Below are 123,549 nucleotides of genomic sequence, written 5' to 3'. Positions count from 1 at the left end.
GTACCAATATACTGGCCAAAGGTTAATCTTTTAAGATTTGTGGGGTGGGGGGTGGGGGGGAATGTGGACTGTTTTTAAAGTCTTTATTTAATGTTTTACAATATTGCTTCTGTTTTATGTTCTGGGTTTTTGGCCAGGAGGCATGTGATATCTTAGCTCCCCGACCAAGGATGGAACCTGCACCCCCCTACATTGGAAGGTGAAGTGTTAACCACTGGAGAGCCAGGGAAGTCCCCAAGAGGCATAGCTTTAATTCATCAGTCAGGCCCCAATCCACTTTTCCCCCCATAAACGTAATTTACATTGTCACTTTCAATCTAACTGCCTTCACTTAGAAATATATGGGGTATATACTGTAAACGTGTGAATATATCCCCACCTTGTTAATTTTGAACGTGATTCATAAAAGAAAACCAGGTTCCTGGTATTTTCAGTCTCCAGAGCCTCCCTCCATATAAACACATTTATTCTCATTCAACTCTGATTCCTTGGAACTTGCTCACTTCCTCAACTAGGACCTCTAGTCCCCATTCTGTCATCTACCCTTTGTCACCTCTGGCTTTTCTCCAGACATCTCTTGTTCTCTGGTCCCTGACCAGGAATGCATCCACTTAATGCCAATGTACACAGTATTATTCCAGTAGACACTGGGGTACATTTGTTGAACAATAAAAATCAAATCTAGGGAAATTTTCCCTTAAGATAGCCATCAAGAAATTTCAATTAAAAAAAATCCAATTACATAAAATGTTAAATGCTATCCAAAAGCTTTCTTGGTTAATAGGAATACTAACTTGATTATCTGGGGAACACAAATGCTAATTGGTTCCTTAGAGGCAATTCTCCAGCCCTTCTCTTAAAAAATGTATTTCCACACCTCTGTGCCTATACATAGCATTCTAGCTACATGGAATAGTTTCCTTTTCCCTGCATTATGAACTGCTACCCATGCTTCATGCATCCAGATTACTTTGTGTGTGCTGGCTGCTCCACTGGAACTTTTCAGACTGCTAAATTTTTAGCAGTCTAGACTGCTAGGCGGCTGTACACACCTCTCTCTTCCAGCTGAGTGTGAGCCTCTTGAGGACAGGAACTGATTTTTATTCACACTTTTGAATCCAACCTAGTGCCTGGCACAGAGAGCATGCAACAAAATGCTTTTTTAAATTAAACTGATTTTTAATTTATAAAATTTAAAACTCTCCACAAGTATTGACCATGGGAAAATACAGAAAATGATTAAGAAAATAAACAGGTAAGGAAAATTTGCATTACCATTGTCTTAAGTCTAAAAGGTCCCTTATGGGTATGCTCAAGTTACAGTTCATGTTTAGAGAGAACCAATCAGTAGGATGTGTACTTAGAGCAGAAGAGACTGCAGTTGGGCATAAGATTACTGATTGCTTGAAGACACAGCTCAAGGAAAATTACACAGAGAGCTGAAAAACGCATTTTTTGACAAAGCAGTGCTCTGCACATCCAGATGTGGAGGAATCCTAAGGCCAGTGGCTGCTGTACCAAGGCAAAAGTAAAGACCAACAGTCTTCAGAGATCAGGAGCAGAGTCCCCAGTGACAGGAGCAAGCTCACTCTGGGAAATTCTGCTCTCCCTACCTTTTCTGAACTGTAGTTAAAAAGCACCCAAATCCAGAGGGGAAAAGATCAGACGGCAGGAGAGACGGGGAGAATTCTGGAAAGGTTAATTTTATTGAAGCACGAACTTTCTCCTCCATTCAGAGATGATTCTCTGAGGTCCCACTGGAAAGTTCTGAAGGATTTACTCTAGTCAAGACGCCTTCCTTGCTGTCAAAGGAAGTTAAATATATACCTTAAGACCTGTTTTAATTTTCTGATGACCACCTAAAACTGTCGTAATATATCACACATTTATATACACTCTTATTCACAAACCAAAAAAAACAAAACAAAAAAAACACCACTGCGCAAAATATTCATCCAAAATAGTTATTTCTTAATCCCTTGAAGTTATACCATCAAATTTTATGGGAGTTATTTTAATAGGTATTCTTCCGCATATTTCTTAAATGTACTTTATCCTCAATGCATAACTTTTAAATTTAAGAGAAAAACAGCAAGCAGGAAGGATACAATGCAATATGCATTTCATTTTGTTCCAAACAAGCAGCTTAAAAAAAAGAAGAAAAAAAAAAGGACAACATCCATTAAACAAAGTGCATCAATTCCAATGAGTTAGAGTTAGAAAGAGACCTAAGGACAGTGCTGGAACCAGCCAGAAGTCCCGCCCTGGCAGGCCTCTGATTGTCTTCAGAGAGTATTCAACCAAAAAAAAAAAAAGAAGAGGAAAATAAACAAGCACTTTAAAATCTCAGGAGAAACATTCAAAGTCCACTTCCCTAGAGACTTCTTGCAAAAGAAGCTAAGGAACTGCCCAGTTTTAACTATGTCTTAACTCTGTTATCTTCCTCAGTCATCTGCTTTGTGACTGGATTTGCCCCAAGAGCCTATCCTCATTCTTTCAACACTATTTGCCCACATCCATTCTTCCTAGCTAGGCATGGTTAGATTAACTAAAAGATATAGAAACCCTTAGGAATGAGCTCCCACACATCTTGTGAACAGGCACGCCTATTAGCAACGGTATTAAAGCTTCATTTCACTAGCGAGTGTCACCCTTTGCCTCCCAAGAGCTCTGGGTCCCAGTTTTGCTGCTGGAGTTAAAGACGTGTCCAACAAGGCTGTGGCTTTTTTCCCTTTGAAGACAGTCCTTTGTGATAGGTCCTGGCACAAGGACAAACCCAAATGGTATATTAAGTCAGAAGAGACATAACAGAATGGAGTTTCATTTCTCCAACCCCTATTCCTGGTTTTGCTGGTTCTTGCAAAAATCTTAAGACTTCTGAAACATGATAATGAAGAAAACTGATCTCCAGTGCACTTAGGGCCCATCAGCTTCTACGCCTTCACCCCAAGGCTCCCCTTAGAAACAGAACTAGCTGTGAAACCTGAAACAGGTACAGAGGAAATCCCAGGCAAGCAGGCTTGGAACCAGATCCATCTGGACTGGGCTGGACTTTAGAACTCTTCTTCCAAAACTCCAAGTCCATAGGAGGCTCATTTAGATAAATTCAAATTTCTAAAATATGCACATCCTCACACAATGAGACAGAATCATAAAAATTCACTAGCAAAACACTGTAACGTGAATAAAATCAAGGAAGAATTACACTTGCATGAAAGTGATTGATTTCTTTTCTGTTTTGCAGGAGCCTCTGTCCTACAGGGTTTCTGAGCCAGCATCATGACTATGACACATGGTTACTTACACTGGACCCAAAGACCAAAGACATTCAAATTTTTTAAAAGGGGTACACAGTCCCCATTAAGATCTATACTTCATTTGTTAGTGCTGCCTTCTCCATCTTCAAAAGGCCAACTGGTAACACTGAACACTTTTGAACTTCCACATATATACACAACTACACAAAATCCCCAATATACACCACTGAAGTTCAAACCTGGTGTGTGTTTCCACTGTCGAGGCTATGCTCCTAACAACTCTCTCAGAGCATCTGTGGGCATCAATCAAACCAGTGCACGGTGTCTTACGGCAAAGTCTTTGGTGATAGGTGCCAAGTAAATGTAAGTGCCTGTGATAGTTTTCCCAATGTCCCCATTTAGTTAAATTTCACCTACAGTTCCCTGATGTTCTATGTGTGCCCCAGAGATACTTTTCGGCTTGAGGGAGGGGATGGTTCTGAATACTATCTAACCTGAGCCCTCCTAAAGCTTTCACTCTGTATTCAGGTGCTGTATTAGCGACAATTGGGATAAGAGAACAAGTAAAATGTATTCAAGTCCTCAGGAAGCTTTGGTCCAATGCCCTCTCTCTCATAGTGAGAATAATTTTGCTTTCAGGAGAAGAAATATATAAACGTCAAGTTCTGAACTGGTATTCCATGTCTGCCTCTATCATAATTCAATAAATATTTACCCAAGAAGCCGAACTCTTCCAGAGGTTGGTAACTACCTTTTTCTGACCTCATATATGCTGGGTGGCACCTACATCACTAAAGAAAGGCAGACAAGACAAAAGTGTCCTCCCACCCCATTAGTGCATTTCCTGCATTAGCCACCTCAATTCTGCTTCAACTGAGAGATGGAGGTAGGTAGTTTACAAATAAAAAGTAGCATGAGTTCCCAGAAGCCCACAAAATAAAGTCAAAATGTCATAGCAAACCTTCACGGGCGGTAAAAGGTTTCCCTAACACACTGACACTACAATAAGAGGTCTATGTTGGTTAATCAACTTCAAAGTCCAGAAGTATGATATAATCCATTCACCTGTTTCCAAGCTTGTCAACTCAGGATCAAAAATTGATGCTGGAAAACTTTCTGACTTTAGGGAGGCTATTGAGCCAGCTGAAGGTGAAATTTAGACAAATCCAGTCCCTCATAATGCACCTCTCACAAATTTAAGAGGTTGGTATCTTTAAAAAACAAAGTTCACATATCTATGGGCAATATACAAACATTTTACCCAACATGTTTGGGTATTATCAGGTTTAACATCTGTTTTAGAATGAAAAGAATCAGACCGTCACTATTGTCCAGTCCAGCCCCAGCAACACTGAGGCAAATGGAGTTTAATTTTATACTTTAAAAGCCCTTTTATACTTTGAAGTTAAAGCCACTCAGTCATGTCCAACTCTGCCACCCCATGGACTATACAGTTCATGGAATGCCCCTGGCCAGAATACTGGAGTGGGTTGCCTTTTCCTTCTCCAAGGGATCTTCTCAACCCAGGGATCGAACCCAGGTCTCTCACACTGCAGGCAGATTCTTTACCAGCTGAGCCACAAGGGAAGCCCAAGAATACTGGAGTGGGTAGCCCACCCCTTCTCCAGCGGATCTTCCCGACCCAGGAATTGAACCAGGGTCTCCTGCATTGCAGGCAGATTCTTTACCAACTGAGCTATTAGGGAAGGTTTTCCTACTTTAAAATTCCCAAATAATTATCCTCTCTTATGTGATATCTGGGAGGAGGGGCTGGGGGTATATCATGCTTCTTTACTGTAGCTGCCTGATAAACTATTATCTTGGTATGAGAATGCAAAACAATATTAACAAAAACCCTACCGACTTGTCCAGTTTAGTCAGCTTCTCTCTAGGAGAAAGCTGAGCTTGATTAATCATGGTGTAAATAGACAAGCTGGCTAGGGTCTGACTCTGATCAGAGACTGTACTTAGGTCTGTGCATTTCATCTTTCAGGGGCTCTGCCCTCTCACTTGTGAAGGGAGGTGTTTTAAATTCTATGGTTTCTGAAAAGGTCAAAAGAGAGATAACATATTCATTGTTACATTTGGTAAATTTTCTCTTAGCAAATAAATACCACTTTCCTAAATAAGACAACAATATTAATCAATTCCAGACTTTTCTGTTCCACTGATCTACTTCAAGGAACTCCTTGCCATAGTGTGTTGACTGCTGTGCTCTCAGAAAACATTATTATGCAAGATACCTGCTCCCCAAACTTGATCTACTTAAGACTAATTGTTCCCAAGCATCCTACATATGTCTCTTGCAATGGCACAGAATCAATCAAAACTTTAAAAACTGGATCTCTGAATACATTCAAACAGATTAATTTTACTTAAATCTTCTTTCCAGGTATATCTGGTAGTAACCTAAGCAAAGAGTTGATGCTTTAATAAAGGGTTTGGTTGGAGGGCTTGAACTAAAGTGGTTCATAAATTATCCAATAAAGAGAAGAGTCAGACTACAAAATGTTTGCCAAGGTCCAAAAAAAAAGGTGGAACACCAGGGAAGAGAAGGGAAAAAATCACAATCAGTTTAAATTTGTAACAAAATTACCTTATATTTGTATAACTGTTTAGAATTTACCCACTTGGTAGTTTTAAAACATTTTCAAATCTTGAAGAGGAATGATTAGGTTATAAATTTGTAGGTAACTAGGATACTTAAAAAAAAAGAAAAACCATTCAGCAAAGCAAACCATTTAAAAGAAGCAACCTATGTATGTATCTTTCATCATTCCTCATGGCAGAAACAGTACAGTAAATGCTATTCTTCTATAACAGCCAACAGCCAGTGCAATCATAAGTGAAAATTTTTCTGTTTAATGTCAAGTTGAGCTGGGTCAAAAGAAACAGTTAAAAGGAAACTGAGTTTTTGAGTGGGAACTGACTGTAGAATACATTCAATTTAAAGGTTCAATAAAAGAAAATATAAATGTGACTAGTCAAAGATGTTTCTAGAATCCTTAACCATCTCACAATCTTTATCCGGCCACTAAGGACATACTGTGACAGAAACTTGATGCTCTGCATCACTTCCCCCCTCCCCCAAAATGTATTTTCTCTTTTGTGCTTCTATACTATCTGTCTAGAGACACTGAGAAAAATGGGGAAATGGGCTTTACTGTGAGTCCAGGAAACACCTACTGATTTTTACCCAAAATAAGGACTCTCAAAATGGAAGTTGGACAAATAACTGTAGAGAAAAGTAAATACAAAATAAAAGCTATGGAAGTCCCTCTGAGAACTAGTGGGGAGAGAGCAATTCAACTTAAAACAGCAACAGTCTTTGAGATATTACTTGAAACAGGCAGCCCAACGGAGGTTAGGATGGAAAACAATGACAGTAGAGTTCTTAGATCAGTCAGTTAAGGAATTGGTGTAAGTGCCACACATTACTCTTAAGAAAGAAAACAGTGTCTTTTCCTCCAACTTCTGTCATAGTTTTAGTGTTCATGTAGCTTAAAAATGGCATCATTAAAAAAAACCTCAGGGCTACGAGCTCAATTATCAACAGAGGTAGTAAACAAAGGAACTCCTAAGAATAGATTTTAAATGGATCAAAGTGTGACTGTACATTCAAAACCCTAGAGCCACATAATCATCCCCAAAATGAACCGTTTTAATTTAAAAAAGCTTTAAAACACATGACAATGAAGCACTGATGTGCCTGAGGCACAGTCCCAAATCAGTGCTGACTTAAAGCTATGTCCTCTCTTCCCAAGAAAGAGAAAGCAGAGAACAAAGTTCCAACTACAATGGGAAGGAACAGAGAGAACAAAAAGAAAATCAAAAGGGTGCTTGCCAGCAGCCTCGATTATTCTTCGTTTCCAGGCCACACCAGTGGAAATGCTTATTCTTCTCATATGAGTCTTTTCTTCACAATCTTTATTTTTTTTTAAACTGCAATCTGATGAACAAGAGATGCCCATATTTTCACTGGCAGGAGAGCCACTTTTGTGCAGTTTTTGCTTCCTCGGTGTGGGTCCTCCTTCCCTGAAAGTGCAAAGAGAGCAAGCCAACAGCTGCAGGCCCAGAGCCCTGGGACTATTTCAGCTCCACTTGTAGAGCAGGGCGAAGGATTTGCTGCATTTGTGCTTCAAAGATACAGCCTACTTTGGTTGTCCTTCTCAGTTGGCAAACTGTTCATAAAAAGCGAACTTGATCCTCTCTATGTGATGGCAAAGTTTGATAGCAGGGCCCAGTTTTAAGTCCATGCACTCTTGAACAGTGGGAAGAGTAAGGAGCAATAGGGCCTGCCCATCAATTTCCTGTTAAAGCATAAAATACAAATTATCTATGATGTGCACACGAATGGCAGCTCAACCATGACAGCCCTGGTTCACTTCATTTTGTCAAAATCAGGGTCCCTGTGCTTTTCATTACTTTTTCTCCTTAAATAAGTATCACACATTTCCTTCAAAGTACCTCTCATGGTCCTCTATACTAATCAATCTTCAGAATGAATAATAAAAGTTTTACCACAGGTAAGAATCTATTCTGTTCTGCAGAAATCCAGTAAACTAACTAGCCTTGTAATTGACAACTAAATGTGTTGAAAGAATCATCTTTTTAGAGGAACTTCCATAAATCTGAAAGAAAATATTACCTATACACTACAATGTTTTCCTGCTCCGTAATTCATAAAAGTCTGAGAAGCTTTTCAAAGATGTTCAGTTGTGAATCTCCTCAATTATTTCACTGTTTAAGGTCACAGACTATTTCTGTTAGATCCTAACATATTATAGATGTTAATTATTTTTTTAAATAAGCAAGTCATTATTTTGGCATAAGAGGATAATTAAGTATAGCATGCTTGATTTTAAGTTATTTAATGGGGGATGCAAACAAACTCTTAGGAAAAATAAGATTGCAGTAACAATCTGCTTCAACTGTGAAGGAAGTCAGATAAATAACTTTATCACGTTTCTATCCTAAACAGGGAAATCATTTTTTTATTTTCAGACAGAAGTATTTTTCCTAAGACTTTTAAATAAATTGCTATTGCTATTATATCCATAGTCTTTTGCTAAAGAGATGCATTACTAAAAACTAAAGGTCTCTGTGATACCTGGTCTAGGAATATTCTTGCTAACGGAGCACAGTCTGTGGATCGGATGAACCGCACAACGTCCGCCACACTCCACTTCAGGGGGTTACTGTCCAGGTGAAGCCTTTCAGCAACTTCAATCCTTATTTCCTTCATTTCCCACAACAAAAGCAAAACAAATGGTGTTAGAGCTAATCCATTCTAAGAAAGTCTCTACAGAAAGTCATAACCCTTTAAAAAGCAGAATTCAAAGTGCTTTTAGGACATGATTTCTCCCAGCAAATATGCAAAGGTCCACACACATTAGGCACTGAGAAACTGTCTTTTATAATAAGAAATATCAATGGACAAGAATGTATCTCAAAGTTTCAATACAAATAATGTGGATAATTTAACAGTGGAAAACAGTTTTAAAAAATCTCCCATTTGTTCCTTGGTTTATTTTAGCTCATGCTCTGTCAGGGTGCAGAAGTGAATGGGCTGGTATTTCCAATAAGAGAAGGCTTAACTAAATTATCAGGAGAAATCATTTTTAACCACTTCTGTTCACAGACTGTATTTTAAAAGCAATCCAAGTTTAAAACACTAACTTAACTTCCATTCTCATAATGTGTGGATGTGTTATATAATATGCATATATCAATCTACCAACAAAATGGTTTAACAGGAGCCAAAAAGATAAATACTTTATTTCTACAAAACCATATATATCATGAAAAATATCAAAGAGACAGTTTTCCCTAAACTAAACGACTAACAGACTACTAATAAACTACCAATGAAACTTTTGTAACTTAAAATAAGCTGTCATTCTGAAGGACTTTCCTCCTGATAAGGATTATTATTATTTGATCTCCAAATAATCCTTGAAATGCAAGTAAATCTGAATTTGGGATCTTTTAAAAAGAGACTCAGGAAATTCAACTGATGCCATATTGAAATAAGTGTAATGCCAATATCATTCACCGTTAGATTGTCAAGGGAAATTGTCAAGGGAGAAAAAAGAACACTGTAGTTTTAAAATGGGTACCTTTGGTGAAGGAGGTTTATTCTCATCATCAGAAAATGAAAAAGTGCGAAGTTCTCTTTTTCTTCTCTGTCTGTCTGGAGGCAGTGATGTGGATATCTCACTTTGGGTGGGGGAGGAGGAGCATGACTTTTTTTCTGACATTTCTGACTCTTCCTGGAGCTCATCCTGCTGCTCAGATGTACTACCTTCACTTAGGGAATCGTCATCTCCTTCATCTGGGTCCTCCTCATCTTCACCCCCACTTCCCTAGAGGACAAGGGGAGATGTGTCACTGAAATTCCACACAAATCAGTTCCTGGACCACAAAACCATCTTCCATTGGCTAGAGATTCGAATTTTAAAAAGACCTGCAGATATTCTTTCTGTTTGAATTGTAAAGCAGGGATCTCTTGGCTTAAAGACATTACTGGTACATCACAGATCTCGTACCTGGGGAGAGCCTGCTGGTGTATTATCAACAGACGCAGACGAGCGTTTCTTCTTATGAACAAAAACATTTTTTCGCCTCTTTCTCCTCTTACTCGCTTTTTTCAGGGCACATGCTAAGTTACTATGCCCACCAGGGGGTCTCCCAATTCTTTTATTTTTCTTCTTTCCGTAGTAGTGTGCTAAATGTGTATGACAAAGAAAAATAAGTAGTTTCATTATTTTTGTGTACCTCAAACCACAAGAGATTCCACTATCATAACACAAAATGGATACAGAGTATTTAAGGTTAAATTCCATATAATGGAATAATCTTAACTGTGTAGATTCTGAATGTACAGTTCAATTAGTAACTGTCAAATGCATAAACCTAGATAATCCTATCAAGATATAAAATATCCCCATCAATGGAGACAGTTCCCAGTGTCACACTCCCTCATGAGTCCCCCTCACCAGAAGTAACCGTTATTCTAATTTCCGTCACTATAGGTTAGTTTTGCCTCATCTAAGGAATCATTCAGTAAGTACTTTTTCCAACAAGGCTCCTTTTCACTCAGCAGAATGTTTCTGAGTTTCATTTATGTTGTATGTGTGAGACGTTCATTTCTTCATATTGATGAATAGCATGCTATTGTATGAGTGTACTGGCTTATCTATTCTCCTGCCAACAGGCACCTGGCTGTTTCCAAGTTTTGGCAATTATTAGGTTGCAGTGAACATTCTTGTACAAGGCTTTTAGTGGGCATGTTTTCATTTTCCTTGGGTCAATACCTAGGAATGGAATTGCTGGATCACATGGTAGACAGAAGAAACTGGCGAGTTTTCCTAGAGGGTTATATAATTTTCCACTCCTACCAGCAATGTATGAGAGATCGAGCTGCTGCTCGGTTCACCGCTGCTGCTCGGTTCACTGCTGCCAGTGTGTGGGACTGTCAGTCTTTTTTCATTTCAGCCAATCCAGTGGATACATAGTAATTTCTCATCTGCAGTTTAAACCTGCATTTCCCTGACAACTAATGCTATTGGGCACATTTTCATGTGCTTTTGGCCACTTTTTTGGTGAAGTGCCTATTCAAATCTTTTATTCACTTTTTAAAACAGTTTTCTCTGCTTATTTCATTTTTTAAAAATTGATATATAATTCACATAACATAAAACCCATCATTTGTAAGTGTACATATTCAGTGGTTTTTAGACACAGATAAATCCATCACCACTATCTAATTTCCGATTAATTCCTCTTTTTATTTATCTTATTTTTAAATTGAGATAAAATCATATGACAACTAAACATATAAATACGTACAATTGAGTGCTATTAATGCAGTCACAATGTTGTACAACTACCAGCTTTCTCCAGTTTCAAAACTTCTCTTTTTAGTGAGTTGTGAGTTTTTAATATATTCTGGAGACAAGTTCTTTGTTGGATATGCGTACTAAGAACCTTTTCTCCTCTGTGCCAGTCAGGGATGCCAAAACAAACAAATAAATGAGATCTTTTCGCCAAGACTGTGTACTGTCTTTTCCTTTTTATAAATACTATCATTAAAAGAGCAAAAGTTTTAACTTTGTAGTGTTGAATGTGTTAGTTTTTCCTTCAGGTTAGTTAGTGAATTCTGCGTCCTCTCTAAGCAACTTTTACCTAGCTCAAAATCTTGAGGTACTTTTCTTGTTTTCTTCTAGAAGCTTTATAGTTTTAGTTTTACAAGAGGTCTATGACACACCTTGATTCAATTTGTGTCTATAGTGAGGTGGAGCCAAGGAGTTTCGTTTTTGCCTTTTCAATTTGGATGTCCAATTGTACCAGTGCCATTTGTTGAAAGAAATTCCTTTCCCATTAGTCATTTTTGTTGAAAATCTTGTAGCTACATGTTTGTCCTTTCTGGACCCTCTATTATGTCCCATCACTCGATTTGACTATTCTTTCATCAATACTACACTCTTGATTTCTATAGTTTATGGTAAAACTTGAAGTCAGACAGAGTAAGTCCTCCAAATTTATTCTTTGTCAGAATTGTTATGACTATTTTTAGGTCCTCTGTATTTTCATATAAATTATAGAATATACAAATACTTCAAAAAATAACACATATAGTTTAACTCTGAGCTATACATTAAAGTAATATCAAAATATAATGTAATTTTTTAAATGAATACTAAAGAATATAAATCCATTTGATATTACTTAAATTACTAATTGGAAAAAATTATAAAGACTCCTAAAATCTAGGCTAATTTCAATTATCTCATTGTGAAAAATAAATTCAGACAAAAAGTATAACATAATCCAAATAATACCAAAGGCTCAAATTGGTGTGCTTAAAACATGTGCTTATATGAACAGTACATTTCACTTAGCTCCTAATCATTGCAATCTGCCTAACTAAGTGCTGAATCTGACACAATAATAATAAGCTAGACAAACCCTGCTCTTAAGAAGTTTACATTTCAATAAATGTAAGTGGAAACAAGAAGGTGAGACTCTCATATGATTTTGTGATTCATATACTGATCAGAAAACCTGTCATGCTAAATATGGACCTTGGATAAGCAGCATCACCAGCATCTGGGATCTTGTTGGAAATGCAGACACTTAGGCCCCAGATACACCCTGAAGAATCAGAATTTCCACTTCACCAACATCCTTAGGTGATTTGCCCACATGATAAAATTAAAGACACAAAATTACAGTGCCATAAGAGAAATCTTCAAGTTTAAAAGGGTAAAATCCACCTCTATATTAATTCTCCTACGTATTCCAGGGCTTGTAGGATTTAAAGAAAAGTAGGATCAGAATTTTGTCTCTGGGTAACAATGCCTTGACAAGACTCCAAATTAAGATCTTCATTTTGGGGACCTCAGTGGCTAAGACACAGAGCTCCCAATGCAGGGGGCCTGGGTTCGATCCCTGGTCAGAGAACTAGATCCTACATGCTACAACTAAAGATCCTGTGTGCCACAACTAAGATCCCATGCAGCAAAATAAATAAATATTTAAAATTTTTCATTCTGTATGATTTTTTCTTTTTGCAGCTTCACAGGGAAAAGATAAGCATGAGAGGTAGCAAGTGTTGTTGCAACACGCTCCTGCCTCTTCCCTCCAAGTCTGCACGGCTGGGCTGCTTCCTTCAGGTTGTTACCTGTCAGGAAGCCTTCCTTGGCCACCGGTATAAACAACACCCCAATGTTAGCCTTCCTTACTCTCCTACTTTGCTTCATTTTTCTCCACAGTACTTCTGTTTTTTCACTTGTTTACCATCTGTCTTAGCCTTCCTCACTCTCCTACTTTGCTCCATTTTTGTCCACAGTACTTCTGTTTTTTCACTTGTTTACTATCTGTCTCCCGCATTAAGATGTAAACTCAATGAGAAGGAATTTTTTTCTTTACATTTGTATCCCAGAGCTGGAACAGTCGTGGCACACAGTGGACACATAAATAGTTGCAGACTGTAAAAACGGATTATATATCCTCTTAAAGGCAAAAGCTAACTTATACACCGTTTGTACATAAAAGCTGGCAAACTAAGGCCCATAGTCCACATGTGGCCATGGCCTGTTTTGGTTTACATTTCTAAAAGTGTTCTTTTAAAAAATGAAAATAAAACAGAAAAAGAATATGCAAAAGCATATTCTTCCCCACATCCATGCCACACAGAGTCTGTCCAGCTGCAGCTCCCGAAGGACATGACTGGGTTTATAGGCTGCACTGATCAGTAAAGTGAGGACCTGAGCTCCATTTTTAAAGTAGAAATTTGGGTTGGGAAGGAGACAAGTAGAACATTAGAACTTTGCTATCCCCTACAATGTCACCTAGATGATTTAAGTTTAGTCATATTAAAATATGCAAAATAGAGCCTAAAATATTATCTGGCCCTTTATACAGGAAGTTTGTGTTCCTCAGCTATATCTGAATATCTGCAAAATTAAAAGTTTACGGGAGATGAGGTATAGTCAGCTGCTATTAGTGAACAAATTTGAAAAAGTTGACTCACTATACTTAGTCTTTGTAAGAACAGAGCAGTTCTCAGAACACTTATCCAGAACCATTCGTGGACCGAAGAGGTTAGGACAGCACTCCAGTTTGATACAGGTTTGCCGGCAGAATTCAGTCACCCGATCTGCTGTTTTCACTATCTCGACAGTAGCTCGATAGCTCTTTCCTTTGTATCTGCCGTTGGAAGACATCAGACACCAAATATATTGGGCTAATGATTCCACAGAGAAAAATCAAGTATATTAACAGACCTGAAAAATATTTCTGCTTCTTAAGAGTACTGTATGTCCCTTACAGTTCGAGGATTCTGAAAACAATGAGGAATTTATATTGTACTTAAATCAAATTTATAATCTAGTAAGCTGTGACAGCTAAAAGCTGAGTTTTTTAAATTAGCAAAATAAAGTTCCTGCTTTCTGTTTCTAAGTTTCAGGTCTTCAAATAACAACTTCTACACTAACTACTAGAAAAACAGTGACTCTTACTGAGTCTTCCTTGATCCTGAAGCAGTGATACACGGGTATGAGCCACAGACCAATAAAACCAGCCAACTGCCCCCCACCCCGTCCACAACAAGATCAGGTCAGAAAACAAAAGCAAATGTTTACAAGCTTTCACAGTAACTTGCCAAAGTAATTTTATGGCTCTTAAATCTGATAACAAAAAAGCTGTTCTTGCATTTTATATCTTCTAAGTTCCGTACCTCCTGTAACCCATTTTTACTACATTTTATAATAGTATTGGCTCACAATAGGATGTCAACTTAAAAAAGAAAACAAAGCTGGTCCTTCACCACAGAGAGCTGAGGACGGACTGCCCCAGGGAACAGAAGCACCCTAACCTTTTCCATGGAAGCACCCGTTAAGGATGAGTGAGAAAAAAGGGCAGAGGTGCCTACTCACTTGGCCTTGAGGACCTCCCCACATCCATGCCACACAGAGTCTTTGTCCAGCTGCAGCTCCCGAAGGACACGGCTGGGTTTATAGGCTGCATTGATCAGTAAAGTGAGGACCTGTGCTCCATTTTTAAGGCAGAAATTTGGGTTGGGAAAAAGCAAAGCAGACCATTAGAACCTTCCTATCCCCTAGAATGTCACCTAGGTGATTAAGTCTAGTCAAATTAATTAATAAGCATTAACAAAATAATAATACTGAAGATATGACCGTTGACCACAGTTGCAAATAAGTCAGTAATGAGACCCTCTTAAATATTCTAAACATTATGGTCAGGAAGGAATAGGCGCAACAAACCAAGAATTACTCTTAACATATGCTTCCCAATCCTTTACCAGTCATGGGACACACGGAAGCTTCAGCCTCTCCAGACGCAGCCTCACCACCCTGAAGCCTGAAAAGGCTTGATAACCTCACATCTGTTGCCTGGAGTGCGGCACCCTGGTGGGGAAGCGCAAGCCCAGCAGCTGTGCATGTAGCTCTGTCATGGTCCCAGGTTAACACCACACAGCCTCTCAGGCTTAGACTCCTCTCGTGGTCACTCATGAGGACCATGTGGGCTCTGACAGAAGACTTTTCTACAGTGACAGAGATGAACTGCCACGCGAAGAACTGCTCAACTGAATGTCCCCTCTGGAGCAAAGAATATTCACGTGCCTGGTTCATTGTTCAAGACATGAGAAAAGGGAGTCACTTTTGATAAAGCCTGGAGGTGTCACATCTCTGGCATGCTGATCCTTGTCTGAATGAGTCTATGAGACAGCTGTGAAATTTCTTAAGTGCTTATACTCTAGGCAGGAACCTTACCTCTCTGAGGACCAGGACACAGTTCCCGGGTCCCACACACTGAGGCAGCTCAGCGATCCTTCCTTTGTTAAGATATGGCCCTGAGAAGCAACGGTGGTTGAAGTATATCTTTGGACAGCAATATTTTCCATTAATCATAACTGAGAAATGAAGAAAAACAAATATTCAGAACAGAATCCTACCCTACGCTTCTAAACCAAGATTACTGAAGAAAAAACCAGTATATCCACTATTATATAAAGTCAGGACTTATTTTGAAGCTTAACATACAGTCTGAGTGTGAAATACCTTATACTTAACAAAAAGTCTATTATAGGGCTATCACTCTGCTGAAATTGAATATCCTGATTTACTGCAGATTAACTCCTTAGTGCAACATTGTTCCAGAGCCCCGTGCTTCTATCACTACAGGAAGTGGAGGATTTACTTTGAGAACTCATGATAACTTCTGAAGACCAATTACTCAATAATCAGTTCTAGAATATTTCTAAACTGTGATGGTGAATATCCAGAACTACGGTTTGTCCCTTAAAACCACTGAACTATCCCAGGGACGGGGGAGCGTGGCGGGCTGCCGTCTATGGGGTCGCACAGAGTCGGACACGACTGAAGTGACTTAGCATCAGTACACTGGCAGCCTCTGATGATGCAGGAGCCCTCCCATCACTGGGATTCTTCAGAGGGCTAAAAGCATGCTGCGATCCCATCTCTAAATTCTTCAGGTATTGTGGGGTGTAACTGGGCGTAGAGAACCCTCTCTTCAACTATTTTTGGTATGAATACTGTACTCCAATATAATGTTTTTTTAACCCCTCATATTGGCAATTCAGCTACTAAATATAAAAAAAATATTCAAGAACACTATAACATCTACTTTCAGACAACGTAAAGAGAAGCTCTTCTGATGAAGACAGCCTTGTTAACCCAAAGGAAAAGTGTATGTAAACTGTCCAGTTTTTTTAGAAATATTTATTCATTTATATGGCTGTACTGCATCTTAGTTGCAGAATGCAGGATCTTTTTTAAGTTGCACACGTGAACTCCTAGTTGCACCATGTGGGATCTAGTTCGCTGACCAGGGATTGAACCCAGGCCCCTTGCATTGGGAGCCCGGAGTTTTAGCCACTGGACCACTAGGAAAGTCCCTTGCCCAGTGCCGACAGCACCCAGCAGGACAGAGTGTTCACAATCTAATTAATTTATTCTTAGGCCACGCTGCATGACTTGCAGGATTCTTAGTTCCTCAACCAAGGATTGAACCTGGGGCCATGGCAGTGAAAGCATGGAGTCCTAACCACTGGACCACCAGGAAATTCCCAAGAACCCAGTCTTCGCACATGTAGGGGCCCACTTTTCCATCTGAACTGTGCCACGCAGGTCCCCTCTGGGGATGCACCCTGCTCCTAGAAATGCTGGCAGTTTACAGCTCTCAGTTGTGAGTCTATGCTGGAATCACCCTCAGTCTAGCACTACCCCTCAGGAGGAGAGAGCTACCTGGCCCAAGGCCCCACCCTCTGTGAGGTGGGAAGGGAGGAAGAGCTCACTTCCATAGCTGGCCACTGAGGAAACACTAGGGCATGGCCACCACACCTCTGCTAGCAACACCCAGTGGCTCCACCAGCTCCAGGGCTCCCTGTGGGGCTGGGAAGGACTTCTATTACAACCGCACTGTGACTCAACTTCTCCCTCTGCCCAGTCCTGTGTCCTTCAACTCTTCCCAGAAGTGTTCCCAAAAGCACTCCCCTGAAACTCCTACATCCAAGTATCAATCTCAGGCTCTGCTTCCAAGGTAACTTGACCTACAACAAAACCCAAAGCAAAAAGATTCTGGCTATGATCACATGAGATATTAATATCTTAATTCTGTGGTTTTAGCGGGCATTAGAATGGTCAGTAATACAACAAAAATAAAGAAATGCACAACCCTGATCCTCCATGATGTTACAAAAAGGCAGTGGGTAGAAGAGGCAAAAGTGCAAGTTTTGAACTTGAAATATGAGTTCCTTTCTCACCCTTTTACTATAAGCTGTGTGACCTCTCTGTGCTTTGGTTTCTTTCTGAGGCATTCACTGAATACCACCCAAAAGCCTAGGGTGTGCTAAAACACAGAGCCAAAGCGCTACGTGTCATACAACCAGCAAGAGGGAGCCAAGGAGTCCTGGTCAACAGCTTGGCCTCCAACAAGGAGCCCTGTCTCATTTAACAGGTATTGCTTATAGGATAATGTTTTTCAGAGTTGTTGTCTGTTTGTTTTTGCAAAATATAGACAAAATATAGTGTGTATATCATAGAAAGGTTTTAAAGAAAAATAAACATCTCTCTTTCAACCACCCAGTTTAAAAAAGAGCACAATCTGGAGAGCCTCAGGTTCTTTATGAAACTCAGGGATAACATATTGACCTCCAGAGCCTTTAATACTGACAAGTGATCAGCAAATAATAGCTAAAATATTATAACACACAGAAATACTAGCCTAAAGATAATTAGTAAACTGAATACATCTTAGACAGTTGTTAACTCTTTAAAATCACAATTAAGAGATCCCTCTATGAAGCTACTCCGATAAATTTAAGTTATTTTTAGATAAAGTCCACTACAGGAAATTAAAGGTCATCTTTTCCCTAAGATTGTTTGACTTATACCTGAGTGTGTGGAGCTCATCTCCTGATTCTTCAGACCCTCATGGACAGTCCTTGAGGATGGTATTCTGCATCAAGAAAAAGCAACAAAATATAATGAGATAGTCCTTAAGGTCAGTAAAATGTGAGGATTACTTTCCTTCAAATCTAAGAAGAAAGCAAATGTGGCAGACTGCAAAATCTGTACCAAAAAGTGCTTCCTTGATCACACTCTTTTTTTAAAAAGCAATTATTTTAAAAGCTATTTATATGTTCTAAGGGGAAAACAACAGTATGTAGACAGTGCTGTGATACTGCACGTTCAAACGAACTTGCATTTATGTGAGCAACAAACTACAGGCTGCCTTGTGGGACTCTCAAAACACAAGTAAACTGCAGATGATCTCTGATTGACAGTGGTTTCACTTTATGATATTTCAACTTAATGAAGGTGCAAGAGCAATAAGCATTCAGCAGAAACTATACTTTTACTTTTGATCTTTTCCCTGGCTCATGTTATGTGGGATGATCCATGATCCTGGGCAGCACACCAGTCAGCCAGGAGATCACAAGGTAAACAATCAATACACTTACAACCATTCTGTTCTTTGCTTTCAATACAGCAGTCAATATATCAGTTGGGTGTTCCTTGTGGTGGATGATTCTTCCACACTGGAGGCTAATATAAGTGTCCTGAGCATGTTTAAGTTAGGCAAAGCTACAATGTTTGGTAGGTCAAGGATATAAAATGCATTTTTCAACTGATGATATTTTCAACTTACATTAGCTTTTTTGGGACATGATCCCAGTTTAAGCTGAGGAAGATTGTACCATTTTTTTTTTAACAGATGAAGAACAGAAACATTTTTGTTTCCTTCTTCTATTTAACATATTTTTTATTACTTACTGTTTTTCTGGTTGAACCACTGCAATTTTCCTCTGTTTGTGTACTGTACAAAGAAAAAAAAATCCATAAATGTCAAGAAAAATAAAAAGACAAAGGAAAGTTACATACGCGTTAAGTTAATATTAGCTTACAGCTGACCCTTGAACAACATGAGTTTGAACTGCATGGGTCTCCTTATACAGGGCCTTTTGCAACAGTAATCACTGTAGTACTACACCACCTGAGGCTGGCCGGCTCCTCAGATGCAGAACCACAGAGACAGAGGGCCAACTGCGGGCCATGTGCATCTGCATGCTGGTGAACGTGGCAGATCCCGGGACCAATCCCCTGTGTACACCGAGGGACAGCCACACACCGTTCACTGGTCTTCAGTACATTCAAAGAGTTGGGCAATGATTACCACAATTGATTTGAGAATATTTTTACTATCTCAAAAAGAAACTTGGTACCCCATAGCTATCACCTCTTTATTTACCACCCCTGAGCCCTAGGCAACTACCAATCTACTTTTCCTCTCTCTAGATTTGCCTGTTCCTATAAATGGAATCATATAACATGTGCTCTTTTGTGACTGGCTTCTTTTACTTAGCATAATGTTCTCAGACTTCATCCATGTTCTGGTATGTATTAATACCTCATTCCTTTATAGTTCAGACTATTCCACAGTATGGAGATATAACATCTGTTTATCCATGCATCAGCTGATGGACATTTGGACTGTTTCCCGCATGAACATTTGTGTACAAGTTTTTCTATAGATATATGTTTTCATTTCTCATGAGTATATAACTATATTTAATACTCTGAGGATCTGCCAGGCTTCTATCCAAAGCAGCTACACAATTTTATATCCCCTGGATATAAAATGAAGCTAGCTGGCCTAGGGAGGCATAAAAATATTATTTTGAGTTTCTGTATAAAGACATATCAATACTTATTTCGAGTATTTGCTACTTAAGTATACACAGAACTAGGTTTTAAAAACAGGTGACCCCTGAACAATGCAGGGGTTAGGGTGCCAACCCCCATGCACTCAAAGATCCATGTATAAATTTACATTCCACTCTCTGAAGGTGCAGTTCTTCATCCACAGATTCAACCAACCAGGGCTCATGCAGTACTGAAGTATATATGTACTGAAAAAACCATGTATAAGTAGACCCACACAGTTTACATTTGCACTGTTCAAGGGTCAACCGTACTTTAAAGGAGGATATTTTATGGTATATAAATATCTTTCAATATTTAAAAGTAAGGGGCAGGAACACTTTAGGGTTAGGTTACTAAAACTTGGGCACTTGCGTCTTGCTCAATCTCTTCCTCTCACAGTTGTTGGCTCTGATGGAAGCCAACTGCTGTGCTGGGAGCGCCCCCATGAAGCAACCCAAATGGCAAGAAACTGACATAAGCCTCCAACTGACAGCCAGCAAGGAACAGAGGCCCTCAGCCTCGCAGCCCACAAGGAAATGAATTCTTGCCCACAAACATCTGAGTAAACTTGGAAGCACCGCCTCCCCCAGTTGGGCCTTGAGATGACAAGAGCCCTGCTGATACCCTGAAATGCAGCCTCACCAGACTCGGATCCGGAGGTCCCAGCCAAGTTGTGTCAGATTCCTAACCCATAGAAACTGTGAGATAACAAGGGTTTTGTTGCAGTGAATAATTTCCTAGGCAGGAACGGATAACCAGAATATAATTTTATTTTTCTCTTAAATGTCCAGATTCATCCTACTTGATAACAGCCAAACAACATACTATTTAACAATCAAACCTTTGACCCAGAAGTAGACAGTTACCTCGCGCTCGGCGAGGAGTGCTGAGGGGATGGCCATTGGTTTCACACCAGCCCAAAGGAAATATATCCATTGATTCCACGTTCACAATAAATTCAGGTATGGGCTTCTTAGAACCTGTTTAGATTTTAAAAAATATTTTTAAGACCACTACATAGTTTCTTCATAAACAACTTCCTAGACAGTGTTCTAGCAGACAGTGCCCAGTGCTCTACTGTTGCAAAAGACACAAAGTTTCTTTAGCAAATTTCCTTTACAAAAGTCATACTTCTGCCCAGGTGGCATAGTGGTAAAGAATCCACCTGCCAATGCAGGAGACACAAGCCCTTGAGTCGGGAAGAGTCACTGCAGTCGGCAGGAAATGGTAACCTGCCTCAGTATTCTTACCTGGAAAAGTCCAGACAGAGAAGCCTGGTGGGCTACAGTCCATGGACTGGCAAAGAGTCAGACACGACAGAGCAAATACACACGTACTTTTTCATGTGCAACAAACATTTAGAAAAAAGTAAACTGTCCCCCAATAATGATCAAAACAGGCGGTGAATGTACAGGGTGACCCTTAGTTAGGGAACAGCAAATAAGCTACTAGAACTACCAGTAATATTCAGATGGTCGACAAATATGGTAGTGAATTCCATGAAATAACTGGAAAATAAAAGGCAAAAGTTATAGTTCTACTTGTTTAAAAAACATCAGTTCTGGTACTCAGGAACAAGCCAGGAGGTAGAAAAGGTAGCTCAAATCAGAAAGTGATGAAGACAAGTTGCTCAGAAGGGGCTGCACAAAACATGTATACCTAATACGGTTCTTGATCCCTGTGTTAAACACTAACTCTGCAAACTGAGAACAACATAAGAACTGAGTCTGGCTATCCAAGAATGAATAAAAAAAAAAAAATCCAGGCCAAACATAGTTAGTTGTAGAGCTGAGTACTCACATACTACTTTCTGTTCACAAACCTGTTCTACCACTGAATATTACTTCTAGTATAATATATCTTGTCAATTTCATATACTTTTTGGTACTTCTAGTTGGGGACAACTGAAATATAATCTCTTGAATAAGCTGGTTATTAATGCTCAAGCTCATATATTTCATTCACATTAAAATATGTTATTTAATCTATATTTTTCCCTTCAAGAAAACAGAGGACCATATAAGTGAAGGCTTTTATTCATGTTCATTTCCTAAAATTTGAAGGTCAAGGACAGGAAGACAACTTTTTAGAGTCTTAAGTCTCTGAACAAGAACCTTATTCAGTTAATCAATTAAGTTGAACAAGTCACATTACAGGGGTAAACAGGAAGGCAAAGAACAGTGTTCAGAGGAAGGCTTCTCTGGGGAGCTGATACTTACCCTCCAGCTGGAGCCACAGGTAGGAGCCTCTCACTGCAGTAATGGTGGCAACACACACTTCTTCGGGGAGAAGAGGGTTCACTGCCTCAAGCTTCATGTTCTCCTTAAATTCATGCTCAGAAATTGACTAGAAAATAAATTCATCAAATAACATACTCAGTATTCACTCATGTGCTCATCTGAGAGATCTTTCCAAGTAACATTTAATCCCAGAGTAACTTCCTCTACTCCACAGCCCAGGATAACTGTCCCTTCCCCTCCCTATAGAAGATGAGACTTATCCTCTAGGCAGTAAAACATCAGATCCCTGGGCAGGAGGACACAGGAACTGTTGAGGGTGTGCATGCTGTCCAAAACAGGGATTACCATATGGAAAGCCAGGAGGCCCAGCCTCTGCCTCTACCTGCCACACAATGGACTGAAAGAGACTTCTTGTGTTCATATGACAAGCACAAGAAGGAACACATAAAGATATGGATTTAGGTTTCTCCAATAAATGGCCAGCCAGATCCTTCCCAACTGGGTAGTTCATGATGGACAAGTGCTACCTACATGCTCAGAGCTTCCAATCAGCCTTTTCTTTTAGTCCCAATTTCTTAAAAATAATCAAGCAAATCCTACCGAGGAATTAACAGGTATCTAAAGATAAGAAAGCTAGAGACAAAAACAGGTAAAATAAGCAACTTAGAGAAGCCAGATTATGCAAGAAGAATAATCACAAAAAAAGCAGGAGTAATTAACATCCTCTGAAAGATAAGAAACATTACCACATCTTTAAAATAAGAATAGCATATTATTAAAAACAAATTCAGAGATCAGAAATAGGTTTTAAAATTTTAAAATGTAAAAAAATAAAAAATAAATAAAATTTAAAAATGTGATATCAGAGCTTCCCTAGTGGCTCAGTGATAAAGAATCCACCTGCTAATGCAGGAGACACAGGTTTGATCTCTGGTCTGGGAAAATCCCACACACTGAGGAGCAACTAAGCCCATACACCACAACTATTAAGCCTGTGCTCTAGAATCTGAGAGCTGCAACTGTTGAGCGCATCTGCCCTGCAACAAGAGAAGTCACCACAATGAGAAACTTGTGCATGCAACAGAGAGCAGCCCCCACTTACTGCATCTGGAGACAAGCCCATGCAGCCCTCCTAGCACAGCCAAAAATAAACTTTTTTTAAATGTGATAACAAAAATTAAAAACTCAAGCGCTGAAACATAAAGTTTAGGAAATCTTCCAGAAAGCAAGGAAGAAAAATCCTAAGAAGTAGGAAAGGTACTGGGGAGGGGGCAGGCGGTATGGGGGATTAGGGGCCTGATCCAGATGACCAATAAAATGAGGAATTTCAGAAGGAGAAAAGAGAGAGAGAAAAGGAATCAAAGAAGAGATTTAAGACAGCTTCCCAGCACAGAGAGGCAAAGGTCCAGAGAGAATCCACTCTCCACGCACCAGCACATGGGTGAAGATGGGCCAAGCCATGGTTTCACACTGAAATATAGTGACAAAAGAGATTCTATAGTCTTCCAGGAACAGAGAAAAAGACAGGTCATATATGAGAGATCAAGAATAAAATGTCTTTTAACTTCTCAATATCAACACCATAAGGTAGAAAACTTATTTAACTTACATGCAGAGTACATCACAAGAAATGCTGGACTGGATGAAGCAAAAGCTGCAATCAAGATTGCCAGGAGAAATATCAATAACCTCAGATATGCAGATGACACCACCCTTATGGCAGAAAGTGAAGAAGAACTAAAGAGCCTCTTGATGAAAGTGAAAGAGGAGAGTGAAAACGTTAGCTTAAAGCTCAAAGCTCAACATTCAGAAAACTAAGATCATGGCATCTGGTCCCATCACTTCATGGCAAATAAATGGAAACAGTGACAGACTTTATTTTGGGGGGCTCCAAAAAGACTGCAGATGGTGACTACAGCCATGAAATTAAAAGATGCTTGCTCCTTGGAAGGAAAGTTATGACCAACCTAGACAGCATATTAAAAAGCAGAGACATTACTTTTCCAACAAAGGTCTGTTTAGTCAAAGCTGTGTTTCTTCCAGTAGTCATGTATGGATGTGAGAGTTGGACTATAAACAAAGAAAGCTGAGTGCCGAAGTAATGATGCTTTTGAACTGTGGTGTTGGAGGAGACTCCTGTGAGTCCCTTGGACTGCAAGGAGATCCAACCAGTCCATTCTGAAGGAAGTCAGTCCTGAATATTCATTGGAAGGACTGATGCTGAAACTCCAATACACTGGCCACCTGATGCGAAGAACTGATTCATCTGAAAAGACCCTGATGCTGGGAAAGATTGAAGGCAGGAAGAGAAGGGGACAACAGAGGATGAGATTGTTGAATGGCATCACCGACTCAATGGATATGAGTTTGAGTAGGCTCCAGGAGTTGGTGATGGACATGGAAGCCTGGGGTGCTGCAGTCCACGGGGTCACAGAGTCGGACACGACTAAGCGACTGAACTGAACTGAACTGAAGGCAGAAAACAATTGATGCTTTCAAAATTCTACAATGAAATAACTTTCAGCCTAAAATTCCACACTGAGCCAAATGTTGAGTCAAGTTAGCTGAGTGAAGATATTTTCAAACACAAAATGTCTACTAGAATTTATATCTCTTGCATCTCATTTCAGACAGCTTTTGAAAGACAGACTCCATCAAAACAAGACAGTAAACCAAAAAAAAGGAGGCACAAGATATATAAAACAGGAATTTCAAGTCCAAAAAAAAGGGGAGAGGCAATTCCTTGGGACACAGAGAAGAGCAGTTTCCAGAATTAAAACCACATAGCAAGCCAAGGGAGTAACCTGTCTAGAAAGGGGTTGTTAAGAGGGGTGTCTCTTAAAAAAAATTAAAAATGACAGATTTCCTGATGTGCAAACAGTTTTGAGAATCTACTGAGTGGTATGGGAAAAGGTAGTTTTATAACAAAGAAACAAAGAAAATAAAGCTATGAAAAACAAGGCAGTTATTAACTTGAGGACAAATTAAAAGAGAAAGCAATCATAAAATAATGCACTACTCATCAGGTGGGAAAGATTTGAGGCAAAAGGAGAAGAGGGTGGCAGAGGATGAGACAATTAGATAGCATCACCAACTCAATGGACAGGAATTTCAGCATACTCCGGGATGGCAAAGGACAGTGAAGCCTGGGATGCCGCAGTCTATGCAGGTGACTGAACAACAACAATCTGTGAATGACACTTAAATGTCCATGGCAACATAAATACTCAAATTCAGACTTAACCAAAAATTCCCTAATAGGAAGAAGAAACAGGACAGACAGAGGAGAAAAGCAGTAAAAGAGCCAGATTACTCATTTATCATAATACAGAATCAAGAGACACATCTAAAATTAACTCAAAAGACAGCAGTGTATTACAAATAAAGAACTATAAATATGAGAATAACAGTGAGAAAAATAGGAAGTAAATACTTCTGGGAAGGGAAGCCATGGAAAGTCAGATAGAGTAAGAAATCATTGTTTTATGTCCTAAGCTTTTCACTGTTATTTGGCCTTGTTAACCATAAGTAAGTTTAACAATTTTCACCCCTTAATATTTCAACATATTTTCATATTTAATGGATTATCAAAACTAATCATAAACTAAAATTTTAAATTCATATAATTTCAGCTAATAAAAAAATAAACCACTAAAACTGTTAAGCTAATTAAATTAACATTAACTTCTACAGTAAATGAACTTTTCCTTGGACCACTTTATTACAAGCAACAAGAGGCTTTTCTGGGTTGCATGAGAGAACTGGCTTCAGAGTAAACATCACTACAGCGCAGGAAGGCAGCAGTCCCCCGCAGCCCCGGAGCAGTGGCCCTGCGGGCATGGGATTCTCACCGGAGGGAAGCACCTCTGGGGAGCAGCTTCAGCACCACACTGTTTGAGGTAGTCGGCCCAGTCAAAGTCCTGGCCCTGGTAACCTAGGCAGGGACAAAAGAGCAATGACTCACACTTCATGTGCTCGCCTGGCTTCACCTCTCTGCTGGTACCCACCCACAACCTCGAATTTCGGCAAATTGAGGACTTGATCATTTTAGGGAAAAAACACCCTATCAAATCTAAAGTATTGTTGATTTTTGTAAAATAGAGCAACTCTGGATAGAATTTTTAACTTTCACACTTCAAATCAAGCATTTATTTGAGCAGTATTTTATGATTAGTTGTTGACAGTTTAACAAAAGATTTTAAAATAGTTATGACTGAATTTGATCTGTGCTAATAATTCGTCTCATTATCCTTCTATTATGACTTAGGCGGTAAAGGAAAAGAGAAAGCAAACAACCTACAGCACCAGTTAAATCAAGACTTCTTTCATAAAGCTACTTCCTAAAACATGTCTTAGCTACTACTAATACTCTCAACAGTTTCATTTTTTACAAAATCTCGATGTTCTCATAACCTGAGTCATGAATTCATTTCACAAAAAAAGCTGAGCTTAATTCCTCGCTTCAGTCTACAGGGTTCTTGGCAGAAGCCCCTCTAACCCAACAGCCTGACGGCACTGTCTCTGTGCCAGGGGCTGACGGAGCCTTGCTGCCCGCTGGGTCTGCGCTCCTCAGAGTTCAGTGCCCACAGGCACAGAGCAGGCTACCCAAGACTGTGCCAGCCTACGACGTGCAGCCACCTCCTCTTCCCAAGTCAGACTGGCACCATGTTTTCTCTGCCTCCACTTCAATTCCTGACAGTAAATCACCTGCCATTTTGAATTCAGAATCCACTACTTTCCTTCTATTTATAAAGACAGCTGCATTGTCTATAAAAATACTGAGAGCTCTGGTATCTTTAATAAAAATGTTTTATCTTCTCACAGAAAGACAGCAGACAGGATAAGGAACCTGGGGTGGGTGTTCAGAGCATTCATGCAAAGAACTTGCTCCTGAAGGTGTGTACCCCACCCCTTCCCTCCTCACCAGGCAGGCACCCCCACTGTCTGGTCACTGATGACGGAGAACCAGGGGGCTTCTGCTACCGGTTTCCCCTATCTGCTCACTGCAGGAACTGTCATTCTCACTCTTGTTTCTCCAGTGACAAGTCCAAGGCCTGGCTCAACACAAACATTCCACAAATGTCTGTTGGATCAATGAAGGCTGAACGGAAGACAAAGGTTCAGAGTCTGTGACTCTTGTGAACAGAAAAGAACACTCCCAGTCCAGTGTTCCAGCAGTCACCATTTAGAAAGCAAAGATACATTTTACCAAGGACTTGCCAATAAAGTATACATATATCGCCAGTCAAATAATCTGACTTGCTGATATAAAAATCAGATAAACATATACTTCCAGATACTCTAAATTAAAAATTTTTTTTAATTTCAGCTCAAATAAGTCCTATTTAGTAGCCTTAATTAAAGGGTCAAAGATTAAATTTTGCAAAGCTGCAAACATGAGGAAAATGAACTGCTACTTTCCTACCTATAGCCTGAGTTCTACTCTTGACCAAAAACCTCCCTCTGAAGTCCAAAGCATCTCCCTTTAAGAGGAGGTCCAGAAACTGAACAGTCATCAATGCACCTCCTCACTCTGGCTCTCAGGCTGCTTCTTGTAAGGCAGCTCCCAATGCTCATTGCATCCTACCCTCAGCCCTACTGCCTCCCAACAGACACAGATGGAGGCTGCATGGAATCCCAGGTTGTCATGAAGATATTTATCGAAGTAGTAGGACATACTTTCCCAGATTTCAAGCTTAATTTATGGGCTTCCCAGGTGGCTCAGTGGTAAAGAATCTCCTTGGCAAGCAAGGGACATGGGCTCGAACCCTGGGTCAGGAAGATCCCCTGGAGTAAACAACCCACTCCAGTACTCTTGCCTGGGAAATCCCATGGACAGAGGAGCCTGAGGGGCTACAGTCCATGGGCTTGCAAAGAGTCGGACACAACTGAACGACTAAGCACAGCACAGCAGCACAAGCTTAATTTGTAACATTTAAATATGCAGAAACTGGAATCTAGGTCTTTGTTTATACTTGTCTTGTGCCCCCAAACCACTAAGGACTGGACTAGGTATGAGGACGGGGACGACAAAAGATCCGGGTAAAGCCACCTGATAAATCTCATTTATCTCATAAATCTCATTCCCAAGCAAACAAATAAGAAAAGAATGAATACACACCAGGAGGGGGGCTGATGTGTAAACCATTCTTCAGACTCCACTGCACAGGGAAAATACCAGGGCTATCGGTGTGACACACGAAGGATCGCTGCGCACGATTCTCCAGTCGCAAATCATCCATTTCCACCAGAAAATACTTCTCATCAAAAACCTGTATGTATGATTTAACACACAAAATAGATAAATGTTTTTTGTGTACATATACACATACATGTGCACATACACATATGCCATTTCTTTGGTGTAGCTAATAAAGATGTTACAACAGTTTGTAGCCACATTAATAGTAACATTAAGTCTGTTTTAATACTATTACTAAGCACTCAATAAATCTTATCTTTATGTCAGGCATTGTTTTAATCAAATGCTTTTCATGTAATATTAATTCAGTTTTAATCTTTCTAACAATCTAATGAGGTACCATTATCAACCCTATTTTGCAGAAAAGGAAACTGAGTTTAAAAAACAGTTAATAACTTGTACCATGTTACACAGACAGGTAGAAACAGAGCTTAGATTTAAATCCAAGTGTGTGAGCTGTGAACAAAGTTTAGTTCAGACTTAGAGAGGAGTCAACTACACTAGTTTATTAGATCAGATCCTAGCCTAGTTTCAAATACCAAAAAGAAGGTTTCACGAACCTCCCCTAGCTCCTTACTACCTACCCTTCAGACTCCAGAAAGGACTTTCTGGCCCCATTGCACGTTCAAGATCCCTTCTTGTTCTAAGAATTATCCTCTTCTAAGACAAGAAAAATTCAAATCTCAACAGGTCAGACGATTCAGCTTCCAAGTAACCACTCCTCTTGTCGCACTTGACTTTTGGTTCTACTCTCAGTAAACCGGCTTCTGCTCTACTCCTAAAACAAAATCCTCTGCCTTATGAATCAGTTCTCATAACGAGTAACTGGGCCTGTTACCGTCACAGACAACCCACCCTGTTCTTGTGCGTACTCCTAACCAGACCCTTGTTTTCGTTAGTCTTTCGAAAGATTAAAAGTCTACATCTGGAATCTGTGGCTGGAACAACTCTACTTGTACATCTTGTGACACTAATCCACTGTTTCCCACACACCTGTTCACCCAACGAGCCTGGCACCTAGTTGGACATTGATGAAACCGCCTGCCTCCACTTTTCACCATGGGCTATCTCCTGGTTAGATCTCCTCTAGTTATGGAGGACTGCCACAGGACACAGCTAGGACTGCCCCCAAAGAATGTGCACCCCACTCCTCTGGTACCCAGGCTTTGGTTAACTGGGCCAATCAAGCTCTGAAAAAGGAATGTGCCACAAAGAGCTGGACATTAGAAACGTTAAGACGTGCACAGAACTAATTCTAACCTCGTAGCTTAGGAGAAACAATGGGTTGGATTAGCAGAGTCTGACGATCAAAACACCATCAATTTCCTAAAACAGCCACCCTGACAAGAATTCTTACCAAGAGAGTTGCCTCCATTTTACCTTAACAACTGTAGCAGGAGAGATGCCAAAAGGAGACCAGGGGTCCACAGCTTCTAATTTCATATTTACAGAGAAAGAATGAGTGCCGATCACTCGCTTGTCCTGAAATGCAAAGGCCAAGAGGAAATATAGTATTTTCACATTTATTTTATGCTAACATAACTGAATACTGCTCATTTAAAAAATTTTTTATTTAGCTGCTTTTGGTTGTACTGGGTCTTTGTTGCTGCACACAGGCTTTCTCTAGCTGCGGGGAGTGGGGGCTACTCCTTGTTGTGGTGTGTGGGCTTCTCATTGTGGTAACTTCTCTTGTTATAGAGCATAAGCTCTAGGAACACAGGCCTCAGCAGTTCTAACATGCAGGCTCATTAGCTGTGGCTCCTGGGCTCTAGACCACAGGCTCAGCGCCTGCAGTGCACAAGCCTGGCTGCTCCACGGCATGTGGGATCTTTCCAGAACAGGGATCAAACCCTCGTCTCCTGCATTGGCAGGTGGATTCTTACCCGCTGCATCACCAGGGAAGTCCTGAAAACTACTCTTAATTAAAATAATGAAACTGTCCAGCTTCTGTTAAATAATCTAGTCCTATAATTATCTTCCCAGCCTAGAAAAAACTACTCAGGAAAAAAGAAAACCAAGGGAGCAAGCACTCCTACTCACTACATTTGGAACACAAGGACCATCCACAGAAAAAAACAAGCTTATTTTAATACAAGTCAGGGCTATGTAGTTAAAAGCAGAAGAGAAAAGATTCAGAACGCTTTAAGAGCGTTCGGGAGAAAACCTAGACTACCTTCAGGTAAAAAGGAAGGATGATCATCACTCCAGCCTTGAAACCTCTTCGTCTCCTTCAGTCATCACAGCGCTTTCACTGACACCAGGGGTTATTTCACACTTGGCAGCTCCCTCAAATTGCTGTACTCTACTGTGAGAAGACGTCCCTATCTACTACATTTTTGTTTTTACCTTAAACAAATAAGATGGTAATGGCTCTTCCTCCTCTTTCACTTTGGCCAAGATCTCTTGCCACTCAGCTTCATTTTTCAGATGTCTGATGGCTTTAGTTAAAACAACACAGGATTCTTTAAGTGATGCAAGAACTTACAAATTTTATAACTGCTCTGAAAGCATTCACATAAACAAAAAAGTCACTTTCCCCTGGGAAAAGGGAGGGGTTCAAGCCCACTTATACCATCTTTACTCAGAGAACTCCAACTTCAGTACCTTGTGTCCTCTGTTCAGAACCTGGGTAGTAGCTGAGTAAAAACACCTATCATGAGACCATAAGGATTACTCTAGTCCACAAAATAATACAACATCCAAATTACAGTATGTAATAATGAATGCGAGTGATTTCAACATTAACTCCTATTTTAATATCTTGTTTTTAAGTTTTTTATTTTTTTAAACTGGAATATCTTTTAATCAATAATCTGCTTTGAACTCAAGACCTGTCCTACTCCTATATCTATCTGAATGCTACTTAGAGAACCTTCCTTACTTTTTTTTTTTTCTCTAAGAACTTTTCTTAGAGAACTTTTGGTAAGGGGTCAGTATAACTTAGGGCAGAAGTCAGTAAGAGCTGGGGCAAAAGGTGTATCAGTATGTGTGGCAAATTACTAAGGCAACAAAGCTCCCCCCTCCAAAAAAAAAGGCATTTACATATTCCATATACATTTACAATATTTCTATTAGGCAAATCAACAAAGGCTTTTGTAATATGCAGAATAATGTATTTTTCAGTCTCACTGATATTAATAAACAATAACGCCCAATATTAAAAGAAAAATGTATTGCTCCACACCTGATGGGGGTTGAAGCTCGTACCCTTGTTGAGCAGCCCAACCAACATGATGAAGAAACGGATCCAAGTAATACAACCAATGTTCAACATTATCAGAACCCTCAAGTCCTTCATAACGCAGCTTCAGCCTTCCCCCAATGTTGTCTACCACAGTAACAATCCAAGTACTTAAAGAGTCCTGGAAAGCTTGACATTCCAGCCTGGAACCTGGAGCAATGAGATCTAAAGGATTCCTCCCATTACGGAGCTATAGGTAAAAAAGCAAAATGATTTTATGAGAGGTAACATAATATTTTTAAAAGTCAAGTTTTAAATGAAATCAAACTAGCTATTATATTTTTATCCATTCAAAGCCAGGGACACTGAACCGTCTAATATTAGACAAGTTTGTATAGTATTATTTCTGGTGATGTGAAAATATCTACCTTAAAGAAAATTTACTATAAAGCAATAGAACTATTTTAAAAGATTTCTATCTCTAGGACTATGCTACACAGTTTCATCTAGAAAGAATTTTTAAAATATCATCATTACTTAGTCTTTGTAAAAGCCAAGTATGATCATCATTTTTAAAAAAAAAATCAAACATGACAAAAGTCAAAATCGCCCACAATCCACCTCCAGGAAAGAACATGATAAATGCTTTGGCAAACACTCTCTGAGAATAGGTTTTTTACACCCAAGTCAACATCCATCCATGTCTTATCTTTTTTTCTCTCTTGTATTTTTTGAAAACTATATATTGTTTTTCAGTGTGTTTGTGGCACTTAATATTTTATAGCTATCTTTCTATTACAGCACATACAAATCTTCCTCATCCTTTTAATCTGCTTTATTGATATTCTCTATTATACTTGGGCAGTAGTTTATCCACTTACATACTGATGGGATTTCAGTTATTTCTGATGTTTTACTCATTTCACAACAATGCTGTTACGAATAACAGTAAGTGTTTTAAATAAACTCAAGGAAAGGAAAAGTTTAATTCTCATTCTTTAGATATACTACTAAAAACTAGAAAAAAGAAATAAAAAAGGTTGATTTCAATATCATCATTTAATCATTTCTTAATGTTCAAACTTAATTTTTTTCCTCATAAGAACTGTTCTATGATAATTACATATTTATATATGTGCAAAAGCACATGAATAAAGGCACACATTCACAACTGAAGATAAAAATGGCTGAATCAAAGTCATTATAGAGCAGATTAATTCATTTGTTCATAAGATACTGTGTGGTGAGCCAGACCCTGACTAAACATGATTAAATGTGTCAGAGTACCGGCACACCTCTGAGATATTGCAGGTTCAGTTCCAGACTACAGCAATAAGGTAAATATAGAAATAAAGTGAACCATACTAATTTTTTGGTGTATATAAAAATTAAGTTTGTACTATAGTCTATTAAAAGTATGCAACAGCATTATGTCTAAAAAAACAATGCATAAACTTTAATTAAAAAATACAGAACAAGAAAACTAATACAATAGTTACATCAAAGATCACTGATCAGAGATCATACAAATATAATAATAATGAAAAAGTCTGAAGCATTGTGAGAATTACCAAAATGTAATACAGAAACAAAAAGTAAGCAAACACTGTTGGAAAAACAGTGCCAACAGACTTGCTCAAAGGAGGGTTGCCACAGAGCTTCAATTTATAAAAACTGCAGTATCTGTAAAGCACAGTAACGTGAAGCACAATGAATGGAGGTCTGCGTGTAGAAAGACCACCTAGAAACAAATTCAACAATCAAGCCTAAAGGGGGAATTGTGAATGGGTCACAGAATCAGATCTATAGGAGTTAAAACTATAAAACATTCAGAATATAGGAGCAGACTTTTATGACCATGAGTTAAGCAAAGCCTTCTTAGATTTGCAAAAAAAAGATAAATTGGACTACACTGAAATAAACTTTTGTTCTACAAACAATATCGAGAAAGTGAAAAAACAATCTACAAAGCTGGATAAAATAGTTTAAAAATCATATATCTTGATCTAGACTTGTAATTTGAATTTATAAGGAACTCTTACAAGCCAATAATAAAAAGATAAATAGCCCAATTTTAAAATGAGCAGATGTGTCTCCAAAAAAGAAGCACATAGAAAGATTTTCAATATTACTAGTCATTAGGGAAATGCAACTCAAAGTGAGAAGCCACTTTACACACAATAGGACAGCGATAGCCAAAAACAGAACAACAGGTGTTGGTAAGGATGTAAAGACATTGGAACCTTCATAAACTGCATTTCACATATGCTACAAACAATGCTGCTGGTATAACAGAAAGAGACAAAATGTAACTTAGAAACATCATAACCAATAAATTCATTTCACAAGAATAAGAAATCTATATTCACCAAAAAGCCCAAAAGCTACACTTTAAAAGAACTGCTAAAAGCAGGTAGGTAGTGGTCCAGGGTCTTCTGGGAAAAAACAAAGGGGTCTCTCAAGTCACCTGGTGTGGGAGTTACACATGTCCACACTGAAAGAGCCAACCCTGGCTCAGTTCCAAGTGAGAGCTCAAAAAGGCCACATTTCCAAGCTGCGTGAAAGAACCTGGAAAACTATAGAGTTTTACGTGTTTGCAACTAATTCAAAAACATTCTAGGCTCTGAGCAAGCCACCAGTTTACAACCTCTGAGGGTAAGTTTACACCCCTGGGTCTGTAGTAGTAATGCTGATCTGACTCAGAGTGGTAAATGAGCAAGCCATTTTAAGATTCCCTGAACAGGAAGATTAGAAGTTTTCCATCCTGATTCTGGAAGCAATAATACTCACGCCCTCTAGCAGCGGAACAGGAGGACTACATGCTCCCGCCAGGGTCTGCCGTAGAAACTCATCCCAGTCAGACACTTTATCTCTGATGCCTAGATGACGGAATCACACTGTCAGCCACAAAACGCAAAGAAAGTAAACCACACAGAATACAGAAAAACTAAGTCTGTGAAAATGGTTTAGAGGTGCATTTATCATTTTAATATGTAAGAGCCCAACATATTGATTCTTTGAGAGCTTAGAAATAATACTCCTGTAGATAAGAGTTACTTCCTGGTTAGTTCAATGAGTTGTATCCAGAAAAAAAAGAGAACGGGCCCAACTCACTGTAAGTATAATGTTATCCAAAAATGAGTTACTTTATTTTTTTATTGTGGAAATTTTCAAACATACCGAAAAGTAGAGAAAATAATATAATGAATCCCCATGTACGGTAGTTTCAACAACTGCCTTTTATCCTTGTTCCCTTCATCCTATTCCCTTCTTTCCCCACAGGTAACTTTCCCCACAGGGACATACATTTAAATTACTGTATTTGAAAATCACTGAAATAGTTTTTCTATTTTGGGTAGTTAATTCACAAGCTCCAAATACGGATTTCTTTATTTGCTTTTGCATTTTTTAAAACTTTTTTTCACAAATTATATAGAACATTTACATGGTTCAAAATTCTAATCTACAAAGTAAGTTACATTCAGAAAATCTGGCTTTTATCTTTGTCCCCTTCATCCTATGCCCTCCTTTTTAAAATGGTGTGTTCCTTACTGATATTCAACCGTTGTTCAATTAAAAAATATATTCCTTCATTTTTAAAAATGAAATTCACACACACATTCATACATCCTCCTCCTCCCTCATTCAATACGAATTTTTCTTTATTCATGTAACAAAATATCTGGAGACCACTCCTTTGATGTATGTAGACAGACTCTGTTTCTTTTAATGACTGTACCTTCTGTCACTATAAAGTAGTCTTTGGAAAGGTGATATATATTGTCACACACACACAACAGAATATTACTCAGTTATAACAAAGAATGAAATAATGCCATCTGTAGCAACATGGATGGACCAAGAGATTATACTAAGTGACATAAGTCAAAGACAAATATCATATGATATCACTTTTACATGGAATCTAAAAAATTTATACAAAGGAACTTATTTACAAAACAGAAAGAGACTCACAGACATAGAAAATAAACTTACAGTTATCAAAGGGGAGGGAGAGGGATAAATTAGGAGTTTGAGATTAACAGATATACATTAGCACATACAAAACAGAGAAACGATGAGGATCCACTGTATAGCACAGGGAACTATGTTCAATATCTTGCAATAACCTATATGGAAAAGAACCTAAAAAAGAATTTATATAATATGTATATGTATAACTGAATCACTCTGCTAAATACTTGAAACCAACACAACATTGTAAATCAACTATACTTCAATTAAAAAAGTAACAATAAAATACCCTTCTTTGTCTCTTACAGTGCTTTCTGATCTGAATTCCACCTTTGTCAGATATCAAGACTGAGCCTCCTGCTTTCTTTTCTATTTGCACCTGGTCTATGTATCTTTGTCCATCCTTTTCTGTTTATTCTTTCAGAATATCTCCATTTACGTATGTTTCCTGTAATAGCACAGAAGTGGGTTTTACTTTGTGAGCCAACCTGAATTGTTTACTTCTAATAGAAGAGCAAGCCCATTAATTTATATATAATTTATTTATAAACATAATTTATTTACATTATCAAAGATATGGCCTCAATGCTGACTTACTGTTTAATATTACATAAATTACCTGTACGGATATATAGTCTTTCACTATGTGATATATTTTATTTAAATATATACTTTTTCTTTTTAAAATCTATCTTTTGGCACTTAGAAAAGTTTGTGGTTCTTTTTTCCTTCTGGTTATCTTTATACTAATACCTTTATGTAACAATTCTAGTCCTCTCTAATTTTAGACTATTTTCTATCTCTTTAACAAACAACGTTAAAAGTTAGCAATAACCTCCTTTCTTCTCCTCTCTTTCAGCATTTCATTTCATGTAACAGCCTTTTACTGCCAGTTCACACACGAAAGGTAATCAGTTAAATTATTAGGCAATAATCCTGTTTTAAAAGGGGGAGGGAGGATGAATAAGCTTATACCACTATTTACCTGTTCTTTCCACTGTGGTCCCATATTTTTTACAGCTATACTGTATTTATGTTGTCAGAGCATATATCATTACACAGCGTATTATCTCTCTTATAACCATCATTTAGCTTTAAGTTCCACAGCCATATATACATTTCAGTTCAGTTCAGTCGCTCAGTCGTGTCCAACTCTTTGCGACCCCACGAATCACAGCACGCCAGGCCTCCCTGTCCATCACCAACTCCCGGAGTTCACTCAAACTCATGTCCATCAAGTCGGTGATGCCATCCAGCCATCTCATCCTCTGTCATCCCCTTTTCCTACTGCTCCCAATCCCTCCCAGCATCAGAGTCTTTTCCAATTAGTCAACTCTTCACATGAGGTGGCCAAAGTATTGGAGTTTTAGCTTTAGCATCAGTCCTTCCAATGAACATCCAGGACTGATCTCCTTTAGAATGGACTGGTTGGATTTCCTTGCAGTCCAAGGGACTCTCAAGAGTCATTTAGGGTTTCACTAACCATTGTCCCACTAACATTTCTTCATTTGTCTCATTTTCTGCAGCTCATTCTCTAGTGGATTTCTTTGGAAGGGCTCATGGGAACAATATTCCCTGGGTCTCTACATATTCCTAACAGTTCACATGTGGCCTTTATACCTGAAGCTCAGTTTGGCTAAACAGAAAATCTTCGCCTTGTATATTCTTTTACTGAACTTCTTAAATATGTTACCCTGTCATCTTTTGGCATAAAGCATGTTGTCAATCAGTCTGGTGACAATCTTGTTTTCTTAACTTTTCAAGAAACTTAAGTATTTTTTGCCTAAATGATCAAGGGATCAATTTCTGCTTTAGAGTTTAATACACAACTTGATGTAGCTGTTCTCCTTGATTTCTCCATGTACATAGTGAAACCTTTCAATATGTATTTTTAAATTCTATTTGATTTCCATAAAGTTTTCTTAAATTGTAGTTTACAGTATTTTATTATTTCATTGCTTTGGTTCTTATCTTCAGGGAGGTCTATTTTTGCCAACCTATGTTATTTTTTCCAAGTCCTTTTTATTTCTTTTAATTAAAATTTTTTCTTTTTTTTACTCTTCTCTTTCTGTTCAATTACTCATGCTTGAGTCACTCCTGTTTTCATCTTAGTCTTCATTTCAACTATTTTTAAACTTTTAGTTCTTGTCTAACTTCTATTTTTTTTTCCAAATCTTCCTTTTCTCCAGTCAGTTCATTTTCTAATTTTTATAAATTTTATTTATGGTTTTTCTCACTGCTCTATCATAGTTACTATTTTCTTTTATCTTGTTTTGAAATGTTTTTGTCTGACACAGTGTTCACCTCTTTTGTGATTATGTTTCTCTGGAAAGATTTTATTCCTTTTTGCCTTTTAAAAAAAATTATAATAACTTGACCTGTATGAGACTTGACAGAAATCATTTCCTGTTGTTTATGTTTAAATGAGGTGAATTTTGCTATACTCTTGAGATAGTGGGCCAGGTAACTTCATGTCTCCAGAACTTTTTCTCACATTGCTTTTTCACAGAATGTTAATGATCAGCTAGAAGCCCACCAAAAGCCCAGGACTCTAAACACTCAGATCTTCATTTGTAAATATCATCCTTCAAAATACAAAAAGAAAAAAAAACAAACACACACCAGGGCTTCCTAGAGAAATGGCTGATTTCAGGGTTGAGGCAGGGAAAAGTTTCCTGAACAAGAAACTACTCAAAGAATAATGGGAACATAGCAAGGGACACATCTGCCAGTTTGAAGAGGTGTTCACTGGCCAAATCTAGGACAGTGTGATCATCAAAATAAATAATGACAGCAAGGATTGTAATCCACTGAATAAGACTCGTGAGTGTACACTGACATATATACATAAATACAGATGCATACACAAATGCATGTGTGTAAACAGGAGAAAAGGGAAAGCCCTTTTGTAGTAGAAAGCCAATTATGAAATGAAGAAGGAATTAGAAAAAACCGTTTGCTAAGCATTAGAGTAATAACTGTTTCAGATAAAAATTACCAATGGATGCCAAAAATAGTGGGTGATGTTTGAAGACTAATGAGATATTTACATAATTTCAAGGTATCTTCCCACAAGATACTAATTAAAAGCAGTAAAAGTAATTTTACAGTGGAAAAATTTGGAATATACCAACTTAAGTGATGAAAGTTAATATCACAAGTTAGTTACCAGACAAATTAACAGCATGTTGTCTCGCAACATGATGCACCAGAAGGATACAGCATTACTTCTGCATTTTTTCCTACCAAATGTCCACAGTCTGAATGTAAGTAAACATCCGACAAACCTAAATTGTGAGACATGCTAAAAAATAATCGGCCTACACTTCTCAAAAGTGTCAACATCAAGGAAGACAAAGAAAGGTTAAGGAAACTAAAAAGATGACAGCCAAATATACTGAAATCTTGGACAAGGAAAAGACGGGGAATAATGAATGTTTTGGATCCAAGACATAATGAACATTAGTGGGAAAACTGGCCCGTAACTTTCAAAGATGTCAAAGTCATGGAAGACTTTGGAACAAAAGACTAAGGAACTGTCCCAGATTAAAGGAATCTTTAGGAGACATGACGAATGTAACAAATGACTTGGGATTTTCTTTTACTATAGAAATATTTTACTATAAAAACATTATTGATAAAAACAGAACAAGCTCTGTAGATTAAATAACAGTATTATATCAAAGCTAATTTCCTGATTTTATTATTTTACTGTGTTCATCCATGTCCATTTTTAGAGGTATATTCTCATGTTAAGAGTAAAAAGGAAAAAAAATAAATAAAAAAGGCATTGTGTCTACAAGTGACTCTCAATGGTTCATTAAAAAGATACATATGCGCGTGCGCGCGTGCGCGCGTGCGTGTGTGTGTGTGTGTGTGTGTGAGAGAGAGAGAGAGACATAGAGAGAGAAAAGAGAGAGACAAAGACAGAGGGAGGAAAGGAGGCTAAAGTAAATGTAGTACAATGCCAACGTTTGGGGAAAGCTGACAATAAGGCCCCAAGAATTTTCTATATTTTTGTAAATCTGAAATATTCCTGTAAATCTAAAATTATCAATATAACAAAATAAGAAGCTGGAAGAAAAGCATATAAGGTCTAGAATTTTCTTAAGCATCTCTCTCCTTTTTCCATGTTTATATGACTCTTCTCTTTCTTTTGTCCTATTGTCTCTGTCCTGCTTAATTTGGATTCTACTCCCAGTAGGGCTCTTTCCTGGAAGGGAGCTTCAGCTGGTGTATTTTAAAAGCTCACAGGTCCCAGACTGTCTGTAGGTAATAGGAGGGAGGACAGTAAAATCAGGAAGAGAAACAACCTGGCCCAATGTACTCTAAGACAGCCAGACCTACAAGTTAAACTCAGAGAGCCTCATACACCCACAGGATGATAAACAACTGATGCTCCCTATGAATGTCATAAAAGATTGAGGCTTATAAGGAGCACAGAAAATAATTTTTTTTAATGGAAATGTGTATTATTCCTTATAAATATTCTCATTCACAATACTAACTCAAAGAAGTTGGGAAGACTAATGTGCTTAGGAGATGTGAAAACCTTAAGACTGTGGACAGCCTAAATTTTCCTACATCAATACCACATCACATCTTGATATGACGTATCGCCATTACCTTCTGGGGCTTCGAGGGTCTTTTTATTCTGTTCACACCACCCAATGGGATAGAGGTCAGCCTTCCTGATGTCACACCAGAAGTCTGCTCTGCGATCCTCCCCGTAGCCATCGTACCGGAGGAGGAGCAGCTGCTCACAGGTGGTAATGATGGTGGCAACCCAGTAGGTTTCAGGATCAGTTTTCACAGCCACCTCCAGTTTCATCCCAGGAGCAAATCCATTCTGCAAACGTGTGTCCACCTGAACATGGAAATGTTATTAACCACCAGAAAAACATCTAATGAGTACGTCTTTGGTCAACATTATTTACGGCTTATCATTCTAAGCACTAAATGCAATAAAATCTTCTCAAGGGAAATCTGAGAAATTTCAGTTCTAACTCATAGGAGTGATCCAAACAAAACAGGGACTAAGCAATGCTGTTCTGTTCCATCGACCCTGAAGGAGCTTTAAGAGAACTCAGTATTCCACGAAAGCTGTCTATCATGATTATAGAATGTGCTTTCTATTAAATATACAGACCACTGAATGTTCACCATTTTAACAACCTTCAACACATTAAGATTTCAAGAGTGATTTCTTAATCATTCCAAAGAAAACTTATGAAGCTAGAAAAAGTAAAGGACAAACAGAAGTTATATTGATAATAAATATGTATAATATGTGCCATACAGAGGAAGCCATATTTCCCAGTTTCCCTAAAACAGTCTGTGTTTACACTGGTTATCTTTGAATAATAACTAATAATGCCTCCTATTTCTTTCAAAAGTGCCCGAATTTAAATGACAAATTATATAGTCACAAACGTTGCAGTCTGCAATTCTGAAAATCCTGTATGTATGTACCAAATAATGAGAGCCAGGTTTCTTACTGTGGTATAAAGAAGTGAATAAACCAAAATGCATAAATTCAAGCTAATCACAAGAAAAACCAAAGCCTAACTCGAAACCTAAAACATTTAAGTTGGTGAAAAAGTAATTGCGGTTTTGGACCAATGAATTTTAAATCATTATAACTAGGTTCAAACATATCTTTATTAACCAAAATAGGAACCATTACAATCAACACATTTTTGCCAATGAGAAATAAGTTTGCTTATTCCTGTAGCACAAAAATCCATGCTGTGGGATTCAACAAACTCTTGGAAAGCATTTTCTGCCTCCTGCTGGTTGTGGAAGCATTTCCCCTGCAAAAAGTTGTCAAGATGTTTCAAGAAGTGGTAGTTGGTTGGCAAGCGGTTAGGTGAATATGGCAGACGAGGTAAAATCTTCGTAGCCCAATGCTGGTTGTGCGACGTGTGGTCAGGTGTTGCTGTGGAGGAGAATTGGGCCCATTCTGTTGACCAACACCAGTTGCAAGCATTGCAGTTTTCAGTGCAGTTTAGTTCAGTTGCTCAGTTGTGTTCGACTCTCGTGAGTCTTCAGTGCATCTCATCGAATGGCTGAGCATACGTCTCAGATGTAATGGTTTGCCAGGATTCAGAAAGCTGTAATGATCAGACAGGCAGCAGTTCACCAAACAGTGAGCATCACCTTTCTTGGGTGCAAGTTTGGCTTTGGGAAGTGCTTTGGAGCTTCTCCTCAGTCCAGTCACTGAGTTGGTCATCACCAGTTGTTGTATAAAATCCATTTTTCATCGCACATCACAATCCAATCAAGAAGTGATTCACTATTGCACAGAATAAGAGAAGATGACACTTCAAAATGACAACATTTTGATTTGTGGTCCTCTCACAAGGTACCCACTTACCAAGCTTTTTCACCTTTCCAATTTGCTTCAAATGCCAAATGAATATAGAACGGTCGACATTGAAGTCTGGCAATTTCTCGTGTAGTTTTAAGAGCATGAGCTTTGATGATCCTCTCAATTGGTCACTGTCAACTTCCGACGGCTAGTCACTGAGAAGTGCAGTGGCTTAAAGCTCCTCATCTTTAAGGCTCTCACCTCCTTTGCAAAACTTCTTGAATCACTACTGCAATATACATTCGTTAGCAGTTTCTGGGCAAATGTGTTGTTGATGTTGTGAGTTGTCTCTGCTGCTTTATGACCCAGTTTGAACTCGAATAAGAAAACTGCTCGAATCTGCCTTTCATCTAACATCATTTCCCTAGTTTAAAATAAATATAAAATAAACAGCAAATAATAAGTCACTAGCAAAAAAAAAATAAAGTGAGAAAGTGTATTAAAATGATGTATAACATAACCACATTTATAAAAGAACATATTCTGATATCAAACAGCAAAGTTCAACAACGCAAGACCGCAATTATTTTTGTACCAACCTAATACCTGGTATATGATTTGCACTTCAAAAGTATCCACACCATGAAAGATGGAGAGAATGAGGAACTGTCATGCATTGGAGGAGCCCATGGAAACACAACAATTAAATACAATGTGGCCATCATAACCACTGGGAAGTGAGGGGGCTTCTGCAAAGGAGAAACCAGAAAGGGAAAGTATACATCCTGTGTAAAACTTCCTTTTTATTCTAATCACTAACCTGCTATATTCCTGAAAGGTAATCACTATCCTAAATTATAACACTACAGTTTAACACTGTCTGTGTTTCAGCACTATGTGGGCAAAATTATGCAGTATGAATACTTTTCTTGCCCAACACTGCTTATGAGATTCATTTGTGCTGTTGCACATAACAGTACTTGATCTCTTCTCACTCCTGTATAATGTTCCATTATACACATATGTCATAATTTATCCATTCTAATTCTTCTAGGAGAAGGCACTCTGGATAGTCCACAGTTTTAAAAGACTACTAGTAACACTGTCATGATTATAAGAATAGATTCGTATGTCACTTGATGCATACCTACGTGAGTTCTTAAAAAGATACGGCCAAGCTGTTTCCCAAAGTGGCTGCACCAATGTACTCTCCCAAGAGCATATAAGAAATCTTCTTGTTCCAACATTCTAGCCAATATTACTATATTTTCAGCTTTTTTCATTTTAACCATCTTGAAGCATGTATTATATTATCTTGCTGTGATTTGTTTATATTCTCTTGCTGAGAATGTTTATATTTTATTAGCCACTTAGACTTCTTCTTCTGGGGAATGCCTAAATATTTTTAGGCATTAGATATCAGTTTGCGAATATTCTAGATATCAGTTTGCGAATTACTTGTATTACAAATATAATTTTCTTGATGGTGTTGTCTAATACAAGTCATGAATTGCAATATACTCTGATCCATCAATATTTTTCCATTAAAAGGTTAATTAATTTTCTGTACTTTTTAAACAAATTCTCCCTATCCCTAGAAGTCATAAGATATATCAATACTACTATATATTTTCTAGAAGCCTTTCATACTGAGAACTAATATCTACCCTGAGTTAATCTCTATCTGTGGTATTAGGTTGAGGTCAGGTTTTACTTATTTGAATCAGCTTGTCAATTTCTACCTAATTTTTTTTGGTGTTTGAGTTGCAGTAAATCTACAGATTTGTTTGGGAAGAACTGACACCTTTACAACAATGAGTCTTCCATTATATGAACAAGGCATATTCCTTCATTTTAACTTATTTTAATAAAGATTTGTGTCTCTGCAAATATCTGTTACATTTGATGTTTTTTATGTTATTGTAAATCACATCTTTCAGTTTCCATTTTTGTCTGTTACTAGTATATAGAAATATAATCATTTTTTAATATCTGTCTTGTATTTTAAAATCTTGCAAAAATTACTCATTAATTCTAATAATATAGTTGTACATTATTTTATACATTATTCATCTGCAAATAATGATTTTTTTCCCCTTCCTTCTCAATTTTTAAACATTTTAATTGTTTTTCTTACCTTATTGTATTGGTTAGATCCTCCAATACAATTATCAAATAGGAATCATGTTAACCAGCATAATTTTTGTCTTCTTCCATAATAAAAAGAAATATGAATCATATTACTATTAATAGTTTTCTGTAGGTTTTGTATATATACACGTCATCAAATTAAGGACATTCTCATGTATAGATTGCTAAGAATTTTATCATAAGTGGATATGGAATTTTATCAATCATTTTCTTTATATATTGCGATAATAGTCAAAATTTTCTCCTTTACTCTACTACTATGGTGAATTATGCTGGTTTATTTTCAAATGTTAAGCCATCCTGCATTCCTGGAAAAAATCAACTTGTTATTAATGTATTATCCTTTTTAAATATAGCTACACTCAGTTTGGTATAAAAAGTTTACTTTGTATGAAGGTATTTTTGCATCAGTCATTATGAGTGACACGTCTCTGTGATTTTCTCTTCTTGAATTATTAGGTTTGGTATCAAGGTTGTGCTGATCTCTAACAAAATGAACCCTACAATTAATATAGGATCAAATGACCAGACAGAAAGGAAACAGAAGACTTAAACAAGATTACAAATTAACAAGACCTAACAGACGTAAAGAGAACACTACTCAGCAACAGGAGAATACACGTTCCTCTCAAATGCACATGGAACATTCTCCAGGACTGACCATAACATTAGGACAAAAATAAAGATCATACAAAGTACCTTTTCTGATCACAATGGAATAAAACTTGAACTCAGTAACACAAGGAAAACTAAAAAATTCACAAATATGTGGATATTAAACACACTGTTAGCCAACAGATCAAAAAAGAAATCACAAAGGAAATTAGAAAATTCTTTGAGACAAGTTATAACAAAAATTGGGCTTCCCTGGTGGCTCAGATGGTAAAGAATCTGCCTGCAATATGAGAAAGAAGAAAGCAGCATCGCAAAATACATCCAAAGCATTCCTTTCTTCTTAACAAGACTAACCCTCAAGAAAAACTATTTTACTAGGTCCTAACCAACTACAGTGAACAGAACCTTACTGATCCAAGGTAAGGAAAATACCCAACTCCAGCCCTCTCTAGCCTCCAAAATAGGGGAAAGAATACGCACAACTTAGGCTCACTAAAACACTAAGACCAAATCACAGGACTAGAGAATGCTTTTGCTCCGCTCACACCTTACCACCACATCAGGAGGGCTCCTGTACAAAAGGTGAGGCAAAATAAATGACAGCAAAGTACCTTTTAGCCTCTCACACCTATAGCTAAAAGGAACAGTAAAATCAGCCTAACTTTTATCTGGATAAACAGAAAACAATGAAAACTCATTTCTTTTTTTTTACTCAGTATATTATTAACATATCCAGCTTTCAACAAAAACTTACAGAGCTACTGAAAGATAAAAAACACAGTTTGATTCCTCAAAAAATTGCAAATAGAACTACCTTATGACCCAGCAATCCCACTGCTGGGCATACACACCGAGGAAACCAGAATTGAAAGAGACACATGTACCCCAATGTTCATCGCAGCACTGTTTATAATAGCCAGGACATGGAAACAACCTAGATGTCCATCAGCAGATGAATGGATAAGAAAGCTGGGGTACATATACACAATGGAGTATTACTCAGCCGTTAAAAAGAATTCATTTGAATCAGTTCTGATGAGATGGATAAAACTGGAGCCAATTATACAGAGTGAAGTAAGCCAGAAAGAAAAACACCAATACAGTATACTAACACATATATATGGAATTTAGGAAAATGGCAATGATGACCCTGTATGCAAAACAGGAAAAAAGACACAGATGTGTATAACGGATTTTTGGACTCAGAGGGAGAGGGAGAGGGTGGGATGATTTGGGAGAATGGCATTCTAACATGTATACTATCATGTAAGAATTGAATCGCCAGTCTATGTCTGACGCAGGGTGCAGCATGCTTGGGGCTGGTGCATGGGGATGACCCAGAGAGATGTTGTGGGGAGGGAGGTGGGAGGGGGGTTCATGTTTGGGAACGCATGTAAGAATTAAAGATTTTAAAATTTAAAAAATAAAACACTATAATAAAAAAATAAATAAATAAAAAACACAGTTTGAAGAGACAGAGCAGATATTAGAACCAAACTCAGATATGGCAGAGATGTACCATATCAGGAATTTAAAACTGATTCATATGATAAGGTCTCTGAATGAAAAAAGATCAAATGAAAAAAGATTTTCATTTTTTCTAAATGAAAAAGGATCAGGCAGTCAAGCAATACAGTCACCACTTACATGTTTAAAAGACCCGTAGGGAACTGCTGTGGACCCTGTCTCTTCTAGATAGTCTTCCCAGCTTAACTCCACTTCTTCCACTCCAGATCCAGCATCTGGAATTAAAACAAAACAACACAAAACAGGCAAGACCCAATTAAAGAAAACTCAAGATATAAAAATATAAACTTAGTAAACCTAACTTACAACTTACTTCACAAGTTAATTTACTTTACACCCAAGATAACTAAGTGTTCTTTTTAAATAGCAGTTTCCCTTAATGCACTGATTCGGGCTCCCCTGGGGGTTCAGATAGTAAAGAATCTGCCTGCAATGTGGGAGAACAGGGTTTGATCCCCGGGTTGGGAAGATCCCCTGGGGAAGGGAATGGCTACCCACTCCAGTATTCTTGTCTGGAGAATTCCATGGACAGAGGAGCCAGGTGGACTACAGTCCAGGGGATCCTAAAGAGTCGGACATGACTGGGCGACTAACACTTTTATTGCTACTTAATGCACTGATTATCAATGAATCTCAATACCATAGAGTGTGACATACTATCTCCTGCTGGGATCCATTTGGGATTCCCCTAAATGGATCATATAAAGCTGGCAAGAGTATAACTATTATAATCACTTTGGACCGTAAGTTGGTATCTAATTGCCAAGTATTTGAGATCTTTAATAGGCATTTCAAACTTAAATTTTCAATCTCTTCTTCCTTAGTGTCCTCAAATTGAGTAAAAGATACCACTGGCTGATATTTTGGCTCAACCCCAAAACTGTGGAGTTATTCTTACCTTTTTCTCTTTCACATCTTACATTTAATCCATCAGAAAATTCTGTAGGTACTATCTTTAAAAAATACCCCAAATCTAATCACTTCCCACCATTTCTACTGCTCTAAGTGCAAGGTCTAACAACAATACCTTTCACCTTTTAATCACACAATAAAACCTAAAATCTCTGGGAGATACAAAAGCCCTATATGATCTGACTCCTAGCTCCGGACCTTGCCACTGCATCCTCAGCCAGCCTCATGCTTGCTCACTGCACTCGAAGAACACTGAGGATGGTTTGTTTTGTTCTTTCTAACCATGTTCTCTCCTCAAAGCCTCTACGTTAGTTATTACCTCAGCTTAGGCTCATTCCCCTGTGTCATTCAAAGCTTTACTTCATTCAATCTCTACTCAAAAACTTCTTCAGAAAGACCTTCCACCAACCAGAAAGGCCTCCCATCAGTGCACATCTAAAGTAGAAGCCCCCAGGCTCTGCTTTCATTATCTCCAAGGCATTCATTCCTACCTCAAAGTATACCTTATGTCTTTTTATCTTCCCCACTCGACAACAAACTCTATGAAGACAGGAACGTTGTTTTGGAAAATACTTTATTTCTGTCATAGCAGAGACTCAACACATTTTTGTTGACGGAGCAAAGATTCAAACACTTCATTGTAACCCAATAATCCCAACTCACATAAGCTGCTTAAAAGCAGGGTTTATTCACTAACGTATCCCCACTGCCCAAAATGATGTCTAACACTACCAGGCCTACGATAAACAGCTGCTGAATGAGTACACCTTTGGGGAGTCTATGCTTCACACAAACACAAGGCGGCAAGCAAACGCAGGGACGCTCACCACAGCACTGTTTCTAACAGCAACAGACAAAAGCAATCAGTAGGAGAACAGACAAATTATGGCAGTCCTACAATGGAGCACTACTATATAACAGCTGAAATGAATGAACGGATTGACATATAAATCTCAAAAAGAAAAAAAAAATCACATCAAGTTAAAAAAAAAGCAGGTGAAGAATAAAAAGTACAAGATATAATTTAAGCCTCAAAACAAAACTCTGCAATATAATGATTATAAATATATGCATTTCAATAACCTTTGGGGATGGAGGGAAGCAAAGGTTAGAAGAAAACTAAAAGAGACTTAAGCTATATTATGTTTTATTAATTAAAAAAAATGGAACACATGAAAACGTGTTCAACATCATTCAGTTCAGTTCAGTTCAGTTCAGTTGCTCAGTCGTGTCTGACTCTTTGCGACCCAATGAACCACAGCACACCAGGCTTCCCTGTTCATCACCAACTCCCAGAGTCCACCCAAACCCATGTCCATTGAGTCAGTGATGCCATCCAACCATCTCATCCTCTGTCGTCCTCTTCTCCTCCTGCCCTCAATCTTTCCCAGCATCAGCGTCTTTTCAAATAAGTCAGCTCTTCACATCAGGTGGCCAAAGTATTAAAGTTTCAGCTTCAACATCAGTCCTACCAATGAACACCCAGGACTGATCTTCAACATCATTAAAGGCAAATTAAAACCACAAAGAGGCACCACCTCATACTGATTAGGATGGCTATTATCAAAAAGCAGAAAATAAGCTTTGGCAAGGAAATGAGAAATTGGAATCTTTGGGCATTGCTGGTCTTGGAATAGAAAATGGTAGAGTCAGTGTGGAAAATTTTTTGGTGGTTCCTCAAAACATTTTAAATATAATTACCATATGATCCAGCAATTTTACTTCTGTGTATATATCCAAAAGAACTGATAACAGGGACTCAAACAGGTAACTGTACATGAATGTTCAGAGCAGCAATATTCACAACAGCCAAAAGGTAGAAGTAACTGACCCAGGTATCCATCAAAAAATGAATGGATAAACAAAATGTGGTATATGCATACAATGCAATATTATTCAGTCACAAAAAGGAAGGAAATTCTGATACAGGCTACAAAATATAGATGAACTATGACAACATTACACTAAATAAGCCAAGCACAAAAGATCAAATATTGTATGTTTCCACTTACTTGAGGTAGAGTAGTCAAATTCATAGAGACAGAAAGAAGAATGGGAGTTTCCGAGGACTAGGGGGAGAGGGGAATGTGGAGTTAGTGTTTAATGGGCACAGAGCTCCAGTACAGGAAGATAAAAAGGTTTTGGAGATGGTGATGTTAATGGTTGCACAACAATGTGAATGGACAGTATACCTAAACATGGTTAAAATGGTAAATTTTATGTTACGGATAATATACCACAATTTAAAAAAATGAAAACGAATTTTGACAAAGTTAATTTATTATTTATTAATTTTTAATTCTGTATGGTAGGTACAGAAGTATTCCTTACATGTTTTCTATTCATTTCTACATATTTGAAAATTTTCACTAGAAATAAAATAAATCAATAAAGACTTTATTGGGAGCATCCTGGAAGCATGAGTCAATAGAAAGCCAACTTCCATCACTAGAACATAACAAGGCTAGACAATTTGTATTCATGGTCCTTGGCAAGAACCCTAGCCCCTCAAGCAGCATGCTAATTAAAAAATAAATAAATAAACAGGAACAACAAAAGCAATGAATTAAAGCACTAAAATCTCCCATACATCAAAAAAACTACCTAAAAACTGAGAAAAAACAAGACTAATTAATGATCTGCTAAAAAAGTGAGCAAAATACATGAAAAGAGAATTTATTTTTTTTAACTGCAAACAGTCCTTAAACATATGGAAAGAGGTGCAAATTTACTCATTTTAAAAGAATGCAAATGAAAACTACACTGAGATATCAGATTGGAAAAAACTCTGAAAGTCTGACAACACACTCCATGGTGAGGCAAGTAATTAGGCAGGTAAAGTATAATGATACAACCCTGGTGAAAGGGGTTATATTTTTGTTGGCAACAGCTAACAAAATTACATATGTATTTACCTTCTGATCCCACTTCTAGGAATCTATCCCAAAGATATGCTGGCAAAAATACAAAAAGACGTATGTACAAGGCTATTCATTGTAGTACTATATATGTAATACCAAGACTGGAATTAATCCAAATGTCCATCAGTAAGGAACTGGGTGAATAAAATATAGTATATACATCCAACATTATACAGCTGTAAAAAGGAATGAGAACAATTACCACATACTGATGTGGAATAATCCTCAGTACATATTAAGTGAAACAGCAAAACATAGAGCAGTTTTTATTGTAGCTCTAATTTTTGCATAAGGTAAAAGAGATATGAATATATATGTAAATGCTCACATATATCTTTTTACATTTTAAAAATGAATGACAGGATAAAATGTAATAAAATTTCTTTATATATGGAGACTAAAAAGCATGAATTCTATCAGCCTGAAAGTGGGAATGTTGTTATAAATATAATTTAGACTTTATAATTATGTATATTCTTTATACAATTTAGAAACATATTTAAATTAAAAATTCTAAAAACTGAAAATGAACTTAAACAAACATGCCTAATGGTTGGTGGAAAAACCACAAAGAAAATAGAATCCCTGTAAGTCATTAAAATACAGAATTCTGACTGCAAACCGAGTGGAATATATTTAAAGACAAAACAATAAAGAAATCTTAAACCACACACTACTATTCTATTGATATCTGGAATGTTGGTATTCTTGTTGTGAGAAAATTATATGAATATTATATAAATAAATAAATTTAAATAAGGATAAAACAATTTTAAAAAGTTTAAATAAGGATAAAAACAAATAAGTGATGATACTAAAGATTACAAAACAACACATTTTCAAAAGAAAAGATATAAAATCAAAGAAAGAAAATTCCTGTAATTTTATAAAATTATATAAAATTTATATAATTTTATAAAATTATAAATATCAGATGAAGCCATCTGATTTTCTTTTCTCTTCAAAAGATGTATATTTTGGGACTTTGCTGGCAGTCCAGTGCTTGAGACTCCACACTTCCAATGCAGGGGGCTCAGGTTTGATCCCTAGTCACAGAACAAGGATCCCCCACACCACGCATCAAACAAACAAAATGATGTGTATTTTCCAGCTATGTTTATGGATGAGACCTAGGAGAAATGGCAAGCTCCTATCAACAAGCACCCCAGCATCTGGGCTGTAGACTATAAATATCATATCCACTTAAAAAAAAAAAAGAGCTTCTCAGACAAATGTCAGATTGCAAAGTTGGGGCAGGAAATGTACAGGAGGAACCTTGGAACCTTTCTATGCCAGAAAGCAAGGACTAAAACTATCGGAGATATAATGACATCACATCCAAAGAACACAGGAACCAATCTGAAACAACTCTCACTGCTTGAGAATGGAACAATTTGATCATCAAATGAATGATGACAGCAACGGATTCAAATCCACATGTAATATATACTACATATGTAATGTATATACTGTATGAGTTAATGACAACATTTAAAACAAAAGAAAACAAATCAGCTTCCTAAATAGCAAAGTGAATACCTTACTCTTTCAGAAGAGCAGCAAAAATACTGGCTAAACAATGAAACTTGACCATTTCAAAAGTTCTGAAATTAACCGAAGGGAAAAAAAAAAAACCCCAAACTGAAAAGCATCTATTCAAGACAAGTTATTGAACCTCTGTCAGAAGAGTGGGGCTGTGGCACTTTAAGTTGGACCTGTTCCCCTCTTTCATTTCTCTTCAGCTAAAAAAGAAATTTTAGAACTAAAAATATAATAACCAAAAAACAAAACAAACCCCTCCATAGATAAGCTCTATAAGCAGAATGGGGAGAACAAGGAATCACTAAAATTAAAGAGCAATAGAAAACACCCAATTTAAACAACAAAGTGAAAAAAATGAAAAGAGCCTCATAAAGCTGTCCAACAATAACAAAGATTTAACAAAGTGTCTTCAGAGTCCCAAAAGAAGAGAAAGAACAGGGCAGTAAAAGTCCTAGAAGAAATCATGGCTGAAAACATTTCAAATTTGTCAAAAGACATAAGCCTACAGTTTTAAGAAGCTGAGAAAACTCCAAACAAGATAAACCCAAGGAAATCTGTACACAGACACACAGAGTCAAATTGCTGAAAATGAAAGACATTAAATCTTGAAAGCAGCAAGAGAAACAATACCTCTTCTAAGGGAAGTAACCAGAGACAGGGAAACTAATAATTTTATCACCAACAGACCTACACTAGAAAAATGGCTAAAGGAAATTCTATAAACAGAAGTGAAATGATAGTAGAAGGAATCTTGGAAAATCAAGAATGAATAAAGAAGAAAAAATAAAAATAATGGGAAACATCATTATGAAACATTTTCTTTCTTCTCTTGAATTTCTGAAACTATATTTGATAGCTGAAGCAAAAAAAAAAAATTGGGGGGGCCACACCACAAGGCATGTGGGATCTTGGTTCCCTGACCAGGGATGGAACCTGTAATGCCCTGCACTGGAAGTACAGCCTTAACCACTGGACAGCCAGGAAAGTTCCCCCAAATTTTAACAATATCTAATGTGGTTCTCAAAATATGTACAGAAATATTTAAGACAAGTTTTATTATAAAGAAGAGTAGGTAAAGAGATATAAAAAGCAGGTAAAATTTCTACACTTCACTCTAACAAAATGATAACATCAGCAGAATGGGATATGTTAGGTATACATAATACCTAGAGCAACCACTAAAAAAGCTACACAAAGAGATACACTCAAGAACAGTATAAGGGCTTCCTTGATGATCGATTGGTTAAGAATCTGCCTGCCAACTCAGGGGATACAGGTTCGATCTCTGCTCTAGGAAGATCCCACATGCCATGGGGCAACTAGGCCTGTGCGCCACAACTACTGACCCAGTGCTGTAGAGCCTGCAAGTGGCAATTTCTGAAGCCTGGGCGCCTGAAGGCTGTGCTATGCAACAAGAGAAGCCAGCCCAACGACAAGCCAGTGCACTGTAACTAGAGTGTAGCCCCTGTACTCCGCAAACAGAGAAGCCTGCACAGCAAAAAAGACTCAACCAAACAAAACCTTAAAAAAACAAAAGAACACATTTGTAGAGACAAATCAAAACAAAATTCTAAAAACACTTTCAAGTACCCCACAGGAAGATAGGAAAAGGAACAAAAAATGGAGAAAACAAATGAACAAAACCAACAGATGTTTAAATAAAAGGCACACATGAGCCTTAACATATCGACAATTACATTAACTGTAAATGGTCTAAACACACCAATTACAAGACTGAAAAAAATTTTAGTGACTGTATGGTTTTATAAGAAACTTACTTCAAATATAATGATTCACAGAGGCTGAAAGTAAAAGGATGAAAAGGATACACCATGGAAACGTTAATAAAAAAAGAGTATGACTAGGTAAAATCTATAGAGACAGAAAGCAGACATGATCTCCAGAGGCTGGATTAAGCAAGAAATAACTGCCAATGGTTTCTTGTGAGGAGTGATGAAAATGTTCTGGAATTCAATAGCAGTGCTTGTGAATATACTAAAAACCACTGAATTGTGTATTTTCAAATGGTAAATTTTGTAGTATGTGAATTGTATCTCAAAAAAAAGTACTTCAATAAAGTTGTTAATTAAAAAGCAAACAAACAATATGACTGATAAATGAGCCAAAACTACGATGCCACGGTACCAAAGAGGATATAGGGATGGCAAGTAAGAACCTGTTCAGCACCACTAACCACTAGGGGACTGCAAAGTAAGACCAAGATGATCTGTTAATTTATCAGCACGACTTAAGTAAAAATAGTGACAATACCAAAGGGCTGTGAGGATGTGAAGAAATCAGATCTCATACACTGCTGGAAAGAATGTGTATGGTACAGCCACACTGGAAAGCAGTGGTGCTCCTGGGCATTTATCCCAGAAAAACGAAATCTTATGTATATGATTATTCATAGCAGCTTTATTCATAAAAGCCAAAAGCTGGAAGCAACCAAAATGAACTGCAACAGATGAATGAATGGTTAACCAAACGGCAGTATATCCACGGAATACTACCAAGCAATAAAAGAGAACAGATTCCTGATATATTCAAGAATTTGGATGGATCTCAGGGGCATTATTTTGAGTGAAAAAAAGCCCATCTCAGAAAGTCACATACTGTGTGGTTCTACTTATGTAACATTCAGGAAATGACACAATTATAGAAATGAAGAAATGATTAATGGTTACCTTGGGTTAGGGAATGCTGGGGAAGAGGAGTCAGTGTAACTGTGAAGAAGCAGTACAAAGGAGCTCTGTGTGGCGATGGAATAGTTCTGTATTTTGACTGAAGTGGCAGTTACAGGAATTTACACAAATCATAGAGAAATACATACATTTGATACATATACCAATTTCCCAGCTTTCATACTGCACTATACTTAAATGAGATGTAACTTATAGTAGAAGCTGGGTGATGGGTACATGAAAACTGTCAGAATCTTTGCAAGCTCCTATGAATTGATAATGACTTCAAAATAAATTTACTTTTTTTTTAAACGAAGTCTGCTCATAAAAGTTATTTACTTTTTCAGCAAACAGGCTGAGCAGCCCTGGTGCCAGGTACAAAGAAAGATAACTCATATCTTCAAAGAGCTTCCCATTTAGTGGTAAAAAGATAAGCCTGACAATGTAACACAGGTGAGTAATGGAATTCTGCACTCCGAAAAACAGATTCCGCTCAGCAAAACCGATACCTGCATCAGTCTGCTGCTCCCCGTTCATTTCCACAGCACATGGGTAAGCTCCTCCCCACACACAGGACAGGCCTTATGGTTATGCTACAATCTGAAGATTACTTCCAATTCTCAAGCATCTGTTCAATGGGCATCGAAGGGTCCAAGTGAAAGTGCTGAAAAATCAAAAAGAACACATTAGCAGGCTGCAGTCCAGTGTTTACTCATTCATAAGACATAACACTCTCGTGGGTTGAAACGGCAGATAAGAACAAACTGGCAGCATAGATATAATTAAGAGACAAAAATTGACACCTTTTCTAATTTTGAAGGTGTGTGTGTGTGTGTGTGTGTGTGTGTGTGTGTGTACACAGAGAGAGCAAGCTATTAAGATCTGGATATCTAAAAATCACAACAAATAAATATATATATATATATATGAATCACTACCTAAAAATCACAACAAATAAATATATATATATATATATGAATCACTACCCCTTCAACTTAGATTATAATACTGAGCAGGACTATCCATGAAAACTCCAATTCTTAATGAAGTTCTGGGGAGTGGGGGAGGAGTTTAGCTTTCAAAGCTCTCTTTTAGTAAGATTCAGGATACAATGTATTATTTCATCTAGTTTCCCATCTCATTTACCTAGAAGATTATGCAGAACCAAAAAGTATGAACCATATTTATCTACAATTACACTTACAAAGAAAGCGCAATTCTTCCAAAATAAGCTCTGGAATCATTTATTCTTAAAAAAAAAAAGTTTTATTGGGCTATAACTCACATGCCAAAATGTTCCATTTTAAGTATACAATTCAATAATCTTTAGTAAATTTACAGAGTTGTGTAACCATCACTATAATCCAATTTTAGAATATTTCTATCCCTCTGGAAAAGAACTTCCTTCCCACCTGCAGTTAATCCCCATTCCATCCCCAGCCTCAGGCAACCACTAATCAACTTTCTGTCTCTAGAGATTTTGCCACTTCTGGACATGTCACAGCAATGGAATCATACAGTATGTGGTTTCTTGTATCTCGCTTCTTTCACTCAGCATGTTTTTGAGGCCCATCCATGCTGCACATGGATGAATCTATTTATTCCTGCTTTACTTACATGCAAAACAATCTCAGATACTGCCTTTACATATGCCTAATAGAGTAGAAAGAGGAAAGAAGTTGCTGCCGGAAGGCACAATGTGAACAGACCACAAGGACAACAATGCAGAAAACCATAACAGTGGGACAGGAACTCAACAGCTACAGCTGGCCAGGTGATACCTACAAGAGCAAATACCTCTGCATCTGTCAACAAGATTCTGAATCTGTCTTCAATCCCCAGGAATGGATTCACATAAACGCCTTTTAAACAGATTCTAGCTCCAGCTCCACCCACGACAAATATGCTATCTTATACAGACTACATTATGTCCATTTTAAAAATATTTAAAATGAGCATAACATCCTTTTCAGATTTTAAAACTAAATTTCTTACTGAGCAGAGAGAAAATATTAATAACTGTTAATACTATGGATATCCCATTTGAGGTAACTGCCAGTTATCCAAAATCCTTTCATACAACTTAAGCACTGAAACTCACACTTTCACAGATAGGAACAACTGAGTATAAACTTGGTAGTGAGATTTAAAGCCTCAGAACAAGCTTTCTTCTCTCAGCTTCCTTTTCTACTCCAAGTCCAAAACATTTAAACTATACCATTCCACCTATAAGTCATTCACTCCCCATATTTATGGAACACCAGTTCATTACCATCTACTATTCCAGGGGGTAAAGGTAAAGTAACCAAGAGAGACTTAGTTTCTGCATTCATGATGCTTATTTTCAATAGGAGGAAGAAAATTTAAGCTAGCAATTTAAAACAATTATTTAAAGTGCTAAGAAGGAAAAGCAGTGAGTGCTAAAATAGAACATAATGGCAGACCCAACCAAAACTAAGAGGACACTGACACGGCCCCTGGCTGGAGGCGGCGGGGGGCGGGGGGCAGTGAGGGGGATATTTAGGGTGATACTAAAGGTTGGGCGTGGAAGAATTGATGCTTTCAAACTGTGGTGCGGGAGAAGACTCTTGAGAGTCCACTGGACAGGAAAGAGGTCAAACCAGTCAATTCTAAACGAAACCAACATTTCCTGAATATTCACTGTAAGGACTGATGGTGAAGTTCCAATACTTGTGGTGCCCTGATGTGAAGAAAGACTCATTGCAAAAGATTAAGAGCAGGAGGAGAAGGGGGTGACAGAGGATGAGATGGCTGGATGGCATCACCGACTCAATGGACATGAGTTCAAGCAAATTCCAGGAGATACTGAAGGACAGGGAACCCTGGTGTGCTGCAGTCCATGGGATTGCAGAGAGTCAGACACGACTGAACGACTGAACAACAAAGGGGAAACTGCAGCGAGTCAGAAAGGACAGAAAAGAAAGTGCAGTCCAGGCACAGGGGGCAGCACACACAAAGGCTCTAAGGTAGGGAGGAACTGAGAGGAGGCCGTGCGGCGGAAGCATCAGAGCCAACCAGGTAAGTGGCACACAAGCAAACTGGACAGGAAGAGAAAAAAGAGCACACTGAGGATTTACCATGTGTGGGTACTATCCAAAGCACTTAAACATACTAAGCCATTTAATACTCTCAACACCTGGACAAGGTAACCATAACCACCAAGAGGAATCAAGCACAGAACAAGCAGTACCTGCCAGTGTCCTACAGCTAGTAAGAAGGAAAACCAGGTTTCAAACCTAGCAAAGCATCCATATCCTATTTCCTCAAGCACTATATTATATACTACCTCTCAATGAGAAGCAACCAAGGGCTTCTTTAATTAAGCAATGTGTGTGTCCTCAGTCACTTCAGTTGCGCCCGACTCTTTGCGATTCTATGGAGGTAGCCTGCCAGGTTCCTCTGTCCATGGAATTCTCCATGGAGTGCATTGCCGTGCCCTCCTCCAGGGGATCTTCCAGACCCAGGGATCCAACTGAACTCAGGTCTTCTGCATTGCAGGCAGATTCTTACCAGTTGAGCCACAAGAGAAGCCCAAGAATACTGGAGTCGGTAGCCTATTCCTTCTCCAGTGGATCTTTCCGACTCAGAAATCGGACTGGGGTCTCCTGCCTTACAGGTAGATTCTTTACCAGATGAGCTATCAGGGAAGCCCTTTTTAGGCGGAGAAAGGATCAAATCTGTTTCAAAAAAGGTCACTCCGAGAAAAAAAAAAAATCACTCTGGACCCAAAAAGAGAAACCATAAAGGAGACAAAAACATAAAAGTATCAAATTTCTACATGGCAAAAGACACCATAAACAAAATTCAAAGATGAGAGAGTAGTTCTGAAGTTCTCATTACAAGAAAAAATTTTTTTCTATGTTTGGTGACAGATGTAACTAGATTTACTGCAGTAATCATTCACAATGTATACAAATATCAAATCATTATGCTATGTGTCTGAAACTAATATAATGTTATGTCAATTAATATTCAATAAAAACAAAAGAACAGTTGAGATAGGTGAAAATATTAGCAACATGTAAGATAATGGATTAATTTCCTATAATTCAACAAGAAAAAAATGGGCATATATTAATAAGTAATTAATTCACATTAAAAATCAGAGTGAAAACTTACAAAAATATGTCCAATCTCCTTAGTATTATTATCTGTAACAATGAAAAACCAGAAACAGCCTATAAAACCATCAAATGTGAATGAGATAGCTACACATATTATGAAATACCTACACTAGGAAATACTCTGTATCCATTAGAAGAATATAGGTAGATTTATAAAAGCTTATGGGAATGACATCTTTACACCCAGTGGAAAAAAAGCAAGTGAAGGATAATTTATATTAACTTTTAAAAATCTTGTGTCCATTGTTTACTTGGCTATGTGACTTTCAACAAATGCCTTATTTGTGCCAATGATATCACTTATAAAAGTGGGGATTAATAGTATTGTACCTACCTCACCAGCTGATAAGTGGGATAAACCATGAAGAAGTAAATGCTGAGTTAATGTTATGCAGTTGACAGTTTTAAGTTCCTACAGCAATAATTTAGTGGTCATCTCAACATATAGTCTTGAAACTTCATCATGGGTCTGATACAACAAAATTTTCTGTTGGTTTACAAGGCTTTGCAGATAGTACCCACTGCTTGCACTCATCAACTCTTGAAATACACTGCCATATTTTGTGCAGTGAGCCACACAGTGCAATAATTATTATAAATAAATCTTCAGAGCCAAAAAGATATGAGTTGGGGGAAATGCAAGTCTTACGCAGGTGAAACTAAGAATACAAAATTTAAAAAATTGAGTTATAATTAACATACAATATTAGCTAAGTTTCAGGTGTAGTGATTCAATTTTTTTTATACAATATGAAACGATCATTACAATAAGACCAGTTACCATCTGTCACCATGCAAAGCTGTGAAAAAGGATTGAGACTTTTTCAATCTTACATCACTTAGATTTTTAACCAATAAACAGTCAGTTCAGTCTTAATAGGATCAAGAGAAATAAAGGGATGAAGCCTTTTGCTATAGAACATCTGGCAGATCCTTTTCTTTATTGCTAGTCTGCTGTCTTTTCATGCAGTGAGGGGAAAAAAAAAACAGTAAAATATCCAGGAGCTTGAAAAATGTAAAAATGTAATTTACTTTTCATTTATTTCCTTTTATTTATTTCCTATTCACGTTAAATTATTTTATTGCCTTTATTTTATTACCAATTTTAGTATTAGAATTCCTCTTGTGGTGACCAGAATACATTAAGAGCTATTTATGTAAATAAGCTCCCACTAACTTATCTGGATCTTGCTCATCTTATTTAAAATTATTTCAGTGAACTAAACAGGAGCCTATTATAGGAGATTCTAATAAAAGAGACCGAAGCCAAAGTATAGCTATTCTAAAATATGAAACACCTCTAAGAAATATAAATAACAATTTAAAAAGCAAAATTAATTGTACAAAACAAGCTCTGAAGTCAAACATACACAGGCACACAAAGGAAACAACAAAACCCAGGCAGGACAAAACTGAATTTAACTATTTCGTTTTTAATGATACATCACTCTCACGCATTAGAAAAGGAAATGGCAACCCACTCCAGTGTTCTTGCCTGGAGAATCCCAGGGACAGGGGAGCCTGGTGGGCTTCCGTCTATGGGGTCCCACAGAGTCAGACATGACTGAAGCAACTTAGCAGCAGCAGCATCAGTGTAAAATAAAATCACCACGGGATACTTTTTTTTTTTTTTTGATACTTACTTTTTAACAGGTCTTTTAAAAGATCTAAAAGTCATCTGAACAACAAAACAGCTACATGATGTTTCCCCTTCCCTTTATACTACTCGGCTCCATAATAATGCACTTGATTTTCAAGGCTAAGATTAAACATCGAGTAAGAATATTTATTGCAGAGAAAAGTTACAATAATGCCAGAGAGATTTCTATAGCTTAAGTCCTCAGCCAAATGATTTAACATGCTAAACTTTTAAAGCACTTTGGAAGGACAAAATTCAGTGTGACTATAAAGATATAACCTATTATGTCTGGTGGCTGCAATAAAATGTTTTAATTCAGTAAATGTTTACCAGTTACAAAGAAAATTCCCAATGAAATGTTTGAATTTGCACTCCTCTCCCTCAACTCAACAAATGGAAGGTCAGTAATAATTTTAAGTATGCTGTAAATATGGTAAATGCAAACAATTCAGCAAATCAGATATTCCACTGGGAGCAGATTTGCAAAGTTAAGCTTGCTCCCGACAGTGGGTGCTAGTGGTGCAGTCACTGTATTTTTGTCCCCCAACACGTGTAGATTTCAGTCGGTCTTTCACTCCCCATAATGGTTAATCTTCACTCCCTGACCTTGTGCACATCCTACTTGACAGGCTATGTAAATTAAATCTTACATCTGTCAAATGTCAATGTAACTTGATTATCAGGAGTAGAAAATTTCTATTGTTTCATTAAGTTGTTTGTTATTGTTTTTCACCCACTGCTACATGTTGAACTAGGAACATAAAAGTAAGTCTGTTAAGTTGACAAACCTTAGCCACTCAGATCATCTAAATTAAATTTGACACTAACTTAACTTTTCATGACTATGTAAACACAACACAGGGCATATCTACCTTAGTTGAACAAATAAGTACTTATTAATTTACAAAAACAGTAAAAGCTTTCAACAAAAACCACAACTCAGGAATATCCTAAGGTTCTGTGGAAGTCTGGATGGGAGAAAGTTTGGAGGAAAATAAATACACGTATACGTATGGCTGAGTCTCTTTGCTGTCCCCCTGAAACTATCACCACAACACTGCTAATCTACTATACTTCAACACAAAATAAAAAGTTAGTAAAAAGAGAAAAGAATACCCTGAAGAATACCATTTTTTTTAAAGGTGCTCAACATCACATCATTAAGGAAATGGATAACAAAACCACAGTGAGCTCTCACAGCTTACCTATTGGAACGGCTATCATCAAAAAGAAAAAAATAACAAGTGTTGGCAAAGAGGTGGAGGACAGGAAACTGCTCCGCATTACTGGTGGGAATATACACTGGGGCAGGCATGGTGTGGGCAGGAATCCCTTAGGAGAAAAAAAGGCACCCTCAGAGTCAACAAGAGCCTGAAATGCCATACTTGGGAGCAATCTCAAAAATCACAGAAGGATTGCTCTTTGTTTCCAAGACAAACCATTCAATATCACAGTAATCTAAGCCTATGCCCCAACCACTAATGCTGAAGAAGCTGAAGTTGAATGCTTCTATGAAGACCTACAAGACTTTCTAGAACTAACACCAAAAAAGGTGTCCTTTTCAACATAGGAGGCTGGAAAGCAAAAGTAGGAAATCAAGAGACACCTGGAATAACAGGCAAGTTTGGTCTTAGGAGCACAGAACAAAGCAGGGCAAAGGCTAACAGAGTTTTGCCAAGAGAACGCACTGGTCATAACAAACACTCTCTTCCAACCACACAAAGATACGACTCTACACATGTACATCACCAGATAGTCAATACCAAAATCAGATTGATCATATTCTTTGCAGCCAAAGATGCAGAAGCTCTATATAGTCAGCAAAAATAAGACTGGGAGCTGACTACGGCTGAGATCATGAACTCCTTATTGCTAAATTCAGACTTATATTGAAGAAAATTGGGAAAACCACTAGACCATTCAGGTATGACTTAAATCAAATCCCTTATGATTATACAACGGAAGTGACAAATAGATTCAAGGGATTAGATCTGATAGAGTGCATGAAGAACTGTGGATGGAGGTTCATAACACTGTACAGGAGGCAGTGATCAAAACCATCCCCAAGAAGAAATGCAAAAAGGAAAACTGGTTGTCTGAGGAGGCCTTACAAACAGGTGAGAAAAGGAGAGAAGCAACAGGCAAAGGAAAAAAAGAAAGATATACCCATCTGAATGCAGAATTCCAAAGAGCAAGGAGAGATAAGAAAGCCTTCCTAAGTAAACGATGCAAAGAAATAGAGGGAAAAAATAGGATGGGAAAAACTAGAGATTTCTTTTAAAAAAATCAGAGATATCAAGGAAACATTTCATGCAAAGATAGGCACAATAAAGGACAGAGATGGTATGGACCTAAAGCAGAAGTAAAAGATACTAAGAAGAGGTGGCAAGAATACACAGAAGTACTATACTAGAAAGATCTTAATGACCCAGATAATCATGATGGTGTGATCACTCACCTAGACCCAGAGATCCTGGAGTGAGAGGTCAAGTGGGCCTTAGGAAGCATTACTACAAACAAAGCTAGTGGAGGTGATGGAATTCCAGCTGAGTTATTTCAAATCCTAAAAGATGATGCTGTGAAAGTGCACTCAATATGCCAGCAAATTTGGAAAACTCAGCAGTGGCCACAGGACTGGAAAAGGTCCATTTTCATTTCCATCCCAAAGAAAGGCAATGCCAAAGAATGTTCAGACTACCGCACAACTGCACTCATCTCACATGCTAGCAAAGTAATGCTCAAAATTCTTCAATCTAGGCTTCAACAGTACATGAACCAAGAACTTCCAGATGTTCAAGCTGGATTTAGAAAAGGCTGAGGAACCAGAGATCAAATTGCCAACATCCACTGGGTCACAGAAAAAGCAAGATAATTCCGGAAAAACATCTATTTCTGCTTCACTGACTATACTAAATCCGTTGACTGTATGGATCACAACAAACTATGGAAAATTCTGAAAGAGAATGGGAATACCAGACCACCTTACCTGCCTCCTGAGAAACCTGTATGCAGGTCAAGAAGCAACAGTTAGAACAGGACATGAAAGAACTGACTGGTTCCAAATTGGGAAAAGGAGTATGTCAAGTCTGTATATTGTCACACTTATTATTTAACTTACACACAAAGCACATCATGCGAAATGCCAAGCTGGAAGCACAAGCTGGAATCAGGATTGCCAGGAGAAATACCAATAACCTCAGATATGCAGATGACACCACCCTTATGGCAGAAAGCAGAGAACTAAAGAGCCTCTTGATGAAAGTGAAAGAAAGTGAAAAAGTTGGCTTAAAGCTCAACATTCAAACAATGAAGATCATGGCATCTGGTCCCATCACTTCATGACAAGTAGACAGGGAAACAACAGAAACAATGACAGATTTTATTTTCTTGGGCTCCAAAATCACTGCAGACAGTGACTGCAACCGTGAAATTAAAAGATGCTTGCTCTGAGGAAGAAAAGCTATGGCCAATCTAGACAGCATATTAAAAAGTAGAGACATCAGTTTGCCAACAAAGGTCTGTCTAGTCAAATCTATGGTTTTTCCAGTAATCAAGTATGGATGTGAGAGTTTGACCATAAAGAAGGCTGAGTGCCGAAAAACTGATGTTTTTGAACTGTGGTATTGGGAAGATTCTTGAGAGTCCCTTGGACAGCAAGGAGATCCAACCAGTCAATCCTCAAGGACATCAGTCCTGAATATTCATTGGAAGGACTGATGCTAAAGCTGAAACTCCAATACTTTGTCTGATGCGAAGAACTGACTCATTGGAAAAGACCCTGATGCTTTGAAAGATTGGAGGCAGAAGAAGGGGATGACGGAGGATGAGATGGTTGGATGGCATCACTGATTCAATGGACCTAAGTTTGAGCAAGCTTCCAGGAGATGGTGACGGACAGGGAAGCCTGGCTTGCTGCAGTCCATGGGGTCACAAAGAGCTGGATACGACTTACCAACAAGGCACAGTATGAAAACAATATGTAGTTTCCAGAAAAACTGAAAAACAGAACTACCACATGATCCAGGAATTCCAGTTCTGGTATGTGAAGTGAAAAAAAATGAAAACACTAACTCAAAAAGATATCTTAACACCCCCACATTCATTGCACCGTTATTTACAATAGCTAAGATATGGAAGCAACCTAAGTGTCTATGGAGAGATGAAGAAGATATAGTATATACATATGAACTTATACAATTAAATCATTTTTGCAATATATATTTTGCACTGTATATGTATATATACAAAAATTACAGTTTTATATACCTTGGCTTAATACAATGTTATATCAATTATATCTCAATCTTTTAAGAAGTCAAACTACCAGGTAATATTTTAAAAGGGTTATTTTGGTCTAACAATGAGAAAATTTTAAGTAAAATATGGCATAAGCATACAATCTATTACTACCTGACCATTAAAACTGTGTTAGAGAAAAGTTTTCCTTCCCAATTAAAATACCAATAAGGTATTTTATTCACCTTGATGAGCTAATTTTTAAATGCATCTAGAAGAGGAAATGTACAATCCAGCTACATTTTTGTAGAAGATGATACATGACGAAGCTAGTTCCTTCTACCAAAATATTTATATAGTGCGGTATTAGTGCAAGAAAAGACAAATACGTCAATAAAATAGACCAAGGTTGAGAAACAGATCCATTTATATGAGAGAATAGTTTGTGATACAATGGCATCAACTGTGAAACGATGAACAAAATAATAAAGAAAAAGCTATTCATTTTGGGAAGAAAAAAATTAGACCCTTACTTCACGCTGCAACAAAAATAAATCCCAGGTGAATTAAAAGAGCAAAACATGAAAATTAAGACTCCAAACAAATTAAAAGCGAAACACAAGAGAATATGGTTATGTAGACTTCCTTAATCAAGGAAGCTATAAAATGGATACTTGAGTACATAAACATTTAAAACTTCTGATTAGCAAAAAGATGCCATAAAACACTTCCAAAGCCAAACTATAGACTAGAAGGAAATAGTATCAGCTCTATGAATAATAGACAAAAAATTAATAGCCATAATTATAGAAAATACCTATAAATCAATAAAGATAAAAGAACAACCCTTACAGGGGTAAAATAGATACAAACAGGAGATTTATAAAAGACATGCAAATGCTAAGCTAAGTCGCTTCAGTCGTGTCCGACTCTGTGTGACCCCATAGATGGCAGCCCACCAGGCTCCCCAGTCCCTGGGATTTTCCAGGCAAGAACACTGGAGTGGGTTGCCATTTCCTTTTCCAGTGCATGAAAGAGAAGTCAGTCGTGTCCGACCCTCAGCGACGCCATGGACTGCAGCCTACCAGGCTCCTCCATCCACGGGATTTTCCAGGCAAGAGTACTGGAGTGGGGTGCCATTGCCTTCTCCATGCAAATGACTTATAAGCATATAAAATGTTTAACAGCTAAAATGAAGCATTTTTCACTCACAGATGGGCAAAGATATGAATGCTGCTATCACCAGTTACAGAGCACAAATGGATATGACTCTTTTAAAGAATTTTATTCCATCAAAGAATTTAACTTGCATAACTTCTTTCGCTTAGCTTCTGAGCAATTCAATTTCCAATATCTATTTCAGAAAACTATCCCTCCCCCCAAAAAAGGCAGCATTAACAATTTCAAAGAAAGAGATTAAACTATTCTCACTTTTACGGCATAAACACAGAAAACACCCCCATGGGTACAAAGTGTAAAACCCTAATTGCATGCTTCAACAATGTCTGTAACTAAGGAAAAATTGGAAACCTCAGTATCAATCAGTAAATTAGGGCACATCTGTAAGATGAGAGTTAAAAAGAACGAGCTAGTTTAATGGGTACAGACTTTATGTTAGGAGTGATGAAAAGGTTTTGGGTGTAGATAGCAATTTTTGTGTGTGTGCACATTTATAAAACATAAACATATTCAAAACTACATATTTCTATAATATATATATTTCTTTATATATCTACAGATACCTTTAAAATGATCTGGAAGATCACATCCAAATCACTACCAGTGGTTACTTCTAGGAAAGTGAGATTCAGGAACAGGATAAAAGGAAATTTGTGCTTTATCTGCATTGAATAAATTTTTTAAGAATGTATTCATATGTGTACTTCTACGACTTTAATTTTTATTTTAAGAAAAAAATGCATTTACTCATATGAAAAGTTATTTATTCTTTCAACAAATGTTTACCAGAAACCTACTCTGTGTGAAAGTGAAAGTGAAGTCGCTCAGTCGTGTCCGACTCTTTGCGACCCCGTGGACTGTAGCCCACCAGGCTCCTCTGTCCATGGGATTCTCCAGGCAAGAATACTGGAGTGGGTTGCCATTTCCTTCTCCAGGGGAATCTTCCCAACCGAGGGATCGAACCCGGGTCTCCCGAATTGCAAGCAGACGGTTTAACCTCTGAGCTACCAGGGAATATTAGGGATCTTTCAGTGAAGAACACCGCCAAAATCTCTGCCCTAATGAGGCGTATGTTTTAGTGGGAAGGAGAAAAAGTACACTATTTTTTCTAAACATGGTAAGTGACAGAGCTGCGCAGGGGAGACCCATAAGGCCAAAAGTTACACAGGGTGGAGGAGGGGCATCACTGAAAAGGTAACAATGGACAAAGACCTGGAGGACAACGGAAGGAAAGAGTCTGACAGGCAGAGCAAAAACCCAGAACAAAGACCTTAGAACAAGGGCATGTGAGCTGTGTTCCAAGACTAGCAAGGAAGCCAGGATAGTAGAGGCCACAAAAGCAAACCAGAGAAGAAGAAAAGCAAGAGAGCCGTCTACTCCACACTGACTGCCACACTCCCAGTCTCCTTTGTGACTGTCTCTCACCTGTTCCCTAGGGAACCATATTTACCACAACCCTACTCCTCTGGGGTGGGGGTGGAGGAACATACAGGTAATGCTGCTGGGAATGTAAAGTGGTGAAATCCCTTCGGAAAACTGTCGGGCAGGTTTTTTTTTTTTTTTAAACTTTATTTTACTTTACAATACTGTATTGGTTTTGCCGTACATCAACATGAATCCGCCACAGGTGTACACGTGTTCCCAATCCTGAAGCCCCCTCCCACCTCCCTCCCCATACCATCTCTCTGGGTCATCCCAGTGCACCAGCCCCAAGCATCCTGTATCCTGCATCGAACCTAGACTGGTGATTCATTTCTTATATGATATTATACATGTTTCAATGCCATTCTCCCAAATCAGCCCACTCTCTCCCTCTCCCACAGAGTCCAAAAGACAGCTGGATACATCTGTGTCTCTTTTGCTGTCTCGCATACAGGGTTATCGTTACCATCTTTCTAAATTCCATATATATGTGTTAGCATACTGTACTGGTGTTTTCTTTCTGGCTTACTTCACTCTGTATAATCAGCTCCAGTATCATCCACCTCATTAGAACTGATTCAAATGTATTCTTTTTAATGGCTGAGTAATACTCCATTATGTATATATACCACAGCTTTCTTATCCATTCCTCTGCTGGTGGACATCTAGGTTTTGAAAATGTTAAATACAGATTTACCATGAGACCTAGCAATTCCACTCCTTGATATATACTCAAGAGGACTGAAAACATATGTCTACACTAAAACTTGTAGATGAATGTACACAGCAGCATTCTTCATAATGCCAAAAGGTGGAAACAAGCCAGATGTCCACCAGTTCATTAATGGATGAATAAAATGTGAGCTATCTAACACAATGGAATATTATCTGGCCATAAAAAGGAACAAATATTTATATGCAATGTACTGAATAAGCAAACCCATAATCCCATGGATGGTGCATGGGGTTGCAGAGTCAGACACAACTGAGTACCTTTCACTTTCACACGACTCAGTTGGTAAAGAATCTGCCTGCAATGTGGGAGACTCGGGTTCGATTCCTGGGTGAAGAAGACCCCCTGGAGAAGGGATGGCAACCCACTCCAGTATTCTTGCCTGGAGAATTCCATGGGCAAAGGAGCCTGGCAGGCTACATCCATGGGGTCGCAGAGTTGGACAAGACTGAGACACTTTCACTTCTATAGATCAGCAGTAGAGGTACAACGGACTGCCATGGAATTGCTTTCTCAATTAATCAATAAATATTTACTGAGTGCATACCATCTGCCACATATTGTTTTAGGTAAATAAACAGAGGGGGGAACCCTGCCCTCATGAATCTCCCAGTCCAGAGTGGGGAGAGAGAAAAACAAAGGGTATAGTATACTGAACAAAATGTTAGGAGGAAAATGAAGCAAGAAAGGACAGAGAGTATTACTTTCAAAAAGGTGACTAAGATCTTAGTTATGAGGTGACATGAGCCTACACCTGAGCAAAGGGAGGAAGTGGATACCTGGGGAACAACATTCCAGGCAGGAAAAAGATAAGTGCAAAGACCCTCAGTGAGACCTTGTGCAAGACACCTAAGGCCAATGCTGCTGCAGCGCAATGATCAAGGCTGGGATGCTAGCAGACGAGTTTAGAAAGGTACCAGGGAGCCAGATTACATATACACTTGTAGACTGATGTGAAGGTTTTAGTTTGGGGCAAGTCACTGGAAGAGTTTGAGTAGAGAGACAGAGTTTGACCTTTAAAAAAAGAAAAAAAAGGTTATTCTGCAGCTACGTTGAGTGAAGTGAAGTCACTCAGTTGTGTCCGACTCTTTGCGACCCCATGGACTGGAGCCTGCCAGGCTCCTCCATCCGTGGGATTTTCCAGGCAAGAATACTGGAGTGGAGTGCCATTTCCTTCTCCAGGGGATCTTCCCAACCCAGGGATCGAACCTGGGTCTCCCACACTGCAGGCAGACTCTTTACTGTCTCAGCCACCAGGAAAGCTATGTTGAGAAGAGACTGTCAAAGGACAAGACCAGAAGCAGGAAGACCACTGTAAAGGATGCTGGAATAATTCAGGTGAGAGGTGCTGGTGGTTAACTGCAGGTAAGGAGCAGCAAGAACACTGAGAAGAGTGAAAGACTGGATGTGGGGTATGAGAGAAAGAGCATTATCCAGGCTGCCACCTAAGTCTTTGGTCTAAGCAGTGATGTGCTTGGTCGCTCAGTTATGTTTGACTGTGCTACCCCATTGACAGTAGCCCGCCAGGCTCCTCTGTCCATGAGGATTCTCCAGGCAAGAATACTGGGGTGCATTGCCAAGCCCTTCTCCAGGGGATCTTCCAGACCCAGGAATTGAACTGGGGTCTCCTGAATTGCAGGCAATTCTTTACCAGCTTAACTACCAGGGAAGCCACTAGAAAGGATGAAATTGCTACTTGGAGAAAAAACAGCCTAAAGGAAGAGTGGTTTGAGGGAGAAAAATCCAGAGGGTTTTAATACAAATAGGGCAAAATGATTGCTTTCTTCATTATTAAAGGTTCACTCTTTTGTTTAGGGAATTTTTTTTCAATTAACAAAAGGATAATTATTACTATTAAAGTGTTTCCAATTTATAAGCTATTTTCTTTATGAATTGTAACTTCATCTGAGCAAAATAACAACTCATTATAACAGCTAGATAGATGGGTTCAATCCTTATTTTATACCTTGGGAACCTTCTTGTCACCTTCAATCCCACTCTTACAATTCACCTTTCTTTCTAGGTTTACTAATCATCCATGAAGGCACCTCCTCATACCCATTCAGTAATTTATGCTGTCCTGTTATCTTATTTTAAAATCTCAATTTCAAAAAATAAAATAAAATCTCAATTTCAATACCCACAAATTTTCCATTCAGTTCAGTTCAGTCGCTCAGTCATGTCCAATTCTTTGCGACCCCATGAATCGCAGCATGCCAGGCCTCCCTGTCCATCACCATCTCCCGGAGTTCACTCAAACTCACGTCCATTAAGTCAGTGATGCCATCCAGCCATCTCATCCTCTGTCGTCCCCTTCTCCTGCCCCCAATCCCTCCCAGCGTTAGGGTCTTTTCCAATGAGTCAACTCTTCGCATGAGGTGGCCAAAGTATTGGAGTTTCAGCTTTAGCATCAATCCTTCCAATGAACACCCAGGACTGATCGCCTTTAGAATGGACTGGTTGCATCTCCTTGCAGTCCAAGGGATTCTCAAGAGTCTTCTCCAACACCACAGTTCAAAAGCACCAATTCTTCAGCACTCAGCTTTCTTCACAGTCCAACTCTCACATCCATACATGACCACAGGGAAAACCATAGCCTTGACTAGACGGACCTTTGTTGGCAAAGTAATGTCTCTGCTTTTGAATACGCTATCTAGGTTGGTCATAACTTTCCTTCCAAGGAGTAAGCATCTTTTAATTTCATGGCTGCAGTCACCACCTGCAGCGATTTTGGAGCCCCCCAAAATAAAGTCTGACACTATTTCCACTGTTTCCCCACTTATTTCCCATGAAGTGATGGGACCAGATACCATGATCTTCGTTTTCTGAATGTTGAGCTTTAAGCCAACTTTTTCACTCTCCTCTTTCACTTTCATCAACAAGCTTTTTAGTTCCTCTTCACCTTCTGCCATAAGGGTGGTGTCATCTGCATATCTGAGGTTATTGATATTTTCCATTAAAGGCACTTAAAATGTCAATTTTTCTAAGCCTTGCTTAAAGCACATCTTTCAAAAATTTCAGAGATAAATAATTTTTAAAAACTGAATCATACTATAAAGAGGTTGAAAATTTCACGCCAACCAATTTATAAATCCCTGGTTCATAGATGTAAGTATGGACACTCTGCAGTCCTGCTTCCTCAGCAACTGCTAATTACTGCCAGGATACTGAGCACCTACACAACTCCAGATACTAAGAATACTAAATCAAGGCTTTGAAACTATCTTTCATTGTACCAAAATATGACAGAAGCATTTAAAAATCATTTATTTATCCTTATATTATCTGGTAAGCTGCAGAAACAGCATATCTTCTAGAGCTCAAATATTATCACATTTTTCATTGATTACAGACTTTAATACGGGAGCCAGTAGCATAAGCACAAGTTAAAATAGTCAATATGTCTTTACTCTGATTAAATAAAGAGGTACTTGATTCACCAACACAAACTGTCAAAATGTACCACTTGCAATCATTTTATTAAAGGATTACAGGAAGAGACTATGTCTGGCTACAAAAAGCCTGGAAACTATTCTATCATTTCATGGTTGCTGTTTCTCAGCCTTCTCATGTCAAGTGACAGATCAGAAACTTCATTTCAACTCAACAAATGCCTGTTGGCCATCTATCTTTTAAAAAAAAAAAAAAAGGAAAGAAGTAATATTTGAGTACCTACTACGTGTGTGCCCAACACTTATTTGGTATGTTATACGGTAAATGAAACACTGCCCAACATTACATGGAAAACATGTTAACTATTTTAAAACTATATCTTATTTAATCCTAACCAACTATCTTCTTATCACATACATGATAACCTCATTTTACAGATCAGGAGACTGAGGTTCAGAGAAATTAAATAATCTGTCAATTTATATAGCTAGGAAACATCAGGAGCAGCATCTGAACCCTGGCCTGATTTCCTAAGCTTGAAATCCCCTGGTTTTCCCAGCTTTTCCTGGAGCTCAGGATGACTGTGATCCGTCTATCTCCTGCACCACAAAGCGATGCCCCTAAATGATTTACCTCTCGTCCTTCTGTTTACTCATGTATTTAACTTCAGGATTCTTCACTGTTCTACTAGAATTGTAAGTAACCAGGCATCTGGATGGTACCTAGATAGGTGCTGCCATCAATGAATTTCTCTCAAAATGTTACTCTACTAGGTCCTTAACCAGGTAAATTCATATGAAAGAATAAAAGCCTGAAAACTCTGAATTAATGAACACGTGAAAAAAGAAATACAATTTTCTTCTTTTTTAAAAACAATTGTATTTTATGTATTTATTTTTGGCTGCACTGAGTCTTCATTGCTGCACAGCCTCTCTAGCTGCAGCAAGCGAGGGCTACTCTTTGTTGAGGTGCATGAGCTTCTCACTGTGGTGGCGTCTCTTGCTGCAGAGCACAGGCTCTAGGGCGTGAGGGCTTCAGCAGTTGCAGCATGTGGGCTCAGCAATTGCAGTGCACAGACTTAGATGTTGTGGTGCACAATCTGTGATCTTCCCAGATCAGGGATCGATCCAATGTCTCCTGCATCGGCAGGGAGATTGTTTACCACTGAGCCCCGAGGGAAGTCATAATTTTCTTATTCTTTAAATGAACTTCCAAAGAAGAGGATTTATGAGGCTTTTGCTTAAAGTGTTAAGATTGAGATTTTTTCTCAAGTAGGTTTAAATTCCCAGTTTACTCCTTTATATACCTAGAAACTAGCACTGTACAAAGGTAAGCCCAGTCCAATTCAACTCTCCAATTCTGCAAGGGTCACTACTAGTACAGCCTAATGTCTTTCCCTCCAACTCTTCCACCATGCCCTCACACCCACATTTGGTCACAGAATGGATTATGCTCAGTCAGTCTCATCCCATCCACCCTGTCAGATAATCATTCTGTTCTGAGTCTTCCTTGTGACCATGTGACCCAGTCCTGGCTCGAAAAGAAGTAAGAAAAAGTTTACTGGGGAGCTTCTGGAAACTATATTCTCATTCCTAATAAGAGAGGCAAGATAGTTTCAAAATGATGAATCGAATCGCCAGTCTATGTCTGATGCAGGATACAGCATGCTTGGGGCTGGTGCATGGGGATGACCCAGAGAGATGTTATGGGGAGGGAGGTGGGAGGGGGGTTCATGTTTGGAAACACATGTAAAAATTAAAGATTTAAAAAAAAAAAAAGATAGTTTCAAAATGTGTAGTCTTTAATATTAGCCACTGTTCGCCTTGCTCTGGGAACAGGCACAGCTAGGGTTAGCAAACACATCCCAACACAGTGTGTGCAGACTATGTACTCTTTCACAGCCCCTGCAGTGCCCCATACACTAGAATGTAAACGCCACAGGAACACGCATTGCTTCACTCAGTTAGTTCCCAGTGGTCATGTGCGGTTGTGAGAGCTAGACCACAAAGAAGGCAGAACACCAAAGAATTGATGCCTTCGAACTGTGGTGCTGGAGAAGACTCGTCAAAGTCCCTTGGACAGCAAGGAGATCAAACCAGTCAACCTTAAGGGAGATCAACCCTGAATATTCACTGGAAGGACTGATGCTAAAGCTGAAACTCCAATATTTTGGCCACCTGATGTGAACAGATGACTCATTTGAAAAGACCCTGATGCTGGGAAAGACTGAGGGCAGAAGAAGAGGGTGTCAGAGGATGAGATGGCTGAACAGCATCATTGATGCAATGAACTTGGGCAAACTCCAGGAGATGGTGAGGGACAGGCAGGCCTGGCAAGCTGCAGTCTATGGGGTCACAAAGAGTCAGACTTGACTGGGCAACTCAACGACAATGACGACAAATGTCTAGTACATGCCAGGCTCTGTCCTGGGCACCAGGATAAACAATGAACAAATCAGAAATTAAAATTCCTGTTCCTAAGACACAGTTGGTACTCAATTAATATTTGTCGAATTAATGAACTACAAAGTCAAATGATTAATTACTGAAATAACACCTTGGTAGAATAAAATGATTTTTTTCTTTTTAGAATACCTTCTTAAACTGTAAAATATTAAGTTTACTGAAACTATTATTTAGTCAGTTCAGTTCAGTTGCTCAGTCATGTCCAACTCTTTGCAACCCCATGGACTGCAGCATGCCAGGCTTCCCTGTCCATCACCAACTCCCAGAGCCTACTCAAACTCGGGTCCATTGAGTCGGTGATGCCATCCAACCATCTCATCCTCTGTCGTCCCCTTCTCCCGCCTTCAATCTTTTCCAGCATCAGGGTATTTTCAAATGAGTCGGTTCTTCGCATCAGGTGGCCACAGTATTGGGAGTTTCAGCTTCAGCATCAGTCCTTCCAATGAATATTCAGGATTGATCTCCTTTACGACTGACTGGTTGGATCTCCTTGCAGTCCAAGGGATTGTCAAGAGTCTTCTCCAACACCACAGTTCAAAAGCATCAATTCTTCGGCGCTCCCCTTTCTTCACAGTCCAACTCTCACATCCATACATGACCACAGGGAAAACCATAGCCTTGACTAGACGGACCTTTGTTGGCAAAGTAATGTCTCTGCTTTTGAATATGCTATCTAGGTTGGTCATAACTTTCCTTCCAAGGAGTAAGCGTCTTTTAATTTCATGGCTGCAGTCACCATCTGCAGTGATTTTGGAGCCCAGAAAAGTAAAGTCTGACACTGTTTCCACTGTTTCCCCATCTATTTCCCATGAAGTGATGGGCCCAGATGCCATGATCTTTGTTTTCTGAATGTTGAGCTTTAAGCCAACTTTTTCACTCTCCTCTTTCATCAACAGGCTTTTTAGTTCTTCTTCACTTTCTGTCATGAGGGTAGTGTCATCTGCATATTTGAGGTTATTGATATTTCTCCCGGCAATCTTGATTCCAGCTGGTGCTTCTTCCAGCCCAGTGTTTCTCATGATGTACTCTGCATAGAAGTTAAATAAGCAGGGTGACAATATACAGCCTTGACGTACTCCTTTTCCAACTTGGAACCAGTCTGTTGTTCCATGTCCAGTTCGAACTGTTGCTTCCTGACCTGCATATAGGTTTCTCAGGAGGCAGGTCAGGTGGTCTGATATTCCCATCTCTTTCAGAATTTTCCACAGTTTATTGTGATCCACACAGTCAAAGGCTTTGGCATAGTCAATAAAGTAGAAACAGATGTTTTTCTGGACCTCTCTTGCTTTTTCCATGATCCAAGTATACCCAAATATGTTCTACCCAAAGTTTGGCCCAACAAATATCTTGAAAAAGGTCACTGGGTAAAAACAATCAGTTCAGTTCAGTTCAGTCACTCAGTCGTGTCTGACTCTTTGCGACCCCATGAATCGCAGCATGCGAGGCCTCCCTGTCCATCACCATCTCCCAGAGTTCACTCAGACTCAGGTTCATCAAGTCCGTGATGCCATCCAGCCATCTCATCCTCTGTTGTCCCCTTCTCCTCCTGCCCCAATCCCTCCCAGCATCAGAGTCTTTTCCAATGAGTCAACTCTTCTCATGAGGTGGCCAAAGTACTGGAGCTTCAGCTTTAGCATCATTCCTTCCAAAGAAATCCCAGGGTTGATCACCTTCAGAATGGACTGGTTGGATCTCCTTGCAGTCCAAGGGACTCTCAAGAGTCTTCTCCAACACCACAGTTCAAAAGCATCAATTCTTTGGCGCTCAGCCTTCTTCATTCTTCACAGTCCAACTCTCACATCCATACATGACCACAGGGAAAACCATTGCCTTGACTAGACGGACTTTAATCGGCAAAGTAATGTCTCTGCTTTTGAATATACTATCTAGGTTGGTCATAACTTTCCTTCCAAGGAGTAAGCATCTTTTAATTTCATGGCTGCAGTCACTATCTGCAGTGATTTTGGAGCCCCCCAAAAATAAAGTCTGACACTGTTTCCACTGTTTCCCCTGTTTCCCCATCTATTTCCCATGAAGTGATGGGACCAGATGCCATGATCTTCGTTTTCTGAATGCTGAGCTTTAAGCCAACTTTTTCACTCTCCTCTTTCACTCTCATCAGGAGGCTTTTTAGCTCCTCTTCACTTTCTGTCATAAGGGTGGTATCAACTGCATATCTGAGGTTATTGATATTTCTCCTGGCAATCTTGATTCCAGCTTGTGTTTCTTCCAGCCCAGCGTTTCTCATGATGTACTCTGCATAGAAGTTAAATAAGCAGAGTGACAATATACAGCCTTGACGTACTCCTTTTCCTATTTGGAACCAGTCTGTTGTTCCATGTCCAGTTCGAACTGTTGCTTCCTGACCTGCATACAGATTTCTCAAGAGGCAGGTCAGGTGGTCTGGTATTCCCATCTCTTTCAGAATTTTCCACAGTTTATTGTGATCCACACAGTCAAAGGCTTTGGCATAGTCAATCGTTATTCTGGAACTCTCTTGCTTTTTCTATAATTCAGCGGATGTTGGCAATTTGATCTCTGGTTCCTCTGCCTTTTGTAAAACCAGCTTGAACATCAGGGAGTTCACGGTTCACGTATTGCTGAAGCCTGGCTTCGAGAATTTTGAGCATTACTTTACTAGCATGTGAGATGAGTGCAATTATGCGGTAGTTTGAGCATTCTTTGGCATTGCCTTTCTTTGGAATTGGAATGAAAACTGACCTTTTCCAGTCCTGTAGCCACTGCTGAGTTTTCCAAATTTGCTGGCATATTGAGTGCAGCACTTTCACAGCATCATCTTTCAGGATTTGAAACAGCTCAACTGGAATTCCATCACCTCCACTAGCTTTGTTCGTAGTGATGCTTTCTAAGGCCCACTTGACTTTACTTTCCAAGATGTCTGGCTCTAGATTAGTGATCACACCATCATGATTATCTGGGTCGTGAATATCTTTTTTGTACAGTTCTTCCGTGTATTCTTGCCACCTCTTCTTAATTTCTTCTGCTTCTGTTAGGTCCATACCATTTCTGTCCTTTATCGAGCCCATCTTTGCATGAAATGTTCCCTTGGTATCTCTAATTTTCTTGAAGAGATCTCTAGTCTTCCCCATTCTGTTGTTTTCCTCTATTTCTTTGCATTGTAAAAACAACAGTGGTGCCCAAAAAAGAATTCTTTTACTTTGTGCCTTTGTCTCCATTAGTTGGGCAAATGCTTCTCTGAATAGTGAACAACAAAATTCACATGGTAGTGAAATGATGGACCAGACTAACTATAAAAATGACACCCAGCTTAAATTCACCACTTACTAGATCAGTTTCCTTATCTGTTAAATAGGCAATATATATATGGTATATCATTTACACTTACAGAAGGTACCTAATAAATCCTGTCCATTATAGAACATCAGAAATACGTTTCCATACAACCCTCATGTTTCCATACAACCATGTCTTTCCAGCTAAGGAAGTTATAGGGGTCATAAATTATAGAGATTATTGAACCTACACTACAACTTTCAAAAGCTCAGGAAGTTTCACAAAATATTTTCATTGGTTAATTTAGGCCTGTAAAAAAAAAATCAAGGTATATGAATAATCAACACCATATGAAAACTAACTAGATAATTCTGATAAGAAAGTATGTGGCCTCAAAAGCCAGACTAAGGGGCTGACAGATGCAGGACCTGCTTGCTGTGTGGCTTGGGCAAGATACAGAATCAATTTATGCCTCAGTAGGCTCTTCTGTAATTTGGAGATGTTAACAACAGTAGCTAGCCCATAAAGCTATTAATACTTTGATTATTCAATCAATTAATGCATGTAAGAGTTTACAGTACAGTTAGTCCTCAAAGAATATTAGCTATTATTGTTTAACAAGCTATTATTGCTTCTTTTACTAGAAGGAAGATACTCTTGGTTTCTAAAATGATTCCCAGACCACATGTAGTTGAAACTCTTTTTCTTATTACATATACTCCAAACTCCTCCTAGCAAAGTTATACAGTACATGTTTTTTAAAATTATATTTGTTTGTTAATTCTTTAATGGACTGGAATGACACTGAGTTAGAGAACAGTCAAAAGGCTAGAAAAGAATCCGTGATAAACAGCCATCACCAAACACCGTAGACTCAGTAGGAAAGCACACAAACAAAGCCTCTGCCTTAAGGGAATGAGGAGGCTTCTGCCTCTCCCCAAGGCCTTCGAGAAGAGAACCAAGGGCAAGTTACAGTGATTGATGTCTTCAGACCTCTGGGAGTCTGCCTTTGTCCAATCATTCAGCAAACTTGAACTCCTACTCTTTCTCCTCAAAGCATTCAACAGAGGGCACCGTTATAAGACAGGATGCTTTGGGAAGTTTCCCGCTTTATTTTGTAACATTAAGCACACAGGTGTTTGTAAAAGCTTTACATCAAACCCTACAGACTCCTGGACTATAATCACATGTGCTGTACAATTAATTCACTAGAATTTTTAAAAAGAATTTAAGGCCCTAAAAGATGATCAGTTGTAAATGCCAAGTAACTCTGGATAGGCAATAACCCCTCAAAGTCACTATATGCATCCGTACTGTGCTATCAGACAAAACCAGTCCCTCAAAGACACCTGCCAACTCCAGGGCAATGCTGAGTCCCTTGAGGAATCCCAGGGAAACAGCCCGACGGTGACTGTCTGCTACCAAACACTGGGTTGGGCCTTAATGTTACGCTGCGGCCCACAAGCCTAAGAAGCACGCTGAAACACTTAACAACAGTGATACAAGGAACAAGCATAAGTTACTTCGAAAAATCATAAATTACTTAGAAAATAAAATAAGTCTTTAGCAGCTTTAACAATAAGCACCTCCAAAAAAAGAGGAAACCTCTAGTCACTACTGGAGATAAGCTGCAAATATGTTAGATTTCCAAAATAACTCAGTGCAAATTATTAAACAGGCATAAGAAGAACAACCAGACTAAATTATGCTAATAAGGAATCCAATTAAATTCATATGCAAGACGTAAAACCAAAACCTTAACTGGCAGAGCAATCCACATACCTGTCTTTCTAGAGTTTAGCAGGAGGCCTGGCAGCCTGTTTGGTCAGTATTAGAATTAGGTTGTGGCTTGTTATTTGTTGTTCTCAACTTCAATACCCACACATATTAATATATACAATGAAACATCCTCTAAAAATTAGAATTGCCTATGTGAAATATATAGAGATTTTTGGTTAAATCTCTACACCTTTTTAACAAACACAATGCTTCCTCTCCCACTTTTCTATTCTTTCCCTAAAAATGTTATTTTTCCTGCCATTAAATTATTATCTAAATAAACCTAACTATGACAGAGGATGAGACTGGTTAGATGGCATCACTAACTCAATGGACATGTGTCTGAGTAAACGCCAAGAGATACTGAATGACAGGGAATCCTGGCGTGCTGCAGTTAATGGAGTTGCAGAGTCAGACATGACTTAGTCACTAAACAACAAATTTGATACTATAAAGATTGCCAATTTTCTAAGATTAGCATGTAGTTCAAAATGATCTATATAATAATCAATCCTTAACACCACTGACTATGCTATGCTAATTTTCATATTTTATAAGAAAAAAATAGTTTTTACAAAATATAAAATTTAAGTTTGAAACAGAGACAAGCACCTTAGTCATCAAAAGAAGCCAACAAGTAAACTTCACTATTTTCCAATTAACAAAAGGTAGGCTAGGGTTAAATAACTGATTATTAATGTAGCTCTCAGAGGAAAATATTTTCAACACCAACTATGAAAACCGTTTTGACTTACGATACAAAGGCTGGTGTGTTTTTTTAGGATGAGGGATGAGAGAGAGACAAACTTATTATTTTAACTGTATTTAAACTGATCAGAGGCCGCGGCCGCGGAGACGTGAAGGCCTCCTCGCCGCGCCCCCCCACCCCCCGCCAGCCCCCCGGGTCCGCGCTCGACCTCGCTGTCCGCTCCCCCGGCCCTCATGGAGAAGACGGAGCTGATTCAGAAGGCCAAGCTGGCCGAGCAGGCCGAGCGCTACGACGACCTGGCCACCTGCATGAAGGCTTAAGGCTGTGACGGAGCAGGGCGACGAGCTGTCCAACGAGGAGCGCAACCTGCTCTCGGTGGCCTACAAGAACGTGGTCGGGGGCCGCCGGTCCGCCTGGAGGGTCATCTCCAGCATCGAGCAGAAGACCGACACCTCGGACAAGAAGTTGCAGCTGATCAAGGACTACCGGGAGAAAGTGGAGTCCGAGTTGAGGTCCATCTGCACCACGGTCCTGGAATTGTTGGATAAGTATTTAATAGCCAATGCAACTAATCCAGAGAGTAAGGTCTATCTGAAAATGAAGGGAGATTACTTCCGGTACCTTGCTGAAGTTGCTTGTGGAGATGATCGGAAACAAACGATAGATAATTCCCAAGGAGCTTACCAAGAGGCTTTCGATATAAGCAAGAAAGAGATGCAACCCACACACCCCATCCGGCTGGGGCTGGCTCTTAACTTTTCTGTGTTCTACTATGAGATCCTCAATAACCCGGAACTGGCCTGCACACTGGCTAAAACGGCTTTTGATGAGGCTATTGCAGAACTCGACACACTGAGTGAAGACTCGTACAAAGACAGCACCCTCATCATGCAGCTGCTGAGAGACAACCTCACATTATGGACATCAGACAGTGCAGGAGAAGAATGTGATGCGGCAGAAGGGGCAGAAAACTGAGTGCATACAGGGTGTCACCTTTGTTCCCCTTGAAACCTTTTTACTCATCTCCATTCCTTACTCCATTTGGATTTCCTATAGCAAAGAAACCCATTCATGTGTATGGAATCAACTGTTTATAGTCTTTTCACACTGCAGCTTTGGGAAAACTCCATTCCTTGATTTGTGTTTGTCTTAGCCTTCCTGGTGTGCAGTTACTGCTGTAGAAAAGTATTAATAGCTTCATTTCATACAAACATAAGTAACTTCCAAACACTTATGTAGAAGACTAAAAATGTATCTGGTATTTGAGTAATCTGAACCAGTTCTGCAAGTGACTGTGTTTTGTATTACTGTGAAGATATGAAAATGTAGCTAATTACAATTTTAAGAGTGTTCTACATAACTTCTTAATTTCTACATTCCCTCCCTTACTCTTCTTCAGAGATTTCCTTTCAGTAAGCAACTTTTCCATCCTCTTAATGCATTCCTTTTTAGTAGGAATCCAGAAGTATTAGATTGAATGGAAAAGCATTCTACATTTTGGGGCTGGGGGATCACAGATTTAAACGCCTCCTGTATCATATGTGATGGAGGTCTTGTGTATCTGTGACAACAGGGAGTTTCCTTCTTCACTCTTCATTTGCTGCTGTTTAAGTTGACAACTTCCCTTCCCAATAAAAACTCACTTACACCTCCTGCCTTTGTAGTTCTGGTATTCACTTTACTATGTAATAGAAGTAGCATGTTGCTGCCAGAATACAACCATTGCTTTTGGCAAATTAAAGTGCATGTCATTTCTTAATACACTAGAAAGGGGGAAAAAAAGCACACAGTCCAGTCTAAAACATTAGGACTTTTCCATGCAGATTTGTGCACATGTGAGAGGGTGTCCAGTTTGTCTAGTGATTGTTATTTAGAGAGTTGGACCACTATTGTATGTTGCTAATCATTGACTGTAGTCCCAAAAAAGCCTTGTGAAAATGTTATGCCCTATGTAACAGCAGAGTAACATAAAATAAAAGTACATTTTATAAACCAAAAAAAAAAAAAACTGATCAGAAAATAAATGAACTAGTTGGTCAGAACACAGTCACTCACTCAGGAAAAACATCATAAAGATAACAATTCAAAGCACACCCTATAAGTCATTAACAGGGCTTCTTCATTATTTTCTTGTAAGATGTGAGATTATACATACAGTATTATTCTCTATTAAAGTATAAAAAAGAACTCGACTCAGTTGTTTAAACTCACATTCTTCCAAAGTGATAATTTGAAGATTATCCCAGGTTTAGACATATCAAGTAGGAATTTCATGCCCACCAGTCAGATGACAGATAGGATACTCAGCCCATCCTTGCTGACTTGAAACAAAATCCAATGCTGGAAGAGGCTTAATGTCAAATCTAACTACCCAAAAATCATAAGCTAACTTCAAATTCCTCTCAGAGCAGTCTTAAAAAAAAAAAATCAATAAACTATTCAAGCACCAACCGTACTATTCTTACCTGAATCTTTTAACAAAATGTCAAACAAATTCAGACTGCCAGTTAGGAAAGAACCGCCTTAATGAAAAAGTCTTGTCAAGAAAGAGAGGGAGGAAAAGTCTTTCCCATTTTAACAAATATTATGATGAGAAGTAAACATCATGCAATTTTGGCCTTGGGAATTTTGTCATCAGCACACCTTGTAAAACATATGAATAAATCTAATATAAAAAAATTACTACTGTGGGCTTACCTGGTCAACTTCGCAATTTTGGAGGGATACTGATGGAGCGAGGCGACATAAGAAGAGAATAAAATACCTTTTCCACCTTATTCAAACGATGAGTAATGAAGTTCAACATTTAAATCTTTTTCCTTTTACTCATTTTTTCCAAACAATTAAATATTTCATGCTCACGTCACTGTCTCATTTTCAAGCATCTGTTTAATGCCATCAGGAACCATACCTAGCACTACAGTTTTACAATACTGACTGCCTGGGTGATCTTTTAATCTTTGTCTCACTAAGTAACTGTTACTAGTTAAGTCTAAAGTTAGAAAAAATCTTAACAGGTCACATCTAGTTCAATGACCTTCACAGTTTTGTAATTATACACCATTCTAATGCCCCAGTATTGCCACAGATAACATCTCTTCATTAACCTATGGTGCTTCTCTACCAAGTCCTTCCCCATTCACTCCTGAGGAAGCTGTCCATTCTGCACTGCAACACCATCAACGACAGTACAGAAAACTCCCATGAATACCATCTGTGACAATCTGTTCTACTTCTGAGCAGCTCCACCACACACTCTGTTATTGAACCACTCTCAAGTTCCAATGGCTTCTACCCAAAGGTGTTGCCCATTCAGAATGAGATTGCACCTTCACACACACAAGAACCCTTCAGATAGCTGGAAGATCTAACACTGCTTCCTAAGACAGGTCCTGGGCTCCCTCACCATCCCTGTCTTCCTCTGAAACACATTTCAATGTCTGTATTGCAACAGAATATAGAAGAATTAAAACCTTCAGACAATTTTGATCTCACTTTACACAGTCTACCACTTAACGTGACTGGGAAAAATATTTCAAAGTTAAGTTTGCTCAGTTAATGAGAGTTTGATATTGAGAGCTTGGTAATCAGTCTTGATGGAATAAAGAACTGTTCCTTTCTTCTTTTTTTTCTTTACATTTAACCAATTATAGAACTCAACAGATGTACTACAGATTGCCAATAGATACCTGAAAAGATGTTCACCATCACTAATCATCACAAAAATGAAAATCAAAAAACCATAATGAGTTATCACCTCATACCTACTGGGATAGCTATTATCAAAAAGTCAAGAGATAACAAGTGCTGGTGAGAGTGCGAAGAAAAGGCAACCCCTGTACACTTGTTGCTGAGAATGTAATTTGTGTAGCTACTACAGAAAACAGCATGGAGATTCCTCAAAAAACTACCTTTCAATCCAGCAATTACACTTCTGAGGATAAGCCGAAGGAAACAAAGTCACTAAATTTAAGCTGATCAATTAGTACAGAAACTGTCCCCACCCCTGGCTCCATCCGTTCACTTAGTTCTAACCACTGTAAGCACCTGCTACATATAGCTCCTATTAGGAGGTACATCTACTTACAAAACTCTAGAGTTACTGTGACAATAGATTAGTATTTCAAACAGATACACTGACAGTCAAAAAAAAAAAAAATCATCCCATTTGGGAAGAACGCTGAAAAAAGGGTTAATAACCAAGGTAAAAAAATGAAAAAAAAAAAAAGGTAAAAACTCAATAGAATGCATGTCAACTTTGTAACTTTTCTTATTTACACTTAAGATCAAGGAAAGAACAGAAAACCTTTTCATAACAATAAAGCAGCATAAGAGACAGCAGCATCATAAATCAAAGCTGTTAATAAAAAGCAAGCAATTACTACATACTCTGTATAAAATACTATGCTGGAAAAAGGTAAGGTTAAGCTTGCCATGTTCTCTCATAAAGCATAATTCAGGATACATACAGCTTTTGCCTACGAAGAAGTCAAGGAGAACACTTTTATACAGCGTTTTCAACAGGATTTGTTTATAAGCCATTAATGCAGAGGCAGAGGAAGAAAAAAAAAAAAACTTGCTTATTAGTTGAAACTGTCTGCCAGCTCACCTGGGAAATGATGCAGGAGGGAAAATACTTACCCCAAACGACTTGTTAATAACAAGAGTCACTGCATTTGTAACTAGAGATCATACACAACAGGACCACTGGATAACAAAAATGATAAGGACTTCTTTTAAAGAAAGTAATCCTGACGGAAGAATGGTAGAATCTCTAAAGCAATCAAGTAACAGATTTAAGAGCTGACCATCAGCAAACAGTTTACATCAACCACAAAACAAAAAACAACCTAAAAGGTTAAAGTGCCTGATAATGGAATATAACAGCAACAACAAAACAATACTGCAAACAAGCAAGCAAAACCAAACCTGAATCAGACTGAGCTTCTAGATCCAACAGAGAAGTCACAGGAATATGGTAAACATCACAGCGACCTGACCCTTACCTCACACACTGTATAGAAAAACTCAAACGGAATCATAAAGCTAAATATAACAGCTAAAACTTTAAAACATGTAAGAAAAACAAGAGAATATGTTTTTGACCTAGGTTGATAAAGATTTTTTTAGATATGATGCCCCAAAAGAGCACAAATGGTAAAAGAAAAATCAATAAATTTTGACTATATCAAAGTTTAAAAGTGTCTGTTATTCAAAGATTTCATTAAGAAAAAGAAAAGCCACAAACGGAAGGAAAAATATTTGCAAAATATGTTTGATAAAGGATTTATATATAAAAACTGCTACAATTTCATAAACAATCCAATTTTTTTAATAGGCAAAAAATGTGAAGTGACTCTTCAACAAAGATATATGAATGACAAGATATGAAAGCATACTCAACTTCATTAGTCATTAGGGAAATGCTAATTAAAATCTCAATGAAATATCATTACACGCCAAAAAAGATTATTAAAGTGAAAGATTAATAATACCAAGTGTTAAGAATGGATGTGGAGAAACTGCAGCTCTCACACAATACCAGCACCAACATGCAAGAATGTAAAATGATACAGCCACTGTGAAAACAGTCTGGCAGTTCCTTGAAAAGTCAGATGCAGCAATTCCACTCCTGGTATCTACCAAAATGAAATGAAAATATATCCATACAAAGACATTTACACAAGTGTTCATTGCCATGAACTAGAAACCACCCAAAGGTCCATCAATTAGTGAAAGGATAAACAAAATGTGGTATAGCTATACAATGGAACACTTCTCAGCAAAATACAAACAAACTACCAATACATGCATGACAGGAACTAATCTCAGAAACAACACAATGAATGAAATAATGCCAGATACAAAAGGCTACATACTGATTAATTTCATTTACATGGAATGTGTAGAAGAGGGAAAACTATAGAGAAAGAAGCAGATCAGTGGTTGCCTGGGGCCAGGACAGAGGCAAAGATTATCAGTAAATGGTCAAAAGATCATTTGGGGTATGATGGAAATATTCTAAAACTAAATTTCAACGATGACTGCACAACTGTATAATCTTACTAAAACTTAAGCTGTTCACTTGAGGTATAAAATTTGCTTCAATAAAACAATTTTTATAAAGAATTGAGACCAACTGCAATGCACTGGCCTTTTGGATTCTGCAAGCAAAATTTTAAATGTATTTATTGTGGTAAAATATGCATAACATAAATTTACCATTTTAATCACTGTTGAGTATAGTTCTGTGGCATTAAGTATATTCACGTTTTTGTGCAACACATTTAAAAAAAATAATAGCATGTGTGAAAACAATGAGAACTGAGCTGTGCATGGGTTTTAATGTTATTAAGAAAAAATACAGACTGATAATAGCATTGTGTTTATGTTTTAACAACAGAGTCCTTAACTTTTAGAAGCACATACAAAAATATTTGTCAATGAAATGACTTCGTATCTGGAATTTCTATAAAAATAATTTTGGGAGTACAAGATAACCAAATGTAAAGCATGATCCTTAGCTAGATAATGAAAGGAAAAAAACTGTGAAAGACATAGAGAAATGAGATGCTAACATGGAGAAATAAGATGCTAGCATTTTATCAATGCTAAATTCCCCAAATGTTGTAAGTGTATTGTAGGGCATGTATGAAAATATCTTATTCTTAGAGTTGTAAGCTGAAGTATTAGAAGTAAAGTGTCATGAGGTCTACAATGAATTCTCAAATGTTTCAGGATTATATAAAATATTTTATGTATATATACACACATATATGTACATATAAATAAGAGAGAGAGGGAAAGCAAGTGGTGATTCTAAGTAAAGGATTGAAAATGAGAACTTTAGTCTTAGAAAAAATGGTAATTGTTATGAGTTTATTGGAAAACAATGTTATGACATCTTAAATACTAAGGACATTTATAAAAACAAAAAATATACATCCTCTTTGACTAAACTTCCCTTCTGGGAATTTATCTTCAAGAAACTCACTCAAGAGTGCAAGGAATGAGAGGTATTTATTATAACACTATAATGGTTAAACAAAAATTCAGAAACTATTCAAATACCTACCAATGGGTGGATTGGTAAATAAAGGTAAACACTTGAAATGGAAAAAAAAAAAATATGGGAGGAAGAAACAGGTGAGGGTATAGATGAAATACCACTGGCTGTGAACTGATCACTGCAGAAGCAATCTTTGGACATGGATATATGGATATTCATTTCACTGTTTTGTCTACTATTATAGAGACTCAGAATTCTCCACAACAGAAAGGTTTCCGTAAAAAGAAGGACACAATTCTTTACGAGTGATAATCTGCCTTCTTTCTTTCCCAAATTAATAATATAAACATGGGGTAAGTGGGTTCTCTACTACAGAAATGGGTGCTTAGAAATAATAAGGTTTCAGAAACCTTAATTTTTCTTAAATCCTCAGGTCATCCTGAACAGAAAAATCTCTCACTTTCAAACATCTTTAATCCCATACAAAGCGGATGCAGCTCACACTGCTCTCATCAGCAAGCAGTTCTTCATTTCTAAAATAGGAGCAACACTGCTCCAGCTAAGGAAAGAAACAAGCATAGAAAAGAAAGCCATAATCTATTTTAACACGTGTTTTCTACAGGGTAGTCTAGTTTATACCTCTAAAGATTCAAACATGATCTGCACTATTGTGATAGTTCTGAATTATGACAGAAATAAGAGAATTATTATTTCAAGTGAACTTAGCATTGAGTAGTTAAGATATCCTCATGTTTAATTTGCATACAGCAAGTGCTCATTTAAGCACCTGCTAAAATGAACTATACTGAGTAACTGGATGCCTGTCCTGAGCACCCTAAATCCCAGCCTAAGACCAGTGACTGCCCCCGACTGAACCACTGACAAACTCTTCACCTAGCGGCAGCAGCCTGCTAAACCTGGAGCACACATTTTCAAAACAGTCTCCTCTTTTTTCCAACAAGTAGCACGGCATTTGGGAGAAGGAAATGGCAACCCACTCCAGTATTCTTGCCTGGAGAATTCCATGGACGGAGGAGCCTGGTGGGCTGCTGTCCATGGGGTCGCACAGAGTTGGACCCGACTGAAGTGACTTAGCATGCATGCATGCTTTCAGAAAGAAATGGCAACCCACTCCAGTATTCTTGCCTGGGGAATCCCAGGGACAGAGGAGCCTGGTGGGCTGCCGTCTATGGGGTCGCACAGAGTCGGACACGACTGAAGCGACTTAGCAGCAGCAGCAGTATGACATTCATGAAGTACCGAAGCAATGGGAAAAATACAATTCAAGTGAATTTAGTCAAGATTGTTAGACACAGATTTTCAGTGGCTGGTTGTTCTTTGGGCTTTTTTTGGTCTTAACTCAAAATATTTTTACAAAATTATGGTATTTAAATTTTCATTTCAGAAACAGAGCTATTCTTTTTATATCTCAACTTCAAAAGAAAAAACTAAATAGGTTCTGCATAACAACCAACACCACAAGTCAAAGGCTAATCTTCACATGGAAGAGAACTTAAAAGTAGTGGTGATACCAATTATATTTTTTAAAATTTATCGAAGTACAGTAGATTGTTGTGTGTGTTAGTTTCAGGTGTACAGCAAAGTGAATCAGTTACACATATACATATATCCATTCTTTTTCAGATTCCTTTCCCATGTAGGCCATTACAGAGTACTGAGTAGGGTTCCTGTGCTTTTAGTAGGTTGTTATTAGTTAGCTATTTTATATATAGTGGTGAGTATATGTCAATCCCAATCTTACAATTTATCCCTCCCAGTAACCATAAGTCTGTTTTCTACATCTGTGACTCTTCTTGTTTTATAAATAAGTTCAATTGTACCTGTATTTTTAAGATTCCACATACAAGCAGTATCATATTCCCAACAGGATATTCAATAGCATTAAGGAATTAACTGATTTTTACACATGATAAACACATTACAGTTTTTAAAAGTCATCATTGTAGTTATCATAAACACTGAACTATTTACAAAGTGATGAAATACTCAAGTTTTTTTGTATAACAAAACAGTGAGGGAGGCAAAATTGTGTGTGTCAGAGGAAAAAAAAAGTATAGATTAAAAAAAGCCAGCCATACGTTAATAATCGTAGAAACCGAGTAGTGGGACTTTCTATATATGTTTGAATATTGTCATAATGAAAAGTGAACCATAAAAAAAGTATAGTGATAATCAGCCTTCTTAGCGGCTACAAGAAAGCAGCAGCAACAGCATTAACTCCTTTAAACACAGAAATAAACAGCGTGCATAGTAACTGATATCCTGATATTCGTGCATGCTACTACTCTGTAAAAACCTGCTGCGTTCTCGGCAGCGTGACAGGCGATTCCCATGACTAATATCCCAAATTATATGACATCACCTCCAAAACAATTACATCCAAAATGCATTCTGTATTTTAGAGATCTTTATGAAACTCAATACACGTATGTATTAACTAAAAGTTCATCATTGCTATTTCCAATTTCTGACCATTCTTTTCTTTAACAATCTATTCTTTCAACAGTATATGTTGAAGCTGGAGTGGTAAGGGGGGAAAAATGGTCCATCACTGAAAATCCATCTAGAATAATATGGAATTATAACTCAAAAACATGTGATATCACCAATTATTAGATCACATTCAGTTACTAAAACCTAAATTCACGGTTCCTCCTATTTTTTGTTCTGACAGCATGAAACACATTTCCTTCATAGCATGCAGGGGCATTTTTTTTCTCTTTTTTAATAGAATGAATTGCTTTTAATGATGTAAGTAGTTTCACTCTGGTTTTCATGTTTAATTACGGTAGATAGTTAAGTGGCAGATTCCTGATTTTGAGACACAACTTCTTTATCATTCATGTACAGATGAGAAATACTAGATCTTGTCTTGAGCCCATTTCAGCAGCACCAGCAGCCACTTACATCACCTTGGGCACCCACTTGACGCTAGCTAATACATCCATCTGCTAAGCTGAAGCAGTCTCTCCCTGGTACCAAAATGGGCCCTTCTTCTTGACAACAGTGTATTCACAGAACAAAGGTGTCCATCTTTTGCAGAGGCAAGGGACAAGTCAGATGTGTTATAACTTTTAACATAAAATTGGTACAGAGTAATAATTTTTTTGCAGTGCAAACTCGGTATTTTTGAAAAGTCAGACTTTGTTTTTGCTTTTAAATTCTTGGGAGCCGGGATGAATTAATCACTTTTCTTATCAAACAGAAAAAAATTTACTTTACATAAATATGGGAAATATAAACATATGCTAAATATGGTCCCTATATGTTGAGAGCATGTAATGCCAACTGGAAAAACCTAACAGCAACCTAAGAGGCAAAGGATGACTACCAAGTGCTCTGGAAAGACCACAACGGAAGCCAAGTCAAGGAAGGTCTTGGTTTGAACCAGGTCCAAAATGAGGAAGTAACTGTGAAAAATGAAGAAAATGAAGATAACTCCAGGCAGAAGGAAAAGAGCACAGGCAGAGAGATGGAAAACTGCAGAGTGTACCTCAGACACAGCAACTGACGATATGGTTTGGGTTATGGGCTTCAACACAAGTGACAAGACTAGAAAGCTAGGTTGATGCTAACCTGGAGGCCTTATTTATTGAAAGTTTGGACTTCAACTTGAACTAAATACGGGAACACTCACCTTCTGAACAGGGTTAAGTGCCATGAAAGTAAATGGTGGTGGACATACAGAGAGATGGGCAGTGATGCTCAGGATGGAGCGGGGAAGGAGAGCCTGGAAGCTAGATCAGGGGATGCTTACTTTAGTGATTCTAAAAAAAGCCCAGAAATACCAGAAGATAGAGTGACAGGAAAGAAACACTTCATTTATATAAGACGTCTGCAGTTTACAAAAGACTTTCACTTAAATGAGCTCATTTTACCCTCAGAGCAACCTCTAAGTAGAACATCTGTCACATTTCGTAAGTAAAGAACTGCTGCTCAGGGCATTTCCTTGCATGACTGTCTGTCAGTCCATGTTTTTCTTTTCCATGACTATTCATCTCTTAACCAGTAGACAGCAAGCTCCTTGAGGTTATGCAGGGACCACTGATTTCTGATGCCCCAGAATTTCAGCTACATTGCAAAGAGCCCTGCTCAGTACTTGATACCAGAAGCCATTCATTAAATATGTGATAGATGAGCAAGCAAATCATTGAAGAGCACACTGATCCTCTTCCCCTCCTGTACCAATCACACTGAAATGTTTATTTTGTTTTGCTTTGTTTAATGTTTGCTCTGACAATGGAAAAATTTTGACAATTACAATACCTCTTTTCGGCAGTTCCTGGACAAGACCTCTTTTCTCCCCTATGCATGAGAAAAGAAACATGCACAAAAGGGAAAATCAGGTTCTCTGCCCCTTCACAGTAGTATCAGAAAGTCCCACTAAGTGACACTATCACTAAGGATAAAGGTTGACATTTGGTAGCTATTTTTTCAAAAATATTCTATTTTCTTGAAGAATGGAATAAATACTAAGATTAATAACCAGGCAAATGGGCACTTACAGTACCCAAGGTGAAAAACCCTGGCCTGGAACACTTGGTGACAGAAAGTGAGAAAATGTTCCAAAGAATGACAGACACAAGTCAAAAAGGTAAAGAAGCCAGCCTGATGGGGCTTCCACTGGCCAAATCAGGGACAACTTACACACACAGTAACAAGACTGTAGCTCACTGAATAAAACAGAAAACCACAAGCCCATACTTATATAAACTAATAAATCAATAAATGTAAAAGTTTGACAAAGAATGGAATAGTTACATAGTTTCAAAGTACTTATTCACAAAATACTAATTAATTACAAATGGAAAGAGTAATTTATCAGTGGGAAGCCTGGCAGATGCTACCTTAAACAAGTGATCATCAGAAACAGGACAAATTGAAACTACACCTCCAGAAAGGGTACATAAGACACAGCATTACTTCTGTGATGTTCCTGCCAAAGATATATAACCTGAGTTTAATCCTCAGAAAACATCAGAGAAACCCAAATTGAGGGTTACTCTATAACAGGCTTATAATCTCCAAACATATCAAGATCATGAAAATCAAAAGAAAGGCTGAAGACAACAACTTAAATGTGAAGCACGATTCTCTTGGATCCGTTTGCTTTTATCCAAAAACGGGCAGTGGGGAGGTGGGAGACTTTACTGGGGCAACTGGACAAATGTGAATGGATAACAGTGTTCAATGTTAACTTTGCTGATATTGTGGTTACTCTGTTATTCTGAAGGAGAACATCCTCACTGTAGGAAGTAAAAGGCGAGGGTGTTCTGGGGTGACGGAACATCAGATGGACAATCTATGGCCAAGGGTTCTGGAATGGGAAACCATTTTCTCTACTGTACTTAGAGCTTTTCCTTGTTTTCAGTTGCCTCACATTTTTTATAAATATTTTTAAATGACTGGTTTTCTTTCCAAAATGAAAGTAATAAATATAATCTTAACACATACAAATGTATTCTTTCCAACAAAAATGTTCTCTCTGTAGGACGAGTACTAAATTGAGTCTTGCATTGGATCACTAGGAAAGTAGGATGGAATAGTGCTGTATAGCAAAAAACGAAAACCAGAAACAGGCTTTCCACACTGAAAACTCGACTTCAAACTCCAGCTCATCACCTATGAATTTGTGGTTCTGGAAGATTTTTCACCTGTCTGGGTCTCAATCCCCTAATCTATAAAGTGGGAATACCATCTTTTTTACAAGGGTGGCTCTGAGGATGAAGTAAGATGGTACCTTTAAGAATGCCTTCTAGATTATAGATACTCAAAACTACTTCTCTCCCACTTCTAAGCAATCTATTTACAGGCTGCATCTGGTTAATAAGTTTACACCTTAGTGACCCTAAGAAGTAGGCTTCCTACTATTAAACAACTTTTCAGGTTAAAGGGATATTAAGGATCCTTTACTCCAATACCCTTGCTTTACAGATAAAGAAATGAGACCTTGGATTTAGGCAAGGCAAAAGGCAAACCACTCCCATCACGTCACCACTATAAAACAGAAATTATTTAACCTCCAAGTCTCTGCCCATCAGCATCCTCAGCAATTTACAATAATCCTGTCCACTCCCTCATCATAGTTCTTACTAAAAATCAGCAACGGTGTCAAATTTCTTAAAATGTCTTCCTACCTAACATAGCTTCTTTTATTTCTACTCTTTAGAATAGTTAAGGTTCTTTCCGTGGAGTTCCAAGGTCTGTGAAGAGAATCCAGGGTGCATGACTATGAATGAGTAGAAGTTTTTACTTCTATTTTTCAGCTCAGTTTAGTCTCTCAGTCGTGTCCGACTCTTTGCGACCCCATGAATCACAGCATGCCAGGCCTCCCTATCCATCACCAACTCCCAGAGTTTACTCAAACTCATGCCCATAGAGTCAGTGATGCCATCCAGCCATCTCATCCTCTGTCGTCCCCTTCTCCTGCCTCCAATCTCTCCCAGTATCACAGTCTTTTCCAATAAGTCAACTCTTCGCACGAGGTGGCCAAAGTATTGGAGTTTCAGCTTTAGCATCAGTCCTTCCAATGAACACCCAGGACTGATCTCCTTTAGAATGGACTGGTTGGACCTCCTTGCAGTCCAAGGGACTCTCAAGAGTCTTCTCCAACACCACAGTTCAAAAGCATCAATTCTTCAGAGCTCAGCTTTCTTCACAGTCCAACTCTCACATCCATACATGACCGCTGGAAAAACCATAGTCTTGACTAGATGGACCTTTGTTGGCAAGGTAATGTCTCTGGTTTTGAATATGCTATCTAGGCTGGTCATAACTTTTCTTCCAAGGAGTAAGCGTCTTTTAATTTCATGGCTGCAGTCACCATCTGCAGTGATTTTGGAGCCCCAAAAGATAAAGTCTGACACTGTTTCCCCATCTATTTCCCATGAAGTGAGGGGACCAGATGCCATGATCTTTGTTTTCTCAATGTTGAGCTTTAAGCCAACTTTTCACTCTCCTCTTTCACTTTCATCAAGAGGCTTTTCAGTTCCTCTTCACTTTCTGCCTTAAGGGTGGTGTCATCTGCATATCTGAGGTTATTGATATTTCTCCTGGCAATCTTGATTCCAGCTTGTGTTTCTTCCAGCCCAGCGTTTCTCACGATGTACTCTGCATAGAAGTTAAATAAGCAGAGTGACAATATACAGCCTTGACGTACTCCTTTTCCTATTTGGAACCAGTCTGTTGCTCCATGTCCAGTTCGAACTGTTGCTTCCTGACCTGCATATAGGTTTCTCAAGAGGCAGGTCAGGTGGTCTGGTATTCCCATCTCTCTCAGAATTTTCCACAGTTTATTGTGATCCACACAGTCAAAGGCTTTGGCATAGTCAATAAAGTCATTAAAGCAGTTTTTCTGGATCTCTCTTGCTTTTTCCATGATCCAGCGGATGTTGGCAATTTAATCCCTGGTTCCTCTGCCTTTTGTAAAACCAGCTTGAACATCTGGAAGTTCACGGTTCACGTATTGCTGAAGCCTGGCTTGGAGAATTTTGAGCATTACTTTACTAGCGTGTGAGATGAGTGCAATTATGCGGTAGTTTGAGCATTCTTTGGCATTGCCTTTCTTTGCAATTGGAATGAAAACTGACCTTTTCCAGTCCTGTAGCCACTGCTGAGTTTTCCAAATTTGCTGGCATATTGAGTGCAGCACTTTCACCGCATCATCTTTCAGGATTTCAAATAGCTCAACTGGAATTCCATCACCTCCACTAGCTTTGTTGGTAGTGATGCATTCTAAGGCCCACTTGACTTCACATTCCAGGATGTCTGGCTCTAGGTGAGTGATCACACCATCGTGATTATCTTGGTCATGAAGATCTTTTTTAACTAACCTCAAACTGAAATTTAAGATTTCCTTCAAATACAAGTACAGGCAACAAATCACAGCAATATTAACAGTAACTAACTGTGTCACCACAGAAAGAACACATATTTTCATATTACAGATGATGCAGATATACATAAAGATTTCCTTCGGGTCTCCTGCATTGCAGGCAGATTTGTTACAATCTGAGCCACCAAGGAAATTCATTTTATTTATTTAAAATCAGCAATCTGAGAATGGTCAAAAGGCTTCACTAACTTACAAAGTGAAGTGAAGTGAAAGTCGCTCAGTCGTGTCCAACTCTTTGCAACCCCATGTACAGTCCACGGAATTCTCCAGGCCAGAATACTGGAGTGGGTTGCCATTCCTTTCTCCAGGGAATCTTCCCAACCCAGGGATCGAAGCCAGGTCTCCCACATTGCAGGCAGATTCTTTACCAGATGAGCCACCAGAGAAGCCCAGCTTACCAAAGGGGCACATGAGTATCTGAATATCAAAAAGCTTAAGAACCCCTCGGTTTGAACAACAAAGCTGTTAATCTGCTGAGGATTTGAGAGAAGAAAAGGGAAAAAAATTGGCTTTTAAACACATGAACCACTTATTTATTCCACAAATACTTGGTTCTTGTGCTGTACTGTGAAACAGCTATAAAGATAAAAAAATTTACCCCTTTGCCTCAAACCAGTGGGAAAGGAGAAAAAAATAAGTATGAAGGTGAGATGTCTTAAGGCCTAGAGCAGAAGGACGAAAGAAACCTTTGAACTCAGAGAGGAGGTTCTGTCTTCTCAGTAAAAACCAGGCACATTTGAGTAAAGGGAGAAGAATCAGAAATTCTTCTAGCTCTCGGTTGCTCCTGTAGCCTGGAGTGCAGGGGGCTTCCGGCAGAACCTCCCTAGCCCAGGGGAGGGCAGAGTAAGCAGCTTTCAAGAGGGAGAAGCTGGGCAGTGACTGGACATAGCTACCTGGCCAGGGGGACATAGCTCATGGATCCTGATCTAACCCTCTGTAGGACTGGTAGCCCCTTTCTATTACAGAGATGCTTTGGGAAAATTAATTATAGCAACGAGAATTTTTCTTAACTCTCTTTACATAACTTAGATGGGAAAACGCACAAGGGGGTAAAGTGGAGCCATGTTCCAAAAGAAGATGATATTCACTTAATTTGTACAACCAAAATACAGTCTGTCTGGCTAATGACATTTTATTTATACCACAGTATTGGCTTTACAGTAGCTGAGAAAATGGCAAATGAGTCTCTCTCTGTATATGGAACTTACCTTATAAAACATAGTGTTTAAATGCCTGGCTCAAAGTTTCCCCACTAAACTTTAACTCCACAATATTCTTTATACCACATCAACAAAACCCCACCAGGTAAAAGATAAAAACCATGTGAGGGAAAGACCACCAACCTTATAAATATGTTTTTTATCTTTATCTTTAGAACTGTCTTCCAATATTTACCAACGCAATCAGAAAACCACATGTTTACAATACTTTCTCAACTTTTCTCGCAATTGACCTCCACCTACTACTGAGCACCTCCTCCATTCCCAGCACTGCACAGGGATGGAAGATCGTGATACAAAGGTCAGTCCTGCCCTAAAGGATTTTACAGTTAGAGACAGAGCCACCGGGGGAATTTCTGAAATGCAAGATGTTAGAAAATCAGCTGCACAGAGAAGGAAAAGTTCACTGTAAGTCAAGATAACTACCAAAAAAAAAAAAAAAAGTGGCATGCAAGAGTAAAGAAACTTCATCTCGAAGGATAGAAAGAATCTTGGAAAGGTAGAGGAAAGAGTAGAAGACATTACTAGCAGGGCAAACAAGATGCAAGAGGCAGCAAGGCAAGCACGAGGCTGGCAACAGTTGTGTGTGTCTGTGTGTGAGTGTGTGTGTTTATTAGGGGAAGCTGTGCTTGCATGTAAGGTGGCAGGAGAGTTCAGTTTGCTGATGTACAGGACAAGGCCACACAGAAGGGGGTACATACACACAGAAAGTTACATACTACACAAAAGGCACCAGGCAGGAAAGACTTGAAGAGCACTACATTTAAAAGTTTATCTGTTAGCTGATATATACATAGTTAAAGGATAATTAGGACTACAGGTAGACCAGCAGAAAAGAGCCCAGGGATGAAAGGCTGAGGGCTTGACTCAGAGAAGCAGACCTTAGAACTGTGAGACTAAACCTAACAGGACTTCCCCGGTGATGCAGTGGTTAAAAATCTGGCTTCCAATGCAGGGAATGTCGGTTCAATCCTTGGTCAGGGAACTAAGATCCCACATGCCACGGGGTGCAGCCAAAAAGCAAGCAAATAAACAAAACCAAATATGAAAAGAAGTTCAGTGGAGAATGAAGACTGAGAAAAGGGCATTGGACTTGGCAACGCAAAGATCACTGGCCACGAGTGAGAGAGCTGTGGCAGAAGCAGAGGCTGTGATGTGGGCGGCAGAGATGAGAATGCGAAGACACAAAGCGAATGCAGTGAATGGGAAGCAACTGTATATTTAGGTATAAAATGAACAAGCAGCAAACAGACAAGATTTAATGACCCCGTCAAAGGGCAGCAACATCCAGCAGTTCTCACAATCCTTTGTTCACTGAAGTAATTAGGGAAACACTGACCAACAAATCAAAAGTCAAAGGTTAGGGCCCATACATCTTGTTATTCAGGTGCTAGAATTAAAGGAAAACGACAGATACATTTTAGTCTTTGCAAGCTCAATTCCATAACCAACTAATAGAGTTCAGCTATAAATATAACAAATTAACATATACTGATTGGAACATATTCTACCTTCTTTCCAGCTGAAAAGCTTTGAGTGCTAAGAGACCAATAACAAAAACACAAAGAGATTGTTAAGCTACAAAAAAAAATTACAAAGTATTTCACATACCTTTTTGAAATCCTAAATCATGTTTTTATAAAGAAAACATCAGCAAAGCTAACCACAATAATCTAGAAACTTCCTATAAGAACTGTAATGCTATAGAATTTGATTATAATGTTGGCAAAACTAGTTCAATGGAAAATATTTTTTCATCCAGTGTTGAGCCTTACATAGAGATAGTCCCAGCCAACCATAAAACTTGCTAAATAACAATTTATGCATTAGTTTGTACTCAAAATAATAAAAGTACTCATTCAATCCTTCACCTGAAGAATAAGCTCTTCTACACAGGGACCACAAGTAAAAGATAAGTTAGAATGGATAGAATATGTCATCATGAACACAACTCTTGATGTTAAATACAATTCAAAGCTGAACAGAGGCAGCGTTCCACTAAACTCCACTGTTTTAGAATTTCATAATACCAAACATAATGCAAGAACTATGTCACCAGATAAATTCTGGAAAACGGGTTCCTTATAGATTCTTAAACCCTTTCAAAGTGTAACAGTATTATAGAGTCATTAATTCAAGATGCAAACCTCACTTGTTACAAAGCATGACTTGATACCATCTTACCTTATAGAAAAAAAGAGCAGCTTTCTCCATCAAGGACATATTAATGATTTTCAACAAAAGGATGGAAAATAAAACATTGTACTTATTATCATTTCCTTGTGCCTTTGATCAGAAACATTCGTACAAACTACTATTGCAAAAAAAGTACCTTTTGTTTTAGAATATAGTCATGACTTCTAGAAATCTTGTGAAGAATTTTTAATTACGTATATACCTTGAAACAGCAAAATATAAAAAATCAAGAATTGACCCCCAAAAAAGTAACCCCTACAATTAAGGGTGATTTAAAATTGCATCAGGACCTACCTGGCGGTCCAGTGGCAGGACTCCATGCTTCCACGGCAGAGGGCACGGACGGGTTCAATTCCTGCCCAGGAATTAAAACCCTGCAAGCCCCTGCAGCAGACCTCCCCCACCACCACCAACCCCAAAAAAGGCAAAGCAGATTCTGTCACAATCATGTGTAAAGCTTTTCACTAACTTCCTAAATAATACACTTCAAACTCCTTACCAGGATCCACAAGACCCTGTAAGATCTGGTCCCTACATACCACTCCATCTTCCTTCCAATCATACTCCCTCTGTTGGTTCCTAACCCACCGATCACAGACTCTTTCCTAAGGACTATCCCTCTGCTCAAGCTGCTTCTCACCCTTCACACTGTAAATCTAAAAGTCAGCAGTCCAGAAAGATATTTTTCTCATCACCCTATTGAATATGTCCTCATTTTATTCTCTAACGTATCACTCAGCCTACCAGCAAGTACTTATCACAGATACTAGCTCCTATTTATTTCCTTTACTAGTTTATTATCCTTCTACTTTCCCACAATATAAGCATCCCTTTGTTTACATTGTATCTGCAGTGCCAATAAATATTTGTAGAATGAGTAGCAGAAAGAAGAAATAAATCAAGGATGGAGGAAGGAGAGAAGGGAAAAAAACATTTCCCATCTATATCCAAGTTTCCATCAGAGTTTTATAATACCAGATTTTTCCATGCTATAAGTAGCAGAGGTTCACTGTTGGCTGAGCTGAGTGTAAGAGTAATATTTTACACACAACTTAACCAATTTGTAAAGAACATCTCTAACAACAGTCTGTTTATTTCATATTCAGTGCATTTCTATTGAAAGATCAAATTATTGCTTCTCTACAACTAGTCTCAGGAGTTAACTAGCGCACATTTCAATTTGCCAATGTAAACGAGGAGAAAATTTTGCTTAAAACACAATGCCAAAAGGAGAAAAACATGATTATAAAATGCAAGCATTTTATGCCTAAATGCATTAGAAATGCCTCTAGAAGAGCAAGATGTTAATAAGGGGTGATTGGTAAATGGGATATATTATGTTATTATCTCTTTGTGTATGTTTAAAATTTACCATAATAAAAAGTAAAATAAATAAATTCCTCTAAGAAATCAAAACCAGGTAAGTACCTCTGGGTAACAGATACTTGCCTAGCTCAAGTACACTCTGTTGCCCACTGGAAACTTAATTTAAATGAATTGATCACAGTCTCTAAAGGTGTTTTCATAAGACATCAGCTCCTCGGAAGCATCTGTGGGCCCTCCCACCAGCTCGGTGTCACAGGCTTCCAGCCCATTACCTTTCTATGAGAGCTCTCCAACAACCGCAGCTCAAAAACAGAAACTTTATGGAAGTGATAAAACCATTTAAAAGGGGGAAGTAGTGGAAGCATGCAGAAGGGGAAAATAAATGATTTTTGCTTTAATTTAAATATTTCTCTCCTAGAATCTGGATGAGGCAGCATTTCTTTCTAAAGAGTGCTTCAGATTCTGAAGTGGGCTCATACAGAAGACTAAATGCAACTCCACCAGAGGCTAGCATCCCCAGCCGGAGCAGCCCTCCTCTCTAGGACTCCTTCTCCACGACATCAGGTAAAATGTTGCTGCTGGTGGTAGTGGAGATGCTGACGTGAAGGCCTCATTTATCAAGTGGCACAAAGAACAGAAAAATGTAAGCTGCTCTGGTGGTAGCTTTTTTTTTTTTTTTTGGCTGTAGAAATATGATGGTCTATGAGAAAACAAAAAAAATAGAAATTTATTTCTAGTTTGTTTGGATTGAAAAAAATAATTGTATTAGGAAAGTTAAGGGACTGCAGCTAGTCACATTTTAAGACTGATTATATCCTTACAAGTGAATTCATGAACATAAGACAGATCCAAACTGGCACATGAAAGACTCATTTAGTTTTTAAGTAACACAGGATCATCTTTTAAGAAAAATAATTAGCATTACAGAAATCCGAAATAACCTGATGAATGAAATAAGCTAGCATTTGAACATAAATTATTTAATTCCCCAAAAGCATGATAAATTATTCCCTGAAGATAACTTTTAACATTAAAAGCCCTGAGAATTTCAGGTTTTAACGAAAAAAAGGATATGAATTTCATAAATAAATAAATTATAGAATTCCAAATCTATAAATGTAATCACTGCACTGGATTTCATTTTGTCGTTCGTTCTGAGGGCGGTAACTGGAAGTAGTAGTTTGTGATCTATCAGTGAGAGACCTCACATCCAAGGAACAGACATTCAACCTAAATCCCTCGGCCAACTTTAACTGGGGCCTAGAGAAGCAGGGAACTGGACAAGATGAGCAGAAGTCCCACTTATTCCTACCATTTCCACTGTGATCTCCCTTCACATCTTGAGAGATTTAAATGTTGCCATCCATAATCAAAAATAAGCTTATCAGTAACAGATTCAAGTCATAAATATTAACGAGCACCGAACATGAATATAGTTTGCAATAAAGTATATTTAGACTTTGGTACCGGAGAAGGCACTGGCACCCCACTCTAGTACTCTTGCCTGGAGAATCCAAGAGACAGAGGAGCCTGGTGGGCTGCCTTCTATGGGGTCACACAGAGTCGGACATGACTGACGCGACTTAGCAGCAGCAGCAGCAGCAGCAGACCTTGGTACCCTTGTTCATAAGGCAGAAGAGGAGAAACGAGACGCTGGCAATGCGTCCTGGGGCGGGGTGGGGAGGTGAGAATGATCTGAGCAGCAAAGGGAGGAGCACTCGGTCAGAGGTACCATAAACACAAGCCTGTCACCTCCTGGAATCTTAAGTGACAACAGGGCTCTGAGGAAGGACTATAATCGGAATGAGAGAGGCCACTGTGATCTTCTAGGTGACAGAGATCTAATCTGGGACACAACTGGGCCTAAACACAGATTTACTGAACTCACGGAAATGAGCACTTAATCACACTAAGAGATCACGGCCACAGTGAAGACATGTTTCCTGTCGTGTTCCATTTCGAGAGGCTGAGTTCAGTTTTGTGGTTCAACATATGGATGTGACTAGGCTAAGCTGGAGTTTAATTCTTAGCTTTCTAATCTTTCACTCATGATCTCAGATCTTACCCCGTGTTATTAATTTAGTCTGTCCTACATCTAAGTGTATCTCCACACGTGAATTAAATAAACACCACCTGTGCTGGACAGTTTACGTTGGTACTTAACCACATAAGTGGGGAAGTGTGTCAGCCCCACACTTATCCTTCCAGACTCTCCCTGAATCACAGGCGTGAATTTGCATGGCCAGCCCCGCTGACAGCTGCGCTCTCACTCAGCTCTGACAGCAGCCCTGGCAGGTGTATACAGGTTTCAGCTCAGCTGTTAGTGAACTCCAGCAGTATAAGTGGGAAAAGGTGGCGCATGGATTCTGTGTAATACCACCTTCCCCTTTGCTCCTCCAGCCATTCCTTTTGTATCCAATTCCCAGAATTATAGCACACCCCTTTTTTTTAATGAAGTATACCTGATTTGTGCACAATGTTGTGCCAATCTGTGCAGTATAACAAAATGACTGGTAAACACATAGAATCATAGCCCCCTTTTGACTGAAGACCTAGGACAGGTTTCTTGATGAGACATTGTCTGATAGCCTACCACATTCAGAATTTACATAATTCACAAACCAGGGTAGGAAGCTATGGTATGAAACATTCATCCATCCATCCAGTCAACACTTCTTTCTGAGCACCTACTATAGTTTGAGGTGCTGGAGACACGACACAGACAAAAATCCCCGTCCTCAAAGAGCTAGGATTCAAGCGAGGGAAAGAGATAATACAGAGGGTGGAGAAGTAAAATACACAGTGTTACATAGTAAATGCTAAGGAGAAAAAGATAAGCAGAGGCAGGGATATGAAATGTTGAAGGAGTGAAATTTTCTTTTTTTCATCGAGGTATACTTGATTTACAATGTCAGGTAATTCATTTTAGATGTACAACACAGTGATTCACAATTTTTACAAGTATAGTTTAAATAATATATAGCTATTATATATTATTGTTAGGTTTATAGTTAGCATAATATTGGCTATATTCCCTGTGCTGGGCAATACACCCTCATAACTTATTTATTTTATGCATAATAGTTTGTACCTCTTAATTTGTACCTACCCCTATCTTGCCCTACTTCATACTGGTAATCACTAGTTGTCTATATCTACGAGTCTATTTCTGTTTTGTTATACTCACTAGTTTATTTTTTAGATTCTACATAGAAGTGATATCATCCAGTATTTGTCTTTCTCTGATGGACTTGTTTCACTGGGCATAATAACAGGAGGGCTGAAATCAATCACACAGGTCACTGAGGTTATTTTTGGGGAAAGACTCCAAAAAAGTGAGAGCGCTAGTTATGCACATATCTGTACGAAGGCATTCCAGGCAGGGACACATGCAACACGTGCAAAGGCCCTCAGGAAGGGGTCCCCTGGGCTTGCTGGACAGCAGATAATGGGGAGGAAGTCTTAAAAAGTGGGAAGGCTAGGCCATGGGGGCCTTGTGGGACAGGAAGAAAACCTGAGTGAAAGCAGTAAGTTCTGAGCAGAGTGACATCATCGGATTTACCTGTTAACAGAATCTCACTATATCACGGGCAGCCTGGAGCAGACAAGGGCAGAAGGAGGGAAATCAGTTAGGAGGCTACTGTAATAATCCAAATGAGACAAGATGACAGGTAAGACCAAAGAAATGACAGTAAGGATGCTGAGCAGACTCTGAACGTATCTTTAACTCCTATCTGATTCTTAAAAAGTCAACAACAACAAAGAATACCAAAAAAAAGTCAGGGGCTGGTCCCTGAATCTTGCTGAAATCCACATCAATAGAAACTCCTACCAACTGAGCATATAATTAGCTGAAGAAAACATAATAACTGCAAATTAACATTCAGCAATAGTCAATACAAGGAAAAACTAATGTATAACATGCCAGGGTTATAAAAATTTTAATCAATCAAAACAGCAAGTGACTCACATATAAGAATTCAGCATAATAACCTCCCTCAGCAATTAAAGAGCAAATTAGGGGAACTCAACAGATAAAAAAGTAAAAGGTTTGGGGCCCACTGAGGATATACTGTCATTCTTGCCAAGCTGCCTGCTTATGGACACAAGTTAACAGTTTCCCTTCCCTTCCCATATCCTGACTGCTGCCTACTGCAGTTCCAGGCAGGTCCCAACGAACCTGCCCACAGCTTAAGACATGACAAATCACTGGAGCTCGTTCTTTGCTGCATCTGCTGTTCTCAGAGAAAGAGAGTGGGTGAGACCCTCACCAAAGTTAAACAACTTGAGGAGGAAGTAGCACTAAAAGATTAAGGTTTAGAAAGGGATTTGAAAAGGAAAAGTCCAGGGTTCTTTTCTTATTTTACACTGGGCCTTTTCTCCATTAAAAACAGAAATATTTTAAGTCTGAGCAAGTATTACACTAATAATAACGATATATGAGTAAGCATTCAAAGATCACTCACTCCCTGACCTTTACTCCCACAAATATTATTCCACAAAAACTGTTTCTCAAAATAACACCCTACAAAAATGTTAGCCCCTTCACCCACCCCTGTCAAAGTATTTTCCACAGGAGGCACTCCATACCTTTCTGACAGCATTTAAACACTAGCTATTTTGTGTGGCATCATCTTATGGTACTATAAGCTCCTCAAGGGCAGGGAATTCCCGTATCTTCGCATTCCCTAAACTCCTGGCATCACCACTTTATACAGTCTGCTGAATAAATTTCTATGTCAATAGATCATGTTATCTCCAATTCACTAGAGAGGAAAACACCAGACCTTTCTCCTGCAGCAGTAACATTCCTGACTCCAGGGAGGGGTAACGTCATTCTCATAAGGGAAGGAAATGCAGTGCCCACCAGCCTCAAGGCCAGCACCACTGACAGCCCTGGTGTGCACAAGGGCCAACCCCAAGTGCCTTTTTCACCTGAGAGGGCGTAAAAGCAGAACTTCTGTGTGAAGTTATTAGGCATTATCCACAGGCAATTTGCTTGCTCTACAATCCTCTTCAAATCCTCTGACGTTAAAATAAGCCTTCAAACCATTTTCTTACACCTGTTCTTTAAACATTAAGTGGTGCAACTTGCCAGGCTTCCCTGTTGTTCACAATGCTATTCACAACACAAAGAACTTGACTAATTCTAATTGCCAATTTCTACACTTCTTCTCAGATCACTTTCTAAAGACGCCTTATCAATGCACAAAAAACTTGCTTTCTGCCACACTCCGTGATACTGTTTCTTTGCCACAATCCCAAGTCTACAGGTTGCATCCTTTTGTCTGCCTTCATGAGTCAAAACTACTCACTAGAACACAAAATAAATGGCAGAAAGAATGCCACAGCAAAGCAAACACACTTGACTCTGGAAAGCCTAATAATGCACTCAGCAGCTACAAGTCCCTGCAGGGAAGGGCAGCAGAGCCTGTGGACTAGCAGCGCCCATCCACCCGCCACTGGCTGGGTGTGCACGCCCTCTGACAGCCTTGGGTTAGGATATATTACAGTCAGTTGTTACTCATCTTTTTTTCTGTTTGTTTTATTTACTTTTTAACTTAAGGATATTTGTTTTACAGAATTTTGCTGTTTTCTGCCAAATATCAACATGAATCAGCCATAGGTATACATATGTCCCCTCCTTCTTGGACCTCCCTCCCATCACCCTATTACCCATCCTTTGAGGACAATGCTTTAGAGGCAACAGCAGTACGCAGAGGAGATACTCATGGTAGTATGAATGTATGCTCCAGTGGAATGTTCTGAAGTTCTTCAGCAAAGGGATGAAAACTAAAAACTCAGATTATTGAAATAAAATAATCACTGTAAGATTCAACTACATAATGCCTCAAGATTCCAAATTCAGTTTCTTCAGAAGTTACTATACTGAAACCAGAGCATTCTGTTTAAAATTTATCAAGTAGCGCAGATAAAAAGAAAATTAAAGAAAAAAATTTTAGCTGTCTACTGCCAATGAACAAAAGAATACAAAAAACCTTCCAGGAACTTTCCTTGTGGCCCAGCAGTTAACAACCTGCCTTGTAATAAAGGGGATATGGGCTTGGTCTCTGGCCAGGCAACCAAGATCTCCCACGCGGGGCAGCTAACCAGAGAGCTGCTCGAGAAAACTTAAAAAGGTGTTCTTGAAAAAATTTCCAGAAAATAAAATAGTTTTGTTAGTCGATCCATGCTGCTGTGGTTTTCTCAAAACTAACACACAAACATAATTTGATAACAAGCAGCACACACACAGGTCTTGGGCTTTAAAGGCATGATTAAGACCTCACAGTCTGTGGACATCTTCAGACACATCGGTCTCCCAAGACTCGGCTGGGAATTCTGTCCCCTCCACCCCTTCTATGCCACCAAAGGGGAAGGGGTGGCAAGGACTTCACCTCCAGCTCCCCTTACTCTACCACACCAAGTGCTGGTGAACCAGTATTTATACAAATACTTGAACTCAGGGGAAAAAAATGTTTTCAGTATTAGAAAGCTGTCTTAATCCAAGCAAATTCAGTTATCATTAGTGCACAACACTGTTTATAGCATAAAAAACTGGAAATAACCCAAAAGTATACAAATAGAGAACTGACTGAATAAATTATGGTGCATCTGTATAAACACATTACTACACAATCACTAAGAGAACAAGGCACACTGCTGTGCACTTTGATATATCCAAGATATTTTAAATGAAAAGAGCACTATCAACTGATTTTTTAAGTTGGTGGGGAAATACATATCTTTATACAAATAGACTTTTTCTGGCAGAAAACAAAAAAAACTAGAAATAACAATGACCTACAGAAGGGACCAAGGGGGCTTCCCTGGTGGTCCAGTGGTTAGCACTCGGGGCTTCCACTGCATGGAGCACAGGTTTGAGCACTTAGTTCCCCTGGTTGGGGAACTAAGATCCCACAAGCCATGCAGCAAAGCCGAAAAAAAAAAAAAAAAGATTAAGTACTGATACTTAAGTTTATGATTTGATAAAAATAGAGCAATGCAAGAAAAAGTGATGCCTATTAAAAGCCATCTCATTTTCCTTACCTATTTCTAAATTATTTGTGACAAAATTTGAGCTCAGTAAAATGTGTTGGGGGAAGAGTGGTATAGGAAAAGGTCCATTTTACCCACAGTAAGTTTCAACTGTTTGCCACCATGCTAAAAAAATGTATACATTCTCCTCAAACCAAGATGGAAAAATCCCTTACATGTTTGGCACCAAAGTAATCAAAGTTTAAATGATTCAAATATACTAATAAATCTGCAACTAAGTTCTGTTACATTTTATATGTTAGTATCACATACTAATTATAATATGAGTAACCAGTTTTACAAAATATCTTTTTGTTTCTAAACTAACAAAGAACTTCAGGATTACCTGCGAGTCCAAATTTTCTAAACTCTCGCCAACGAAGTAAAAAACCAGAATACTAACTCATTTTCGTTTGTGCATGGAAGCAGGACAAAATATATCAAAATATATTAAACAATAACAAAGAAACTTTTAATTAAAAAAAATAAAAATAAAAATTTGTTTTAAAAAATGTTTAATTAAAAACTAGAGGGCTTCTTTTCCTCCATAGCTTCAAAATTTCCAAAACTTTTCCATTTCCAAACAGGACTGAGGAGGGGGTGGGAAGGATGATAGGCAAAGTCTAAGTCTGGTCAACCCTATTTCCCGTCTGTGGATGCCTCCCCTGTTCTCAAGGACCCCCATTCCCATCCAGATACATCATCATCTGCACTCCCACCCCAGTAAGAATATCGATTCAATTAACAATGGTGGAAGGACAGTGGATTCACTGGATTTTATTCTGCAGATCAACCTGGGCCTCATACACCTGCAAATAACAGGTTCTCATGAGGAACATGAGGGCAAAGGAAGCAGAATTGCCCTGTCCCATGCCCAAAAAGAACCAGACTGGTAACTGCCTCTTTGGAACTACCTTCATGAAAAGGAAAGCAAATGACTGGAGCTAATACCCTTCAATTCTATGTTTTACTAATAGAAATGCATTTGTAAGGGCTTCCCTGGTGGCTAAGTGGTTGACAACCCACCTGCCAATGCAGGAGACATGAGAGATGCAGGTTTGATCCCTGGGTCAGGGAAGATCTCCTGGAAAGGGGCATGGGAGGGAACCCACTCCAGAATTCTTGCAGGAAAATCCCATGGACAGAGGAGCCTGGCAGGCTACAATCCATAGGGTTGCGAAGAGTCAGACACGCCTGAAGCGACTGAGCACACACACAGGCACACCATAGAACCTGATCTCTGCAAAATGAGAAGCCACCGGAATGAGGAGTCCATGTATGACAACTAGAGAGCAGCACCCCCTGCTCATCACAACCAAAGAAAAGTCCAAGCAGCAGTGAAGACCCAGCACAGTCAAAAATAAACAAAATTATTTTTAAGAAAAGGAATGCATTTGTTGAAAATCTAAAGATGTGCAGTTATCCTCAAAAAAGTGAATGTGATTTAAAAAAAAAAAAAGAAGAAGTTGAAGAAAGGACTTGTGTTCACCTAGAACAATAAACAGGCACTCCAGGCAGCAAAATATGACAAAATATTGACTTCTCATAAAAAAATTCAGAACAGGCAGACTAAACTATAACACTGCCCCCAAATCTCTGGAGTTTAAAAAACCTTTTTTTCTTAGATCATTTATAAGCTTGTTGTTTATTAGCACCTCCACTCAACATACATATATTTGCTATGCATCATTCTTAGTACAGGGATGCCATGCTGATTAAAGGAACTGGTTCCTATCTTCACTCAGTTTACAACAGTAAACACAAGAACAGTGCATTAGCACCCTGTTTGGTTTTCCCACAAGGGACAACAAGGAGAAACAGTCCTGGAGTAGGTTTTAATGTTCTCTACCTGCGACTTTAAAGCAGTCAATGATAAATTAAATTTCTTAATTTAAGAATTAAAATGAACTGAAAGTAAGATAATTTCATTAAATGATAAGCACCATGAAGAAAAGAGAAAAGTAAAGAGACAGGAAAGCCAGGGGAGTGGAGGTAAGGATGTTGACGGAAGGGTTCATGACTGAGCTAACCCCTCTGATGGAAAGGAACTAAACGTAACAAACTTTGCTGTACTTGGAGGGACAGAAAAGATGCATAGCAGACTGTGGGAAAGCAGGCAGAAAGTGGCAGAGGGGGGCAACGAACAAATTGCAAAGGGTATTACAGACCACAAGAGGAGTTTGGATTTTATTGTAATTGCTATGGAAAGCCAATGGCAGGCTCTAAATCAGGGAGTCACTAGATCAGATCTGATTAAACATCATAGCTTTTGTTTAGAATATAATGCATTTTGGAGTAGAAACAAAGCTACAAATGGTGGTGCTGCAGTTTTGCCTCTATGCCTTTCCTCAGCTATAATTTATCTACTGTCTACGCTGCTATGTTGTATCCAAGGTACCAATGAGGAATAACAATGTCTCTCACAGTCAGCTCTCAATCTGGTACAGACATTGAACAAGTAATTACACTTATAACATTCAAAAGAGAATATGCAGAAGGCTGAATACCCGGGGCAAAGGGTAGTTAACCTGGCTTGGAGGCGTCCAGGAAGGAAAACTCCACAGGAAACCTGAGTCTTACAGGAAAAATAAGAAATCTCCTTAGCGTCGCCCCCTAGACACAACACTCAAACCACTACTGGAACATGAGAAAATTTAGGGGCTGCTGAAGACTTTCTTTTAAAGAATTTATGTAGCATCATTAAGGTGGAATGGGGAAAAAAAGAGTTAACATATAAAATATGCAACTGCTACTTCACAGGTATTGCTTACACAGGATTTGTTAGGAACTTCAAAGGTACAAACTTCTAGTTGTAAGTCATGGAGATGTAATGTATAGCACAATGAAGATAGTTAATATTGTCTTGCACATTTGAAAGTATCTATAAGTCATCAAAGTGTATCTAAAAGTCATAAGAAAAAAGTTTTGTAACTAGATATGGTGACAGATGTTAACTAGACATGCGATCATTCTACAATACATACAAATATCAAATCACCAGTTACATACTTGAAACTAACATAATGCTGTATATATCAATTATACCTCAATTTTAAAAATTATTTAAAAAACCCTTCACTAGCATTTGGTTTCCCAAAACATTGAAAACACACTAGTCTAAATGTCACTTCAACAAATGGGTCGGGTGTGTGTGTGTGTGTGTGTACGCGCGCGCGCGCGCACACGCACGTGCGTATATGCATGTGTTACCCACTGTACAGTACACAGTGGGGTTAAAATCTTTTTGTGCAGCTTTTGAAGCCATTTTTATACTTAAACCAAGACAAGCTTTTTCGAAATTTTCAGACACACAGATTTCGAAAACATTCCAAATTCTCTCCACTTAGATTCAACAGTTATTAAAATTTTCCTGATCTGCTGTATTTTCCCATATATCTGTGCATATGTATCTACATATATATATTTCCATACATATGTGCACGTATTACACAAACATATTTTATGAGCCATTTAACAGTGCTGAAACATCATGATACCTCACCTTTAACTCTTCAGTTTGATTCTCCCAAGAAAAAGTACATTCTCATATATAGTCACAATGTTATTATCACACCTAAAAAAAAAAAATTCCTTAATATCGCCTCTTATGAAGTACACAGTTTTTAAAAATTTTAAGTACAAAAGGTTTAGTTGAGAACCTTGCGAGATCCCTGGTGGCCTAGTAATTATGGTTTTGGGTTTCCACTGCCAGGATCCAGAGTCAATCCCTGGTCGAGGAACTGAGATCCCATAAGCTGCGTGGTGCAGCCAAAAAGAAAAGAGACAGAGAAACTTACTGAAGGAATGTATTTTAACAAAATGATTAATTTATTATTACTTGTATTTCATTATCTTTATTTTTAAAATGTAATAATGCTTTATAAAATTTCAGTTAAAAAGTCCAAATTTGATAAATTTTTAAAATATTAAAAGAATAATTATAGTAGTCAAAAAGGGCCAGAAGTATGAGATTGGTATATGCCAGACTGACATTTGAGGAGCCGTATGTTAGTGGAGGACACACTGGACATGCGGAGAAGAGGATGTGGGCAGGACCAGGGTCTGGCCAATGCTGGAGGGAGGGCACGTGTGAGAGGGGGCTGAGCTGGGCAGGTGACCAGACAAGCTCAAGGATTCTGTGCACATTCCTGAGGAGCCTGGACTTTACCCTGCTGGCAGCAGGATAGATTAATGTGATAAAATCAAGTTTGTTTACAAAGAGCTATCTGTCCACAGTGTATCGATGGATCAGAGAAGGGTGGGGTGGAGGGGATGGACAAGCATTTGGAAGCAACAGAACACATTTTTAACTGCAAATGGCTAACGTTTTGGTTATATTATACAGGTTGAACAAACCTGCTATACAGGCAAATGAACAAAACAAAAACAATAAGACTAAACTAAGTTTACTTGAATGTTCAGGTTGCAGAAGAGCAGCTTTAGAGAAAGGTAAGAGTCAATAAAGACTTCTGCAGAAGTTGAAAGGAACACTTGGGCATTTCTGAGGTTTTCAGTATTTAAAGGAGCTGGCTCTTTTCACCACCTAGTTTCACTTTCCAAAGTGGCACTGCTTTTCCTTGGCAAGTTTCATCACAGCATTAATTTTAAACTTACCAGTCACAAAATAAAACCAATGAGAAAGAGGCGGGGTGCAGAACAGATACAGCAGTTTTCGGACGAGCAGAGAACCCTCAGGCAGTCCTGAGCAGCTAACTGCAGGGAGTTCCACTTACAGAGGCTGCAGACAAGATACCAGCTCTGTCTCGGAGGAAGAAGAGGGCAGGACGGGGTGCCTAAGTGGCAGGACAGGATGCTGGCCCTTCACTCCCCTTCCACCAGAACCCCAGTCTTTCTTATTTTACATACTGGGCCTCCTGCAAAGATTTCACTTAACAAAGGGCCCCATAGGTTCTAAAAATGTTTGAAAACCAAGAAGTCAGAACAGCACATTCTTAAGTCAAGGGTTGGTAATTTTCAATAATAAGGCTCAGTTCCACAGGAAAGCTGTTGGGAGAAAAATGCTGTCAGGAGAAAAACTGGACACCATCACCAAGAAGGAAGGTGAAAAAAAGAGTCCTAGGCAGGTGGGTCGGCTAGAGGAGCAGCTTCACGGAGACTAAGGAATTGTTTGGGACCTGTAGATTAAAGGGCCAGCGGAACTCCAAACTGGACAGGCCCAGAGAAAGAGGATATATGGACCTGCAGCTCAGTAGAAAGGTTTAGCGGGGCGCACAGGCTAGATGAAGTCTAAAGGTGGGGGGATCCCCCAAGGGAGGCGCAAACAGAGGAACAACGGAGGATCTGCAAAGGTCACAGAAGGCAAAAAGAAAAGGGTCTGCCTCAAGTTAATATACTGTGTGGAACCAGCCACAAGTTGGGCCCCTTCAGGAGGAGACCCTGAATTCTGGGCGGTGTGTCTGCAGCAAAGGGGGCACAGGCTAGACTGACGGGGGGGTGCTCGAGAGAGCAGAAGCTGCAGACGGGCAAAGGAACCAGGCTAGAGGGTACTGGCCAGGAAGCAAACAAAAGATCGGACAATGGGTCCAGGCCCAAAGGGGCTGGAACTCTGAGAGGAAAAAGAGGTCACAGTAAGGTCAAAGATGAGACAGGGAGAGTAGGGAAGCCTCTCAAAGAGCTTGTGGAAAAAGAATACCACCACAGAACCTGAGATTTCAGTAGTACAGCTGCTTTCAAAAGAGCTCCTCTCAAAGTTAATAGGAAGCCAAAATCAGGGTAAAGGTCAAGGGGTAGGCGGGGAGGAGACTGTTTTCAGAACCCTGTTGTGCCTCAAAGCCCTGGATCGGGCTGCAAAAGTCCTGGATCCCTCAAGCATTCACCGCAAGAAGGGAGAGCCACCCTAGAAGGCAAGGCGAGAAGAGCCCCCCCAGCTCTCTGCGTCCCCTGTCACAGCTACTACTGGCAACAGAGTCATTTAAAGTTTCTCAGTTCACCCAGGAACCCTTAAGGAAAACTAGATGCAGGTAACGCCAAAGAGCAGATTCTGTTTCCCAGTCTGCATGTGTATTACTTGTATTAACAATTTCAAATGCAAATATGAACCATAACTGAGGATTAAAATCAACTTCAAAATGGAAACAAAATGAAAGTAATGAACATCAACCCTACTAAGAAATGCTTGGGCTTCCCTGGTGGCTCAGTGGTAAAGGGTTCACCTGCCAATGCAGGAGACTCGGGTTCAATCCCTGATCCGGGAAGATCCCTCATGCTGCAGAGCAACGAAGCCCACGTGCCGCAACTACTACAACCCAATACCCTAGAGCCCGCACACTGCAACTAGAGAAAAGCCTGCACAGCAACAAAGACCCAGCACAGCCAAAAATAGAGAAGCCCTTCCCTGGTGCGCCAGACAGTAAGGAATCTGCCTATAACGCACAAGACCTGGATTCAATCCCTGGGACAGCAAGGAGAACAAACCAGTCAATCCTAAAAGAAATCAACCCTGAGTATTCATTGGAAGGACTGATGCTGAAGCTCCAATACTTTGGTTACCTGATGCCAAGAGCCGACTCATTGGAAAAGACCCTGATGCTGGGAAAGATTGAGGGCAGGAGAAGAAGGAAGCAATAGAAGATGAGATAGTTGGATGGCATTATCAACTCAATGGACATGAGTCTGAGCAAACTTCAGGAGATAGTGAAGGACAGGGAAGCCTAGGGTCTGTAGTCCATGGGGTCGCTCAGACACGGCTGAGCAACTGAACAACAACTGCATTAAGAGGTCAAGGGGTTCCCCGATCTAAATGACCATATTGTTGTTGTTTTGGTTGCTAAATTGTGCCTGACTCTTTTGCAACTGAGTGGACCGTAGCCCACAAGTTTCCTCTATGCATGGGATTTCCCAGGCAAGAATACTGGAGTGGGGAGGTTGCCATTTTCTACTCTAGGGAATCTTCATACCCAGGGATCAAACCTATGTCTCCTGTACTGGCAGGCTTCACTGAGCTATCAGGAAAGCCCATAAATGATAACAACAAAATACCCAAAGTTTTTCATATTTCTAGGTTTAGCTACTAGATCACCTACTCCTGCCCATTTTGCTCAATAATAAAAACAAAAAGTAATCAAAAGGAAACTACATTCCTAGAAAGAATAGCTACCTATTGTTTTTTTAAAGAAAATTATGTCTCTTCTAACAGTGTAACTCTAGAAAACAACTAATCACTCTGATTTTCTTAAGAACTGAGCAGTTATTTAAAGCACCAAAAAGAAAAAAAAAATCAGCCTTCGTAACATTCACTGTCACAAAAATAGTCAAAAGCACTCCTTGTCAAGAAGGAAGCTGGGGAGGAGGGGTGATGAAAAGATTCTCTAAAGTGTCCCCCCACCACCCTGGAACAAACAGTATTCAGGAAAGTCAGCCCATGTTTACTAACACAGGAATCAAAAATAACAGTAAAGACATATATAGCACCAGGAACTATATTCAGTATCTTATAATAACCTATGATGGAAAAGAAAATGAATATGTGCACACACATATACCTGATCACTTTGCTGTACACCTGAAACTAACACAGCAAATCAACTCTACATCAATTAAAAATAGTAATAATAGCAGCAAAGAAAACAATAATATTTTATTTAATTGGAGGCTAATTATGATAGTGTGGGTTTTGCCATACATTGATATAAATCAGCCACAGGTGTACATGTGTGTTAAAAAACACTTACACGTGTTGGCTGTTGTTCAGTTGCTCAGTTCTTTAGCTATTCTGAAAGGGCTAACTGCTCAACTCACACTCTCTGCCCACCTTGCTTTCTCTCTATGGCTGGACATCTGTACTTCTCAAATCCAGAGGTACAGTAATACAATAAAGCTAAAACATAAAATATAGAGCATTAATTATGTGGTATCATTATTATGTAAACTACTAAGCCTCTTTAAATACTCAATTAGTTTTCCATTAATACAGAAATGAGACTGAAATACAGTTAAAACCTCAACTAACCAGAACAGCTGGGGAATGAGTCACGGAATAATCATGCCTCTCAGATACTCAAAGGCTTATTTACAACTTTAAAACGCAACAACTCTTTTGGTTAACTGTTCTGGACCAAACGCTTGACTCAGACCAACACTGTGAACATCAGTGATTACACAATCAAGGGGTATACTAAGACCCACGAAGCTCTGTCCTCATCCAAATGAAATCCAAGACTGTAGCAACCTTTACTTTACACCTTCCCTGTCATCCTATTCTGCGTCCATCCCTCTCTCGTTTCAATAACCATGTATGTCAGAACTATATCTAAGGAAAAGATATCTGGTTCTCACAGTTCTGCTGGCACCTACCAAGTTCTTCCAAAGGAGGTAACAAGCCCTCATATACAGGGTTCCAGGACCTATTTTACCTACTGTGGAAATGTCTTTCCTCAAAAGGAAATTCCGATACACGAACTACAACACAGATGAGCCTTGAGGACACTGCGCTACAGTGAAATAAACCACTCACAAGAGGACAAATACTGTAAAATTCCACTTATATGAGATAGCCAGACGATCAAATTCACAGAGGCAGAAGCAGAACGCTGGTCACCAGGGGCTGCAGAGAGGCAGGAATGGGGAATTATTGTCAATAATACAGACTTTCGTTTGGGAGGATGAAAAAGTTGCCAAAATGGACGGTGGTGATCACTGCACAACACTGAATGTTCTTAATGCCACTTAATTGTACCCATTAAAATGGCAAATTTTATGTTGTGTATATTTTATCACAACTAACAAATTAAATATTTTCAAATTAATGTAAGTTTGCTTCCTTATTAATTACTGTGTTCTAGAGATGATATATTCAGTGCATCTGTGTTATCATTGATCACCCCAAGGTTATTTTATGATGATATGAGTAAAAAATAAGCCAAAGTGGCTTAAAATTATGATTCTAAAGTAACACACACTATGTTTAACATGGAAAATGCATGTTTTATAGGAACTGATCAACAAGAAAGAACACTAGCAAAAACTGAGACAAGAAAGCACTAGTGTGGGTACCGAATGAACATGAAATTAACTTGGAAAATTAGTGATAACTCACAGGTGGCCTTACCATTGAGCAAATATTACATAGCAGCCACCTCAAATAAAAACTATTCTGGAAAAATATTATACTAATTTGGAATTCAAATTGAAGAACTTGCTGGTTAACACTTTAAACTGAATTCATCAGCAGGAAAAATTCTTGAGGTATTGTAATGATTGCTAAATTTCTCAGTCCTTTCATGTTGTCATTCCAGAAACAATCAGCCTGTACTTGTAACTGCTGACAAACCACCCTCCATCTCTCATCTAAGACCCTCTCCAAATGTCATCTCAGCCCAGAACTAACTTTCCCAGACCAAGCAGGTAACTGTCAACTGCCCGATCCACCCCAAATCAATCTAGTAATTAACCCTTCTCCAGATTAAGCAAAAAAGTCAGAAAGGAACCTACATGCAGGACATATACCATGTTAGAAATGCCACCATGCAGCATTTATCCACAGTGGTTGGCTCTGAAGTTACTCAACCATCAAACCATGAAGTCAGCAGGGACCTAATACCTTTAGGATAATATACAGACAACATTTTTTTAATGATGTCCCTGAGCGATGATCTAAAGACAAGGAGAGAGACTTCCCTGGCAGTCCAGTGGCTAAGACTCCACTCCCAATGCAGGGGGCCCGGGTTCCATCTCTGGTCGGGGAACTAGATCCCACATGCCACAATTAAGAGTATACATGCCCAAACAAAGACTCAGTGCAGCCAAATAAATAAAAATAAATATATCTATGTATATAAAATATTTTAAAAATAAAAAGAGCTGAATAAATTTGTAAACATCCCCTTAAGTAAAAGAGACTAGAAAATAATTACAAATCTTTAGGTGCCTTTGAGCAACAGGCAAAGGTTTACAATCAAACGTGTTAAAACCTCTACAGTAAAGTCATAATTTTTCTTTTAATAACCTGCCTTCTTATCCTCTCTCCCACCTCTGTAAAGCTTAAAAATGAACTTGTAACAACCTGACCACATCCTTTCTATTTTAAATATTTTCCAATGTTTAATTGTTTGCCAATTCCATTTAAAGAAGTATAGAGTCATACCAAAATTCCACTCCCTGAAGTCTAATGGTTCAAAATCTCCCAGGTAACCAAAATCCCCAGAGAGCTTCACCCAATGTAACAACTATGTACAAAAAGAAATATTTTTTTCAATTACAAAACATTCCAGTTAGAAAACAAAGCCTATGTACAGAAATAAAAGTACTCTGCCATAGAAAGCCATACCATTTACTGATTACATGTCCGTTCATTCTCACTTAAATTATTCTGAAGCATTGGTTAACAGTAAAATAATTCCAGGAAGAAAAGTCTTACGAATTTACAAAAGAGAAAAGCTTTAATAAAAAATATTTAGCATTTACAGTGTCTGCCTTACGTCTTCTGCTTTCTGGATGTATTCCTTTATTTAATGTGAACATGACATGAAGTCATAATAAAAAGGCCAATGAAGTATGGACAATTCAGCTTTTCTACAGACTTCACAGAATCAAAAGACAGCAGCTTCTACATCATCATTCCATAGTAAAGACCAGTCTAGTTACCACTGTGTAAGCAAAAGCACCCTAGAGAAGCAGCAAGATTATAGGTAAGAAAAGCACTTTTAAGAGAAAAATCAGAGTTTACAGAAAAATAAATAGCAAAGACGGCATTCACTTTAATGTTTTCTCATTTTGTATCTCTTTAGTTACATCGCTCAAAAATTTAACAAATTTAAGTTAAATATCTGATAGTGCAAAAGCTAAGAAATCTAAAAAGAGCCACCAAAAAAAGGAAGGAAGAAAGGAGAAAAAAGGGTGGATCAATAATAACTAAGTGATGAATTACTTTCTTTGCTAATGATGCTATGAATCTTAGGGCAGCAAATTCAGCTTAGTTTTTGGCCAAGTGTCTGACTTAGTCACAGAAAAACAGAATTATTCAGCAGAATCATCTCACAAAATAAAACCTTTGAACTTTGTGGACTATGCCCTATGCATCCCTACCACAGGACTTAGTTCTCAACTTTCTACGGCCTTGCAGTAAAAAACACAGGCCTTCATGAGAACTAACAAGAATTCAGTTACAACCTCTAACTTCTCTCCTTTAGCAACAGAAATAAGAAAGGATACAAGAATATACTAAAAGGCATTTGGGAAAGATAAGCAAATTGCTGAAGTTCTTGCTTTAGTGGGAAACATAAAAAGCCCAACTTCCTAGGTCTAACACAAAAAGCAAAAACCAAACAAAAATTAAAAACCACCTGACATAATTTTTAGTTATCTTTTGTTTTTGCTTTCACTGCTAGAGTTTTAATGATCTGACAAACCAGGGGAATATCTTGCATATATAAATCAAGTTAATTGCTGTCATTTAAAAGGTTGTTAAAGCTTTATGCCCACATTCTTTAATTCAATGAACTTTAAAAAAATCAATTTTCATTTAATTTTCTCAGCCAATTATAGGCTTTAAGGAACTGATTCATCTACTGACACTTAAACCTGATTTGTGGGAAAAGTTCATGATTCATCCTTTAAACCTACTGTCTGCAAATATACCTGCATTCCAACAAGGGCAAGCAGCAGATTGATACAGGGCCCATGTCCACAAGGACTCCCAGAACCACAGATCCAAAAGTGCACAGTATTGCCTCAACTAAAAAGAGACCTTCTGACTAAGAGGTCTCCCGGGTCAGAAATTTTAGTCATTTTAAATAGTATAAAAATGTAAAAATTGTTATAAAAAGCATGAGGATCATGGAGAAAATGACCGTGACCATAACTCCAGTTAACAGATGTGTTGTTCTTCAGTTTACTAATATTACCCCCATTCACCCAGAAAAGGGTTGTGTTGTAAAGCAAAACTCACCAGTGGTGACAGAAGTCAGTACAGTGTCACCCTGGGGGAGGGAAAGTGTTAACTGAAAAGGAGAAATGTAGAAAGAGCCCTTTGGGAAGCTGAAAATGCTCTATATCTTGATCTGAGTGTAGCTACCAGTGCATATACATATGAAAAAGCCACTGAACTCTATGTACATAAGTTGAGATCTTATTATAAATTAGGCCCCAATAAATAAATGAATAATTTTAAAACATATTAAAATGCATTTGTAACTATCTTTCCAGACAATGTTACATAAAATCATCCAAGATACAACTCTCAAGGTATTTTTTTCTAAATGTATTTTAATAGAGATGCAGGTTGTGAGTACTTCCTTGTAGAACCTTTCAAAGTACAAACCTAAATTTTTTTAATCTTTCACTTTAGAAAGGCACTAAATTTCAGAACTGAAAGGACGCACAATGATCATCTATTCATCCAGTAATTTTGCAAAGAAACAAAAACAAATCTGTAAAGAAACTTACCCAAGATAAGGCAGTAGTCAATGACAACAGCAGTAACAGAACTATTTCCTGATCTGGGGCCACTCCCGTTTCCACCAAGCCGTTACTTTTCTGACATTGTAAACAAATCCCAACTCCGAATCTACCTGTGGCCTAGAAAGATTCTACATACCTTAAAATACCAGGCCGACCGACAGGCCCCAAAGTGTACTCAAGAGTGCACTCATCTTCCTTCCTCATCTCAAGACAGTCGACAAACGAACAAGTACGTTTTCAGGCATTTTACTTGTGATGCAATCAAGTGTGACATCTTAAAAATGTGGTCCCAGAGAAGACGGCATTGCAGGGATTGATAAAATGTATCTTATTACCTTTCCAATCTTTTTGATGGTTTCTTGGTTCTCAGGACTAAGTCGGTCTCACGAAACCTCGCTCGGGGCAGTCCACCCGCATGGCTTTGAGAGACCCGCTGGGAATAGCCCCCACTAAATAAAAAGCCTTCGCAAGGGTGTCCTACCCCACTGCCGGTGTATAACAAGATGAGCAGGTGACCTGTCCTTTACGGTTCAGTTTTAGACCCCAGTGAGCAGCTGACATTTTGTGAAAAACTTAACATACATCCTTTCCGCGGGAATGTATCTCCGTTCTCACAAGGCGTTTCTGCTCCCCACAAAGCAGGCCTGCCTTCTCAGGACACTCGGCTCGCCTCTCCAGTCTCCTTTTCAGGGTCCAAAACGAGACTTTAAGAACAGAAATCGAAACGGTCAAGGACCTCTGGAGCGGCAGGTCCGCCTGGGGTCGGGCAGCGGGTTCCCGGCGAGCCCACGGCCAGCTCGATCGGCGCTGGGGAGGCCCGGCGCACTCCGATACGCTGGCCCGAAGCAACCGGTTGCGGCGGCCGCTAGACGCTCAGCCATCGCGCCGCGGCCGCTTTGGCCCAGCGAAGTTCAGATCGCCGCGCGGGCGGCGCGCCCCCGGGTCCTGCTGCGGGTTCGCGCCCCGGGCCCGGAGCGAGCCCGGGGGGCGGGTCCGCGGGGGCTCGGCGGGCGGGAGCGCGGGACGCGCGGGGAGGGGCGCGCCAAGGGCCCAGCGCGCCGGGGAACTTGGGCGCCCGCGGTACCGCCGCCCGGCCACTTTCCTTTCACGCCCTGGGGTTGCCGCGCGCCGCGCGAGTCCGCCCGGGACTGCCGGCCGCCGCCGCCTCAGCGAGACACCCAGGCGCGCTCCTACCGCCCGGCCGGCCGGCGCGCGGGGCCGCGCCAGGCCGCGCGCGGGCGCCGCGCTCCCCCCCCCCGCCCCGCCCCCGCCCCCAACGTGCCGCCGCCGCCCGTTGGCGCCTCAGCCCGCGCGCCCGCCGCCCTCCGGCTCCCGGTGGATTTTCGTTGGCAAAGTTGCGCGGCCGCCTCGAGGGGGCCGCCGCGCGGTCCACCGCCCCGGCGCTGCCGCCGCCCCTTCAGGCCGCCGCGCGGGAAGGCCCAGCCGGCGGCCCCGCTTTTTTACCTGCCGGGAGTTTTCGCGCGCGCCCTCGCTCAATCGCTCGCTTTTCCCTTCTCGCGCTCGTTTTCTTTCTTTCTTTCCTTCTTTTCGTCCCCCCGCGCGGAAGCTTTTTCCGCTAGCGCCGCCCGCGCTCGCCCGCTCGCGCCCTCCTTCCTGCTGGGCTCCGCGGAGCGGGGCGGCCGGCAGCTCTCCCCGCCCCCCTCCACCCGCGCTCCGGCGGAGGCGGCGGCGGCGGCGGCGCTCCGCGCTCCGACTCATTCCAATATGGCACGGGCGTAGGGCGCATGCGCCCGCGCCCCCCCCCATTCCGCGCTCCTCCCGGCAGCCCGCGCCCCTCGCGCGGCGCGCGTGGCGCCCCCCTGCCGGGCCTCTCCGAGCTAGCTCGCTAGTCTTCCGGCTCAGCTGGGTCAGTACGGGAGACGAGGCGGCCGCGGACGGGGGTCCTCGGGGACCCCCGCCGGCAGCCGCCCCGGCCCCTCGTGCCCCCAGCCCACAACTTACAGCTGACACCTCGAGGCCGTGGCGCAGAGCTAACGGCTGCGCCCCCCAAATCCGACGGCGTTGCAGGCTGGCGCGGACTGGCCCCGACGGGAAGACGCGCCCAGGGACCCAGCGCCCACCGAGTCCCTGCTCCGACCCACGAGGGAAGGTCTCCTGCGCCTCACCTCGGGTTGAGGACGGAGTCCAGGGAACTTGGTGGCGTCCTGGTGTCGTTTTTGGCGTCCGAGGTGAAGCGCGATGCTGTTGTCCGCACGTGACAGCCTCCGGCAAGATGGCATTAGCGGAGGAACGGACAGAGCGACAACTGGATGCCAGATCGGCGCGTGTCGCCGCGGGAGAGGGCTGCGTCCATCCACCAGGCCCACGTCGAGGACCTTCCCGTGAGATCTGGAAAGCACCCAAGTGCCCCCTGTCTGCAAAGTCAGACCCTGGGCCCCCGGCGCACCGGGTGTCTCCCGGCTTCCGCAGGAGGCACCCTGTAAATCCTAGTTTTCCTGTCGCTCGGGGCCCCAGCGAGGGGGCACAAGACGGCTGTCGAATTCCGGCGGGGCTCCGGGCTGGGACAGAAGGTCGAAGGTGGCTACAAGCCGGCCCCGAAACCCGAGGTGCCCACAGGCGATTGTGTTCCCCGAGCTCGCCCCTTCCCCAGCGAGGGCAGGTGGCAGTGAGACACCCGGATCCCCACCTGCTTTGTAGAGTTCCCTGCAGAAGGGAGTCCCTGCACCACGGAAACCCTGGAGTGCCCAGATTCCCGGGCCCTGGGAGGAGGTCTCTGACAGGGCTCTGATGATTCCTGTCTTTCGGGAAGGAAGAGGCGCCCCCACAGCAAGAAGGAGGTCTGGGGTGCCAAATGCGGCTCAAGTCACTTCCCAATGATCTCAGCCACTGCGCTGGGAAATATTACCCTACTTCACAGACAGTGTTGCTCAAAGTCACGCCACTGGCTAGATTTGAATCTAGATTTTTTTTTTTTTTTAATGCCACTGAAGAGACAATATAACAACCAGGAAGAAACGCAAAAATAGCAAAGTAGTATCCATAATACTACTACAAAATGCAACTTTTCAAACATGAAACCTTCCGCCTATATGCAAGTCTTTACATAGTTGCAACCACACATCCTCTTTTGTGTTTGCTACCATCACTAACATTTTTGTGTTTTTTTTTAACATTTTTGTTTTGTTCACATTCATTTTTCATGTGTGCAGTTACCGTCATCCATTCACTCTGTCTCCTAGTATTGCCTATTTTGGTCCCTGATTATTGTTTGCTAATGTATCTCTTAGTTCAGCACTTAGACAAACTCCTGGCAATTGAATAACCAGGTGGAAGGTTAAGGAACAGCAGGATTATCTTAGCCCACAGTGCCACAGAGCTTTCCAAACAGCAGCCCCACTCATTCTGCACCTGCCAAGAACAAGTATAAAGAGTTCAATACACATTTCTAAGTATTGGATGCCATCTTTGCTCCTCTATTTTAGTGTCTACTGGTAGTTCAAGGTTACTTCAGTATTTCTTAGGTGACTTTAAAATGTTTTTCCATGCATTTACTACCTAAATTTCCCTTCTGTAAATGATCTGTTCACACCCATTTGTCTTTTGGGGACTTGAACCTCTTCTAATTTTGAATAAGAATTTTTTATGTTGCAGATACTACTCTGTCATCAGTGATTCAAATATTTCCCAGTCCATTGTTCTTTTTTGTTTTATTCAATCTGCCATTCTGGTCCTTTTTTATTTTATTTTTTCAATTGCTTCAGTGCTGACAAAGTGAGCTTTCTTCCATCCATCTGATAGTCTGCATTCTGCTAGTTTTCTAAAATTATATTTTTAATTCTTTGGTGGTTATCCATGGCAAGTTTATTTTGCTGTGTGGGAGTAAAATATGGATTTTAAGTAACCACCATCATCACCAGTTCTTCATGCAATCACCATTTATTAAATAATTCTTACCTTATCCTTTGCCTAGTAAAATCTACTTTCATGCTACGCTTTTGATTTTGGTTGGTCTATTTCTGAATTCTCCATTTCCTTTCACAGACTTTGGTTTAAGGAAATACCATGTGGAGTTAAATACTGGCTCTTTAAAATAGGTTCTCACATCTGGCAGGGCTAGAATCCCCCCTCATAGGGTCTTCTTTCATTCAGACTTATCACTTGATATACAGAATAGTATAAATCCATACACATTCTAGGATCATCATACAGGAATTAAGAGTGCTCACTTTGGAAAGAGGATCATCCAGCTTCAACACTCACCAGTCCTGTGACCTTGGCAAGTTGCTTATGATTCCCAGGCCTTAGGGTCTTGGTCTATAAAATGGGAATAAAAGTAACATATGCCTCACAAGCTAAATGATGCCTAGCACATAGTGTGTGTGTGTGTGTGTGTGTATAATATATAATATGTATGTATATATAACATTCATATATATACTCAGTAAATATCAGCTGTTACTGATATTTGCAAAAAATTGAGATTTTGCATAGGGTTACATTAAACCTATGAATTCATTTGAACAGATCAAATATGTCTTAATATTTCATTTTCCCAACCAGGACATGTGCTATCTTTCCATTTATCCAAATATTTTAAAACTGAGAAGTGAGTTTCCTCATTGACTCCAGCCTCTCTCTGCTGCTCACCTTCATGACTCCTGAAGAACAGGAAGAGCAGAGAGCCACAAGGAACAGCATTTAGGAGTCTGATTTGGGACTTCCCTGGTGGTCTGGTAGTTAAGAGTCCACCTGCCAATGCAAGGGACACAAGTTCCATCCCTGGCCTGGGAAAAGTGCACATGCCACTGCAGCAACTGAGCCACTGCAGCAACTGAGCCCCCGCGCCACAAATGCTGAGCCTTCCGCCACTAGATAAAGTCCACAAGCAGCGACAAAGACCCAGGGCAGCCAAAAATGAATAAATGAAAAAAAAAAAAAAAAGCCTGGCTTGTGCAGGGCCCTGTGTAGGTGTGGGCATGTGTGCACATACAGGAAATTTTTACTCCTTGCAACATCCCCCAGCATAGGTCGTGGCATTCTCTTAAGGACAAAGAACAAACTGGGAGCCTCCAGATCACTCAGTGAGAGGCATAGCTAGAACACAAACTAGGTGGGCCAGCTCCTCAACCCCTCTGCTGCTTGGAAATTTGGATGGTAGTTTTTCACAGAGGCAGTGCCGGGGAGCATGGAGGAAACTGACTTCTGATCATGGCACACCACTACTCAAAAGCCTCCCAGGGC

At 39.2% G+C, this 123,549-nt stretch overlaps 1 protein-coding gene and 1 pseudogene across 7 annotated transcripts; one reads left to right on the top strand and one right to left on the bottom strand.

The window, feature by feature from the left end:
• SFMBT1 (Scm-like with four mbt domains 1) lies at window positions 6,097-120,579 on the bottom strand. 6 transcript variants are annotated; one of them, XM_018038235.1, is made up of 21 exons: window positions 120,474-120,579; window positions 54,781-54,935; window positions 46,333-46,427; window positions 40,236-40,476; window positions 34,425-34,513; window positions 31,638-31,884; window positions 30,800-30,891; window positions 29,834-29,935; window positions 28,373-28,523; window positions 26,103-26,185; window positions 22,231-22,357; window positions 20,878-20,991; window positions 19,082-19,124; window positions 18,199-18,263; window positions 15,557-15,696; window positions 14,699-14,808; window positions 13,795-13,970; window positions 9,806-9,984; window positions 9,377-9,622; window positions 8,368-8,496; window positions 6,097-7,567 (listed from the first exon to the last, which is right to left on the bottom strand). In XM_018038235.1, the coding sequence occupies exons 2-21, from the start codon at window positions 54,806-54,808 to the stop codon at window positions 7,427-7,429; spliced, it is 2,598 nt and encodes an 865-aa protein (XP_017893724.1). In that variant the 5' UTR covers window positions 54,809-54,935; window positions 120,474-120,579; the 3' UTR covers window positions 6,097-7,426. The 6 variants fall into 6 exon arrangements, with proteins under 6 accessions (XP_017893724.1, XP_013829077.2, XP_005695910.2 ...); XM_013973623.2 differs by lacking the exon at window positions 120,474-120,579 and adding an exon at window positions 118,930-119,011; XM_005695853.3 differs by lacking the exon at window positions 120,474-120,579 and adding an exon at window positions 118,683-118,771.
• Window positions 79,364-81,234, top strand: LOC108633352 (annotated as a pseudogene). Its single transcript, XR_001917004.1, has one exon. The product of XR_001917004.1 is annotated as a 14-3-3 protein theta pseudogene (transcript).

This window comes from Capra hircus, chromosome 22, assembly GCF_001704415.2.
Source record: "Capra hircus breed San Clemente chromosome 22, ASM170441v1, whole genome shotgun sequence".
In the NCBI taxonomy this organism is placed as follows: domain Eukaryota; kingdom Metazoa; phylum Chordata; class Mammalia; order Artiodactyla; family Bovidae; genus Capra; species Capra hircus.
This window is presented reverse-complemented; position numbering and strand designations above follow the sequence as displayed.

Excerpts from the sequence above, each read along its gene's own strand:
- SFMBT1 (XM_018038235.1), bottom strand. The coding sequence starts at position 54,808 with ATGAACGGGGAGCAGCAGACTGATGCAG. Across the intron at positions 9,623-9,805 it reads CACCAGCAGGCTCTCCCCAG|GGAAGTGGGGGTGAAGATGA; the intron begins GTACGAGATCTG and ends CTTGTCCTCTAG. Across the intron at positions 7,568-8,367 it reads CAAGAATATTCCTAGACCAG|GAAATTGATGGGCAGGCCCT; the intron begins GTATCACAGAGA and ends ATGCTTTAACAG.